This window comes from Boleophthalmus pectinirostris, unplaced genomic scaffold, assembly GCF_026225935.1.
Source record: "Boleophthalmus pectinirostris isolate CB_2022bp ecotype Guang Dong unplaced genomic scaffold, ASM2622593v1 HiC_scaffold_16, whole genome shotgun sequence".
Lineage (NCBI taxonomy): Eukaryota > Metazoa > Chordata > Actinopteri > Gobiiformes > Gobiidae > Boleophthalmus > Boleophthalmus pectinirostris.
This window is the reverse complement of record NW_026571095.1, coordinates 3,987,380-4,109,275: the sequence shown is the minus strand read 5'-3', so window position 1 is coordinate 4,109,275 and position 121,896 is coordinate 3,987,380. Positions and strand designations below refer to the sequence as shown.

At 38.3% G+C, this 121,896-nt stretch overlaps 3 protein-coding genes and 1 non-coding gene across 4 annotated transcripts in view; 2 read left to right on the top strand and 2 right to left on the bottom strand.

Annotated features, from left to right (window-relative positions):
- Nucleotides 1-8,659: 8,659 nt before the first annotated feature.
- Nucleotides 8,660-13,957, top strand: gtf2b (general transcription factor IIB). The gene is made up of 7 exons (XM_020917234.2): nucleotides 8,660-8,706; nucleotides 9,910-10,022; nucleotides 12,189-12,322; nucleotides 12,522-12,668; nucleotides 12,791-12,920; nucleotides 13,060-13,341; nucleotides 13,597-13,957. Exons 1-7 carry the CDS (start codon nucleotides 8,690-8,692, stop codon nucleotides 13,728-13,730), a joined length of 957 nt encoding a protein of 318 aa, XP_020772893.1. The 5' UTR covers nucleotides 8,660-8,689; the 3' UTR covers nucleotides 13,731-13,957.
- A 471-nt stretch (nucleotides 13,958-14,428) lies between these two features.
- Nucleotides 14,429-107,335, bottom strand: pkn2a (protein kinase N2a). The gene is made up of 23 exons (XM_055151820.1): nucleotides 107,070-107,335; nucleotides 79,216-79,380; nucleotides 76,098-76,233; nucleotides 45,942-46,096; nucleotides 36,124-36,256; nucleotides 35,142-35,287; nucleotides 34,620-34,833; nucleotides 33,131-33,316; nucleotides 31,973-32,082; nucleotides 31,753-31,896; nucleotides 31,276-31,351; nucleotides 31,026-31,182; nucleotides 29,921-30,053; nucleotides 29,163-29,299; nucleotides 26,972-27,047; nucleotides 26,780-26,871; nucleotides 25,077-25,253; nucleotides 23,533-23,595; nucleotides 22,669-22,745; nucleotides 21,334-21,476; nucleotides 20,441-20,548; nucleotides 20,269-20,349; nucleotides 14,429-18,574 (listed from the first exon to the last, which is right to left on the bottom strand). The coding sequence occupies exons 1-23, from the start codon at nucleotides 107,088-107,090 to the stop codon at nucleotides 18,371-18,373; spliced, it is 2,934 nt and encodes a 977-aa protein (XP_055007795.1). The 5' UTR covers nucleotides 107,091-107,335; the 3' UTR covers nucleotides 14,429-18,370.
- A 1,889-nt stretch (nucleotides 107,336-109,224) lies between these two features.
- Nucleotides 109,225-109,298, top strand: trnan-guu (transfer RNA asparagine (anticodon GUU)). The gene has a single exon. It is a non-coding gene; the product is annotated as a tRNA-Asn (tRNA).
- An 8,963-nt stretch (nucleotides 109,299-118,261) lies between these two features.
- hs2st1a (heparan sulfate 2-O-sulfotransferase 1a) overlaps nucleotides 118,262-121,896 on the bottom strand; it is a 124,350-nt gene continuing 120,715 nt past the window's right edge. Inside the window, exon 7 of the mRNA XM_020917246.2 lies at nucleotides 118,262-118,730. Within this exon, the coding sequence (XP_020772905.1) occupies nucleotides 118,495-118,730 (236 nt within the window). The 3' untranslated portion in view covers nucleotides 118,262-118,494. The remainder of the gene's footprint in view (nucleotides 118,731-121,896) is intronic.

Below are 121,896 nucleotides of genomic sequence, written 5' to 3'. Positions count from 1 at the left end.
GTGAGAATGAGAAAAAACTTGTATGCTCGCTCTGTGCAGGTTAAAGTTCTGGCAACACAGACTTGTTGTTGTGATAGTACTACCTTTAAAAATTGCAGGCGACATGCTGTTCTTTTAAATATTTTAAAAGGTTATTGAGGCGTGTCATGGATGATGTAATTTGTCAAATGACTAAAACATGATTATTGGTTCGCTGGAGTGTTTTCTTTGTGCTTTTGAGTGCTTTGAATAGTCACTGTACCTCTGCCGTTATTACAATACAACACCGCTGATAGGATCTGCTGACCCTACCTGACCAGCAGGGGCGGCGACACACACTGTTTTGTTGGAGGAGCTGAGGGGGGTGCTCACGTAACATGTTCATTTAGAGCCTTTTAACAATGGAGCGTACCCCCACCCCCTACCACGTCTGAGTCTCTGCTTTAATTAACTTCAAATGTAGTTAGTTGTGATTTATAAAGCCTTTTTTTTTTTATTGTAGTCTCTTTTTGTGGTTGCCATTTGAACATTTTATTGGAGACTGGATGTGCTTTGAAAATGGGGCAAATATCTCTGGGGGAGCTATGGGGGTGCATTAGCCATTAGGGGAGTCTAGAGCCCCCATCAAGCCCCCCTGGCGTTCTCTCTGCTGTTCTCATTTCACCAGATCAGTGGGTGACATCAGTCCAGTCCTCAAAAAACCCTTCTCCAGATCTGAACCAGGAACCAAGTCTAAGTCATAGCTGGAGATTTGCTCTCGCTTGAAGTACAGTATTTTCCAGGCTATTAGTCGCTCTGGATTATAAGGTGCACTGTCATTGAATGGTCTATTTTTGAACTTTTTTCACAAATAAAACACACTGGACTTTAAAGGAAACCCAACAGTGTGATGGGTGAGTGGTTTTGTTTGTTTGTGGCGTTCACGGTGACTCTGGGCTTTGTTCAGTTGTGGCGTGTAGGGAGGGGGCTGTCTGGGACCAACGGATTGTCGGCGTGTTCACAGTGACTCAGTTGTTCAGTTGTGTCTAGAAGTGGCACATTGCACTCGCTTTTTTGGTTCGTTCCTCCGTTCCGTTCCTCGTCGGCGTGGAGTGATGAGTGTGGCTGTGGGTGTTTTTGGCTGTGCGGTCGCTGTCTGCTCCGTGTGTGTTTGTGTGTGCTGCGGGTGGTGCGGCTTTGTAGTTTACTGAAGTTGTGCTGGGACACCTGAGTGGATTCTTGTATAGGGCGCTCTGGATTGTGGGGTGCACAGTCGTTTTCTGATGGGGTTGGAGGCTTATGAGTGCATCTCATAGGGTAGTAGTTTCCTCAAATACTTTTTTTACTCTTACTAGACTAATTTCTTCGACTTCTACTTTGTACTTCTACTTGAGTACGGCATTTTCTGCACCATAGGGCACGCTCAAAAGCACCCAAACCCAATCAAAAAACGACTGCGCGCCCTGCTATCCAGAGCGCCCTATACACGAATTCACTTGGGTGGCCCAGCACGACTTCAGTAAACTACAAAGCCACACCCAACACACACGGAGCAGACAGCGACCGTGCAGCAAAAAACACCCGCAGCCACACTCATCACTCCACACCGACAAGGAATGTGCCACTTCTAGACACAACTGAACAACTGAGTCACTGTGAACACGCCGACAATCCGTTGGTCCCAGACAGCCCCCTCCCTACACGCCACAACTGAACAAAGCCCAGAGTCACCGTGAACGCCACAAACAAACAAAACCACTCACCCATCACACTGTTGTGTTTCCTTTAAAGTCCGGTATGGTTTATTTGTGAAAAAAGTTCAAAAATAGACCATTGAATGGCGCCTTATAATCCAGAGCACTTAATAGCCCAGAAAACACGGTAATATTATTTTAACGTTGCATTGTCTAACTTTTCTGGTTGAGGGTACATTAAATGCTTTTCTCTGTGGAGATGTTTTTGCTTTTAATATGAACCATTTCTATCTTCATGGAGACCAAACCAGACCAAGGTACAGGTATTTTTGAGCTATAGATCCACCTGTAATTGAATAAATGTAAGGTAGAGCTGTTTAATGTCACACTGTGGAACATTCCAGGCAGAGCAATGACAAGCAGGTGACAGAAAAGTTAAACTGTGGACCTTTTACAGCTCTATAACTCAAGTACATTTTTTGTCTAGTCATGCTCTCCGTACTGCCTTCAACCGCAGCTAATCCCTCACAGACCACATTCACACAGTGGGTCTCGACTCAGCCGCTGGTCTAGTTGTAAAACCAGCCTCTTTTACCCCATGTGTGTGTCTTCCTGTAGACTTTGATGCATGAGGCTTGTGTGATAAGTGCCTGTGGTTGCTGTGGGCAGTGTCTCCAACAGCTGAAGAACCCAGGGGCCCTAGCAACAGGAAAGAGCTGAAGAGGCTTTGACTGTAAATTATTAAAGGGCCTCTTCCCATCTGAAGACTGAGCTATCACATTCCCAAACACAGTGTACAGGACACACGAAATTCTGTTTACAAATGTGCACAAATAGAAAGGGCCAACTGTTAAAGGTCACAGAATATGGAAAATTTACTGATGTGAGCTTTTGGTTGTGTTGGAAGAACTTCCTCAAAATCGTACTTAAAGTTGTGTTTTGTTTAATTTACACATGTTTCAGTTAACCTTTTATCATCTGTCTACATCAGGAGAGTCAAACTCAAATTTACAGAGGCCAAAATTAAAAACTGGGACCAAGTCGTGGGCCAAAGTAAATATTTATTCAAAGCTTTTAACAACATCAGTATGTTTTCTCTTCTTTCAAGATCTGTAATGTTAAACCTTTTCTTATTAAAATAAATTTAATAATGTTTTGTTTAAACATTGAATCCAGAACAAGCAGAATATAAAATAATAACAAAATTTTAAATAAATAATGTCTCTATAGTATCTGTAGAATTCAGTAGGGCAGCTCTAATACATATGTGATATGAGCTCGCGGACCAAATATAATTATACCGTGAGCCAAATTTGGTCCCTGGCCCTGAGTTTGACATGTATGGTCTACATCTTCGAAGTTCAAAGTTGACAGGTATTTTTAGTCTCAAATGAACTGAACTCAGCTTGATTGAACTAGAATAAGCAAGTAAGTTGTTGTTTTTTAAAAAACATATTTGTATATTAATTTTACCTGCTGTTGACATTATCACAGAAAGTTTGCAACTTTTTTCCATCGATGAGCTACCTTTATTTAAAACAAAAATGCCAGAGAACTACTAATTTTAGTGGTCACAAGACATTAAGAAAGTAGAAGAGCTAGGGCAAGCTTTAGACGGGATACAGTTAGATGCCTATTAAACATAAACCATTGTCCATTTATTAGTGCACAAGTTTAGCATCAAAATGACACATTTACAATAGCAATAAATTATTAAGTGCAATAAATATAATTAAGAAATTCCATGGCAAGCTACTTGGAAGGGAGTGGAGAGCTTCTGGTAGCTCTTGAACTCCAGGTTGGAGACCTCTGGTCTACAGTAGATTCTGGTGCATTGAGGAGTGAAGGATTTTGAATGAGGCTAAAATAATAGCTGTAGATGAAAAGTTTGGCAATTCCGGGGTTGAAATTATTCAAATTATTCTAATGAAGGAGTATAGAATTTAAAAACACAAGGGAGTACTTCCTGTTTGACCACTCAATGACATCACAAGGTGGAACAGAGTGTTTTTAGACAATAAAAGTTTACTTGAACATGTGTATATTAAACAAAACACAACTGAGAGAACAGGATTTGTGTGTTAAACATGTGTGAATGAAACAAAAGACATCTCTGGATTTGTTTTTGTTGAGTGTACATTATAACATGTGCAGAATATCGACCATTTAACGTCAATATTTTTCTTAGAATGATTTATGTGCACTATGTAATGGGTCATCTGCCTGTCTATGGACTTGTTGCTTTTACCAGGAATGTTCCACAGTATGGCATTAAACATACTAATCCTGAATTTATTCACCTTGAAAAACATTCACCTCTAACTTGCAGTAGGTGGCACCTGCTTGTTTCTGTGGAGATAAAGATGGAGATAGATAAGTTTAACGTCAGACTGTGAAACATTGTAGACAAATAACGTCAGCGCCTTCACCAGAAAAGTTACATAACACACCTTTAGGGGTGTCATAGTTTAGGAAAAATGTACACAAAACATAACAAAGATCTTTTGTACAGGTCAGTGTGACAGTGTGAGCAGTTTCATGTAATCCACATCTGCAAAAAAAAAGTCATATTTCAAAAAACATTATTATTGTGTAGACTAAACAGTGGTTTAAATCACCTGGATTTCATCATTGAAACTGGCAACTCAAAGAGACTTTCATTCTGCTCTCTGATTCAACACCAAAACACCAAATTACAACATAAACAACTTGTCCATCATGTCTAATGCTTTTGTAATCAAGAATAAATCAGCATTACAAGTGTTATCAGTAAAAGCTATATTTGATTTGAAATGTTTACCTCGTGGGCTATCTGGGGACAAAGATAGGTGAAGTTTGTGGGAACACTTCTTTTTCAAAACCTTCCACTTGATCAGAGCTCTTTTGGAACCCTTTTGGTGGGAGTGGGCTGTGTGCTGCCTCTCTGTCGCTCACAGCTGTCCTCCAGGGCTCAGTCTATGGGCCATCGGGCTTAGTGCATTTATTTAAGGCTAACACTCACACAAACTAATCTGCTACACAAAGCTAATGCTACAACAACAAAGAGCCACTCCGCAATGAACTTTTCCTCATCCTTAGGCCACAGGCTCAGCTGCATTTTGACATATAAAGCTGAACAGGTCTAGAATCTGAAATAAACAAAGAAAAAACTACAACATTTGCACTGAATAATCAAAACTATATTTATTATTTTACACTGATTACTTTGTTTGTGTGAGCGTCATCCTGGTGCAGTGAATTAGTGACTCCAATGACGACACAACTACTAGTTCTAAACAAGGACGTATCCAAAAGAAAATAAAAATGGGGGTTATATTTACGATAAATGCTGCAAATGTTAAAACTGCACATTAATCTACATACTGCCCAATGAAGCCCACCAGTGATGTATTTACTAGTTTGAAAACCACTGAGTTAAAGCCACACTGTGTAACTTTTTAGCTAAAAAATAAACAAAAATATATATATCTGCTTTTCTTTTTGGTTGTTTATTGCACTGAAAAACTTACAAAAACATGTCTTTTGTGAGTAGTCTTGCATCTCCGCAGACCTGACTCTTATTTGACCTGGAAAAGGGCCTCCTCCTGCTTGTTTCCATGGAAATTTTGTTCTTTTTGGCCATAATCTTCCTAAGCATGGCATAAAATGTACCACGGAAATGTAAGGTTGTAACTTTCTATTTACATGGATTCATGCAGGTGACGTGCCACCTCCAGAAAGTTTCACATTTTACCTTTAAGTTATTGCCTTTTATTCATCAAAGTTTATCAAATCGTTGCAAGTACTACGTAATTAAGGAAAATAAAAATATGTTTCACAGCATTACTCCTGTGCTGTCAGTTACATTACAAGGATTGGATTGCTTTGTTAAATGACCTGTATCTATTTCAATATCCAAACACATAAGAGGGTTTCAAATTTTCAGGAGAGCGCTGTCAATGTAGTAGACTCTGTAACATTGTCTTTGGCGTTTATAATCATTTGAAAATTCAATACTGGATTTGTTTTTCTCACACTTGCTGTTCTTATCGCGTCATTAACTCCAACTCCACTCCGCTCTGTTCATGTTTTTATTCCAAACACTATTATTTTCAAGGTAAGCTGTTCTATTCTTCCTTATGTCTTACATCATCAGGCTCTAGAGTTACGTTTTGTGTGGGGTAGACTTGTACAAACAGGTTTTAAACAGCGGGATGTCCTCATACGAACAGCACCACAGATCACTGACCCAGAGCACTGAGGAGTTCACACCGGGTCAAGATGGCACTATGAAGAAGACTTGAAGTATGGCCATGAACTTCTCTGGAATGCCTTTGGAATGATGTTGAGCTGTATCAGAACAAGTATAAGAGCACATAGACTAGTATACACACATAGACCACTGAGGAATTACACACGTATAAGACCACATGGTAGTATAAAAGAAAGTACTACTGTTTAATGTTGAAAATCACAGTCTCCAATGGACCCTCTACTATTTTTGCTTGACTTATATCCCAACTCACTCACTGATGACCAACAGTACATTTTACATGTACTTTTACTAGTGGCAAGAAAAATTGTGACCCTGAACTGGCTCAAGCCAATCCCACCAACGATTGCTCAATGGACACAAAAATTGAAGTACGTTTATCAGATGGAGTGTCTGACTGCCCAGCTTCAACTCAAAATGGATATTTTCTTAAGGCGATGGTCACGTATACCATCTTTATTTGACTGAGTAGTTTTTTTTTTGTTTTTTTTTTATGCCCTACCTGACTACTGTACTTAACTACATATGACTAGAGTTATGAGCCAAATCTCGACACTTGTTTTTGTTTGTTCTAATGTAAATTGCCTGTTATTTTGTACTTTTGGCAATAAAGTTAAAAAAAAAAAAAAAAAAGAAAATCACAGTCTATTGTCTAAATAAAGTGTTTTTATCATCATTGTTGTATCAGAATCTGCACTGAGTATCGAGTCTACTCCTTAGTATCAAAGTTAACTTCAAAATGTTTGTATCATGACAACACCAACTGGAAGACTTGTCAAAATGTGATATAACTTACTTCAGATTGGTAGGTGATCTCTTACAGATGGTGTTCTGAGTATGACATTATGTTCAGTAGTAGACAGCATTAGGAGGAGACGGTGCAGCAATAAACTCAACTTTTGTTATTTTAGCACCACCTGCTGGTGAAGTTGCACATACATGTTACAGGGAAAAAATATTGCTGCTTAAATCCTTGTGAAACTCACCTCCCTGATTATTTCCCATTAATCAATAAAGTTTGTTTACCACCAGCTATTGAGAAACTTAGACATATGCTGCATTATGACATGATAAGGAAAGTCTAGTAACATTATTTGTTTCTCACTGACTGTGCCAAAAACATAGTTGAGAGATGAAAAAATACCAGGATGACAGGCTAATAACTCAATGCCACAGTCCACATAACAAGATGGAGGGCTACATAAAAAATAAACTACTAAAAAAAAAAAAAACATTGTCATTTCATTTTATAGCACTCTATGTAATCACGGACAAAAAGAAAAATTTCATCAGGCCTGTATTACTTTAAATGTGCATTACTCCATACCTTTTCCATGTTCGCCAGTATGGCATTAAACATTTCCAAGTTACATCTGTGGAGTGGCGAGCCGTCTCACAGAAAGGGTTTCAAGTTGTTTTTAAAGCAACTGCAATTGAATACATGGAGGATTAATACATTTAATATCATACTGTGGAATATTCCAGGGAAAACAATCACATCTCCACAGAGACAAACTAGCAACTTGCCCTTCACCAGAAAAATGACACAGAGAATATTTAATACTAGGAATGTCAGACACCAGAAAGGATGCTTTGTGTGTGAGTGTGCAGAGAGCACAGAGGGTCACAGAGCAGGAGATATCTCAGACTGATACAGAGCAGCTAGGACCAATCTGCAACAAAACAAGATCTCTTCAAGTGCAGAATTCATTTTTAAAAACAATGCACCATTTATCTTTTGTTAAGAGTATATCAGAATATTTAACATTTTATTTTTTAATATTTTATATATACAATAACATAATATATTTACACAGACTTAAATACAACCAGAATTTTAACATGTGTTTCTTGTGTACAGTGTAAAATACCATTTCCTTTTTCTATGAATGCATCTATATCAGATTTTAGAGGTATGATTATTGTGACAAAAACATTGCGAGGTGACATTATTGTACTTTTTTGGAGATTAGCTGGAAATGACTTAATTTTGCTTCTGAAATGGTCAAGATTAGTCTATTATTTTCAGCTGTTATATCATATAGTGACATGAATAATTATGATTATCAATTAACTTAGTTACCTTGACATCTCTACAGATTTTTCTAACAAAGCATCAATGCATTTTTTTTTTTTTTTTTTTTTTGCGAAGCTTATATCAGAATATTTAGAAAAAAAACTGAGAAAAAAAGAGATACAGGAATAATTATATTTACACTGATTTTAATATAACTACAATTTTAACATGTATTTCTTGTATGTTGTGTTGAGTGACCCGGGACTGTCACAGTTTGAGCCTGTGTCCCCTGTCCCAACACATTTATCCAAAACCATTGATTTATCCCAATTTTATACAAGAAATGTCCCAGGTGTCGCTATTATGGACCAATCTGACCCTTGCCAAGAGAGGCATAAACGAATGCTTAAAAACGACGAAAACACAAAGAAAATGTGACTCACATGTTTGTCATGAATGGTCTCTGCCTAACAGGTTTCTTAAATTACGCACTCGTTTCACAGTTTTATTATTACCAACCACCAAAAAACAGGGGATGTCTCAGTTTTTTATTTAGGAAATCTGGTCACCGTAATGTTGTGTAAATTATATACATATATATACACGGGACAATAATAAAGCAATAGCACTTGATCTCCGCGAACAAAAATCGCATCTCGTACTTTTTGGCCCTCCTACCCTCTCGTCACCTGCGGACCACGTGCTCTTCCAAATCTATAAATAGAGGCGGTGCAGTCGTTTGTTTCTTTAACAGAACAGAGAAGTGATATGGCGTCCACAAGCCGGTGCGTACTGACCGCAGTAGCCCTTTATTTTCACCGTTTACCTTCTCGGATCTTCGTGTGTTTTTACCCCGTTATTATCGAGCTGTTACCGCGTTAAATATCCACGCTGATCCGTAGATCTCTGACTTTATTTCCCCTCAGAGACTGCGTAGTATTGTGCGGCTGGTTAGCGGCTAACGGTTAGCTGGGCTGTACTTTGATAACTGAAATTTCCTGAATGTATTAAAATGAAATCACTGCAAACGCTCCGTGGTTTTAACGGTGAATTTAGAGATTTTGCTATTAGCTTAAGAACAATTTGAATGTGTAATTTAGTTTGTTTCCCCGTGGTTCGTAGTAATATTTCAGAATGCTAACTGCAGCTTGGGTGAAAGTTGTTGTTGGCAGCCGGCCATGTCATCGGTTTAGGGTTTGTCATTGTAAATATGGGGTGTCTCCCGTTTTTATACTTTCACATTTGTTTTGTTGTATTAGTGGCATGATTAATAGATGGAAGGATTTTGAATTACGATCTTTGATGTTTCTTTTACTGTAACTTAAATATAATAATAATACTGCATGTGTGTCGTTTTGCTGCTGGTTGTGAGTGATATATCTTAGGATAGTTTAGGTCTGTGGTTTCCAGCCTTTTTCCTCCGGTGAGCTCCTTACTGCTACAAAACGAAAATTCCAGAGAACTACTAATGTAAGCGGATGTAAGAAATGTAAACGTTAGAGCCACAGCCTTGAATGGGGAACAGTTAGATGCCTATAATTAAACATAATCTGTTTAGGTCAATGTCACCTTTTTGAATGTAACATTAATCAAAACTGATTATAGTGAAGGTTTTAGGTTAAGTATGCTTGTAATGTTGTTTAATGTGTCATTTAGTAACGTTGTTATTCTTTACTATCTCACTGACTTTTTATGCTGGGTAAAAATATGTTGGATACTACAACTAGTATTGAAAATATACTGTCTTGAATAGTTTTAGAGTAATGTTTAGTTTATCAACACCAGTATAGAACCTCATGGTAACATAAAGAAAGGACCACTATTTTTGTGCTGACAATTCAATTCTGTTGTCTAAGGGATTTTTTTTATTTTTTTTTATTTGTATCCAGTATCAAGGCCTTTTCCTTAGTATCTAAATAGTTTGAAATGTCAGTATCGTGATAAAAGTACTTGAGAATAACCTGGGGCTGTTGGTTATGGTGTTGCAGTGGCGATGGGCTGTCTCTGCCCAGAGTGACCTGCCCTAATCACCCAGACGCCTGTTTGGTGGAGGACTACAGAGCCGGGGACATGATCTGCCCAGAGTGTGGCCTCGTCGTTGGTGAGTTGAACACAAGCTTGTACATAAACATCTTGTGGGGTTGAGTTAATTTTATGCACTTTTTGTCCTCTTCTGGATAATTTCTTGTTTGGAACCACAATGGAAATATAGTCCACTTTTAGACCTGATTTAGACCTAGATTAAACCTGGAATACTCTTGTTATAGACCTGGTTTAGATCTGGTGGTACTCGGAAAGCCTAATCTTTTCTTTGGTGGAACTTGATGTAAAAAGTTCAGACTGCAGACTGTAATAGACTTTGGTGGCTACTTCTTTTAAAAGAACATGGTCTAGACATTGGCATAACAAAATCTAACTTTGTTGCTCCTTTTATTGTCATTCATCTAAAAAGTAACTCCACTCTTCACTGCTTAAATATGAAATAGAGGAAGTACAGGGAGACATTTAAACTTGAAAAATTAAATGAAAGAAAATTATTAACATAGAAAATATTTGTGATACTAACCAAAATCAATGGGAAACACTGCCCACTGGTTTATGACACTATGGCTATTGATACATTTCTGTTTACAGTACGGCTGCAGTCTGCAATTTTTTATTGTTTTTCAGTGAATTGATTAGTCACATTATTTAATTTAAATCAATCAAAGGAAAAAATATGACATGGTTCAGATAGAGAGTATTTACAATATTTATGTTTTGATTTAATAATGCTGCTGTCTTTGTTATAAAATGGCTCTTGGCATTTGTTTACTGTCAACCTAGTCCAGATAATGATTAACTATTAGGAAAAATCTTTCAGTTTCATTATAAGTGTCAGACTAGACCAAAGTCTGACATGAGGCTTTCACACCTTCCAATGAAAGCAGTTATGTAACATGTCGGGGCATTTTTGTTTTGGCTTTTTGGCAGTTACAAACTTAGCTGCCTCTAACATCAATTACAAACACCCTTTTTGTTCATATAATCCATTCTACTGTACCATATATTTTCTTTTAGGTACTTCATTATTCATCTAATCTCATTCTACAACATTTAATAAGTGTCTGAAAAAATTGTAATTAAAATGTTGACAAAGGTGCGTATCATTACTGTCTGAAGAAGGCAATAGTTTTGTGTTTAAAATGACATGACTGGTAAGAGTTGCAGTATTCCCAGAGCAGAGGAAGTGGGTCTTAACAAGCCCCAGGGGGTCTCTGATGCAACCACAGCCCTCCCCTGTGCCCCTGCCCCCCCCCTCTCCCACAGACAGGAACAGAGAGATGGAGACATAAACGCATTACTACAGCACAGACCCAACATCCTCTCTCCAACAGCACACACCTGAGGAGAGAGGTCACACTGTGCAGGGCTATGTTTAGTTGCCCATTACTCAGCTGTGTGTGTGTGTGATGAGACGTGGGTGACAGAGGAAAAGGCAAAGCACCCAAAATACACAAGTGAATGATGTTTTCTATTCAACTTTAAGTGCCTCCAGTGACACAGGCCATGGTGGTTGGAGAGATATTCGAATCACTGGTTAAATACGCAATAAATATGTGAGCAAATGACAACAACAGAAGTGCTAACACCTTTGTGGTTGATTCATCTCTTTTCCATGTTTTTATCTACACGAAATACTTAAAGATGGAGTGTATTTTACTTGTAGTAGATGTATTTTTCAAGCTGACATTGTCTTAAATAGAATAAGACCAATGTATCGGGCCGATATTTGTCCTTTTTAGTGTACTGGTCTTGACCTCCTTCAATCTCTAGCAGAGGCCGGTATTTAGTTTGGGTCGACAAGCTGCCTACAAAATGTGCATAAAGCTTAATTTGAATGGCAAGCTCGTCATTGTAAATAATTCTTAGTGGACTTACCTGATGATAAAATACTGAATAAATAAAATTAATTAAAACAACTGACTACAAAAAGGAGAGAACACTGCACAAAATGAAACTACACTACTCTGTGATACTGTTTGTAGTAAGACAAAGTCAGGGATGAGTGTGTCCTAAATTCAAATCAGAAAATAAAAATCGTCTCCACATATCGGTCCCAAAATATTATTGGAACTTACTGGCCGTGCTTATTAGCTGCCGGTTTCTCTGGAGTTGATTGGGATCATCCATGAAAAAAGACACCGGTCAATCTCTAGTCCTAAATCCTGTCAAATCTAACATTTGTGTGTCAATGTGTTCTCATAGCTCTTTTGTCTCTCCTCAGGTGATAGAGTAATCGACGTCGGCTCCGAGTGGAGAACGTTCTCAAATGAAAAAGCCCTCAAAGATCCATCTCGAGTGGGAGATGCCCAGAACCCTCTGCTCAATGGTGGAGACTTGACCACAATGATCAGCAAGGTCTGTGCCCAGAGCAGCCAGGAGGAACACGAGGACAGGAAGACAGGAAGCCAGAGGGGGCAGGGGGGCAGGGGGGGGGGGACAGGAGGACAGGAGGACAGGAGGACAGGAGGACAGGAGGGAGGAGGAGGAGGAGGAGGGGGAGAGGGGGTCAGACTGCAGGGAGTGCAAAGTGTAAATCCATGTTCTTTGTCCACAGGGAACAGGAGCAGCCAGTTTTGACGAGTTTGGAAACTCCAAATACCAAAACAGACGAACGATGAGCAGTTCAGACCGCGCCATGCTCAACGCCTTCAAAGAGATCAGCACAATGGCCGATCGTATCAACCTGCCCCGAAACATCGTGGTGAGTTTGTCTAAAGTCTGTAAAGTAAACCAGGAGCTAACACAACTGTTTCTGTGGCTTTGTAGGTGACTCTGCCTCTCTGTGTCTGTGTCTGACTTTGAATATGTGTGTGCACCCTACAGGACCGGACAAACAACCTGTTCAAACAGGTTTATGAACAGAAGAGTCTGAAGGGACGAGCCAATGACGCCATTGCTTCAGCTTGCCTCTACATCGCCTGTCGACAGGAAGGCGTCCCTCGGACATTCAAAGGTCATACGCATAGATATGATTTTTATTTTCTGAAACCAACTTTCCAACATTTCTTGGCAAAATATAAAATGGTAGAAATCAATAATAAAAACAATATTGTCATTCTTAATTCTTAATTTGATGTGTTTGGTTTCTGTAGAGATTTGCGCCGTGTCCCGGATCTCGAAGAAGGAGATTGGTCGTTGTTTCAAACTGATCCTGAAGGCTCTGGAGACCAGTGTGGACCTGATCACCAGCGGAGACTTTATGTCCCGCTTCTGCTCCAACCTGGGTCTCCCCAAACAAGTGCAGATGGCAGCCACCTACATCGCCCGCAAGGCCGTGGACATGGACCTTGTGCCCGGGCGCAGCCCCATCTCTGTGGCAGCCGCTGCCATCTACATGGCCTCTCAGGCCTCAGCTGAGAAGAAGACGCAGAAAGGTGAGAAAGAAATGCACGCCTGCATGAGTCAAAGGTTTATAGCTATAAGTGTCTGAATAAACATCAACTTCATCTAGACTGGGGAGATTAAACAAGCCTGCCTCTCAACTGTGACATGTACATACATGTATACATATGTCTGGACTGTATTATACAGTTTTCGCTATTAAAAAGTACAAAAATAATTAGTGCTGGTAAAGTTGGTGTAATCCTCACTGTTTATCTGAATAGTTCTACTGTCCTGTGCCCTGACAGAGATCGGTGATATCGCTGGTGTGGCGGACGTGACGATTCGACAGTCATATCGACTGATCTACCCTCGCGCTGCAGAGCTCTTCCCCACAGACTTTAAGTTTGACACACCGGTGGAGAAGCTGCCCCAGCTGTGATCTGCTCTGACACCATCTCCGAGGCTCTTTGTGGAGGTTTGATGGACGGCACATTCCAGCTGCAGACTGTTCTGTACATATATGTCCGGTGGATCTGGCACCACCACATTTTAGGCTGTTTTCTTCTTGTAAACAGACTTTCATTTTGTAGGAAACGACCAGGTTATATTTTGTTTGAACTGTTCAAGATATTTAAAGAATTAAAGATTTTCCTTAAAGTCCTACAATCAGCATCTTGTTTTATTGGTACATTTACATCTGATGGTCAATTGTTTCACTTTAAATGTTGGCACAGCACTCAAGCTTCACAGCAAGAAGGTTCTGGGTGTGTTCCCCGGGTCGCCCTGGGCCTTTCTGTGTAGTTCTTTCTGAAGTCTCTTCTTGCTTGTTCTGTGTCTGGGTGGGATTCCTCTGGGCACGCCGGTTTCCCCCATCAACACCACACATGCTCCATAGGTACAAGCTCCGGCTGAGGTAGTCCTGATCAACAAGACCATGAAGATAGTGGTGCCCACTGCTCCTCAGATGGGATCAAATTTTATGTAACAGTAATGGTAACTAATGTTGAAGTAAACCAATACTTCTCAGACTGTTGTGTTTGCAGTCTATATTACACTATCTGATCTTCTATGCTCTCCAAAAGTGCATTATACATTTTGACCACCAGGAGACTTCAAAAGAGAAAACCAGACCACAGATCACTATTACAAATGTTTAATTGTGCATTTCGATAGGCAACAACTGTCAACACTGCCTGGACTTTTTACACCGGTGTGAACAGTTCAGTGACAATGGTGTACCATCCATTTCCTGTCCTGACAACAAGCACAACAAGCAAAGAATAAAAAACACAACTTTGTACAATCTATGTTCATCATTAGAAAACGTAGATAATTCAAAACTATGGATAAAATTAGTGCTTTCAGCTTACGTGTGTATACAGTCTTTATATAGAAGGCTCCTTTAAAGTGATTGTGGACTGAGCCAAGATTTAAACAAGATGAAGGGAGCATATTGTCAGTCGATCTCATTATAAACCACTTTTGCAGCTTCAGGAAGATCTTGGTTTGGTTTTATTGCTGTAGTTACAAGTCTTTGAGGTTGAGGTAATGAAACTTGTCCATAAACAGTTTGATGGAAGTTGCAAAACAAACACAAAAATCAAGCAGAAATGTCATTGTCAAACAGAATAAGTCATGGAACAGACTTGCATTGTAAAGACCAGCTATGAAATTATATAGTGCTTTTCTTGACAAAAAATATAAGTATTTTTCTATAATCTCAAGGATAGATAACATTTTTGCTTACGAAATTAAACATAAAATTAAAGAGGGGGTATTATACTTCTATGAGGCATTAATTTTTGTTTCAAAAATTGTATATTCGCCAAAAATTTATTAACGTTTAAGTCGTTTTTTTGTTGCTCCGAGTCTTCCCTTTCCTTTGCTCCCAGTGCCAAGTCACTCCTCCTTCAGAGCACTACCGCAACGAAACTACTGCACATTGTAATCAGGTTTGTGATGTTTTAGTGTAATGTTTTGCAGGAAATGCTTTTGTATATTTATGAAAATTGGCTTGTACAGAATCTCAGGGTTCGAACAGAGCCCAGAAGAGATTGCTAGATTACTCAAACATGCATGGATGACATAAAACTGCTTCAGGCATGTTTTTGATGAAGAAACAGCTCAAACTTTTCGCGTAATACCCCCTCTTTAAGAACACTCGCTCTAAAATGTATTACAAATGGACCAAACAGCAAAGGGCATCTAGGGAATATTCACTCAGTAATAACAGAACATTTAAAGTGTTTCAACCATTTTAAACTGAAACCTTAATATTATTTCATATTTATCTCCAAAAATATAAAATTACGTTCTATAATTATTTTTTATGCCAAGAAATTACAGCAAATTATTCCTAAATTTGGTGTAAAATACTGAGGTTTGGTCTCAGTAGGTTTTGGTGTGGGTGCGTGTTGGATTATCAGAAAATTATTCATAAAACAATATTAGATCCATAATTTATAGCAAAATTAATGATATCATTTATCTAGAGTCATTTACAGTTAGTCTTAGTTCATGTTGTGGTCAGGTTTTGATTGAAGCCACCACACAAAACAGTATAAAAAAAAAAATAAATCACAAATATTTAGAATTCATATTAGCGATAATTTTGAATAACTTAGGCACTTTCAAGGCATAATTTCAGAATAGAATCAATTAGCCAAAAAGTACAGCGATCTAATGCAAAATAATAATAAACCGGAGAGAAGTAGACAATATTACACTTTACAACGCAATTTGCAAATCAATGGTCCAAAATGTAAAATGTTTTTGAAATAGCAAAGATTATCCTTAAAATAAAAACAAAAAAAAACGACAGAATTTCCAAATGTACATGATGATTTGATTGGCTGTCACTCACTGGCACTATGAATTCACTGTACTGGTCTCAAGTATGAATTTACTACAACGAAAAGCTTATTGGTACTTTGCAGCTGATGTCGTCAAAATTCCGTGGGGTGTGACGCTAACCGGAGGCACTGCTCTGTCTGAAGTGCTGTTACTGGAACATAAACGCTCGTATTGATCAGAGGCTCCTGAAAATGTGCTCTTTAGATCCATTTTGTATTTTTTCTCGAGTTTTCAGACCATTTTAAAAACAGTTTTGGCCGTGTTTGTGTTGTGTGCGTTGTGTCACCGTGGTAACCGCTGAACATCCCACCACAGACACGCAGCAAAGTATCAAAGGGTCCGCTCTAAAACTGCGTATGACATTCCAACAGTGAGTTTTCTTAAATTTTACACCACATTTCTTTTTTTTTTTTTTGCTTGAAGGCAGTGCGGTCTTCTCCATGTTCTTATTATTATACAGTTCATGCACTTAACACTGCTAGGTTTTCAGCTACAGGTAGAAATGATTGTCTGCATTTGATATGGAAGACTTTCAGAATTATACAAAAATATGTTATATGGAAGCGGATGGGCTCAGACGTGTAAGTAGCAGTTCTTGTTGAGTTTGGCTAACACAAACTACCTCTCCCGTGCATTTTTTGGCTCCTTAAAGGGCCCATATTACGCCGTTTTCTGTTTCTATTCTGTTATAATGTTGTTTCCTCATCAGAAGAACACCTAGAGTCGTGTTTTTTTTGTTTCATTCACACGTTTGACACCAAAATGTCTACATATTTAGGCTGAGCTTCTCTCAAACAGAAAACGCTCTGGGTCCACCTTGTGATGTCATGTGGTAATACAAGAAGTGCTCCAGTATGTTTTTAGACTCCACACACCTTCACGAAAATTATTTAAACAATTTCAGAAAGGTAAAAGTTAGCTGTTAACTATAGCTACATGACATCACAAACTGGAACAGAGCGTTTAAAGTTTTGGAGATACTGTATTTTTCAGACTATAAGTCGCATTTTTTTTCATGGTTTGAGTGTTTCCTCTGACTAATACTCCGGTGAGAGTTGTATAGTAGAATTTTCACACTGACAGTCGTGAGAGGTTCTAGTCTTGCGTGTGAGTATTTGCTGCTCCTGTTCCTCCTGTACCACTGTCACTTCACTCTACTGCACATGTCTCCTGCAGAAAGAGACTCTGTACTGCTGCAAGTAGTGAAATATTCAGCTGAAACCGGTAATCAAGCAGCAGAAAGAAAGTTTGGAGTGAGCAAGAAACTTATGAGGGACTGTTGGAATGCGGGGATGGAGAACACAGCTTCCCGGGAGGATGCACCATGAAACTTTCCTGAAGTCACTGGATGGATGGACAAAACCTGGACTTCAGTGACACTGAAACCATCCTGTTAGGACTCAGAAAGACCCGAATAATTCTAACTGGAACTGATGCTGAGTCTGACGACAGCGACACAGAAGAGGAAGAGACGCTCTGTTTACCTCCGGAGGTCAAGGCCGAGTTGCTCAGAAGTGACACAGAGGATGAAGAATTGAATGGATTTAGTGATTTGGAGTGAGATGGAGAGTTTGGTAAACTTGTTCTGTTCTTTATGTTAGAGTTTATCTGAAGAACTGTTCATATGTAACGTTAACAGTCTGTTGTTCTCTCTTCTATTGTTATTACTTGAACTTGACTTTACACAGGAAATGTCTGTTCCTGGTCGTGACTTTATAAAACAAATTTCCTCCAAAAAGTGCGACTTATAGTTTTGTGCGACTTATATGTTGTTTTCTTCTTCATTACATTTTTTGGCTGGTGCCTTATACTCCGGATACAGAATAATAATGCAGGATTACTCAAACGTGTGTGACCGAAACAAAACACGACTCGATGATTTTCGATGAGGTAACTAACACGGCTTAAAGCTCGCAAGAGTCAATTTTGCGTAATATAGGACCTTTAAAAGTCTTTCGGCGAAACACAAAAAGGATAAAAACATATACGTAAATACAGTATACTTTGTACAGACAGTGACATGATTGTAGCGTTGCCATAAAGTTCATCTGGAACATTCGCAGTGGTCAAACACTTAAAACTGTTCTTCATTGTGGTAAAAAAAAAAAAAAAGTCAGGCTCTCTTTGGGCTTCAAATGGCACAGAGACTTGAGTTCATTGAAGTTTTTGAGAGTCCCTGGGTCGTTTTTTTTAAAAAGGCGTTCACAGTGCGTCGATTCGCTAATGCTAACACCAGTCTGCGATGTAGTCAAAGTCCGCGAACATGTCCTGCTCGGTGACGGAAAGGGGGCGGGGCTCTCGGGGAGGGGTCAGGATGGGCGCCTCCGAAGTGAACTCGTCGTCGAAGTTGCTGACGTCGTTGGCACCTTGAATCGTTGGGACGAACGGAGGTTTGACTTTCTTGGCGAGGAGGTCGTGCCAGTCCATGTTCTGAAAAAAACAAAAAAAACAAAAACAATAGAACACGAATGAGACGAGACACAATTTACACAAGATGAGACGAGATACAAGACTGAGTCCACGAGAACGAGACAAGATATTGTGATATATTATAATATTTCGAATATATAAGGAGGGTTTGAATAGGTCCCAGGAGAGATCACTCAAATATGCATTAATGACATTTTATACCTTGTTTTTGATGAAGGGACATTATAACGTGGTAGAAAGTGCACAAAAGTTAAGTCACCTCTGACCTGCACCCGCCTAAACAAATATGACAGACTTGATCCAGACTGCTGCAGAGTGAGAATGCAAATAAACAACGACATAAACAAGACACCGGTGACGCACTCAGAGGCAAATGACACATCAGCGTCACTATGACAAGTCCAAACAAATACAAACAGAGACGGAAGAGCACCAACAGCTCACACCATCAAGAGCTCTCCTCTCCTCCCTGTGGACAATCACCAGCAACCAGGGTCAAATCCAGTCTTAACTTTTAACTTCTAACTTCTAACTATCTGAAATGACTTACAGTATATGTATAATGAGTGTGCAGGTGTTACATGGGCTTTTGTGTGATTGTTGCTGTACTTTTACTGTCCTGTACATGATTTCACATCAACTTGCTGAGGGACTGAAAATAAAAATTAGCCACACTGCTATAATCTTTACATATTTACATTTTAAATGTTAATTGATATGTACTGTCCCTTTATAAATAATTAAAAATAACAAATAATAAGAGTACTCTAGTGCAAATCCAATCCATCCGTGTGTTGTAGTTTTGACTAATTGATCTTTCTTTAAATACAGTATTTTCCGGGCTATTAGACGTGCTCTTAAGCCTCCAACCACATCAAAAAACAACTGTGCGCCCCACAATCCAGAGCGCCCTATACACGAATCCACTCAGGTGTCCCAGCACGACTTCAGTAAACTACAAAGCCGCACCACCTGCAGCACACACAAACACACACGGAGCAGACAGCGACCGCACAGAGAAACACACCCACAGACACACTCATCACTCCACGCCGACGAGGAACAGAACGGAGGAACAAACCGAAAAAGCGAGTGCAATGTGCCACTTCTAGACACAACTGAACAACTGAGTCACTGCGAACACGCCGACAATCCATTGGTCCCAGACAACACCCTCCCTACACGCCACAACTGAACAAAGCCCAGAGTCACCGTGAACGCCACAAACAAACAAAACCACTCACCCATCACACTGTTGTGTTTCCTTTAAAGTCCGGTGTGGTTTATTTGTGAAAAACGTTCAAAAATATACCATTTAATGACAATGCGCCTTATAATCCAGAGCGACTAATAGCCTGGAAAATACGGTATATATTTTAGTTGTAAAAGGACAACACATATTAAGGAACAAAAAAAATGTAAATCTGCTACTCTCCATGACTCTCTGCTCTCTCAGAAAAACCAACAGCAAGATTTCCACAGAGACAAGCAGGTGGTGGATCCTCTACCAGAAAAGTCACACGTCACACAGTTCATCTGTGGATTATCATTTGGCATTAACTAAGTGCATTGTAATAACATAAACCAAGATCTGTGGATTCAGGGATTTGTGTCTTGTCCAAACCAAAACGTTAAACAAACTCACACACGTTTGATGTCTTTTTTAATCATTTAAATGAACGCAAAGTCCTCACCCTGAAGAACAGATGCTTCTTGACCTCCTCTGCGTCTCTCTCTCCGGCTCCCAGTCTCCGCTCAGGACTCCTCCTCAACAGCTACAAACACATAAACACGGACATAAAGATTCAAACCTGTCATATCAGTGATCACAATCTGTAGAACACCGTCTTTATTTAGTCTCCTCACCCTCCTCATGATGGAGATGGCCTCTGTGGACAGGAAACGTGGATACCGGACCTCATCATTCACTATACTGTCAAACACCTCCTCCTCGTCGTCGCCAGGAAACGGAGACTGAAGAACAAAACAAACAATCAACTCTAATCCTAAAATTAAAGTTAAACTATGTAACTTTTCTGGATAAGGGTGAGCCAGCTACTTCATGTCTCCAAGGCTCATTTACGTTCTTGGTTGGCCTAGAATAATCCTACAGTGTAGCATTAAACTTTTCTATTTCCATGGAGACAAGCAAGTGACACAAACAGACCAGGTGACCCCACAAGCAGATGTTTTTGTCAAGGTATTTTTTGACACAATAAAACACTTTGTAGTTTTACAAAAATACAAAATAGTTTAATTCCGTTCTGTAGGACAAAGTTTCAGGCAAAGTTCTATCCATGGAAACACACAGAAAAAAGTTACAAAGTGAATCTTTAAAAGGCCAATTTTCCAATCTATTCTGAGTTCTTCTCTCAAACAGAAAACACTCTGTTCCACCTTGTGATGTCATGTGGTGATACAAGAACTGCTCCACTGTGTTAAACTGTAAACTCCAAACACCTTCCCTAGAATCATTCGGATGATTTTATTCCTGGAACTGCCAATCTCTACTAAACAAAAGATAAATGGATAGCAATTCACTTGATGACATCACAAGGTGGAACAGAGCATTTTGAGCTTTAGAGATGTAGACAGACGAACAATGCAATTTTACTCAAACGTGTGGATGAAACAAAACAACTCTGAGCATGTTTTTACTGAGGCAACAGCATTATAACACAACTAAAATCTCACAAGAGTCAATTTTGCATGATATAGAACCTTAATATTCTAAGTATAGATTGTTTAATGTGACCGACCTCTCCCACCAGCATCTCGAATATGAGCACGCCCAGACCCCACCAGTCCACCGCCCGTGTGTACGACGTCTCTGTCAGAACCTCAGGGGCCAAAAACTCCGGCGTCCCACAGAATGTACTGGTCCGATCTCTGAAGCCCATTCCTAACAAAACAATACACAGCATGTTGTAAGCTCATTTACATTCAGTTCAACTGATCAAACAGCCAAACAGTCACTGATCAATAACAGATGCAGATTGACCAATATTCACTTGAAACACAATATGAACAACTCTGGGGTATTAAAAGGGGCTGTATATCATATTTTTTGCACTATAGGGCACACTTAAAAGCCTTTAATTTAATCAAAAAACGACTGCGCGCCTTATAACTCAGGGAGCCTTATATATGAATTTATTGGGGTGTCTTAGTACGACTTTAGTAAACTACAAAGCCACTCGACTTGCAGCATTGTGGCTCCTGTAGTCAGGAGCATCAGGAGTAATACAGACTGTGATTCCTTTTAATATCAAAATGCACCTGTCAAGAGACACGCTCACAACGCCCACTTTAAACTCAAGACTATTATAAAGTGAAAGTGTGAGCTGCGTGGGAGCAGTGGATGAGAGAAGAACACACATTCACCAAGACAGAGAGACAGCGCCGAGAGACTTGCGCCACGATCTGCCAATGGATCGTGAACGCCCGGGCTAAGGATCAGTATCAATTGTGGTCCGAGCTTTCACCAAGACCAGAATCATCACTGAACTGCCGGAGAACAGTAACCACACAGACTCGGATAATGACGAGAGGGATGTGGACGTGCTGAACGCTGTAATCACCCAACTGTTTGAACTATTATGACTTATTGTGAATACACGAACAATTTAGCATCTCAGACGGGATTTTTTTACACGTTACAAGTGAACTAAGTTGAGAGTTATTGTGAACGCGTTAAATAAAGTTTGACTGACTTATCTAACTGTTGTGTTTCGTTTAATGTGTCTCGGTGCGTTCGGTGTGGTTTATATGTGAAAAAAGTTCGAAAATAGACCATTCAATCCAGAGCGCCTATAGTGCGTAAAATACGGTATGTTATTTTTTCATGTCATTAAATAAAATGTGTATTGCACCAGTAAATACACAGCTTTTGATGTCAAAATAAGACCACTGTGTACAGTCTGCAGCCAAATATAAAGCATTTCTTATCATCTAGAAACCAAGAAATGAGGCCAGTGTGTTGTTAGCGTGCTAGTTGTGAAAAGTGCTGTTAGAATAAAAGAAAAATGAGGATTCTAGTGCAAAAAAAAGAAGAAGAAAATAAATATCCAGATTGAAATAACATGTGGAGTTACCTTCTTTACAAAGGCCAAAGTCAGCGATCTTCACATATCCCTCTGTGTCCAGCAGCAGGTTATCCAGCTTTAGGTCTCTGAAAATATCACACAAAAACAGACTCTTAAAACCACTCAGGTCTCAACACAAGACTATCTTTACCACAAAATCTAATTATGTGATGAGAAAACATGTATGATTCTTTTCATTACAAAGCCATGTTTAGTCATGTGTCTTCTGTTGCTACTTGTAAACAAATAACATCTTATTTAGGTAATAGAATGGTCTCCACAAACAACGAAATATCCTATTTTCTCATAGAAAAAATATTGCAAGTTTCAAACATGACCTGAAATGTGAGTGATTCTTGTATTTTTATTAGGGATGTAACAATAACTGAAATACTGTGATAGCATATCATCAAAGTTCTCACAATGATATCATGGGCCAACGAATTACAAGTCTCTTTGCTTAAATGAAGAGTTAAGGTGCAGCAACTTATAGTGTAGATGATAAGAACAAATAACAGTTCTAAGCACTTTTAAGTCTCAGTTCTTTGGATTAAGTTTTGTCAAGGCATTTTAAGAGGAAAAAGTAACATTCACAGTTTAAGCTGTTTAGCCTCCACAAAATATCACAATAAATATCATACCGTGAGATGTGTATTATGAAAATATCATACAGAGAGATTTGGATATTGTTACATCCCTAATCGTGAGTCTCTCCACCATATCATGAGCTTTCCCACAATTTCGCAATAAATATTGTATCGTGAGGTTCATACCTTGATGATATAGTATTGTGAGACACTACTATATTATTATTATTGTATTGTAACATATATCTTAAAGCTAATCATTTTTATTACACACTTAAAATTTTACCTGTAGACAATCTTGTGGTCATGTAAGAACTGTAATCCCAACACTACACAGGCGGCATAAAACCTGTGTGGAAAAAAACAACAACACACACATATTAGACTTGATAAAATAAAAATTCAACAAGACACATTTTATTTTGTACTAATAAAGCCAAATCTACTCTAATGTTGTCATGATAGTAACACTTCAAACTCTATTTGCAGTGGATCCCCAGGTTTGACTACCCCCAATTTTTTTTTTATTAATTTTTATTTTCTTTTTCAGCAATATTACAATGATTTTAAATTAATGCAAACAGTTCAATTTTTTTAAACAATATAAGTTTGTAACAAATAATAATAATAATTAATAATAATTAAACATCCACTCTTTATGTATCACTGACAGTTATAAAAGAAGTCCCATATCATCTCTACTGTATTAGCAGAGGCAAAACAGGTTTCCAAGAACTTAATAAATATGGGTTTTTGAATCCTTAAAGAATAGGTTATCTGCTCCATTTGGTATATATCCCATACTTTCTGAATCCATATGTTATAAGAGGAAGGATCTGTTCTGAACCATCTGATGGTTATACATTTTAAAGCAGCAGTAAGTAAAATATTCAAAAGGTATTTTTCATCTCGTGTGCCGATACTTGCAGGTAACGCTCCTAATAATGCTACTACTGGGTAGATGGGATATGTTGATTAAAAAACACTTTAAGGGCATGAAAAACTTCCCTTCAAAACAAATCCAATTTAGGACTTTGCCAAACTATGTGTGTGGTTAGCATTGACCACACCACAGTTTCTCCAGCATAAGCCGGAATGTATTGGTAAATTTAAGACTTTTTTAAGACCTTTTTAAGACCATTTAAATGAAAATTAAGACCAACATCGCACTCATTATACGGGTGAAAAACACTAGCTCCAATTCTAACAATGACCAACCACTATATCCAGAATCTAACTAACTGTGGATTAAACCTACACTTCCCCAGGATCCACTGATTGTTTATTCGTTGCCGCAGGCTTCAGAAACCAAAGTATTGTTTGCACATACTCCAAATTAGACGTTCATGCATGTTGTTTTTTTCCTCCCTCCATTTAACATTGCACTGCAGCCCAGTTGAGAACAGCATACAAAAAAATAGGCTAATGAAATTTAAGACCTTTGTGAAAATATAAGACTTGGACAACAAAATGTAAGACTTTTTAAGGCCTTAATTTAGGAACATGAAATTTAAGACCTTTTTAAAACCCCGCAGTTACCCTGATTTCAGTGCTAAGAAATAAACTTGATACTCAATACGGATTCCAATACCATGATGATGATAATAATAATAATAATGTATTTTCATTTATATTACTATGTGACCTTATAGCTGCGTAATCCTCAGTGGTCTAGGTTGTTCTCATTCACTCCAAGATCATTCTAAATCTATTGAGAAAGGGTTGTTTTCGGTCCTGTGAATGTGATTTTTCTAACACCGATACCCGTTCAAGTATCTAGTTTTCATAGTATCTGATTCTCGATACTTTTGCCAGCCCTTTTCCACTCACACGGCACGCGGCTCGGAGAAGACGTCAGCGTGGATGTGCATCATGAGGTCGCCCCCTGCTGCGTACTCCATGACAAAACACACGTGCTCTGAGGTCTGGAAACAGGCGAAAAGGTTCACGAGGAACGGGTGACGCACGCTGTTCACCGTCTCAAAGATCCTCTTCTCACACATTAGGCTGAGGAGGGGCAGAGGAGGAGAGAGAAAGAGAGGGATTTGGTTACACAAGATGAATGTGAAGTAGTTTAGACAGAGAGAGGCAGGGGAAGAGGGTACAATGCTGAGAGTAAATTTACTTATGACTAGTAACAGTACAGGTAGATGTTTAATCAAAAATGTAACTGTACCCAATCTTTCCTTCCCAAATGCTATAATGTCAAAAAATTTACCATGTTTGTGTCAATAGTGCAAAACTCTCATTGTGATGTAACAGTCAAAAACAATATTAAAAAGTAAACAACAGCTCAGCACCTTTTAAGCACATCGGATACTGGTTTGACAATTTAGGCAGACGCTTCTTCTGGGCTGACTCACCAAGAAAGTGAAAAAGCACCGTACAAACTGCTATAACTGGCATAAAACACAGCTGTGACTGTAAATGTCTAAAAATCCCAGATATAATATAGATATTGCTCTTACTTATTTGTTACAGTACACACTAAACATTCATACAATAACATTAGGAGAAAATGATCTAAATCTGCCCTACATATCAGCCTCAACATACTGGTAAGAATCATCAGCACTGGAAAGCACTAGATTCTAAAATATATATATATATATATATTTTAGGCCAGGGGTCTCCAACGTCTTCACTCCCTTCCAAGCAGCTCGCCAAGGGATTACTGAATTATACATATTGTGCTGAATAAGTAAAATTTGATTAATTAAATGCCTTTTACCACTGTACATGTATCATTTTGACACCTAACTTTGTACACTAATAAGTGGATAAAGGTTTATGTTTTATAGGCATGTAACTGTACTTCCACTAAGGTTCGCCCTGGCTCTTACATATACTAAATTTCTTGTGGCTGCTAAAACTAGTAGCTCTCGGGCATTTTCATTTTGTAAAAGTAGGTCGCTGGAGGAAAAAAGTTGGAGACCCCTGCTTTAGGCATTAACAGGAGTGTAACAATAACCGAAATATCATGCTGTCGAATAGTCTAACAGTTCTAACAATAATATCGTGGACCATCACAATAAAACAATTTACAAGTGCTTAAATGAAGAGTTATGATGCAGCAATAGTTAAAAAAGACAGGGAACTACATAGACCATGATCCTTTGCTCCATTTCAGTGCAGACTACAAGAAGAAATAACAGTTCTAACACTTTTAAGTCTTAGTTCTTTGGATTAAGTCTTGTCAAGGCATTTTAAGAGGTAGTTTTGTTAAACTCCACAAAATATCACAATAAATATCGTCCTGTGAGGTATATTGTGAAAATATTGCATAAATATCGTACAGAGATTTGAATATTGTTACATCCCTAATCATGAGCCTCCCCACCATATCGTGAGCTTTTTCACGATATCGCAATAAATATCGTACTGTGAGGTTCATACCGTGACAATATCGTACTGTGAGACTTGGATATTGTTACACTCCTAGGCATTAACATTTAAAATAAAGCTTTTATTGGTTGATCTGTAAAAGCAGTTCTATGTGGGGAAGAGAAGAACTAAAAAGCTGCAGCACTGACCTGTCCACTTCATCTCGAGCCACGATGTCTCCTTTCTTCAGAGCTTTGATGGCGAACATCTCCCCTGTGGCTTTGTACTCCGCTAACAACACCTAAACAAAACAGGGAACAGTTTAGACAATCATAATCCTCATATTTAAAACAATCTACAACCATTTATATTTAAGATTTTTTAAATAAGATAAAACAGACCTTCCCAAAGTGTCCACGTCCAAGCACTGCCACACACTTGAAATCCTGTAGACTGAAGTGAAACTGCTCCTCTTCCCTATGAACATAAATAAAGACATTTTATTAAAAGATGATGATTCAAATATAGTGCCACACCAAGGATAAGTTAGATACAGCAGCAGTCAAAAGTCTGGACAGACCTTTTCATTCAAGGTCTACTACGTTTGACATTTTACATAAATACATCAAATATAGTAAAATAAGTAAGATAAGTAAGATGTATGGAATTATGTAGCAAAGAAAAAAAGTGATAATTGATATATTTTAAATTGAAATCCTCAAAGTAGCCACCCATTGCGTTCTTGACAGTGCCATGAACCCCTGGACTTCTCTCCTGAAACAGTTTTCACTTCATATTTGTGCCTTGTCAGAGTCAAGACATATCAAAAACCAGGGTTCAAAGCAATGGGTGGATATGTTTAATAATCAAAAAATCTAAAACAAGTTTTGAGTTATTCTGAGTTTATCTTTGTTTACTGTATTTCGTGTGTGTTAAGTCATAGTTTTGATGCCTACAATGAGAATCGAGAATGTAAATAATCATAGAAACAATGAAACAACATATCGTATTTTCCGCACTATAGGGCGCACTTAAAAGCCTTTAATTTCACCAAAAAACGACTGTATGCCTTATAATCCAGAGTGCCTTATATATGAATTTATTGGGGTGTCTTAGTACGACTTTAGTAAACTACAAAGTCGCACCACTTGCAGCATTACGGCTCCTGTAGTCAGGAGCATCAGGAGTAATACATACTGTGATTCCTTTTAATATCAAAATGCACCTGTCAAGAGACACACTTACAACACCCACTTTAAACTCAAGGCTTTTATAAAGTGAAAGTGTGAGCTGCGTGGGAGCAGTGGATGAGAGAAGAACACACATTCACCAAGACAGAGAGACAGCGCCGAGCGACTTACACCACGATCTGCCAATGGATCGTGGACGCCTGGACTAAGGATCAGTATCAACTGTGGTCCGAGCTTTCACCAAGACCAGAATCATCAGTGAACTGAACTCCAGGGAACAGTAACCACACAGACTCGGATAATGACGAGAGGGATGTGGACGTGCTGAACGCTGTAATCACCCAACTGTTTGAACTATTATGACTTATTGTGAATACACGAACAATTTAGAGTCTCAGTTTTTTTTTTACGTGTTAAACTGAACAAAGTTGAGAGTTATTGTGAACGCATTAAATCAAGTTTGACTGACTTATCTAACTGTTGTGTTTCATTTAATGCTCATTATATGTGAAAAAAAGTTTGAAAATAAACCATTCAATGACAGTGCACCTTATAATCCAGAGTGAACTATAGTGCAGAAAATACGATAAGTGAAAAAGTGTGCCCAAACCTTTGACTGGCAGTGGAAGTGTAAAGTGTCAAGAATTAAGTATAAAGTGTAACAAATGATCTCTAACCAATACCTGCACTGACCTGTGTTGACGTAATCTAATCTCTACAGCTAGATGGCAGTATTTCCTTTTTTCAGGGAGGACCAAAGCATTTTCACAAAGTAAACCTTGAGACTTAAGACAACAGAAAAAGTGATTGTGTGGAGAAAAAAGATCTTTCTGGAAACAGATTTGAGTATCAGCTAAAACCAAGGCCAGCTGATAAACGCAGACACACTGGCTTCAAGTTTTCGACCTTCTCCAGTCAGTTCTTTGTTTCTTAGTATTTTTATGAACAGAATAATACTGAACTCTCATAGTAAAATATTATCAGTGTGTTCAGTTTGGCCTCATGGTATTTATCACATGTATTGAAAATCTGATACTAAATGAAGTAACTAGAGTAGTTAGAAGTATTCAAACTAGATACTTATTTGAACAAGGACCAATACTAAAAAGTCACATTCACGGGACAGAATTAAGTTCTCCCTAATAAGCTTTAGAATGATGTTGAGCTGTATCAGAACAAGTATAAGAACACATAGATTAAAGCACTCCCATGGACACTATGGAACCTACCTGGACCACTGCAGGATTACACACATATAAGGCCAAACAGTAATATAAAAGAAAGTACTAAGATTTAAAATAAGATTATATTGTGTAAATATAGTGCTTTTAATCATCATAGAATTGGAAATGGTATTGTGTCGTGACAGCACCAGATGTGTCTAGAAGTTCAGTTCCTGTACCTAATCTCCTGGTCCTTCTGGATGGAGGAGAGCTGCAGGTCTTGGTGTGGATCATCTTGGTCCAGGTTGAGGTCCAGGTCGGGCTTCACGGCGACGCTGTTCCTCTGGTTCAGGAAGTCGAACGAGGCGAGTGCGTCCTGCACACAACCAGGAAACTCCACTGAACATCAAAGTGTTTTAGAAAAGTAAGTTTATTTCCCATCAAAATGAAGTGTTTTAACTTTTCTTAAGAAAGATTTATGAATAGCCACATTTATAGCACTCAAAATACTACACACAAACATTTATTCACCGGTTTACAGACTCTCGGGGCAAGGCGGGTTAAGTGTCTTGCCCAAGGACACAGCAATAATGAGCATTTGTTGGAGCTGGAATCGAAACCCATTCTGTGCTTCAGTGGATCTGACTGCTTTACCAACGTTGCTAACTTGAGTTATGTGACTGGAGGGCATCACAGATATTTGTTAAACAGTCTAAAATGATACTCTGAGCGAGCATTCCCTATGATTTATCTTCGTTTATAACAGTTCAGCAGCGGACAGCGGTTCAAATCAAAACCTCAAACCCCACACTGTGTTAGGGCCAGTGTGTCAGGGGCCTGAGTCAGGGGTCAGGGCCCGTGTCAGCCCCTGTATCAGGTCCAGTGTCAGCGGCTGTATCAGGGCCAGTGCGGTGGGTCTTACGGGAATAGAGTCTGGATTTAGACTGCTGCTGCCAGTGCTTACACTAACTGACACGTTCATGTAAACAGAGAGTACCTGCACCTCCTCTTTGTCAGGCACTTTTTGCACCAGGCTCTGGAGCGGCTCAGGCTCGTCCTCGGGGCTGGGCCGGCGCTTGGGTCCTGGGCTCGGTTCTTTGTCGAAGTCCAGTTTGGTCACCAGAGGGTCACTGAGGAGGGGGCATGGTCATTAGTACAGAGTTGAATGCAGTTTTAGGGGATGGTCTATCACAGAATAATTTGGGAAGTTTTAATACCACATTTTAAAATCAAATTTAATTTTTCACATTTATTTTCTAAATAAAAAAAAAAGGTGGCAAGTACTACAAAATGTTGCCATCCATTTGCAAGTCTTGATAGTTATGGGCAATAACCATAACATGAATTTCCATAACTGTCACATCAAATATCCAATCCAATCCATTTTATTTTTATAGCACATTTCATAAAGAAAACAGTTTCCAAAGCTCTGCACAATAAAAATAAAACATATCAAATAGAAATACAAAATAAAGCTCTACTTAACTCCACTAGTCCTTGTTAAGACAATAAAACTAGTAAAATCAATCATTAAAGAGCAAGAATACCAATAAATAATTAAAAGTACGTAAAGGTAGGTAAAAAATATAAAAATAAATAAAAGATGCAGAGGACCACAGAACTCACGCGGTGTTAAAAGCCAGAAAATAAAAGTGGGTCTTAAGACGAGACATAACACTCCACTGTGGGGCAATTTGGACATGGGGGAGCAAAGCGTTATAAAATGTAAGTCTTAATAACTTTTCAAATATCAGTATGACTTAAAATATTGAACATTTTGAGGACATATTGGGGTATTTAGCATATGCACAACTAAAATGTTATAGTTTTTTTTTATTACTAAAGCCTGCAATTTGCCAATTCTGATTTTGTCATTCATCCTGCATGTTTTGGTCAGGTTACAAGTGGAGATTTATGATGATGAGTTAAGCTTCTTGGCAGAGTCTATAAACAACCTTTTAAACCTTTATCATACACGTTTTTGAAAAGTCAATGGACAAATAATGTAGAGACCAAGTGATGTGCAGGCATTATTGAGCTATATGTACACGTATAGGATGAATATGCACTTTAATGTCTGATTTGGGTGTCAGTGCCAGTACCTGCATGGTGTGGGCGAGCCGGGGAGGCTGCTGTGCCCGCTCTCCGCTGCCTGAGGACTAAAGGAGTTGGTGCTGACGGTGGGGATGGCTCTGCGCACCAGCCTGCCCCATGTGGCGATGTTTATATTCATCTGAGGAGCGCGCAGGAACGTTTTACCTGAGAAACAAAACAAAAGAAACATTTGGATTTTCGGGAATTCTGTTTAGAGGAAAATGAAGTGGGCGGGAAAACCGGTAAGCAGGGACAGACCTTGCTGCTTAGAGAAGATTTTCTTTTGTCTCTGAAGCTTCGTCCGCCTCTCAATAACTGGGTTGAAAAATGTCACCTAGAAACAAGTGAAACGAAAGCTTCATATATGTTCATACACATATATACAAAAAAATAAAATGGATTGAATTTAATGCTGTGTCTCAAAATTATAGTAACAAAAAGCAGACTTAAAAAAACTTTGAAACTATACACCAGCGATGTAATTTTTTTGAAGTGGATAATCTAAATGAAATAATACATCGTAATGATAGTGCTTTAAGCCAAGACATCAACAAGTTATGAGTCAGCTCACATCAGAGGTGAGCCTGATCATGTTTTTCAAGGTATTTTCAAGGTATTTTAGTCTATTTATAAAGTTCTATGGTAAAACTTCAAATTGAAAACATTTTTACAATTATTAAAAATAATAATAATGTAATAACCACATCATTTAATGTTTTAGTAGTTTTTGTATACCTCTGCAAACAGCATGCCCTGTGGCTCCAGGTAAAGGCACATCCCGTGACGCTGATTGTCCAAGAAATCCTCCAAACGCAGAAACTTCAGAGCACACAGCGACCGCCAGTCCCTCCAGTACACAGAGATCTCCAGCTCCCGAGACTACACGCACAGACAAGTACACGTGTGAGTATTCTGCTGTGTATCCTGCCCTCATGTTCCTCTGTGTGGGTCTTACCCGGTCGAGCTCCAGGGTGAACTTCTGGTCCCAGGCCTGGTTACTGACCGGCCTCCAGCTCGTCTGACCCACCACCGTGTTGTCCAGCTTCAGCACCGCACTGATCTCATCTGGAGAAATGCAATGAAATATAATATTACTACAGAACAGGTACACAGTTGGTATACAGCCCCAAAAAATTAAATAAATGGAAAATGTGTTTGTGATACTGTTGTAGTGTCAAGCCAATAAAGCAAAAGATTACAACCAGTGACACTGAGAAATGTGAGAAGGATTTGAGTATGACAGTTTGTAATTCACATGTTGAGGTAAAATAATCTGACCTGACTCACGCCAGAGTGATATGTGTAACTCTCTGAATTGAGTTCTACACATTTCAATCTGTAACGGCTCTTGCTGGAAAAGGTGGAATGTCACGATGAATATTTGACGCTGATCGGTTGAAACGGGAAACTGGTTTTAATGTTGACTTGTGTTTACCTGTGACTGTTATGACAGCTGTAATAGTTTTGATCATTGTGATTGTTGTGATTGATGTGCTTTGGCGTCACTGTTGTGATTCTGTTTTGATGTGATTGTTGCGATTGTTGTAATGGTTGTGAAGGCTGTGATTGTTGTGATTGTTGTGATGGTTGTGATAGTTATGAAGACCGTGATTCTTGTGAAGGCTGTGATTGTTGTGACGGTTGTAATTGTTATGAACGTTGTGATTGTGGTGATTGTGGTGATTGATGTGACGGTTGTGATTGTTGTGACTGTGGTGATAGTTGTGACGGTTGCGATTGTGGTGACAGTTGAAAGCGTTCAGGAAAAGGTGGAATGCCATGATGAATATTTGATACTGATCGGTTGAAACGGGAAACTGGTTTTAATGTTGACTATGTTACCTGTGATAGTTGTGACTGTTGAGACTGTTATGACAGTTGTGATAGTTTCTGTTTTAATTTCTGATTGCTGTGATAATTGTGATTGTGTTTTGGTGTGATTGTTGTGACAGTTGTAATTGTTATGAATGTTGTGATTGTCCTGACGGTTGTGATTGTTGTGAATGTTCTGATTGTTGTGACGGGTGTGATTGTTGTGAATGTTCTGATTGTTGTGACGGGTGTGATTGTTGTGATAGTTGTGAATGTTGTGCTGGTGTACAGTGTCACTCACTGGACAGCTCATCGCTCTTGGTGAGGTTTCGCGAGCTGACACTGCGGTTGCGATTGGCTCTGCTGATGAAGGAGGAGCGGGTCTCACTGGGGCTCCACCCGGGCAGAGGCACTGAGGCGGCTTTGGACCGACCCGGAACATTCTCCAACAGATCCTGACAGCCCATGAGCCTCACGTCCAAGGTCCCTGTGGACGAAACATGAGCCTGTCACCATAACATAACAGCACACATTTAGAAGTACCATATAAAGCTGAAGAAAATATAGACGATAGACGAATATAGAAACAAATTCATGCCACTGAGATGAAAACACAAAAGTGGAGGTATCTCTGCTATCATGACAACAAATTTTGAAGCCCAGTATATTTGTACAGAGCTATACTGTGATAAACGATAATACTGAAACTACTTTATGCCTCTGTCACAGTAACAATAAAGCAAGATAATTCCAGTAAACCATTTTAAAATAGTCAATATCATTAAATAGCATGAATACGGCAATAATTTAGCCACAGAAGTTACATATTCAACCTTTTACAGCTCAAATGTTTTTGTATTACAACAAAAATACCCCAAATCTTCACACTTTTACAAAGAAAATGTAACCATGATACATTTTGAGCCCCAAAAATTCCTGTTCTATCTATCATGCATTGAAAGCAGTTCATCTGTTAATATAAAAGGTCAGAGTGGTGTCATGGTTGAGTTTAAAATACTTGGAGGACATTTGTGCATTGGTGTTTTATATTTCACAGCTATAAATAGCCTATGTATGGAAACATTTCCTACAGTATTACTTCAGCACGCGTGAATGAAAGTAAATCCTATTCCATACTAGGGCTACAGTCGACTGAAGAAATTCATGGCTGACTAACCCTAACCCTACCCTAACCCAATCCAGTAGTGACTAAAAATGTGGCGTGGCAAAAGCTACACCCAAACAGTTAAACAGCTGACTTGTTTCTTTTATTGTGTTGTTTTAGATCAATATTGAGATTTAAATTGTCCAAATTATAACAATGAACAACTACATAGCAGACTCAAGTCTTCTTTAAAGTGCCTATATTGAACTATTTTGGATTGATCTTTGTTATGTTGTTTCCTCATACTTGGAGGTGAGTTTTTCTCTCAAACAGAAAACACTGTTCCACCTTGTGAAGTCACTGAGTGGTAATACAGGAAATACTTCACTGTATTTTTAAACTTCATACACTTTCACTAGAATCATTTGTACAATTTCATCCCTGGAATTTCCAATCTCTACTGACCTAAAGGTAAAAGCTATTGCTACTTCATGACATCACAAGGAGCATTTTGATCTTTGGGGATACAGACAACTGAATAATCCAGGATTACCCAAACATGTGTGAATGAAACAAAACACAACTCCAGGGACTTTTATGATGAGGTCACATTTGTGTTCTGTGTAATATAGGACCTTTAAAGCCTAAATACATAAAATAAACTCTTTAAAAGTGTGCATTGTACCTGTGAGAGCGGCGGGCTTGGTGACGGTGCTGTACTGGTTCTGTGTGGAAATGAAGCTGGAGCGGGGGCTGAGGGCCGGACTAGAGAGCAGAGACAGCTCCTCCATGATGACTGCGCTGCTCGGGTGGTTCTTTGGGAGCTCGTTCAGACGCTGCTCCAGAGAGTAACGCAGCAGGTCCAACTTCTGACTGGACTCATTGAACCGGGCCTGGGCCTGGAGGAGAGAGGGGGGTGCATGAGGGACATTACTGTCTATATGTGTGTAGTATTGTATTCATAGACTGTATATGTAAATGGACAGAGCGAATGTGCTAGCTGCTGTGTTGCAAATAGGAAGTGAGCATGGATGTAAAGTGGTTCCTTTGAGCTCTGGTTGCAATTGACTTCTGTGTGACTTGAGTGTGATCTGTACAGTTTGATCTGTACAGTGTGATCTGTACAGTGTGATCTGTACAATGTGATGTGTATAGCATGATGTGTATAGCATGATGTGTATAGCGTGATGTGTATACGGGACAATACCTCTGAATGTGCCTTCTTCTCTGTGACTTTCCCAGTGCCCAGGAGCTTCATGACGTTCTTGGCTCCTTCGGCCACAGCGGATTCAATCCGGGCGTGGTGACACAGCTCCTCCACACGGAGGTCCAGAGGGCTGATGAACGGTTTGTCTGAAGACAAAAAGAAGAGCGGTTCCCAAGTGTGAAGTGAAGTATGAAATGTGTATTAAACATTGCAGAGGGTATAATGAATTAGCATTAAAGGAATCTGGTTACTTATATATTTTTTAATTGAAAGATCAACAAATGTAGAAAATATACAATCAATCATTTCTTGCTAATAATTTTAACTATTTTATCTATAAACAACACTAATTAAATAATTTATTGTGTGAACAAGGCTTTGTAGAAAACATTATTCCTGAATATTATAAATTATTTTATTGCCATGTAGTCTATCATACACCATATTGAACATGACAGTTTGGTTGTGATAGTGAACACTGTGATGGTGAACACTGTGATATGGTGAACACTGTGATAGTGAACACTGTGATGGTGAACACTGTGATGGTGAACACTGTGATGGTGAACACTGTGATGGTGAACACTGTGATGGTGAACACTGTGATGGTGAACACTGTGATGGTGAACACTGTGATGGTGAACACTGTGATGGTGAACACTGTGATGGTGAACACTGTGATGGTGAACACTGTGATGGTGAACACTGTGATGGTGAACACTGTGATGGTGAACAGTGTGATGGTGACAGTGTGATGATGTGATGTGAAACACTGTGATGTGAACACTGTGATGGTGAACACTGTGATGGTGGTGAACACTGTGATGGTGAACACTGTGATGTGAACACTGTGAACACTGTGTGATGTGATGAACACTGTGATGATGTGTGAACACTGTGATGGTGAACACTGTGATGGTGAACACTGTGATGGTGAACACTGTGATGGTGAACACTGTGATGGTGAACACCACATGTGAACACTCACTGTGATGTGATGTGTCAAAGCTCAGCTCGTTGGTCTGAGTAGCTTTAAGGATCTGCATTCGGATAAACTCGATCTTCATTCTACTGTCCTGGAGCATCTGCTGCGCTGTGGCCAGCAGCTTACGGTCCTGAGCACACACACACACACACACACACACACACACACAGAGGTTTACAGTTTAGTACTTATTTATACAGTATGACTCAAGGGAAATCGCTCTGGTTCAGTGTAAGGGGGTGTGCGATATTGACAAAAATAATGCCTTAACACTCTTAACACATAGGATTCTGATAATTCAGACAATACTATGCAGTACCAAAATATGCCCAAAAACCTATTAGCTGAACTCAAAAAACAAAACAAATGTAAAAGTAAAGTAAAATGATTTGGAAAAAATGTAGAAATTAAACAACCTTTTACTTCAGCAGTGAATCAGTATTATGGAGTAAGAATGAACGCTCTACTGTGCATGTCTCCTGCAGAAAGAGTCTCTGTCCTTTCTGTATCATGTCAGTGTCTTGTAGGATTTCAGCAGATTTCAGGCTCTCCCAAGGGCGGGGCTAGGTGTATGGATCAGGATAACGCATACGGGTCATTAAGACAGATCCCACTCATTAATAACTTATTTTATCACATGGTTCTGACAGCATGGCGAGCTAACGTTATAACTTCATGTTAAGCACACAGACAGTGGCGCTTTCTGCACTCACATCCGCTGTGCTGATAAACAAATAATCCGTCCATATGCAATTTTTACTCAGGTCGAACCATTTCAGCAGTTCATGTTCATCATAATTTTCACCTCGATGAGTTTTTAAAAGTTTTGCCATCACAGTAACGCTAACAACAACTAGCATGCTAAAAACACACATACAGTCCATTGAGATGTTTTATATGCTTTATAAACAGATGCAGACAGAACAAAGCAGCCTCAATTTAACCGTAAGAGCTGCATTGACAGTACATCTGTACTGGGGCAAAACAAATGTCACTTATTACATCAATAATGACCCCTTAGCCCTATTGAACTTAAACACCCCTCGATGATAATTATGTAGTTATTTGTTACGCACACCGTGTAAACAACAGCCCCATGCCCTTATATGGAAGTGAAGTCCAAGTGAGCACATGGAAAAGTGCATTCATAGAAAGCAGAGGAATGTCATTGTGTTGTGTCCGAGCGGCCCTTTAAAGCCTATCAGCAGCATTCCATGACATACGGAAGCCCGCGTCCAGTCGGCATTTCCTCCCGACGCGCTCCCTCGCCTGTCCGAGTCAAAAGGGTATTAATACTTTGGTGGTGACATCACGCTTGGGGGGTGTTCAACATGTAGGTGTATGATGGAATGTTCAGCGGGTACCATGGTGACACAACATACACACACATTAACAAACAGTGCCAAAAATGAAATATATTGCTGGCACCGTTTTCAATTTTATTTAATTTAAACACATTTTCAGGAGCCTGCGATCAATACAAGCGTTCATGGTCCTGTTTAGGAGTTAGATTTTAAACAAAAATGATGAGAGTGACTGAGAGCTTGTAATTGTAATGTTATTTGACAGGGACGAATCAGTTCACAGAGTTCAGATAAATCAGTTGTTTATGATCAGATTATGTTAAAACAAAGATCAGATTAAAGTCGAATTTGAGTAACAGAGCTTCAGATGGTTCAGACGGTCTTGGACAACCAAAATCTGTATGAGTCGGTTAATTATTTTATTTAGGTCATAAGGATTTATATGGGACAACAACAGAAAGGAGAGGAAGTTTTTGATCATCATGCATTTGCTGTGTGGGAGCATGGCTGACATAGGCCTGTGAGCTGAGCACTGGACAGAATCGTACTGTTAACTGCAATGAGGGTCCAAATAGGGCCTGGGAGAGATTGCTAAATTACTCAAACATGCATGGATGACATATAAAATCTCTTCAGGCATGTTTCTGATGAGGGAACATCACAACATGGCAGAAAAAGCTCCAGAAAGTTGATTTTGCTTAATACCCCGTCTTTACTACCTCTTTGTTTGGAGTTTACTGGACACACTGACCTCTCCTCAAAGTCATGTGGCAGAGCAAAGCGCGCAGCCAAATCACACTTCAGCCTCCACAGCTCTGCCTTTGATTTCAAACTTTATTACACCCGGAAAGTACCCTGCGTGTCAGAAGAGCCCTGAAGGGAAATGAGATCAACCGGAGTTTAAAAACCGTTACAAAGTGAATGCAACAGGTTCTGATTTGAGCTCAAGGTGCCGATGTAGGACACAAACTCTCCAGAGGTGTTCATGGAATCCTGTTGACATCTTTAAACACGGGGTACTGTGCAAAATTGACTTTATGGAGCTTTCTGTGATGTTATAATCTTGTTTCCTCATCAGAAACATGCCTGAAGAGGTTTTAAATGTCATGATTAGGGCTGGGTATCATTAAGAAGTTGCCGAGACGATACGTAGGCCATGATACGATACATATCTCAATACAGTGCACCTTCGATTTAATACAGTATATTTCAAATCGATTCAATATTCAATTCAATAAAAATAAAGTCTAAATCATGGCTGTGACATTAAAAGTCTTTGTTAAACCACTTCTTGTGAAAATTTCATATGAAACACAAACATTTTAATTATCAAAACAGTGAAAATGTCAAACATGTTGCATAAATGAGTTTCCTTCCTCTAAACAAACAACAAAACTGTAGAGCTGTAATAAAATCAATGAGTAAAATATACTTAAAAAAATACTCTTATATATATATCAATACAGCAGCCCATGATATCAATACTCTATCATCACATTAAACAATACGACATATCAATATTTCAATATTTTTGCACACCCCTAGTCAGCATCCATGCGTGTTTGAGTAATTTAGCGATCTTTCCCAGGCCCTATTTGAACCCTCCTTTTGGTTAGCAGTACGATTCTGTCCGAAAGCTCAGCCCACAAGGCAATTCTCCATAAATATACAAAAGCATGATGCAAAACAATGCGCTACAACTTCACAAACCGGATGCGATGTGCGGTAGTTTCATTAGCGAAAAGCTCTGAAGGGGGAGTAAGGGAGCAGAGAATAAAGGGAGGGGGGACTCAGACACGAAAATGCAAAAATGTTTTTGTCTCAGTACAGATCTATTGTAGCTCTTGATGTAGAAATAAGTCGGCTGTCTGCATCAAATTATACAGAGTTTTACTGTCCAAAAATCAGAAAGTGCACTGTTAGGATGCTAGAAGTTGTTGTCTGAAAGTTTTGAAAAGCATTTATAAAGTCATTGTGGTGAAGATTATGGTAAGCGAGGAATAACTTTGGAAATGTTGTTGCTCTGTCTGGAACGTTTCACAGTGTGGCATTAAAACAAACCAGGCCAAGTTACAGTTCAGATCTGTGGGAAGGCGACCCTGCTCACAGTCAGAATGCCTGTTTTTCGAAGTATTTTTGAGCTGTGAAACCACCTGTAATTAAATAAATATAAGGTAGATTGTGAAACATTCCAATCAGAGCAATGCCTGTAAAGTTACACAATACACCTTTAAGTAAAAGATCAGGTAGCGCGCAGGTTGCCTCAGGTACTTGAGGGTTGCCGCTTCTTCTGCGTTGGCACAGGATGTTTTGAAAGGAGTTTGAAAGGATCATTTGCATTTGATTGCAGTTAATCTCGCAGCCCTAATTTGCTTACAGAAACGATGTCTGTGGAACAAAGACATGCTGGGAAATGGATCGTGGTCCAAGTTCAATAAATAAAATAAAACTGCAAACAGGCCTTCGCAATTAATCAATATTTAATCACGATCCAGTCATTTATAACTGTCAATGATCTGCTCGGGTCTTTTGAATGGAGAGGTCCACAGCCGATCCTCTGTCAGTAAAACAAGCTGATTCGGAGCAGGGCTGAGACTTTGAAGGAACTATTTTTTGTGTAAAATGTAGGTATGTAACAATAACCGAAATATCATAATTCTAGTTAATCTCACAATAATATCGAGGGCCATCACAATATATTACACTGTAACAATGAATTTAAGCAGAGGGAACTACATAGACCATGATGCTTTGCTCTGTTTAAATGCAGACTACATGAAGAAATACCCGTTCTTAAGCTCTTTTAAATGTTAGGTTTTCGGATTATGACAGAACCACAGACAATCCTCTGTCAGTAAAAGAAGTTGCAGAGTTAGCAGAGTTGAGAACTACTTTTTGTGTAAAATGTAGGGATGTAACAATAACCCAAATATCGTAATATCGTATCATCAAAAGTCTCACAATAATGCCGTTATATTAGGTCTTTGGATTATGACAGAACCAAAGTCTTGTCAAGGCTTTTTGTTTTCACATAAATCCAATAAAATGCAATGTTTTTTTGTTCATTTTTGTCATCATCCAAGAATTTCTTAAAGATTTTTAATATATTCTTGGTCGACAGCTCTACCAACCATTTTTGTAATATAGTACTAACCTTGGCCATACACCAGATGAAAACTTAGAACTTATTGCTTAAAGTGCACTATGCAGTTCTTTGGTTGGGGGTCCATCACCTGCTTGTTTCCATGGAAATGTCACTGCTCTGTCTGGAATGTTCCACAGTATGACATTAAACAGCTCTTCTTTACATTTATTTAATTACACATGGTTTTACAGTTCAAAAATACCTAGAAAAACAGGCATTCTGTCTGTGAGTGAGGTTGTCTCTCCACAAATCTGACCTTTAACTTGGTCTGGTTTGGTCTCCATGAAGATAGAAAGGTTTAATGCCATACTGTGAAACATTTCAGACAAAGGAATAACATCTCCGTGGAGAAAAGCATTTAACAGACCAGAAAAGTGACACAATGCACCTTTAATGCTAGATAGAATTCAAAACTCATGTGTCAGCAACTGCAGTGGTTCCATTTTTGAATGTAGTATTATATTAAACAATGGAATACCAATGACATCAGCACAGAGGATGTAGAACACACTATTAAAGTCTACTACAGACTCAGGGCTGCAGGGCTCAGGGCTGTTATTACTGTGCTGGGACAGGACTTAAATTACAGTTTTGTTTGAGTCACAGAGCTCCAGAGCTGTAAGGGCTTTAGTGAACCAAGTAGGGTTGTAAAAAGTATTGAAAATCAGATAGTAATATAAACTAAAACTAGATACTCAGTTTAGCAGGTATCGATACTGACAAAGTCACATTCACAAGATGTAAGACTATAAAAGAAAGTACTATAATTTAAAAGGTCCTGTTATACACAAACTTGATTCTTGTGAACTTTAATGTTTTGTTTCATTCACACATGTTTGAGTAATTGTTTATTACCTTATTTTTCGGACTATAAATGGCACTTTTTTCATGGTTTGGGTGATTCCTGCGACTTATATTCCGGTGTGACTTATATATTAACATTTTCACACTGAAGCTGCGAGAGGCTCTAGGCTTGTGTGTGAGTATCTGCTGCTCCTGTTACTCCTGTACCACTGTCACTTTGCTCTACTGCACATGTCTCCTGCAGAAACAGCTGTTGTCTCGCTGCAAATATGGAAATATTCAACCAAAACTGTAATCGAGCAGCAGAAAGAAAGTTTGAAGGAAGCGAGAAACTTGTGATTGACTGGTGGAAAGCGAGGATGGAGAAAGCAGCTTCACGGCAACCAGGAGAGTGCACCATGAAACTTTCCTGGAAGTCACTGGATGAACAGACAAATCCTGAACTACAGTGACAATCAAAACTATCCTGTCGGGATTCAGAAAGGCCTGAATAATTCTAACTGGAACTGATGCTGAGTCTGACGACAGCTACACAGAAGAAGAAGCGGCGCTCTGTTTACCTCATGGATCTATGGTTTACCTCTGGAGGTAGTGCAGAAGTGACACCGAGGATGAAGAATTCAATGGATTAAGTGATTTGGAGTGAGATGGAGAGTTATGTGCCACTTATAGTCCGGTGCGACATATATATGTTTTTTCTTCTTTATTACAAATTTTTTGTCTGTTGCAACTTATACTCTGGAGCAACTTATAGTCCGAAAAATACGGTAGTTTGTCTCCATCTCTAAAGCACAAAATGCTCTGTTCCACCTTATGATGTCATGAAGCTGTAGTTTTCAAGTTAACAACTACCTTTTACCTTTAGTACTGTAGAAACCGGCAATTCTAGAACGGAAATAATCCAAATGATTCTAGTGAAGGTGAATAGAGTTTAAAAACACCGTGGAGCACTTCCTGTTTTACCACATGCCATCACAAAGTGGAACAGCGTTGTCAGTTTAGAGAAGAGCTCAGCCTAAATATGTAAGAATTTGTGTGTTAAACGTGTGAATGAAACAAAACACAACTCCAGGTCTGTTTGTGATGAGGAAGTGTAATCTGAGCCATTGAATGTCGAAAATCACATTCTGTTTGTTTTTATTATCTTTGTGGTGTCTATATTGAGTATTGCGTCTATTCCTTAGTACTGAAATCTAGTTTGAAATGTTAGTACCGTGACAACACTAGGACAAAGTGAGCAGGGCATGTGTGAGTGTGCGTCAGCCTCCTCTCCAGTTTCTCCCCCACAGAGCCACAGGTAACACTGAGTCAATGCAACAGAAATGACTACAAACCTGCTTCTGGCCTGGGAACGCGCCGTAAAACACACCACAAAACTTTAACTTCAACTTGTAGACAAACACGCCAGCCTTTTATCTTATTTATCTAGCATTAAGCAATAAACTCTAACAATTACAGACACAAAGCAAACATCTGTTGGAAATTTGAACCTTGAATTAGTGAGAGAAGGACAGACTTAACAATTTGGAATAATAAAAATTTAGTGTATGGCTGGTGTTGGCAGCTAGAGATAAAAGAGATAGACCAGAGTGAGATAGTATTTTTAACCCCCATATTTGATCATTGCCAATATTCAACTAACATTACTTCTTACTTTACATCATAATAACTATAATAAACATATTGGGGGGGCAGATTTTGACCCCGGGGTCACTTCACCGCTGGGTCAAAATCCTATAACACACCGGTACAAAATGGGAATACACTGATCTCTTATAGGTCCATGGTTAAAAAAAAAAAAGGTTGACAGTGAGTTTGTAGTCAATTTAAAATACAGAATATAGGGAAAATAAACATTATAATAATAAAAGTGACCTCTTTGAGACTCAAATATGAACATGTCATCACTTCAATGTAGGGAAATTATTATGTGAATATATGACCTGTGGTATTAAAAGGAAAAAGAACACCCCAGACTGAGCTTTTTGTTGAGTTATCGTTATACAAGAGGAACTGATCACATCCTGTCTACATTTATAGAGATAGTGCAGTCTCTCAAATGCTGATACTTATGGATAAAACCTGCCTTATCTACAAACTAAAGTGGTCATGACCTGAGGTTAACCTAAGGTTATGTACACTCAAATCAAACAGAAAACACACAACAATGTTCTTGTAGAGCAAGAAAAAAAAATGCTGTGGTCCAAAGCAAGAAAATGATCTGCCAAAGACTTTTTGCAGAAACAAAATAAAAAAAAGGTTTGGGACATTGGACATCTGACGGTGTTACACATTTGTTTGTTTTTTTCACTTTTAACGTTACGTCATATACAATAACAGTTAAAAGTTTGGACACACCATCTCAGTCAATGACCTTCTATATTTTATTTACAGAAAACATCAAATACATGAAGTAAAATATATGGAAAGTTAAAGGAGCACTGTGGAACATTTCTAGTGGAGTGTTTGCTTGTGTCCATGGAAATTGTATTGTCTAACCTGTTCCACAGTATAGATTAAACCTGTATCTATCACGGGAAGACAAGCAGGTTACAGCACTATGCAACATTACAGTTCAGATCTGTGGAGAGTCGCCTCTATTCACAGAAGGAATCATTGCGTTTTTGGGCAATAGAAACACCTGTAATGAATAAATGCTAGATGGAACTGTTCAATGTACAGTAATACGTGCGCCAAATGCGGCCCTCAGACAAATTTTTCTTGGCCCACAGTCTTGCATGTGAATTGGCCCAAATTACAGGCATCAATTAGACATTAACTTTTTACGGCAATTTTTTTGAAAATCTCCCTTGATACAATGAATATTGAATATTTAGTATGTGGTTTTGAGGATCTTAGCATGAATAAAGACTGATGATTCATTCTAACGTGTTAAAGATGCACATAGTTCAATTACTTCACTATATTGAGCATCAGTCAACAGCCCTCGATCAGTCCTCTGCTTCATCTGTGTTTACATATGTGGCCCTTGATGAAAAAAGTTTGGACACCCTGTTCTAGGCAAAACAATAACATCTCCATGGAGACAAGCGTGTGATGGACCCTCCAATGGAAAGGTTTCACAATGCACCTTTACATAACATCAACCCTAATACGATTTTTTATATAGAGAAAATATATTCAAATACTAAAAGTAGTCACTCTTTGTTTTGGAGAAAACACACATAGTAGAGTTATTTTTTCTTTTACTTTACTTAAAAAAAAATAATAATAATAAACACTGAATGAGAAGGTGTGTCCAAGATTTGTCTGCTAGTGTAGGTCAGTCTGGTTTAACGTGCAGCAAAGATGAAAAGTCTAAATGTTTACTTATGCAACCACAATATCCTAAGATAACTGAGGAGACTTAAATGTTCTTACAAAGAGATTTGCTCAAACTACAGTGTTAAAATACAATTAATCATGAAATCTTAATAAAGTAAATAATAATGGTTTTAAAAGGATAATTTATACAAGGTAAGGATTTTAGAAGAAATGATGCTGATTTGACTGTAATCTGCAAATCTGCAAATTAACCTTTACATTTTTTGAACCTTGTGTCAATTAAAGTTAGGTGATTTTTTTTTTCCTCCACGGTGACAATATTTGTAAAAATGTAAATATTTCTTCTCATTGTAATTAAAAGCAAATAATAGTACTTATAGACATCCCTAGTTTACAGTCGGGCTTAAGTCGATTAAAAACATGCCCTGCCGCTCCATTATTTTATTTTTACCAGGAATTCTCACTGAGATTCAGAATCCTAAAAAGGGGGTGATTAAAAAGGGGGCGTGGCAGCAACAGTCCTCAAAACTATTACGTATTTCTATGTATCTGACCCAAACTGCACCAACAAGACTCAAGAGACAAGAGAGTTCAGGCAAAAAACTATTTATGCAAAAAAACACTACTGCCTTTTTAACAAATAAATACCAAATAACACCAAATGTTCAGCTAAATCACTCACTAGCTTCTCCTTCTTGCTGCTGTCCCATACACATTTTTATGATCTAAATATAATGATTAGTTGCCAAATACAAATTCTGGTTGATTGAGACACTGTAGACCAATTATTCTTATTATATATTACTAAAGGGACCATATTCTGCTGTTTTCTGATCTCTAGTATAATGTTTCCTCATCAAAAACAGACCTGGAGTTGTGTTTTGTTTCATTCACACATGTTTAACACACAAACCCTGCACATTTAGGCCGAGTTCTTCAAACTAAAAAACACTCCTTTACTAGAATCATTTGGATAATTTCAGCTCTGGAATTGACAATCTGTACTAAACAAAAAGTAAAAGGTAGGTGTTAACTTGAAAACTACAAGGTGCAACAGAATATTTTGAGCTTTGGAAATAGACAGACGAATACTACAGGATTACTCAAACACGTGTGAATGAAACAAAACACAACTCCAGCTTTGTTTTTGATGAGGTACCAATATAATAACCTGCCTGAAAACCTCACAGGAATCTATTTTGTGTAATATTAGACCTTTAAAGGCCTAGATCCTTGGTTTACAGTATAAAAGGTAATACTGCAATGTTGTCACTGACCTTGGAGGAGCCATTGGAGTACATGTGGATCATATTCTCGGCTCCCTGCTTCACTTTGAGCTCGATGTCTATCTGTTTCTTCAGAGCGGCCAGGCGGCTGTTAGTCGTGCACATTCGCGCTTCACTGTTCGGTGTGTCCGGGGTCAAAGGGCAATCTGTGAAGACACAAGAAACAAACGGGTCAATTAAAAAGTTATATCTTAAAAATCCTGTATGGACTCTTGTGAGCTTTAAAAGATGCCCTGTGTAACTTTTTGGTTGGAGGTCCGTCACCTGCTTGTTTCTATGGATACGTCATTGCTCTGTCTGGAATGTTCCACAGCATGTCATCCATTACAGGTGGTTTTATAACTCAAAAATATCTAGAAAAACAGACATTCTGACTGAGAGCGGGGTCGCCTCTCCACTGATCTGACCTGTAACTTGGTCTGGTTTGGTCTCCATGAAGTTAGAAAGGTTTAATATCATTCTGTGACACATTCCAGGCAAAGCAATAACATCTTCATGAAGAAAAGCATTTGACAGACCCTCCACCAGAAAAGACCCCCTATTGTGTAACTTTTCTGGTACAAAATGTTGAAATATCGATATCGTATCGTTTGATGTGATGATACAGTATCGATTTTTGTTACAGCTGCAGTTTTGGTGCTTGTTTAGTGGAAGGAAACTTATTTATGCAACACATTTGACATTTTCACAGTTTTGATGATTAAAATGTTTGTGTTTCATATGAACTTTGCACCATAAGTTGTACAACAAAGACTTTTAGGATCACAGCCATGATTAAGACATTATTTTTTATTGGATCGTATCGAACTGATTTGAAATATATCGTAATGAATTGTATCAAATCCTATGCTCACTGTATCGAAATATGTATTGTATCGGCAACTTCTGAATGATCCCCAGCCCTATTACACAATACACTTACACAAAGAAAAAAAAAAACTTTTCATAAGGTGTAAATAAATTCACAACCAAGCTGAATAGAGATTAGGGATGGGACAAAACTCAGACAATATTACTACTGATCAACAAGGGAAATGACTTGGACACAGTAGCTCAGACTAGGGATGGGTATTCAATGAAATTTTCTTAATCGATCGTCGGAAGAATTAACGATCGATTATCGATTAATCATTAACATTTTTATATTAAAATGATCATCATTATTATTACTATCTGCACTACTAATCTGCATAAATAAATTCAACTTTACGAACATATAAACATAAACACTCTAGAGCCACATCAGCTTGTTTGACATTATAATGTGTTTAATTCAGTTTTGCGCAACTCTCACAGAAACAAAACTTAAAAACGCATTGCTAATTTGCAAAAACCAAGCGAAGAAAAAACTACAGCTCTTGTGGTTCTGATGTGGTTCAAGTTCTGTCGGATTAAAAGACATGACTCAGTGGAATACAGGTTAGTGTGACCAGATTTGTGTTTGTCAAAACCAGGACACCGTACGGGGGGAGGGAGGTGGAGACTCGTCATCCACATTGAGCGACTCTCACCTGGTAAAACCTTTTCCCACTGGACACAGAAACATATGTACCTGCTTTATACACTGTGCACATGGACTCACACTTGTCCCAAATGCAACGGAAAGCGTGGAATTTCTTGTACAAATCATTGTTAAATACGCAGTTGTGCTTCGGTACGTTGCAGGCTGACCGAATGTTTCTGTTTGCCGTTTCCTTCTGAGTGCAGAGAGACACATGTACAGACCAGTGTTTGGTCACGCTACGCACAGCAACCTACATTCGGTTTGTCGATTAAAATTAACTTAATCGATGAAATTCTTAATGAACAATTATCAATTAATCAACTAATCATGCCCCATCCCTTGCTCAGACATCACAATATAATATGATAACAAAGAGAAAGGCATAATTATATCAGTATATTTCTATAATTATATGTACAAGTAAAAATACAATACAGAATGAAGTAATAAAAATATCTCAGGTGTACAAGATCTGGTACCACAAGATCATGTGAGACAAAACAGAAAAACTACCAAGGTGGAACTTTTGAGCTTTGGAGATGTAGACAGACTAATAATAAAAAGGTGTCAAATGAAACAAAACACAACTGCAGGTATGTTTTTTATGAGCTAACAACATTATAACATGTCTTAAAACTCACAAGAGTCAATTTTACGTAATAAAGGCCATTTAACTGTGGCAAACAAACAGGAATGACATCATGGACAGATCCTAATCCCATTCCTTATTGTCCAGGTTTAGGAAACATTGACTGGCTACAAGTGCTATTTTTGGCCGGCAGCCATTTTAAACCCTTTGTTGTGCTGCTCAACATTTTGACCAATCACCGCCGACCGCTCCACACGGCAACATCAGGAGTCGTGTTTCAGTTAAATCCACTGTTTATCTCATCCAGGTTTGTTGATACTAGACACATCTCCTTTCAAGGGCCCATTTCACTCGATTTTCTGATCTGTTATAACGTTAGGGTTATCATCTCATCACAAACATACCTGGAGTGGTGTTTTGTTTCATTCGCACATGTTTAACACACAAAACCCACATAACAGAATGGTAAATGGTAATAAAAGAAGTGCTCCAATGTGTTAAACTGTAAACTCTAGAATCATGTGGGTGATTTCAGCCTTGGAATTCCCAATTTTGACTAAACAAAAGGCAAAAGGCAGCTGTTAACTTGAAAACTACAACTTCATGACATGACAAGTCGGAACAGAGCATTTTGAGCTTTTGGAGATATAAACAGATAATAGTAAAGAGTTACTCAAACATTCCATTCCATTTTCTTCCGCTTATCCGGAGCCGGGTCGCGGAGGCAGCAGTCTAAGCAGGGACTCCCAGACCTCCCTTTCCACACACACTTCCTCCAGCTCTTCTGGGGGGACCCCAAGGCGTTCCCAGGCCAGCCGAGAAACATAGTCCCTCCAGCGTGTCCTGGGTCTTCCCCGGGGCCTCCTCCCAGTGGAACATGCCCAGAACACCTCCCGAGGGAGGCGTCCAGGAGGCATCCGGAAAAGATGCCCGAGCCACCTCAACTGGCTCCTCTCAAACATGTGTGAATGAAACAAAACTCCAGGTATGTTTTTGAGAAGGAAACCACATTAGATCACAAGAATCACTTTAAAATGGACACAGCTTTTGATTTTGGGCTCAGTTACTGTCTAACATGCTGCCATCGGGTTGCTAGATTAATCACAATCGAATCAAAATCGCAGTTTCAGTAAAAGTAATTAGCAGATCAAGACTCGCAAAGGCTGTAATACCGTAAGTAAGTACCATAATTACATCCACAAACTAAATATTCTGCATAAAAACTGCTAACCCAGTAGTTTAGATCTGTACAAACATGCTCTGAAATGTCATACTTGTATTAGTTTGTCAGTTCAGATTTCAATCTTTTTGTCAATTCTTCTGGATGCGTTTACAATACGAACTTCGAACAGAATGTTATTAGTGATACTTAAAACCTGAAATCTAATCGCGATGCTCGTCGGAAAAATTACAGTTACATATTTTTTCCAACTGCCAAAGTAAAGTGGCAGTGTTTTGTAAAGCTTTTGTTGTTTTACATTTAGATTCAAATCCTTATGCAAACCTGTTTTAAAATACTCAATTTAAAGTGTATATAACAGGTTGGACTCCACATTCTACTAAAACACAGCTAAGATAGTTATATATAAGTTTTTTATCAAAATTTAAAACATTTTTTCTTAATCTGGTAATTTTTTTGTTTAAAATTTTACGTAGTTGGAAATTATGACATCATGCTAGGGAATTCCATAACTGTTACCATAGCAACAATGTGGTAAACTGGGCCAAAACTAAAAATTGATAATAAAAAGATTAGAAAGCACCTTTGTTTTGTTAAAGTATCCGTTTTGTAAGTATAAATTATACCGAACTTTTGGATACAACGCTCCCTGGTGTGATGTCATTGGTGTGTTTTGAGACTATAATTTATATTTACAAAAGCTTTTATCCCTCCAAATTCAGTCAAGTCAAATTTTGTGAATTATCCAAACCTGTCATACACGCTTTAAAGTTGACTCGATAATCTCAGAGTAGCAGAAAATGAGTTAAAGTGTGCTGATTTTCAAAAAGGTGTAACTTTTCTAGTAAGAGTCCAGCATTGTCCTGCTTGTGTCCATGGAGATATGCTGCTTTCCTTGGAATGTTCCACAGTATGGCATTTAATAACAGTTTTTTTTTTTTTTATAAAAAAACACCTTGAAACATTTAACCCTCTCCAGGCAGGTGTTGCAGATTTGTAACAGTTAAATGCCAATTACCTACTGACTCCACATCCATATTTTATGAGCCTTTTTTACTCAGGAGCCTCTTTTCCCATCCATGCTGATAAACGTGGACGATGCAGACTGTGCAAGAATGTCTACACACAAACGGTCTGCCAGAAGTGCAAAGTACTTTTGTGCTTCACAAAGGATAAAAATTGTTTCTTGGAGAACCACACAAAAAAGTGATATTGTTTTGTCACTGTAAAGCTGTTACACTGTGGTTTATGTTTTCATTGTTATGAAAAGTGGTATAAACATAAAGTTAGCATTCATATCATTTTCAGTCTTCAGTGTTAATTTACCACACCGGACCAATGCTGCAAATCTGAAACATCCCAGAACACACTGGATGTGAAGGTCTCCCTCAAAAAAAAACAAACCTCAGGATTGTATATTACTACCCCATATGATCATTTTCCCCAAATAGCAGATTTTTCCTGTTACTACAAATTAATTTGAGCCTGATAGGGTTAAATTTTACCATAATGAGCCCTCCTCTCCACAAATCGAACTTGTAAATTGGCTTGGTGCTGGTCTCCATGGAAACAGATTTTTAGTTTATATTGTGAAAAATTCCAGGCACAGCAACATCATCTCCACCCAGAAAGTTACACAATGCACCTTTAAATAGCCAGCAAAAATACTTCTAAGAGGACAAGAGTTTCTACAATAACCCAGTAATGTTTTCAGCAGTAGTGAAAGGTAACAAAGTACAATACTTAAGGACAAATTTTATGTGTCTGTACTTTATTTGAGTAAATTTACAGTGGATATTTTTACTTTTACTTCACTACATTTGAGAGCAGGTATCTGTACTTTCTACCCCACTACATTTTAGATCTGGGCTGAAAAGTAAAATGTATTTTTCTTAATGTCTGAGATGTGCTGAAATGGCTGAGACTAAATTTTTTTAGCATTTAATTTGAGTTAATGTCCCAACTCTGAGCAAACCAAATAGACAAATACACAAAACAGCTTATGAAAATTGAATCAAATCACTTAAAATCAGCGTTTTCTTCAGAATTGTTCTAAATTCAAAATCACTGCATTTCACCCTTTAATTGTTCCAAAAATCTCAGCAAAATACTTTTACCTTTTACTCTTTAGTACATTTTTAAACAGGTACTTTAATACTTCAGTAGATTTTTTCAAGTGATACCTTTACTTTTACTTTCTGCCATTGTATCTATACAAAACTTGAGTACTTCCTCCACCACTGCTTTTCAGTTAGTTCTATGGTTCTTTTTCTTTTCAGTAATTGTGTACTTTGCATAATCCATTACAAAAGTGACACATTACAAAGGGAGGGAGCGGTTAGGGAAAGCTATGACTATGAGCTGTGACTTATGTAATAATAATAATAACTCATGGGTTGCTCTGAGCTACTGTTTACATATTTTTGTTCACACCTGTTAAATAGGGCTGTAGGCCTTTAATTGTCCTCACCTTATTTAGATTAGAAGGATTTGCATGGCACTGCATCAGAAAGGGGAAATTAATGAGTTCATTTAAAGGTTAATTTATATATAAATACATTGTTTCCTAGTACTTCTGAGTGGACTGTGTGAGTGTGACGTCACCCATAGCAACCAAAGAGTCAATCAGGAGCGAGGGTGTTGAAGGTAACGGCCCATCCCTTAGCAACAGGTTTGATTGATTGTGTTGCTATGCGCGCGTTGATGCGAACGGAAAGAAAATAGAGCCAAGCGATTATGAGGTCTGACTTTTTTGTGGGAGATGGTTTTGTGATGCAAATGTATCACTCTTTTGAACACATTGTTTTGAGAAGAAAAACGCTTTATTTTACAATCCCCAGCCAACTTGCCGGACTACTTTCGTCAGCACCGAAAACGGCCAGTATCTCGGTTCACCGGGCGCTGTCGGGGGTAAGTCGGTGTGGATGCACGACACTGCTCACGGGGATGACATACAGATTCATGTCAAAAATCCCAAACTGTCCCTTTAACGCGAGATGGAGCCACCTCGGGGAAAGAAGGCGCCCCATTGGTCTGTTATTAACGTTCATATCTTGATTTACAGACAAAATAGCAAATTAAAAATACAGAGATTTTAAGACCAAAATGGCTGCCAGAAGTTACACATTTAAAATAAGAAACATACTCATTTAAAAGGGCCATATGAGTAGCCAGGCTGGTGCCATCTAGTGCCTCTGCTCAATTTCAGTTCACTCCAGTGACTAGGTCAGGAATCAGAATACACTAGACGGTTCGCAAAAACCCCGGAAGTGTGAGTTCGGGCATCAGCCAATCAGAGAAGAGCCAGACATTCTGTGTTGGCAACGATTCCTGAGATCGAGGATTTAAAGCCAGAACAAAGAGAATGTTTGGTGAATTTTATCAAGGGGAAAGACGTTATTGTCCTTCTTCCTACAGGATTTGGGAAAAGCTTAATATACCAGTTAACCCTGTTAGTGGAGCGTTACATACGTCATGACTGTGACGTGAGTGACTGGTTAAATAAAATATATTGTACTAATATTGTACACTTGTGTAATTTTTGATGTGTAACTTTTAAGTGTATTTTCTTTTAGGATGCCTTTTTGACATCTGGCAAAGGGACTACCAATGCAATTTAGCTCTTATCAGCTAACTCAGGCACATTTACATAGTTTGGATGTTGATTAATGTGCATTGTCCCTTTTCAAATAAATAAATAAATAAAGTACCCACCTACCTTCAAGCAAAGGAATCCTAATGCTGCGAGGTCAGACGGAAGTGAAACCGGCTGAGGAATCAGACTACCATTTTACACTATTTTCTGATCTATGTTCTAATGTAGTTTCCTCACCAAAAACAGACCTGGACTTGTGTTTCGTTTCTTTCACACATGTTTAACACATAAACCCTGCATATTTAGGCTGCGTTCTTCTCTCAAACAGGAAACCTCATCTCAAAATGCTCCACTGTGTTTTTAAACTCCACATACCTTCACTAGAATCATTTCAGCCCTGGAATTGACCATGTCTATTGAACTAAATGTAAACGGTAGCAGTTAACTTAAAAACTACCTCTTCATGACATCACAAGGTGAAACAGACTTCTGAGCTTTGGAGATGTAGACAGACTAGTAATGTGTGAATGTACCGTAACAAAACATAACTCCAGGTATGTATTCGATGAGGTAACAGCGTTATAACATGGCTGAAAGCTCACAAGAGTCAATTTTACGTAATATACGACCTTTAAATAAAAGCCCCGTCAGGGATTAGTAAAGAGCCAGTCAACAGAAATGCTGCCTAAAACTCTGAATCACCAATGACTAAATCCGAAAGTTTAGTCAAGTCTTTTGTTCTACAATAGTCAGTTCAACAGTAACAACAGAGGGAAGCCCGGAGGCAGGCCCTACTCTGAGCAATGGACCTGACATACAACACAAGTGTGAACAAGTCACACTCACACAGGGTTACTGCATACAGACACTATTGTAGGCTACAGCAGAGGTGGTAAAGGAGCCAAAAATTGTAGTAGTAAGAGCAGCGTAACTTCAAAATAACATTACATAAATAGAAGTATAAAGTAACGGTGTAAGAAATTACTTGAGAGTACTACTCAGGTAAGAATAACTGTCAGGACACAGCATCTGATTTATAATTTGAAGTTAATGTGATTTAAAGTACAAAATATTAAATGATGTAACATTTCTGGAGGGTTTGTCAAATGCTTTTCTTCATGTAGATGTTGTTACTTTGTCGAGAATGTTTCACAGTATGGCATTAAACATTTCTATCTTCATCGAGACCAAACCAGACCAAGTTACAGGTCAGATCAGTCAGAACACCTGTTTCTCTAGGTATTTTTAAGTTAAAACCACCAGTAATTGAATAAATGTAAAGTAGAGCTGTTTAATGTCACACCGTGGGACATTCCAGGCAGAACAATGACATATTCAAAGAAACAAACAGACGGCCCCCCAAATAAAAGTTACATAGTGCACCTTTAGGGAAAATGTGAGTCTGGCCGTCGGTGAACCTCCCTGTTTTCAGATGGGTGTGATTGACAGGTGGATTAGCCAATCAGGGACACGCATCAAGGCAAGGCAAACTTATTTGGATAGCATAATTCATAGACAAAGTAATTCAAAGTGCTTTACATCATAAATTATCTTTAAAAGAGAATAAAAACCTTTGAGTCATATGCACAGCTATAAAGAACCGGTTTGAGTCTGGATTTAAACATAGTTAGACTAGAGGCCTGTCTCACATCTTCAGGAAGATGTAGAAGTATAAGAAGAAGTACACGTAGAAGAAGTAGAAGAAGACGACTGAAATGCTGATCAAAACAAATATGGCTGCATACTAGGCCTGTCATGATAACAAATTTTGAAGTTGGATTTATTGCTTATGTAAATATAGATGATACATTTTAATATTGGAACTAATTTATGCCACAGAGACAAAAACCCAAGAGCAGATTTAAACCACAAAAACTACTCTAAAATGTACAATATTGTTAAATCATGAGCTGCAGTAAATAAACAGCAGAATGAGACACTTTATTACTTAGATTTCATCAGTCATGAGTCATTAAAGTTATTCATTCAACCATTTACATCTTTAAAAGGTGCTTTCTGTAGCTTTTCTGGTAGAGGGTGCGTCAAATACTTTTCTGCATGGAGATATTATTTCATTCGTAGGAACATTTCCCCTAAAAATAAAAGTAATCCAAGTAGTTCTCAGCGACAGAACATGTAGCTTTATCTTTGAGCACTTTCTTCATTATGTTGCGCTTGGACTACAAACCAAAAACAAGATTGCGGACTCTGAGAGCAATTAGATGGAAGTTATTGAACTTGTTTAGCCTTTTTCCTTTTTCCTCTGAAATTCAGTGACATAACAGAGAGAGAAAACATAAGAGATACAAGAAAATGAACGTCGCGTGTCTGAACCAGAACTGCAAAGTGTCTAAAGATATAAAGATATCTTTTCAAGTACTGTATGGTTCAAATTGAGCTTTTTTGAGTCAATACAGACCTTATATACCCAGGAAACACTATAAAAATTTTAAAAAAAGTTGGTTTAGCATAATATGTGTTCTTTAATGTATTTCTGACCTATAAAACCACCTGTAATTGAATAAAGTATAAATTGAATATAGTAATTATGGTGACAGGCTGAAATGATAAGAAAAGTAAAAAATATCAGAAAAGGAATTAAAATTAAAATAAAACACTAAATCAACTGCAATGAGCGAAGTACTAAAGTGATAATCCGAGGTGAGAAAATTGCAGTTGTGTTTGTATGGTGACCAGTGAGCTCCTTTGTTTCACAAGTGTCACTGAAATCATCTGATCTCACTAATGTCTGGTTCTGGCTCAAGACATGACAGAGGGTGGGGACCAGACTCATATTTGTTTAAAAACACAGAGATTTCATTCTGATTTGCCACTCGGCTGGATATGTGAGTTGCACAACGTATTACTTAATGCTTAACCAAAGCCAAAATCACATAAAAGTACGCAGATGTCTGGCACGTAGACTTATTTTAGGTGTGTAATTGATGGCAAATTTAGAGATCTTTATAACTGCGATAGCCCAGCTGCGACGTGCCACCAACTATCCGCTGGGTGTAGAGTAAAAACACAGAAACATCAATGTCGTCAACCCAAAGTAAAAGTAAGTGAGTAAAATATTTGTTCATTATGAAACCTTTCTGCTAGAGGGTTGGCCAGCTGCTCGTCTCCATGGAGATTTTATTACTTTGCCTTGTAGCTTCCACAGTAACAACTCAAACTCATCTCTCCTGGATTATTCAAATATATATGTCTTCCTTGTTCAGAAATACTTTGAAATACATGCAGTGTTACTATCACATATTCACTACTTTGGCGATTACAATGAGTATTTCACATAAACTCAACCATAAACTATTGGAAATACAGTCCCTGACAAAAGTCTTGTCGCTTATTCATTTTGTAGAAACAAAAGTTTATAATCTGACTTTAAATTAATCGATTGGTTTTATAAATGTCTCATATGAAAGCTAAAACCCTCCCAAATTATGTTCAATATACTAAAATAAATTTGCTTCACTGAAGAAAGATTGATCATTTAATGAACACAGAAAGGTCAGATTTTGGCAAGACAAAAGTCTTGTGGCCTTGTCATATGATGCACCCAATCCTAGATTACAGCCTCACCTGTGATCAGTTACTGATCAATCAGTTAGTGGGTGTGTATAAAAAGAACCTCAGCACACCAGACCTTTACATCAACTGCAACTTGACCTCTGACAGCATGCCTAAGATCCACCCTGAGACCAAAGCGTTAATTATCAAGAGGCTGAAGACCAGATCCACTGCTGAGGTGCTGACACCTTCAATGTGTCTCAGCGTCAAGTACAAAGAATAAGAAAAAGATCTGAAATGACTGGAGATGTTTTTGACAAGCCCAGGTCCGGCAGACCCCCCAAGACAACTGCTCTGGAGGACCGTTTGTTGATTCGAAAATCCACTGCCAGCCCCTTTTCCACTGCAGCAGACTCCACCAGGCCTGGTCACCTCAAGTCCCTGTGTCAACCAGAACAGTTTGTAGAATTCTGTCTCCAAATGGCCTCCATGGTCGAATCAGTGCACAGAAACCAGCACTAAACAAAAGGCAATTAAAAAACCGTGTGGCATTTGCCAAGGCCCACAGCCTGTTAAAAGGATGGACACTGGAAAAGTGGCAGAAGGTGGATTTCTCAGATGAATCCTCAGTTGAATTACATCACAGCCGCCGCAAATATTGCAGGAGACCTACTGGAGCTGCATGGATCCAAGATTCACCCAGAAAACAGTTAAGTTTGGTGGCGGAAAAATCATGGTCTGTGGTTCCATCCAGTATGGGAGTGTGCGAGACATTTGCAGGGTGGAAGGCAATATCAATAGCCTAAAATATCAAGAAGTATTAGCTCCTCTTACATTCCCAACCATAAAAGGGGTCAAATTTTGCAGCAGGATGGTGCTCCATCGCATACTTCTATCTCTACATCAAAGTTTCTCAAGGTGAAGAAGATCAAGGTGCTCCAGGACTGGCCAGCCCAGTCACCAGACATGAACATCATTGAGCATGTCTGGGGTAGAATGAAAGAGGAAGCATGGAAGGCAAAACCAAAGAATCTTGATGAACTCTGGGAGGCATGTAAGACGCTTTCTTTGCTATTCCTGATGACTTCATCAACAAATTGTATGAATCATTGTTGAACTGCATGGATGCATCCTTCAAGCTCATGGAAGTCATACAAGATATTAAATATGGATCTCACAGCACCACTACTTAATTCACTGATGTTATGCAACATATTTTTGTATTTGAAGTAAATTATTTGTTCAATTTTCTGTAGGCGACAAAACTTTGTCTTGCCAAAATCTGACCTTTCTGTGTTCATTAAATGATCAATCTTTCTTCAGTGAAGCAAATTTATTTTAGTATATTGAGCATAATTTGGGAGGGTTTTAGCTTTCATATGACACATTTCTAAAACCAATCGATTAATTTAAAGTCAGGTTATAAGCTTTTGTTTCTACAAAATGGATAAGCGACAAGACTTTTGTCAGGGACTGTATACCGTATCAAATGAAAGTGCACTTTATTGACATACTATATTTTTCGGACTATAAGTCGCAGTTTTTTTCATGGTTTGGGTGTTTCCTGCGACTTATACTCCGGTGTGACTTATATATTAACATTTCCACACTGGCAGCCGCAAGAGGCGCTCTAGTCTTGTGTGCCAGTACTACTATTACTACTACTATTACTCCTGTGCATGCTCCTGCACTACTGTCATTTCACCCTTTACTGTGCATGTCTCCTGCAGAAAAAGACACCGTTCTGCTGCAAGTTGTGAAATATTCAGCTGAAAACTGTAATCGAGCAGCAGAAAGAAAGCTTGGAGTGAACTTGTGAGGGACTGGAGGAAAAGCGGGGATAGAGAACACAGCTTCATGGCAATTGAGAGAGTGCACCATGAAACTTTCCCGGAAGTTACTGGATGGATCAACGAAACATGGACCATGAACATGGACAACCGAAACCATCCTGTCGGGATTCAGAAAGGCCGGAATAATTCTAACTGGAAATGATGCTGAGTCTGACGACAGCTACACAGAAGAGGAAGTGATGCTCATTTTCCTCATGGATCTATGGTTTATCTCCGGAGGTCAAGCAGATTTGACACCGAGGATGAAGAACTGAATGGATTTAGTGATTTGGAGCGAGATCGTGAGTTTGGTAAACTTGTTCTGTTGTTTATGCTATAGTTATCTGAAGAACTGTTCATGTGATGTTAACAGTCTGTTGTTCTCTCTTCTATTGTTATTACTACAACTTGCCTTTCAAGATGAATTTGAAGGATTGCATTTGAAGGATTTATGTCTGAGCAGCAGCAGTGAGTTGTACTTCCTGATAGAAAGCTTGGCAGCAGCGGACTGATATATGAAAAAAATAGTCCCTCAACATTCATGCGATGCAAGGTTAGTTTTATTTCAAATATTGTTCTATCAACACAGACATTCACATGGACAGTCTGGTGTAATAATAGATTTGTTTCGGTTGTTTTGTGGAGTGGGTAAGACTGTTTTTAGTGGCAGGAGAACTATGACCATTGACATGCACTAGTCTAGCACCAGTGACCTCTGCAAATACAAGGACTGGATGGAATATTTCAAAAAGTGTCTCCACACGTCTCCAACACTCTGGCCCACTAGGAAATGAGGCCCTATGTCCAAAATTCTGAACTGTCCTTTTAATGAGTGGTGCGTTTTTATTTTTGGAGAGCATTTTTGGTGTTTAAAAGGTGCACTGTGCGACTTCTAAGGTGGAGGGTCCCCTGCTTGTCTCCATGGAAAGTGTTTTATAGTTACAGTATAGTACAAAAATAGCTTAAAAACATGAATTCGTCACATGTGCAGTCTTGTTTCTCCATAGATCTGACCATTAATCTGTCTCCATTGTGATTACTGAGTTTACTTCCATACTCTGGCAAGGCAAAACAGTAATAGCTCCATGGAAACAACAAAGTGGTGGACCCTGAAGCGGAGAAGTTACACAGTGCGCCTTTAAGTGTATACAAGTGTCATATTCTAGCATTGTATTATGACACATTACCACAGATATCTTCAAATGTGTGTCTCATAAACAAAGAGGAGCCACAGAGCATGGAAACAGGAGCAGCGCAGAGTGTTGTGGGATGAGCTCACTTGTGTTGTCTTCTTGTCTGGACCTGTGCCTGTGGTGAAAGCCCTCCTCGTACTCGCACACTCACTCACACTCACTCACTATGTCACTACTCAGAGTACGCTAGAAAAACAAACAAATTCAAATCGTCCTTGCCCCAAAACCCGTCCGCCCTCTCTCGTCCCAGTCAGCAGCAGGTCAAAAAAATATATATATGTGAAAATGGAGTCTACGAGGCGTTCAAGTGCGTGTAGTAAGTTAGCATTAGGACTAGAACTTTTACTCAAACATGTGAATGAAACTTAACGCAACTCTGGAGGCCGACTTAGATGTTATTGCTTTGCCTGGAATGTTCCAAGGTATGACATTAAACATCAAGTATCTATCCATGACGGGTGTTTCTGTTGCTCAAAAATACAATAATTCCTTCTGTGAATAGGGGTGACTCTCCACAGATCTGAGCTGTAATGTAGCGTAGTGCTGTAACCTCTCTCCTCTGAAAGGTAGGTTTAATCTATACTGTGGGACATTCTAGACAAAAGCAACACCATAAAGACAAAAAGATGGAAATATTCTTGGTTATATATTGAAACAGCAGCCCACAATATCAATACTGCGTCATCAAATTAAGCAATATAGTGATACGTCTATATTTTTGCACAGCCCTAATGATGTGTAATACAGGAGCTTTAAACGAGACTAGGCCAGTTATGTGGTTTTCATGTAAACGTAGTGAGTGACACAGACTCCAAACCGACCTGACTCCTCCAGACCAGACATGCAGGTTCTGCTCTGGGGAACTCCACAAACCAACGGGAAACACAGCCCTCAGCCAAATGTGTGTCAGCATGAGCTCTGACACGAACGAGACTTTTATCAGAAGTCTCGTGAGTTTACTTTGCTGAATGAAAGGTAGAAAAAGTTTCAAATGTTGTTATCTGGACACATCTATGTTGCGTGTACTATTCATGTTGTCAACTAAAATATTTTGTCATAGAATTCATCAATGGCTTGCTTTGCTGAATCAAATTGAAAACTAGATGCTAAAAATAAATAAATACATAAAAAATGGGAAAAACTATAACTATTTTATTGTCAAACAGTGGTTTCATTCACAGTTCTGGTTGTATAAGGCATTATGTCTTATTTATGACGTTATTGTATGTTATTATAATGTTATGTAGTGACTAGGGCTGGGTATCATTAAGAAGTTGCTGATACGATACATACCTCGATACACAGGACACAATACGATACATATCTCGAATACAGTGAGCTTTTGATTCAATACAATATATATTTGAAATTGATTCGATATGGTTCAATAAAAAAATAAAGTTTAAATCATGGCTTTGATAATAAAAGTCTTTGTTAAACCACTTCTTGTGCAAAGTTCATATGAAACACAAACATTTTAATCATCAAAACTGTGAAAATGTCAAATGTGTCACATAAACGAGTTTCCTTCCTCTAAACAAGCAACAAAACTGTGGCACTGTAACAAAACAATTTGGTTAAATATACCAAAAAATACTCTTGGTGATATATCGATACAGCAGCCCACGATATCGATACTGTATCATCACATTAAACGATACGATATATCGATATTTCAATATTTTTGCACACCCCTATTAGTTACATTATAATAATTAACTAAAGCTTGTAATAAAACCTGTGTTGATCCTTTGCAGTGACATTGCCATTTGTATATATATGTACATGGTGGAATGTTCATTAGTTACCATGATGACACAGCAATAACTACCAAAAAAAAGTTTTGTCTGAAACTTTTGTGACAGAGCTTCAGGTATATCAACATTTGTACACCTTTGTCCACCATTATCATAAATATTTTAATAATTTAGTAGTTTATGAAGTGAAGCAAACATGTAATTTAAAATGTAATATTATGGGATATTACTGAAAATGGGATATTATGAAAATGTTGTGTAACTAGAATCTACAGTTCTGGCAAAGGACCAACTGAATACGAGTTCAGCAAGTAAATACCAGGTTCCTGTGGTCCATCTACAGCTACTCTGGATAGAAATGTGACAGAAGTGGCCCCATAAACAGGCGTCCATATTACCAAAACTCAGTGTGAAACAAAGTATGCAATACAAGCCAAGTTGCCCAATAACGCCTCCAATTTGAGTGAAGACCCAATGTGAAAGGAATCTATTCTTAGCCTATGACAAACATGTAACAAAACCAGGCAGAGCATGATTCATTCAAAGCAAACACTGCATCAAAACCAAGGCTCATCTGAACACCTGCGGGACACAAGCGAAGAGGAAGCACATGACAATCTGAGCTACAGTTTACGTGAATCACCCGTGTGTTTTCTGTCAGAAGCTCTCCACCTCTCAGGTTTTCCCTCGATAATATTTTCCTTACTGAAACTTATGATTGCGTAATAGAAGAGTAGTTTCCCCGGGCCTGAGTGAGAAGTCAAACTGGTCCATAGAACAAAAATGTATGTGAAAGTGAACAGTGACTTTGCTGTTACTTAACAAGCAAAACACTTACAGACAGACTTGTGACAATTTACTGCACATGTACATAAATAATGAGGAAGGTACAACTTTTCTGTACCCAATTTTTTCTCATGAATTTGAGCAAAATTTGTCTTACAAATACATTGTATAAGCAGGTCAAACTAAGTACACTGTGTACTGTGCATGAGATTATTAAGTTTTTCATTGTCCAAGAATTAGGAAGTGTGCTATTAGCATGCTAGTGGTTGTTAGCTTTACCTTCATGCGCTTATAAACTCATTACAGTGAATAATTGGGATGCTCAGAATACATAAAGTAAACAAATTGTTCAAAATTATTAAAGTTCACCTCCACAATGAGTTTATAAACACGTTTCATAACTTTCAGGAAGCAAAGGGGAGTGTCATAGCAATGCTAACAACAACTAGTATGCAAATAGCGCACCATCAATACTTTTAGGGGTGTGATTGATAAAATGGCTTTATAATTAGATGCTGACAGCTCACAGTGGTCTCATTTTGACCCTAAGAGCTGCTTTTACAAAATACCTGCATTGTATTGCAGAGGTTGAACCAAGTCTTTGTTTTCCAAGTCAAGTAAGTCTTTGACTTCAAGTCCGAGTCAAGTCCCAAATCAAATACAGGCAAGTCCAAGTCGAGTCTTGAGTCACTGGCCCATAAAGTCCAAGTCATTTCAAGTCTTTAAACCAAAGTACCAAATAAAGCTTAGGCTTCTGCAATTTATAATCAATTTTAAACTAAACTGTACTTAAAAAAATCATAGTATATGTATACATGACAATTTATAGAGTATATAAGAGTTGTAGAAAATAATTAAATTTAATTTTCCTTGACAAGATTGTAGAATAAATCATTACAGTAGGAACAGAAAGAATTCAGATTTAAAAGTGCTTCTTATGTCTTCAAGTCACCGGCCTCAAGTCCAAGTCAAGTCCCAAGTCACTGACCTTCAAGTTCAAGTCGAGTCCCAAGTCTTAGTCCATTTTATCAAGTCAAGACTCAAGTCCTAAAAAAAGTGACTCAAGTCTGGTTCCAGTCCAAGTCACGACTTGCAAATTCCCAACTCTGGTGTATTGTAATGAAAAATATGATACAGACATTAATACGTAAATGCTGTAGTTTGGTTAGATAAAAATTCTCTCAAAATGTGTGGAGTTCCCCCAATTTGAATTCCACAACAAAAAAAGGGCTAGTGCTACAGAACATTTTATTCAAAGATCTGAAAACTATTAATGGTGGTCAACATAGTGAAGAAAGTGAAAGCTTAAATGAAATGGTGAAAGGATCTATTCAGAGGCTAGCTGTATAATGTATCGCTTGTGTGTTGATGGGTTTCCTATGTGTGGGAGGTGAGGCCATCTCGGAGCCAAGAACTCACAAACCCCCTGCCCTGTGCCCCGCCCACGCTGCCCCGAGCTCCGCCCACACCGCGTCCGACGGCAACAGAAAAGACACAAGAGACAAGAGACAAGATACAGCTACCGGATGCCTTCAGACTGAGCTCAGGGCTGGAGCGGAGTCAAGGGGAACCCGCCCTCACAGTAACCCTGAGTCACTCCGGACCGGCCAAAAATGCACACAACTAATTCAAGTTTAATTACAGCAGAAGTATGTAGTGCTCTTACAGTTCTAAAAAAAAAAGTACTACAATCACAAATGAACCAGAGTGTCGCCAGTATCAACTCACCCTTATGTAACAGATAATACTCCCTACAAATGTACAACAACTCACCTTTATGTAACAGATAATACAACCCATCCTTACGTAAAAGATAATATTCCCTACAACTCTACAACAACTCACCCTTATGTAGCAGATAATACTCCCTACATCTGTACAACAACTCACCCTTATGTAGTAGATAATACTACCTACATCTGTACAACAACTCACCCTTATGTAGTAGATAATACTACCTATAACTGTACAACAACTCACCCTTATGTATCAGATAATACTCCCTACAACTGTACATCAACTCACCTGTATGTAACAGATAATACTCCCTACAACTGTACAACAACTCACCCTTATGTAGTAGATAATACTACCTATAACTGTACAACAACTCACCCTTATGTAGCAGATAATACTCCCTACAACTGTACAACAACTCACCCTTATGTAGCAGATAATACTCCCTACAACTGTACAACAACTCACCCTTATGTAGTAGATAATACTACCTATAACTGTACAACAACTCACCCTTATGTATCAGATAATACTCCCTACAACTGTACAGTAACTCACCCTTATGTAACAAATACTCCCTACAACTGTACAGTAACTCACCCTTATGTAGCAGATAATACTCCCTACATCTGTACATCAAATCACCTTTATGTAGCAGATAATACTCCCTACATCTGTACATCAACTCACCTTTATGTAACAGATAATACTCCCTACAACTGTACTACAACTCACCTTTATGTAACAGATAATACTCCCTACATCTGTACAACAACTCACCCTTATGTAGCAGATAATACTCCCTACATCTGTACAACAACTCACCCTTATGTAACAGATAATACTCCCTACAACTGTACAACAACTCACCGTTATCAGAGAGTCATTTTGAGTGCATTTCTCAGCAATGAAACTGGAAACTGACATTCTGTTTTCTGATTGGATAATTATCTTGAGCACCAAAACACCAAATCACAGCATAAACAGCTTGGCCATCATGTCTAATGTTTTTGTAATTAAGAATAAATCAGCATTACAATTGTTTATCAGTAAATCTATATTTGATTTGCGCATGTTTACCTCATGTCTGGGGGCACAGTTAGGTCATGTTTATAAAATCATACGGTTTCTTTAATTGTTCATCAGCGCTGAGTGAAAACATTCATAGTTTTAACATGACCTAATGGCAGAATGCTCCAGTTCATGTCAGTAGTTTATTTTAATGGTTACGTTATGTAAGATGTTGCAAGTAAAACAGAGGTCAAACCAATCAAGGAAATTCCAACTAAAAATACTGTGAAATTACTGTCACATTAGAATTCTTAACACACTTGTTTTTTTTTAATTCGGCAGTTTAAGGAAGATATATTGTGCTTGTCTCTGCTATAGTTTTAAACAATTCCACCCATGGATCATTATGTTATAATTTGGACATTTTAAATCGCAATAGTCATCTAAAACAACTTAATAAAAGAAACAAGTCCGCTCACTTTTATATGAGAAAACTGAAGTGCCCAATGGGAGCCGACATTGCCGTAAATTTAAAAATATAATAGAGTTGCAGATAACACTAGCGAGTATGTGCAAAAATATCGAAATATCGCTATATTGTTTCATTTAATGTGATGATACAGTGTCGATATCATGGCTGCTGTATCGATATATCACCAAGGATATTTTTTTATACATTTTACTAAATTATTTTGTTACAGTGCTACAGTTTTGTGTTTGTTTTGTTTAGAGGAAGGAAACTTGTTTATTTGACATTTTCACTATTTTGATGATAAAAATGTTTGTGTTTCTTATGAACTTTGCACAAGAAGTGGTTTAACAAAGATTTTTAGTATCACAGCCATGATTTAAACTATTACATTTTTTTTTTTATTGAACCATATCGAATCGATTTGAAATATATTGTATCAAATCGAGATGTGTATCGTATCATGGCCTGTGTATCGAGGTATGTATCGTATCAGCAACTTCTTAATAATATCCAGCCCTACTAGCGAGTCATGTGAATCACTCTAAATACAAGTGGATAAATGATAAGAGGAAACAACAACACATGGTTTAAAGCTCTGAAAAGTTGATTTTGCATTTAAAAGCCCTATATTACGCAAAATTGCCTTTTGTGAGGTTTTAGTCATGTTATAAAGTTGTTACCTTCTCAAAAACACACATGGAGTTGTGTTTTATTACATTCATACATTAGAGTAACCCTTTATTATTATTCTGTCTACGTCTCTAAAGCTCAAAATGCTCCACTTTGTGATGTCATGAAACCGTAGTTCAAGTTAACAGCTCCTTTTATTTTTATTTCAGGGCCGAAATCATCCAAATGATTCTAGTGAAGGTGTATGGAGTGTATTATCACATGACATCACAAGGTGGAACAGTTCAATCTGAGAGAAGAAAACAGCCTAAATCTGCAGGGTTTTTGTGTTAAACATGTGTGAATGAAACAAAACACAACTCCAGATTTGGTTTTGATGAGGAAACAACATTTTAACAGATCAGGAAACAGCATAATATGAGCCCTTTAAGATTTCAACCAAACAAATGATAGTCGCACGGTGCAAGTGAGGGAAGTTGGCAGAAAATTAAACCTTATCTGCACTTGTATGTGAGAATAACAGAGGCCATATGGAGATGTACAGAGGTATTATTCTACTGCTTGTGTAAACTAACAGAATGTCAACACTCCAAGTCATCCAAAACACGCATCTGCTCTGTCACACTGCAAACACGTAAAGAACATAGAGTATAGACAGTGTACACGTTGTTCCAGTGTCAAAACAGAGCTAATAAAATGTGTCATTCTTCAGTCTATTGTAAAAGCAGTTATTAGACCGCTGTGTGCTGCCTTTATCTAATCAGAAATTATTTTTATAGTCTGGGAACCAGGAAATAAGGCTGGTGCACTGTCAGCATGCTAGTTATCAGAAAGAGGAAGAGGCAAGCAGGGGCAAACACTGCGTACACAAGAGGTTAGGGCATCAAAAGCATTGAAAATCAGATACTAATTAATAATAAAACTAAATACTTATTTGAGCAAGTATCAATACTAAAAAAAGTCACATTCACAGGACAAAAATGAACCTTTCCAGAATAGATTTAGAATGATCCTGAGCTGTATCAGAACAAGTATAAGAGCACATAGACTAGTATACACACGGACCACTATGAAACCTAAAGAAACAGAAAACGCACACCAAAATTCCCGTAGAGGTGCAAAAGCAAGAAGCAGCAAGACAAAAGTGAAAAAATGCACAGCACACTCAGATGGCCCATGTCCAAAAGCTTTTTTATTTTTAAGTAACGTTTCGGCAAAAAAAAATATACTGGTATTGCCCATGTGGAACTGCCCCCTAGAGGTGGGAATCTGGAAATGCTGGGGTGTTCTGCTGATGGTGAGTCTGTTCTGTGTTTCTGTCGTGTTGGAGATGGTTCATGTGAAACTTTTCAGAGATTATACGTCTGCAGGTCGTACACACAGACACACGTTTATATGAATGGACAGATATTCTAGCCTCTTAGTGTTTTGGTGGTGAGAATTACTTCACGGTGCACAGACCTACATCAGAGTATCAGTGGTTTCAGGCGTCCACACAGTGCCGGATCAGATCTGTGCTCAGATGAATTCATGGGAGCTGGTGGCACCAGATCGTTCCATCTCTGGAGCTGTTTTCAATTGGATTAATGTGAACGAACACTGCATCAACAATGAAAACCACTCGAATACGTACTAGTGTGAACGGGGCCTTAATGTAGAGTTCTGTATTTAATAGAATGTTTTTTATGTAAATATCTAAACAGTTTTTTCTTGACATAGAATGGACTGAACTCACTGGGTGACCTCACTTTGGAATCTCCCGTTCATTGGAGGGGGATATGAGCACCTGGGCTGGGAAACCATTTTGTGTGCTGTAGTCCAAAAGCAAGACAAATATCTGATGAAGGCTTTTTTTTGCCGAAACGTTATTTAAAAATAAAAAATCTTTTGGACATCAGCCATCTGAGGGTGCTGTGCCTTTTTTCAGCTATGGAACCTACCTGGACCACTGAGGGATTACACATATATAAGGTCACAAGGCAATATAAAAGAAAGTACTATTATTTAATGTTGGAAATCAAGTTCTATTGTCTAAAGAAAGAATTATTATTGGACTCAGTATTGAGTATCAAGTCTATTCCTTAAATAAAAAAATAAAAAAATGACTTTGAAATTTTTGTTTTGTTACAACACAAGTCCATATCAGCAAGTTCCAAGTACGCTCAAGGACAGAACAAATATGCAAGTAAGAATACATGTTTTCTCCTGGCAGCCAACTTTGCTTTACATTACTCAAACTTTTTTTCTCAGGCTGGTTTTTGTTTGAATAAACTTCCAAACAGCGTTGACAGAACATTTCAGCTCTTTCCTGGCTTCAGCTGAGCGTCGGACACAAACCAGAAGCACTCAAACTCTACACTGAAAACACAGTGCTTCGTAGTTCGGAGTGACTGTCTTCCATTCCCTCTCCTGAGTGTCTACTAGTCTGGTTCATCAGCCGGTTTCACTAACTTAGAAACCGTCTGACCTCGCAGTGTTGGGATTCATTCGCTTGATGATAGCCGGGTACTTTTTATCATTTAACCAGTCGCTGCTGTTTGGTTGTGAGGTATGTAATGCACCGCTAACGGGGCTAACTGGTATATTAAGCTTTTTCCAAATCTCGTAGGAAGAAGGACAATAACATGTTTCCCCTTGATAAAATTCAACAAACATTCTCTTTATTCTGGCTTTAAATCCTCGATTTCAGGAATCGTTGACAACACAGAATGTCTGGCTCTTCTCTGATTGGCTGGTGCCCGAACTTGCACTTCCGGGGTTTTTGCGAACCATCTAGTGTATTCTGATTCCTGACCTAGTCGCTAGAGAGAAATTAAATTGAGCGGAGGCACTAGATGGTGCCAGCCTGGCTAAGTGTCTACATCTCCAAAGCTCAAAATGCTGTGTTCCACCTTGTGATGTCAAGAAGTGATAGTTTGTTTTCAAGTTAACAGCTACCGTTTACCTTTAGTTCAGTAGAGATTTCAGAGCGTAAATCATCCAAATGATCCTAGTGAAGGTGTGGGGAGTTTAAAAAAAACCTCCACCACACGACATCACAAAGTGGAACAGACCGTTTTCAGTCTGAGAAAAGAACTCAATGTAAATATGTAAGATTTGAGTGTTAAACGTGTGAACAAAACTAAACAAAACTAAACACAACTTCATTTATGTTTTTTGATGAGGAAACAACATTAGATCAGAAAATGTTTCTATAGAGATGCCATTGCTTGTCCTGGAATGTTCCACAGTATGACATTAAACAGATCTACTTCACATTTATTAAATTATAGGTGATTTTATTGTTCAAAAATACCCAGAAAACAGACATTCTGACTGAGCAGGGTCGTCTCTCCACAGATCTGCCCTGTAAACTTGCTCTGGTTTGGTCTCCTTGAAGATAAAGGTTTAATTCCATACCATGAAACATTCCCGATCAAACTATAAAGGTCGCCATGGAGAAAAGCATTCCACCAGAAAAGTTTCACAATGCACGATTATGTTATCAAGCAAACAAATGATCACACGGTCACATTGTGGAAGCGAGGGACGTCGGTGGAAAGTTAAACCTGATGCCCTGAGGAGTGTGACGGAGGAGCCATGAGCTGACTATGGCCTGTCTCCATCGCGGTGCCACATTCCTGCAGCCTCACGTCAACCTAAAAAGCCTTGTTTATCAGCTACAGGGTTGACAAGTTCAGCTAAATTTGTTCCCACTTAAGATAATAATTTACGAGACGAACTGCCTTCCCTCCCCAAAATCCCTCCCATGTCACGACTTCCTAATGTCAACTGAACTGAGGGACAAGTCAGCAATTAGCATACCGCACTTACTGATTTAAGATGAGCCTAGGGTTACCGAGCTTATTTCATTTTGGACTCTTATGGTCTGTGGTTATGGTCTTAAATTTCAAACTCGGTTTTGATACCAAGAAATACACAGGAAACTCAATACAGATTCTGACACCACAATGATAATTAAAGACACCGTTTCTTTAGACAATAAAACGTGATTTTCAACATTAAATCATAGTATTTTCTTACTTTCTTACTAACGTGAAAGGTTTATTTCTGCCCTGTGACTGTGATTTTTTTAGAATCAGTGCCTGTTCATGAGTATCTAGTTTGGATAAGATTGGGTTTTTTTTATACTTTTGACATTGGTTGTATATTGATATATATTTAGGCTTAAGCTCTATATCCACTGCAAAGTTTTTTTCATTTGCAAAAAAAGATTACTGACTCTGGATAACATCAGCTAAAAATATGGGAAGTAGGTCTGTGATTAAATTTAGAACAGCCTTACAACCAAAGATAAGCAGTGATATAAAGAGACTGACAATAATACTTGAGGATCTTTGTCAGAGTGAGCCCTCCTCTTGCTGCATTTACATCAGCCTCTGTCAAACATGTGATCAACTGCAAACAGAAGCGCTCCACAAAAGAAAGATAGAGAGATAGATAGATATAGATAGATGACTTTTTTTGTTTGCAGGATTCACATGGCTGGCTTCAATTAGACACATAACCCATACAAAAAAACATGTAGACATAGACAGTGGGGATGTATCACTAAGTGAAATATCGTGATATCGTATTGTCAAAAGTCTCGCAAATAATATCGTGGGCCATCACAGCATATCAAATTACCGTAAATTCCGAACTATAAACCACTACTTTTTTCTCACACTTTGAACCCTGCGGCTAATAAAACAATGCGGTGAATATATGGACGGGCTATTTGTTTGGCACATTGTCCATTCATATATACGGTCTATGGTTTGGCAACACAATGGTTACACGCAGACTGAGTGCAGAAAATGCTGCTGTCTGTGAAGTTACACATGGATCTAGGGTTCACATGAAGTTACTGCACAAGCTTGTGATATTGTCAGTGCACTCAAATAGTTTGTCGCCATGTGATAAAATAAGTTACGATGCTAAATGAACATTAGTGAGGGGGACACGTCTTACCCGTCTGCGTAAATGACAAAAAGAAACCTCTCAAACTTCAGTAGCCGGACCTCCACTCACACCTGATTGATAGAACTAGCCCCACCCCTGAGAGAGTCTGAAATCTGCTGAAATCCTCCAAGACACTGACATGATACAGACAGGACAGAGACTCTTTCTGCAGGAGAAATGCGCAGTAGAGAGCGGGTAGATACGGGGTGATGCGCAAAGAAAATGCTGTTTGATTGTGTTTTGAACAGTTATTTTGCGCTTCATACACACACCCTCCACATGGAAAACACACGAAGAAATACACATGATGCAGCTTTTAAGTTAAAGGTGATTGATGTGACTGTTGAAGAAAATCAAGCTGCTGCAAGTGAGCTCGGCATCAGTGAGTCAATGATGAGACTTTGGCAACAACAGTGTGACGAAATGACTCAATGCAAAAAGACGACAAAAGCTTTCTAAGGAGATAAAAGCAGACAGCTCCAACTTAAAAACATTCTTGAAGATGTGGACAGCTGCTTATATTCAGGTGAGCGTATATATGTACTGTATGTAAAATTTAGTTGATGCAGTGTATATTCAGGTGCACTCAATAGTCCAGAATTTACAGTACAAGTCTTTTTGCTTGAATTAATAGTTTTGTAGCAGCAACAGCTAAAAACCAGAGGGAACTACAAAGACCATGATCCATTGCTCAGTTTCAGTGCCATCTAAATGAAAAAATTTGGCACTTTTAAATCATAATTCTTAGGATTGTGACAGAAACAAAGGCTGGTCAAGGTAGTTTAAAAGGAAAAGCAGAATATTCACAATTTGGTTCTCCCCCACAAAAGATGGTTGTGCCGTGAAATTCCGATATTGTTACATCCCTAATAGAAAGCAAGTTAACAAGTTAAAAAACAGTATTCAGAAGTGTTTTTGTTTGTGCGATGAATGAAAACTTTCAGCAACTTTTTTCACGGACAAAGGAGGGAAGAAGTTGCTATCAGAGGGCAGGAAAACAACTTCAGAGCAGAGACTCAGTTAGTATGTAGCACTAGACTCCACTAACCATCACAACTAGAATGACTTTACCACACAGAGCCAAACAAGGCGCCAACATATTCAACTTCCAGTTCGTGCATGACAAAACCACAGCGTTTCGTTATGTTTAGTGATTTAACTTTGAACAATAACAACAGGCTAACAACATCCGCCTGTAAAGTACCGCTTTGGTCCAACTCTTCCCCAGATCCCATTGTTGCCGAGAAAATGCACAGGAGCGATCTGTCAGCAGCTTGGGAACAATCCTCCCGGTGGCTGTAGCGATGTAGGAATGTGGAATGTAACAATGTTAGCCTGTGGGATGAGTCACCTCCGAACACTGAGCGCGCTCTGTTCTGCCCGGCTCCACTGACTATAGGTACACCTCGCAGCACACTGACGAAGAGAAAGAGCTTTTACACAAACTATTACTGCTGGCCAACGCAAAATATTAAAAGATCATCATTCAGTCACTGCATTGGAGTTAAAATCATTTGTATGTAATCATGTTTTTAAATTATGTAAATTCATTCAGGTTTCTCATTCAGGATTCAGGATTCATTCAACGGTTTATTCATTCATACTATACACTATTTATATAATTTTTTAAGGCATGTCTTTATGAAATTAACTCTTTCTCACATGAAGACAACATTTGACGACCCCCGTACCCTTAATGACGTCTTTTGACACCTCCGCTGTATCACTAAAGACGTGATTTGACGACCATTAGAAACGGTTCCTGTTTTTTACATCTAAACAGAGGCTGTGATAGGTGGGGGCCACTACAACCCATACTAGACTGACCAATAGGATTCCAGGATATGTTTTTCCGAAATTAATCAAAGTAGTGATGATTGTAGCTTCCGGAAAAAACATAACGCGAAACACGAGCAATGGAAAGATTGCGGCACTGTGTCACACAGTTTTTGAAATAATGAGGAGCGGACGTATTTTATGGATAAGTTTCGAGAAAGTGACTTTTATAGATTTCAAAGTGATGATGAAGTTGATTATAAAGTGGAAAACAGCGATAGTGACGGACTTTCGGAGAGTGAAACTTACGAAGGTGAGAATGCCAGTGATGCGTCTGTGTGGAGTCCTGCGATATCTGAACAAACTATCCAGGACTTTATACTCGATTATGGACCAAAATTGCCCTGAAATCTGGATGTTGCTCAGACGAGTCCTTTGAAATATTTCAGTCTTTTTTTTCAAGATACGATGCATGACAGAATTGCTACAGAAACAAATGCTTATGCGGAGCTCTACACACGAGAAAGTAGCCAAGATGACAAATGCTGGACACCCACTTACAGGGACGAGTTTTATTATTATATTATTATATTATAATAAGCTAAATGAGTTGAATAAGTTAAATGGAAAAAAACAAATTAGGTCCACACAGGTGTACAACAGGTAAAAACAGTTCTGTATCTGGTGACATGAAATCTGTTTAAATACTTTGACAAATATATTTTTTAATTTTTTTATGAATATAGTACTCAGAACATGCATATATCAGATGCTGAATATAGTTTTTTATTTTCGATTTTGCACCTGACCAGGTAAACTCTCATTTTCAGTGAGCTGTTATAAACCTGTAAATGAGTTGAATCACATTTAAACATCCAGAAATGAAGAGTTCAGAGTCTAAAGTTTCCAGAGATACAAATATGTCTGTTAATGTCATGAGTGTAAAAATCATTTATAACCACTCGTGGAAGTCTGTTTTCTTTTATGCAGTTATGTTCTATGGATAGTCCTAGTCATATATGTATGGGTTGTTCCTAGTGGGCGTCCAAGAGGGAAAGAGTTAAAACTGCAAAGTGTTTTTTTTAAATACAGGACCCCGGGACAGCCTAATAAATACACAAAATAGTCATATTGATCCTCATGCATCACGCTGGGGGTGTTCTGTCTGTATGTTTATGATGGAATGTTCACAAGTTACCATGGAGATAAAATGGACACATTAGCAAACACTGCCAGAAAGTTTGAAAGGTGCGTTGTCTAACTTTTCAAGTAGAGGGTCCATCAAACTCTTTTCTCCATGGAGATGTTCTGCTTGGAATGTTTCACAGTGTGGTATTAAACGTTCTATCTTTGGACACCAAACCAGACCAAGTTACAGGTCAGCTCTGTGGAGAGGCGACCCCGCTCACAGTCAGAATGCCTTTTTTTCAATGTATTTTGAGCTATAAAACCACCTGTAATTCAATAAATGTAAGATAGAGCTGTTTAATGTCATATTGTGGAACATTTTATGCAGAGATAAGACTGTCTCAGACTATCTGAAAACTTAAACAACACATTTTCAGGAGAATGTAATCAATACAAGCGTTCATGGCCTTGTTAAAGCGTTTGATTTTTAACAAAAAGGTGAGAGTGACTACCTAAAAAAAATGGTGTCTACAGTAGCTAGAGCGTGATTGTAATGTTATTTGAGACTTGTTTAACAGCACAACTCATCTCACCTGTTGTAGTTTCAGCTAAGTCAGCTCTTTATGGTCAGACTGTGATAAAACAAAGCTCAGATTTAAGTCTAGAACTAAAGTAACAAACCTCCAGACAGAGCAAAGCCTACAGTTAGCATCACACCCGGGGAATGTTGATGACTAGACCTTCAAGCAGAAATTCAGTCTGATTCAAGCTAGTCAAGAGCATTCAAGTGTAAACCAACACAGTCTGTAAAACTGGACAGATCGTGTACATCATATTCATTCAACTCTTCACCCTATTATCAGGAGTAAAGCTGCACTCTGTAACCTTTTCAAGTGATCTGCCATATGCTTATCTCTATGGAGATTTTATTGCTTTACCTGGAATGTTTCACAGTATTGCCATGGATCTATTAAAATAACTGGATAGGGTATTGCTGCTTGTAGTTGCCTCCAGTTGACATAGTGACATTCACTGGAACTTCAGCGGAAAAAATCCCATGGGCCAAGACAACATTTTTCTCATAGAGGAAATGTAATCACAAACTGCTCGTGTGCGTCTGACAGGGCACCTAAAACTTTCAAAAATGTTGGATTTGTTGGCGATTTTTACCTAGTTTTAGATCATAAACTTTTTCTCAGCTCAAAACCCTTTAGTCGTCTTAAAAAAACGCTTTATAATTGTTAGCTCCGGCTCCGCTCTGCTCTAGCTCCTCTGGTTCGACAGGAAGTACCTCGCCGGTGTGGTGTAGGATTTTGACCCCGTGGTGAGGTGACCCCGGGGTCAACATACCATATAGTATTCTGACCCCGAGGTCAGAATCGTATTATGGGGTATGTTGACCCCTCTTACAATATTGAGCCCCCATGAAAATCTATACTTTATTAATAAACAACTTGAATTCTATAGAAAAACTCTGAATATTAACACTATATCTCCAAATTAAAACATACTGACATAAAAGTGTTTTTTGAAGAACTCAGATGTATTTTTTATGTCAATTATAACTTTTGAATCTTAAAAATGACTTAGTTGTTTAAACACATATTTTACTGAAAATGAGATAAGTAGTTATTAATTAGTTATGTATTTAAAGTGATGTATGATGATTTGGAATCTTGTTAAATATAAATATATGATAAAAAAAGATTTAATAACACAACATGACTAAATTCAAGGTTGTTATTCTTACAAACCATTGCCTAAATTGACATTATGATTAAGGATTATCTGAACATAGCAAACTAAAAACCATAACAATGTCAAATACAATATAAAAAGTGACACGAATGCTATGTATATGCAATTTTAACAATTCCTTACATTTACAAAAAATACCAAGTCCTTCTCCATCAAAACATTCCTTAAAATACCTTAAAAGAAAGTGAATATGTAGAAATATATAATACAAGTAAATGACATGAGAAATAATGATCAGATAAGTAACTACTAAAGAAAAAATAAGGGGAGTAAAAATCCTATTGGGGGTCAATTTACTATAGCGGCATGTTCACCCTGGGGTCAAAATACTATGGGGGTCAACATACTATCTTACACTGAGTTAGGCTAATCTAGAATCATCCTCCATTGAGCTCATTTTGAAATTTTGATACCGCAAGGCCAGGTTACAGATCAGATCTATGGAAAGACAAGACCACTCACAGTACTAATCCAAGTTTTTCTACGAGTTTTTTAAGCAACAAAACACCTGACTGAAACTGAATAAATATAACACCAATACATTAAATCCATACTATAGAACTTTCCAGACAAATCAGGAAACAAGAGGGCCACACCCACCACCAGAAAAGTTCCACAGTGTAGCTTGAAAGACTCTAAAATCAGTGCATTTCCTGGGTTAGATCGTATCTCTCGAGTTAGCCTGTGTAAACGCTCTGCTGGTTAATGTTTGTGAGAATGCTCGGTCAAACTGTGGGGTTACCTAGCAGCTCCTCTGGGTCTTTGACCACGATGTGCGCGTTCAGCTCCTGCAGCTCCTGGTGAAGCTCCTCCACCTTTTTATTGGACTTTTTCAGCATGTTGTCCACGTACGCCAGGCTCTTTTTATCTGTGGTGACCTGAGAGGAAGGGGAGATGTTAGTCAGTCTTAAAAACAAGGAAATCTATTCATACTTTGCGGTGCCATCACGCTGGGGGTGTTCTACACATATCTCTAATGGTGGAATGTTTAGGAATTACCATGGTGAGAAAAAGTGTATGGTCCTGTTTAGGTGTTTGATTTTCAACAAAAAGTGTGAGAGTTGACAATACAATTTAATATTCAAGTTTATGAAGCCAATCCTTAACAAATAATGATAGAATTTTAATATTTCAAAAAAAAAAAAAAAATGTGAATGTCAAACCCGCGATATAATTATATTTGGCCCGCAAGATCATATCAAAAATGTATTACAGCTGGCCCGCCGGCTACAGATAGACTATAGACACATTATTTATTTAAAATGCTGTTATTATTTTATATTTTGCTTGTTCTGGATTCAACATTTAAGCAAAACTGTTATTAAACATTTATTTTAATAAGAAAAGTTTTAACATTACATATCTCAAAAGAAGAAGAAAAATTTCAACGACATCTGCATGTTTTAATAAATATTTAGTTTGGCCCAAGTTTTTAATTCTGGCCTCTGTGAATTTGAGTTTGACTCCTCTGACTTATGAGTTAAATGGGCACCTGGCCTTCATCTGAAATTATGACAACATCAAATTCTAAAATATTTTCCACAACACATCACAAGTTCAACCTAGACCTAGGCCTGTCAAAAATATTGTTCCAACTTTCATGTACTGAACGATAAGTTGATATAGTAACTATTCTGACAGGCCTACCTACACGTAGCTCTGGCTTCTACATCTTTGGTCCACACAACAAAGAAATTATCTTGACAAACATTTTTAAAACATATACATCACAGCAATATTTTCTGCTGCAGACTGTTTGTGTTATTCTTTAAAGGTCCCATATCCTACACAAAATTGATTCTTCTGAGCTTTTAGCCACGTTACAATGTTGCTACCTCCTCAAAAACATATGTGGAGGTGTGTTTTGTTTCATTCATACCATATTTTCCGCACTATAGGGCGCTCTGGATTACAAGGCATACTGTAATTAAATGGTCTATTTTCAAACTTTTTTCACAAATAAACCGCACCGGACTATAAAGGAAACACAACAGTGTGATGGGTCAGTGGGACTTTGTTTGGCGCGTTCACGGTGACTCTGGGCTTTATTCAGTTGTGGCGTGTAGGGAGGGTGCTGTCTGTGGCTAGAAGTGGCACATTACACTCGCTTTTTCGGTTCGTTCCTCCGTTCCGTTCCTCGTCGGCGTGGAGTGATGAGTGTGTCTGTGGGTGTTTTTCGTTGTGCGGTCGCTGTCTGCTCCGTGTGTGTTTGTGTGTTCTGTGGCTTTGTAGTTTACTGAAGTCGTGCTGGGACACCCGAGTGGATTTGTGTATAGGGCGCTCTGGATTGTGGGGCACACATTTGTTTTTTGATGGGGTTGGAGGCTTAAGAGTGAGCCCAGTAGCCCGGAAAATACGGTACATGTTTGACTAATCCTTTATTATTAGTCTGTTTACATCTCCAAAGCCCAAAATGCCCTATTCCACCTTGTGATGTCATTTGTTACGTTTAGATCGGCAATTCCAGTACAAAATCTTCAAAATAATTCTAGTGAAGGTGTATGGAGTTTAAAAACACAGTGGAGCACTTCCTGTATGTGTTGTATAGAGGATTTTCCAAGGAACGAGAAATCCAGCGACTGTTTGTCCTTTTTCAAATGTTGCGCATGCGTGAAACCACCCCCCCTCCCCTACAGCTCCTACGTAGAAACGCCTCCTCCCTCCTCCTCCTTTACGCCAGAAACAGGTTTGTTTACAGCCGGTGCGCTGCACATGACTTGTAAACAACTAACTACAGTGTTGGTTAGGCAAGACGGAGAAGTGAGGAGCGGGGGGAGCGGGTGTGGCGGACATTTCGTTCGCGGACGAGAAGTGAGGAGCAGGGAGAAGAGCGGAGCAGGGAGCAGGGAAGGAGAGAGGAGCGGGGAGCGGGGAGCGGAGATTCCGTGCCCGGAGAAGTGAGGAGCAGGGGGAAGAGCGGATCGGGCAGCGGGGACAGGAGCAGGAAAGGGGTGCAGAGAAGGGTGCGCGGAGATTCAGTGCGAATGAACTAGCTACAACACGCAGCAGCAGCAAGACTCTTTCTTTGCCTTGAAAATTACGTTTTCAGACATAGGATATCGCTTTCGTGTCCTGAAAAACGTTTGTCTAGCTCTTGGAAATAAAGTACGTTTTCATAATAAGCAGAAGTGACCTGTCCAGGAGTAATTTGGCGACCAGTGCGTCAGTCTTTAGACCCTTCGTCTGCTTCAGTTGCGCCATCACTGGAATGAATCTTCAGGAATCACCTTAGTTTGGCTTCGCTGCTTTTCCCCTTGTCTTCTTCTTTCAGCAATCTCAAAAACAGACTTTCTTTTGCGGCTAACTGCTCCTGGATTCTTGTCTGCCATTGCAACAAACTTTGTGCGAACTGCGAGGAAGATATAGGTCAAAAAAAGCCGCTAAGAACTGTTGCGTTGGTGGAGTAAACAGCGTCTGTGCGGCTTGCGTCTGTGGACTGCGTGACAGTCGTACGTAAACCACGTACCGGCGGCGCGCAGGCAAGTCAGTTACGCTAGAAACGTAGGGAGTTTGATTGACAGCCTGTCAGCTAACAGATAACGAGGCAGTGTCGTTATCTATTGGCAAATGTTTAGCCCCACCACGTCCAGAGTTGATGAATTTGTATTCTCTTTTTTTTGGTCATCATAATTACAAGGCTACTGCACCTCTATAATGCTATCATTGACAACTTGAAACAAAAAAAATCCTCCATACAACCTTTAACACATGACATCACAAGGTAGAACAGAGTTTTGTGTGAGAGAACAACTAAGCCTGAATCTGCAGGGTTTGTGTGTTAAACATGTGAATGAAGCAAAACACAACTCCAGGTCTGTTTGTGATCAGAAAATAGCATAATATGGACTCTTTAAATGTACCTTTCGCAGGTTTTCCGCTCCCTCCTTGATCTTGAGTTCTTTGCGGATCTCTCTGCGGATCTGCTCCTTGATCTCGTCCAGCTTCTGTTGAACCATGGTGTCAGACAGGTCCAAGTTATGGCCCAAACCAAGACGCTCGGCTACCATCTGCCCCCGAGAGTCCCCCTGGAAAATGACAATAAAACAACTGTTCATAATCATAAACAACTGTCCGCCCAGCCAGTCCTTTCTAGCCTGATTCATCAGCCAGTTTCACTTTGTAGAAACCGTCTGACCTCACAGTGTTAGAATTTGTTTGCTCGACGGTAGGTGGGTACTATTTATAATTTAGCCAATCGTTGCTATTTGGTCGTGATGTATGTAATGCGCCGCTAATGGGGATAACTGTTATATTAAGCTTTTCCCAAATCCTGTAGGAAGAAGGACAATAACGTTTTTCCGAATGACAAAATTCACCAAAAATTCTCTTCTCGGGAACAACACAGAATGTCTTCGCTGATTGGCTGGTGCCTGAACTCACACTTCTGGGGTTTTCGCGAACAATCTAGTGTATTTTGATTCCTGACCTAGTCACTGGAGAGAAATGAAATTGAGCGGAGGCACTAGGTGGCGCCGGCCTGGCTAAGTCCTTTCTACATTCTGTTCAAATCCAGAAGGGACTGGGACTGGACCATAGCGAGTGAAAGCCATCTGTCCAAACTTGAGACGGTCCAACCACAGCTGCTCATTTGTATCACGTGTCCTCTCAAAAATTCTCGTAACATTCAGATCAAAATAATAAAACTTCTTTTACCTAAAATAAGTAATAGCTTGGTGCTTCGATTGTTGATTCTGTAAAAATCCACACAGTTTCTCTGTCCTTTATGTACATTTTTCTCCTTTGTTAATATGTAAGCAGCAAAGTTTGTTTTTGACGTGGACAAAGCATGCGTCTCTCTGATTGGTTAACCCGCCTGTCAATCATATGCTCTGAAACCAGGATGACAGGATACAGCTCCAGACACTCGTCTTTGTAAAGTTTTTTCAAAGCGCGCGATTCTGTCTATCTCGGTAACACACTGTCAAGAGGATGAGCCTGTTCTTCTGGGGCTGCACAATTAATTATCAAATCAAGATCTCAATTCCAGTTAATACAATAATCACAAGGCTGTAATTATTTAGATATAATATAAAAGAAACAGCCTGTGTATGGAAAAATCTTGTTGTACCTGTTTAGTTCTCTACAAACTTGTTCTGAAATGCACGGGATTCTTGTATTAGTTTATAGATGAGTTATATATGAGTTAATATTTGAGGCTCCTGGGGTTGTTTACAATGTGCACTCAAACAAAATCCTACTTTATAAAAAATATGTTGCAAATTTCATCAGAAAAATCTCAATTATTTTCCAATATCGTGCAGTCCTGCTCTTTCGCAACTCAACTGTTTATTTTATACTTATTTTATTTAAGTCTCTCCGTATTTAAATGTGCATTTTGTTACTTTTTTCGTGGCGGTCCATCAAATGCTTTTCTCCATGGAGATGTTTGATGATTGCTTTGACAGGAATGTTTCACAGTACGGCATTAAACCTTTCAGTCTTCATGGAGACTAAACCAGACCAAGTTACAGGTCAGATCCGTGGAGAGGTGACCCTGCTCACAGTCAGAATGTCTGTTTTTCTAGGTATTTTTGAGCTATCAAACCATGAATAATATCTGAACCACTGAGGGATTACACACATATTAAGGCCACATGGTAATCGTGTTACTTTCTTTTATATTAAATGTTGAAAATAGTCTAAATAAAGAACGTTTTCTAATACAATCATTGTGGTATCGATTATGAAACTAAGGAAAAGACTCGATACTCAATATTGATTCAGAGTTTGAATTTATACAAGCACAAAACTGAAACTGTAACTTCATTTTTCATATGGTTTACATCTTGCAGAGAACTGAAAGATAAATTGCAATTACACAGTGACAATTACAAGAAACTGCAATTATGATGTTAGAAATATGATTTGTAGAAAACAAAATATTTGGTCACTAAAACCTGCCAAACGTGAACTTTAGACCTTTACAAACATGTGGATCTACAGGTCAGTATCGCTTCTCTGAAACACTAATGCTCCAGGACATACTGGTCAGGAAAGAGTGTAAAATTAAGAAAATGTCTGTTACTATGGAAATCTGCCATGTTTGTGACAGTAGTGCAAAATTTTCATGAAGATATATTAGCCAAAACAATGTTAAAAAGTGAAGAAAAGTGGTAGAACTGTAATTAACTTTTCAGGTGGAGGGCCCGTCAAATGCTTTTCTCCATGGAGATGTTATTGTTTTTTCTATGGTATAGCATTAAACCTTTCAATCTTCATGGAAACCAAACCAGCTCAAGTTACAGGTCAGATCTGTGGAGTGGCGACCCCACTCACTGTCAAATGTCTTTTTCTAGGTATTTGAGCTGTAAAACGACCTGTAATTGAACCAAAAAAGTAAAGTAGAGCTGTTTAATGTCACACTGTGGAACATTCCAGGCAGAGCAATGATATATCCATAGAAACATGCAGATAATGCACCCCAAACCAGAAAGTTACACAGTGCACCTTTAAAATCTCCAATGATTTAATATTAGACTGGAGGTGTGACAATCTCAAGCTCTATTCAAAATGTACACAAATTTGGAAGTGCAATTTATTTCTTATAATACTGAAACCAAACCATACAGCAGAATTATCATCATAAAACTATAGCCTGATTCATCAGCCGGTTTCACTTCGTAGAAACCGTCTGACCTCGCAGTGTTAGAAGTCTTTCCCTCGATGGTAGGCGGATACTTTTTTTATTTAACCAATTGCTGTTATTTGGTCGTGATGTATGTAATGCTCCACTAACGGGGTTAACTGGTATATTAAGCTTTTCCTAAATCCCATAGGAAGAAGGACAATAACGTCTTTCTCCTTGATAAAATTCACCAAACATTCTCTTTAAAGCTTTAAATCCTAAATGTCAGGAATCACTGCCAACACAGAATATATGACTCTTCACTGATTGGCTGGTGCCCGAACTCGCATTTCCGGGGTTTTTCCGAACCGTCTAGTGTATTTTGATTCCTGACCTAGTCGCTGGAGAGAAATGAAATTGAGCGGAGGCACTAGGTGGCGCCAGCCTGGCTAATAAAACTATTCTAAATGTAAATAAATTGCAGAATAATACACTGAAGTAGTTTGCATCTATGTCATAAAACTTCATAATTCAACCTTCTATAGCTCAAATTTCATTGCAGTACAGAAAAATCACCAAAAATGTCTCAGTAGTACAAACAAAAAGTACCCATGATCAAAACTGACATAAAAATGATTACTTCATCTATCATGTTTCACAAATGAAGTTGCAAAATATTTTAAAACTGCAATCATTATTATTTTTCCTAACATTATAGAGGCTTAAAAGGTGCACTGTGTAACTTTTTGGTTGGGGGTCTGTCACCTGCTTGTTTCTATGGAGGCGTCATTGCTCTGTCTGGAATGTTCCACAGTGTGACATTAAACATCTCTATCTTACATTTATTCAATTACAGGTGGTTTTATAGCTCCAAAACACACTCCACAGATCTGCCCTGTAACTTGGTCTGGTTTGGTCCCCATCAAGACAGAAACATTCCAGACAAAGCAATAACATCTACATGGCAAAAAGCGTTTAACGGGCCCTCCTCCACCAGAAAAGTTACACAATGCGCCATTAATAACCCCCCCGGCTCTACCCCCCGCGCTCCCGTTCACCGCTGACCTCCTTTAAGACGTCACTTTTACTAAAGACGGATTAGAGGCCACTTCCTGAATGGATTTAAAGTGGCCATCAGATACTGTAGAGCTTAGGCTGTCAGTGTGTGCGCCGTTCAACAAGTCACCATCAGGACCTAGAACTTTGGTCAAATACTGAAAAATACACAACATATAGTTATTATTAAGTGTATTACAATTACACAGAGATAACCAGATGTCTTGTTTTGAGTGTTATAGCAAAGGCCGGTGTGAGATAGTATTTTGACCCCGGGCTCAACATGCCGCTATAGTAAAGGGTTTTGACTCCTCTTACTTTTTTCTTTAGTAGTTACTTACATACAGGGGTGGGCATTCGATGAAATTTTCTTAATCGATCGTCGGAAGAATTAACGATCGATTATCGATTAATCATTAACGTTTTTATATTAAAATTATCATCATTATTATTACTATCTGCACTACTAATCTGCATAAATAAATTCAACTTTATGACATATAAACCATAACCACTCTAGAGTCGATTAAAATGAACGTAACTGAATCATGAACGACTAATCATGCCCATCCCTACTTACATGATCATTAATTCTCATGTCATTTACTTTTATTATATATTGCTACATATTCAGTTTCTTTTAAGGGATTTTAATGAATGTTTTGACGGAGAACGACTTGGTGTTTTGTGTAAATGTAACGTATTGTTCAAATTGTATATACACAGCAATCTTGTCACTTTTTATATTGTAGTTTACATTGTTATGGTTTTTAGTTTGCCATGTTCAGATAATCCTTAATCATAATGTCAATTTCGGCAATAGTTTGTAACGATAATGATCTTGAATTTAGACATGTTGTGTCATAATAAACATTTTGGAGGGTCAGATTACTATAGTCATTAGGTTTCCCCTATTTAACTATCAGCCCTGTCTATTTGAACAAGATTCCAAATCATTATACATCACTTTGATGACCTAACTCATTAATAACTACTTATCTCATTTTCAGTAAAATATGTGTTTAAACTAAGTAATTTTTAACATTCAAAAGTTATAATCAACATAAAAAATGCATCTGAGTTCTTCAAAAATACACTTTTAAATACGTCAATATGTTTTCATTTGCAGATATAGTATTCATATTCAAAGTTTTTCTATAGAATTCAAGTTCTTTATTAATAAAATACAGATTTTCATAGGGGGATCAACATACCATAATAGGATTCTGACCCCGGGGTCAAAATACTATATGATATGTTGACGCCGGGGTCACCTCACCGCGGGGTCAGAATCCTATACCACACCAGCACCATAAGAGGATTTTAGTGCAGTTCAAAATAGTTACAAAAAATTAAATATAGCTGCAATACATTATTAGGGATGGGACACAACTTCCACAAGATGTGATACGAGATTGGGTCCACGAGAATGAGACAAGATGAAATTTTACATAATTCCTAATATTTACATTTCACAATTCAGTGTCCAATTTTGGTCTCACAGTTTATTTGATTTCATATTTTTGTTTCCATTCTAGTACTGCTTTTGGAGAAGAGAAGTAGATTATCATGTATCCCTTTTTTATCCAATCCAAATGTAAACACTTGGGGAAAAAAATCTCACTAGGTTATTTTTCTCATGTGTGCACGATCTTGTAGCAATTTTGTCTCAGGAGATATTGTGGCATGAGATCTTGTACCATCCCTATACACTATATATTTTAAGTTAACCCAGTCTACGTCAAATAAGATACAGATAAGATAAATTGTATGAGCAGCTCTTGAAGTTAAAAAATAAGTCCATTGTGTATTGTCCACACCTAATTAGAAAGTAGTTTATTGTTGGATGTCTTTCCTAATAGCTTTGGCTTTCCACAAACAGTCCAATGAAATAGGTTCTGGGTTTCACGTAAAAATAAAATAACTTAACTTTTCACTTAACTTCTAATTTGTGAACTTTATTACAGCTTGCATCAATTTGTGGAACTTCCTATAGATTACGTTTATAAGTTTAATGCCACACTAGATTGAGGAACAGCAATTAAAAAAAACTAAGATATAAAAAAAAAAAAATTAGTTAAAGCAATTGTAATAAGAACATATTTACATTTATGCATCATTGATAATAAGTATGTATTGACATCACTGTGGTATGTGGATAATAAAGGCCTGAGCTGAACTGAGCCAGTGTTTGGACATGTGACTTCACAGCGTCATGAATTAATACAAAACAAAAGAACATTAACCTTAAGAAACATTTTCTCATGTCTCTACCAGACCATCTGATAACACACAGCAGTTAGATATTGGTGTTTGATAGTAGTACACTTTGTTAAGGTGAGGAGAGCAGCAATTGTTTTCTTACGATTTGATTTTGGTACAAAGGAATAGACGTCCTCCTCTTACTTTAGACAAAATAAGGGCATTTTCAACAATAAATCGCAATACTTTCTTTCAGTGGCCAGTGGCGGAGTTAGCAATTTGGGGGTCCTAGGCAAACTTTTTTTTTATATATATTTATTGTCTGTTTTCCCCTATTCTTCTTGAGACATGCACAGCTCTATTTGAATTAGGGTAGATTGGAAACTTGTCTTTGATTTCAGTCCCTTCATTAAAAATTGCTCTGGTTCAATATTTACATAACCCATGTATTTGTTTTTGATCATTTTGTTGAATTTTTGTTGTTCATCTTGTTGTGATTATCTCTGAATTCTGTTTTTATTAATATATTTTTTTTTCCTCAAACTTGTTTTATTGTATGTCAAACAGTCAAGTGTGAGTGTGTGTTTGTGGTTGTGTTGATTTTGTTGTTTTGATGCATTTTTTGAATTTATGTATCCTACTGTCTGTCCTACTGTATCTGTCTTTTGTTGTATTTATGAGGACCCCCTCGAAAACAAGATGGCAAAACATCTCAAGGGGCTTATCCTTCAAATAAATAAATTCTAAATTTAAATTCTTAGTTAGGCAGCCTAGTAGATAACCAAGGGGGGGAAGCAATTAAAACAGATTTGACAATCAGATGCTATTTTGATATCCTTTTTAAAAGTAAAAAAGTACTCTCATATAATGCCATATTGAGAGAAAATCAAATTGAGGCCTTGGCCATTAGTGGCACTGAAGGCAATTGGTTGGGGGCCCCTCCAGATTTGGGGGCCCTAGGTGGTCGCCTAATGGTAGCGCCGCCTCTACTTTTTTTTAATATTACCATGTGGTTTTATATCTGTGTTATCCTCTTCATGTGTGTATACTAGTCTATGTGCTCTTATACTTGTTCTGATACAGCTCAAGATCATTCTAAAACTATTCAAGAAAGGTTTATTTCTGTCCAATACCTGCTCAAATTACTGCCTTGTTTCGATACTTCTAGTTTTAGTATCATGTAGTGTCTGATTTTAGATACTTTGACGACCCTAGTTCAGACTCACTGCAACTTTTGTGTAGGTCTCACTTGTACTAAACTCTGGTAGATCATTAACAGGAAGTTTTTGGTTCCTGAAAAGTCAAACTGATAAAAACAGGAGAGACGAGACTATAGACTGAAATATTATTCCATACAGTACAAGAAAATTACCAGCACATTTGCTTCAATGCTCCCTGTTGTTAATAAATAAGGATTCTTTCATTCCTTTTTAGAATATTCACAGTAGTGTTGTGCAACGAATCAAATTTTAAAATCAAGATTCAATCATTTGTAAATTGTTAAAGTTCTGTTATAAAATTTTTTATTCTTTTTTTAATGAGGGCACAGCTGATCAGTAAAAGGACATTAGGTTAGGAGCAGACTTCAGACTATGATGAATGCTAAAAACAATCAACAGTCAAAGTCTGTTTTTGAAAAGAAAATAACATTGCAAATTTAGAAAAAGTGATCAATATGAAGAATTAAATTGTAATCTTTTTTTTTGCCATATCACATAACCCTAACCAGCTATAATGAGTATCTAGTTTCGATTGTAATTTTAGTATCGATTAGTATCTGAGCTTAATCACTAGGTTTGTAAAATTGTTGCATTGTTCGTGTATCTCAATGAGGCTGCAATAAAACAATTACTCATATAATGTATTCCTTATTTCCGTCTCATTTCCGTCTTGTATATAGCTCCTCCTCCTTTCACCTGTGCTGATAATGGAGTGATGAATAAAGGACACTCACTGGGGGGTAAGTGAAACACGAGAGCTGTCATCCAGAAGGACTCGCCCGGAGAGGCCTGGGTCCAAGCCAGAGCCACTCCATTCACAAACAAGCTTAATTGGCTAACTCAACAAGAGAATATGAATCAATAAAACGTCATTCACTAAATGACCCTTGAATGATAGAGACTGATTCATTTTACAGCTACACACGAAAGGCTATTTTATCTTAAGACTAACATTAAACCAATGGAAATGCTTATTACTAAACTTCATTCAACAGTTTTCTGACACATTTACACAATTAACATTAATGACTCCTTGTTTCATGGCTCTTTTGTATTTTTATGTAGTTTTGCAGATACATTCCTTTAGACATTTTGTACTGCTCCAAAGAGCATGGCAGTTTCTATTGTAATGTCATTTTTATGTGTGTTTTTTTTTATTTTTTATAAATTCCATCTGAGCTTTATACAAATTTTACCATGAATCAGAATCTGATTCAGGGTTCCCACTCTTTTTCACTGACAAAATTTCAAAACTTTTCCATGACTTTTTCATGACCTAAAGTGAATTTTCCATTACTTTCCAGCACCTACATGTGTAGAATTGATCATACTTTTAGGGCTAAGTATAAAATGTTAACTCTTTCCACTAGGGATGTAACAATAACTGAAATATCATGATATTGTTACATTTCTAATCGTGAGCCTCCCCACCATATCATGAGCTTTCCCACAATATCGCAATAAATATCGTACCATGAGGTTCATACCGTGATGATATCGTATCATGAGAATTGGATATCATTACATCCCTACTTTCCACTCACCTTTTGGTTTGGGATTATAGTTTTTGAACATGCAAAATCCTGTCAGTGCATTTATTGTCTTCTCTTTTTTTTTTTTAAAAAAGGCGCAGACGTTCGGAAATAATCATAATAGCCTCATGAGAACTCAACAGAACACTAATTGCGCGAAAAAAATACTAAAATTCCATTACTTTTCCAAGCCTTGAAAATGACATTTTTAATTTCCATGACTTTTCCGGGATTTCCATGACCGTGGGAAACCTGCTGATATGATTAGTCATGTCATCTGTGTGTGATCACAATATTGTTAAGAAATAGCAGTTGAGTTATTACTTTGAATTTTAACAAGGCCTTTGAATCAGAATCAGGTGGTGTACGACAGATTAGGCTAAAAAAAAAAAAAATTTAAAAAGTCTAAATTCTGAGCTGTATTAGAACAAGTATAACATCACATAGACTAGTATACACCCATGGAGCACTATGGAACCAACCTGGACCACTGAGAGATTACACACATATAAGACCACGTGGGAATATAAAAGAAAGTACTATGATTTAATGCTGAAAATCACATTCTATTGTCTAAAGAAAGAGTGTTTTTATTATCTAGTCTATTCCTCAGTATCGAAATCAAGTTTAAAATGTTGTATTGTGATTTCACTGCTCTATTCTTACCACAACATCGTCAACTTCTTCCATCTCCATCTCCAGGTGGTATGAGCCGCTCTGACCTCTCATACTCTGCGATCTGTCCCTTCTTCACCTGCTCCACGCCACAAAAGCAGCTCCAACTTCAAACCGCTATATTTCCTCCAAACTTCAACCTCAACACGTCTCCAACAGCCACAAGTCCTGTCCCAGCACCTCTCCTCGGCCTCTCACTCCACTGGCATCAACACGGAGATAAACGGTGTAAGAAGCGCCAGTCAAATCCTACTTAGGCTGTACTCTGTGAGGTCAGCCCCGCTCAGAATGGGCCCTAATCTGACTGGGGAGGGACAGAGTAGCGCTAAAATTATCCCCGAGCTAAAAACAAAACGCTGGCTGTCCATTGTGGAGGAGACTGAGTGATGACGCAAAAAGCTGCACGCTGAGGAAGGACAACAACATGATAATGTGCAAAGGTTTTGAAGCGGTCATGAAAGTGAAGAGGAGATGAATCATGCGGAGAAATGCTGGGAGGCTAAAAATAAAACAGGAAAATTACTCTGCACTTAAAAAGGTCCTATAGTACACAAAATTGACTCTTGTGAACATGTGAGAATTAGGGATGGGCATTCGATTAAATTTTCTTAATCGATCGTCAGGAGAATTAACGATTGATTATCGAGTAATCATAAACTGTTTTTTTATTAAAATTTATCATCATTATTATTACTATCTGCACTACTAATCTGCATAAATAAATTCAACTTTACGACATATAAACCGTGACCACTCTAGAGCCACATCAGCCCGTTTGACATTATAATGTGTTTAATGCAAATTTGGGCAACTCTCACAGAAACAAAACTTAAAACCACATGGCTCATTTGCATAGATTAAGCGAATGAAAAATTAGGAAAAAAACAGCTCTTGTGCGACACGACTCAGTGAAATACAAGTTAGTGTGACCATATTTGCGTTTGTCAAAACCAGGACACCGTACGGGGGGTGGGAGGTGGGGACTCGTTATCTACATTGCGCTACTCTCGGTGTCCAGTGTGAAAAAGCTTTGCCAGGTGAAACATATGTGCTGCTTTATACTCTGTGCACATGGCCTCACACTTGTCCCGAACACAACAAAAAGCGTGGAATTTCTTGTACAAGTCATCGTTAAATACACATTTGTGTCGGCACGTTGCAGACTGACCGACTGTTTGTGTCTCGCTCCTTCTGAGTGCAGAGAGCTACATGTACAGACCCTGTTTGGTCACGAATACACACAGCAACCTACATTCAGTTTGTTGATTAAAATGAACGTAATCAATGAAATTCTTAACAATCAATTATCGATTAATCGACTAATCATGCCCATCCCTAGTGAGAATGTTAATATCTAATCAAAAACGCACGTGGATATTGTTGTGTTGTGTTTTATTCACACAAGTTTGAGTAATCCTTTATTATCAGTCTGTCTAGTGGTAGTTTTCAAGTGAACAGCTCATTTTACCTTTAGTTCAGCAGAGACTCGCAATTCCTGAGCTGAAATGATCCAAATGATTCTAATGATATTGACTGCAGGAGTGTAAGAAGTTTAAAAATACAGTGGAGCACTTCCTATATTATCACATGGTAAATGGTAAATGGTCACATTTTTCTATAGCACTTTTCCACCTTGAAGGCACTCAAAGCGCTTTACAACAAGGAACCACTCACCCATTCATACACCAGTGTACGCAGACACTGTGGGGAAGGTGGGTTAAGTGTCTTGCCCAAGGACACAACGGCAGCATTCATCTGTGGGAGCTGGAATCACACCAGCCAACTTGTGGCCACTCAACCTGTGATGTTTATGTCGAGAGCTGGATGATATTACTGTAAATTACAGACTATACGCCGCTACTTTTTTCTCACACTTTGAACCCTGCAGCTAATAAAACGATGCGACGAATATATGGACAGATTCTTTGTTTGGCACATTGTCCATTCATATATGCGGATATACGCAGCCTGAGAGCAGAAAACACCACTGTCTGTGCTGTTACACATGGATCTAGTGTTAACATGAAGTTGCTACACGAGCTTGTGATATTGTCAGTGCACTCAAATACCGTATTTTCCGGGTATTAGATGCGCTCATAATCCTCTAACCCCATCAAAAAACGACTGCGCGCCCCACAATCCAGAGCACCCTATACACGAATCCACTCGGGTGTCCCAGCACGACTTCAGGAAACTACAAAGCCGCAAACACACAGAACACACAAACACACACGGAGCAGACAGTGACCACACAGTGAAAAACACCCACAGACACACTCATCACTACACGCCAACGAGGAACGGAACGGAGGAACGAACCGAAAAAGCGAGTGCAATGTGCCACTTCTAGACACAACTGAACAACTGAGTCACTGCGAACACGCCGACAATCCAGCGGTCCCAGACAGCACCCTCCCTACACGCCACAACTGAACAAAGCCCAGAGTCACCGTGAACGCCACAAACAAACAAAATCAGTCACCAACCACTCATCCAACTGTTGTGTTTCCTTTAAAGTCCGGTGCAGGTTATTTGTGAAAAAAGTTCGAAAATAGACCATTTAATGACAGTGTGTCTTATAATCCAGAGCACCTAATAGTGCAGAAAATACAGTAGTTTTTCGTCGTGTGGTAAAATGAGTTATGATGCCAAATGAACATTAGTGAGGGGGATACATCTTACCCGTGTGTGTAAATGACGAGAAGAAATGTCTCAAACTTCAGTAGCCGAACATCATCCACTCATACCTGAAAGATAGAACTAACCCCGCCCCCGAGAGAGTCTGAAATCTGCTGAAATCCTCCAAGACACTGACATGATACAGACAGAACAGAGACTCTTTCTGCAGGAGACATGCACAGTAGAGAGACGGGGTGACGCAGCAAGGAAGATTCTAGTTTGATTGTGTTTTGAACAGCTATTTTGGACTTCATACACTCTCCTCATCGAAAACACATGAAGAAATGCAGATGATGCAGTTTTTAAATTAAAGGCAACTGATGTGACTGTTGAAGAAGGAAACAAAGCTGCTGCACGTGAGCTCAACATCAGTGAGTCGATGGTGAGATATTGGCGACAGCAGACTGACTAACTCACAATGATTCAATGCAAAAATATGACAAAAGACTTTCAGAGCCAATAAAAGCAGACGCCTGAACTTGAAAACGCTCTTGAAGACGTGGACACCCGCGGCTTATATTCAGGTGCGGCGTATATATGTACAATTTTAAAATTTTGTTAAAATTTTGTTGATGCAGCTTTTATTCAGGTGCACTCAATAGTCTGGAAAATACGGTACAAGGTGTAGTGTTTTCTTTTTGAGAGAAGAACTCAGCCTCAGTCAATTATTAATTCAACATCTTACAGCTCAAATCTTAACGTATAGTATTAAAAATAACTTTTAAAAGTCCCAGTAGTGCAAAGAAATATACAGGAGAAATATTGACTCAAAATATTGATCCAGCTTACACATACTGAACGATAAGTTGATATAAGAATTATCGTGACAGGCCTACTAAAAATAAGAGCAAATAGTTTCTAGACAGCCCCAGCACCAACTGACTTTCACTGAAAAAACACACGAACGCGTCTGAAAGCTGCAGAGTGAATATTTCCTGTAAACTAAGACAAAGTCAAGAGTCCATTTAGACAGCATAATTGAGCTGTGAGCAGAGTCCAACTGAGCTGTCAGTCTGTGTGAACGTCCCTGAAGGCAGGATCCGGGTGTCAAAGTGTCACAGGACTGCAGTGGGGCAACTACAGTTATTATCAGTTTCCTGCTCAAAATGACAGTTTAAGTGGTATCTAAATTAGAACACTTCCAAATTAGGATTCATATTTTATACAGTCTACTTACAGCTCCTCAAAGTTAATTTAGCACAAACACATACCTGACAATGCGTGTACCGTATTTTTTGGACTATAAGTGGCTCTGGAGTATAAGTCGTACCAGCCAAAAAATGCATAATGAAGAAGAAAAAAACATATATAAGTCACTCCGAACTATAAGTCGCACTTTTTTGGAGGAAATTAATTTTATAAAATCAGAGACCAGGAACCGACATTTCCTGTGTAAAGTCAAGTTCTAGTAAAAACAACAGAGGAGAGAACAACAGACTGTTAACGTCACATATGAACAGTTCTTCAGATAAACTATAACATAAACAACAGAACAGAACAAGTTTACCAAACTCTCCATCTCACTCCAAATCACTAAATCCATTCAATTCTTCATCCTCGGTGTCACTTCTGAGAAACTCCGCGACCTCTAGAGGTAAACCATAGATCCATGAGGTAAACAGAGCTCCGTTGTCAGACTCAGCATCAGTTCCAGTTAGAATTATTCCAACCTTTCTGAATCCCGACAGGTCCAAGTCCAGGCTTTATCGATCCATTCACTGACCTCCAGGAAAGTTGCATGGTTCACTCTCCCGGTTGCCGTGAAGCTGTGTTCTCCATCTTCGCTTTCCTCCAGTCCCTCACAAGTTTCTCACTCACTCCAAACTTTCTTTCTGTTGCTTGATTACCGTTTTTGACTGAATATTTCATTACTTGCAGAGGCTCTTTCTGCAGTAGACATGCACAGTAGAGTGAAGTGACAGTGGTACAGGAGTAGATACTGACACACAAGCCTAGAACCTCTCGCAGCTGTCAGTGTGGAAATGTTAATATATAAGTTACACCGGAGTATAAGTCACAGGATAAGTTTTAAACCAAAAAATACAGTACTCTAAAATCTTTACAACATTTTTTGCCCATATTGTCTTATATGACTGTAATCATGGAGGTGAAGAGCGGGGAGAGACATTCAGTCACTTGCTGGAGCTGGATATTGATCTCAACGCTTAAGTCAAATTTCTTGCAAGAAAATGCTACCAGGCTCAGACAGCTTAATAATGACTACATTCACAGAGTTAGAAACAACTTTGAGGAAAATTACATTTTCACGCAGACAACTTTAACTTTCTTTAAATTCTATCAAGAAAAAAGTCCAAGTAGTTTTTCTGTGTTCATTGTTCACATATAGATTTATTATTATTATCATTGGCCTGAGCCATTTGAATGCTCTCACTACCGAAGCTCAGAGGTCAGAATCTCCTACAGTCACGTCTCAGGTCAGATAAAGGATTTCCCCGGCTCACGTCCTCCACCCAGGGCTCTGCGTCACGCCCCTTCCCCTGCCTATAGGCTCTCCTTATGGGGAAACTCTCCTGCGCTCTCCCCCCTCACGGCCGGAGCTACCGCATGAGTCATAGGTAACGGGGAGGTCAGCGCCTGTGCAGAACTACACCAGAGAAAAATGCATTGACTTCTTCAGCTCACTGCAAATACGACTTAGCTTTAGGTGTTTGCTGAACGTTAAGACAGCGCTAGGACAGAGAGCAGGTCTATTTAACCGGCAAACAATGCAAGGAAACAACCAAAAGGCCAATCAGATAAGCTGGAAATAAATCAGCTGTTACAGTCTTAATATGCGCACAAAACCTAAAAGTGCAAATGTTAGACTACTATTTCACTGAAACATAAATAGCATTATGTAAACTAATATTTTACCAAAACTATAGCCCTTTTTATTTCTTTAAAAGGTGCACTGTGTAACATTTCTAGTGGAGGGTCCATCACCTGATGTCTCCAAAGAAATATTATTGCTTTGTTTAGCACAGGGGTCTCCAACCTGTAGCACGGGAGCTTCCAGTAGCTCTCCACCCCTTTCCAAGAAGCTTAAAAAAGGATTTCTGGATTATACATATTTTGCTGAATGACTCACTTAGACGCCCAAAAAAATGAGTAGCTCTTTGGCATTTTCTTTTTGTAAAGGTAGCTCACTGAGAGAAAAAGGTTGGAGACTCCTGATCAAGAAAGGTGACAGTAAAAATTAAACCTGTCTATCACAAGGGACACAAACCGGTTCCAGCACTACACTACATGACTGGGGAGGTAACAATAACCGAAATATCATGATGTCATATCGTCAAAGTTCGCACAATAATACCGTGGACCATCACAATATATCGATTTACAAGTCTCTTTGCTTAAATGAAGAGTTATGGTGCAGCAGTAGTTATAAAAAAAACAAAAAACAGAACTACATAGACCATGATCCTTTGCTCCATTTCCGTGCAGACTACGCAAAGAAATAACAGTTCTAACACTTTTATGTCTTAGTTCCTTGTGTTCTTGTCTTGTCAAGGCATTTTAAAGAGGAAAAAGTAGCGTACTGACAGTTTTGGTAAACTCCACAAAATATTGCAATAAATATCGTACCATGAGATGTATATTGTGAAAATATCGTACTGAGAAATTTGGATATTGTTACATTCCTGATCGAAAGCCTCCCATCCATATCGTGAGGTTTCCCACGATATCTCCATAAATATCGTATCGTGAGACTTGGATATCGTTACACCCCTATACATTACAGTTTAGATCTGTGGAGAGTCACCCCTTTTCACAGAAGGAATTACTGTATTTTTGAGCAGCACAAACACCTGTAATGAAATAATTCTAAATGGATATGTTTAATGTCATACCATGGAACATTCCAGGCAAAGCAATAACATCTTTATGGAGACAAGCAGGTGGCAGACCCTCCATGAGAAACGTCACCTAATATTGTAATGTTTCAACTTGCTCACTCATTTTAAATGCTCCATCATTTAGGATGGTCATTTGAGCAGGTATCAATTCTAAAAAAGTCACATTCACAGGACAGAAATGAACCTTTCCTGAACAGATTTAGAATGATCTTGAGCTGTATCGATATAAAAAAAAAAAGTATATAAAGATATTGTCTCAATACAGAGTAGGGGTGTGCAAAAATATTGAAATATCAATATATCGTATCATTTAATGTGTTGATACAGTATCAATATCGTGGACTGCTGTATCAATATATCATCAAGAGTATTTTTTGGGAGTATTTTACTCAATTATTTTGTTACAGCTACAGTTTTGTTGTTTGTTTAGAAGAAGGAAACTCATTTATGTGACACATTTGACATTTTCACTGTTTTGAGGATTAAAAAGTTTGTGTTTCATATGAACTTTGTGCAAAAAGTGGTTTAACAAAGACTTTTAGTATCACAGCCAAGATATAGCCGTTATTTTTTATTAAATTGTATCAAATCGATTTGAAATATATCATTGAAAGTACACTGTATCGAGATATGTATCGTATCGGCAACTTCTTAATGATACCCAGCCCTAATGAAGTATCATCATGGTATCAGAATCAGTACTAGAACTTAGTATTGAAATCCAGTTGGACATTTTTGCGTGCTGACAACACTACTGTCTATACTCCATCAGATTTCCTTGAGCAATTCTTTTACATGCTTATCTCTTAGAAGGCACATTACGGGAACTCAAGTCTCATTTGTTCCAAACAGACGAGAAGGAGGAATTATAAGCAAGCAGCTCCACTCGCAGCACAATGCAAACACGTTATGATTGATGGAGAAGGCTTGTTCAGGTCAGTGGGTTTGGTCTGCTCTCTGTAAATGAGAAGGCAGCATCAGTTAAAAGGACTTTTTAAATGGACACACACAAATCAAACTGCACACAGACGCCATCTTGGATAATGTAACAATGGGGAGTGAACTTCTGGAGCTTTTTAAAAATACTTCCAGACTCCAAAACCACTTACTTAAAGGGACCATTTTACGCTATTTTCTGATCTGTTAGAAAGCCGTTTCTTCACCAAAAACATACCTGGAGTTGTGTTTTGTTTCATTCACACAAGTTGAACATATGCACACACATACTACACTCAAAGGCTCAAAACATTTCTGTTTGACTGTGCATATAACTGAAAGGTTTTCATTCCGCACTCTTCTCTCCAATTTATGTCTCTCTTTTTTAATTTTAATCTTCATGATTATTTATGTTTTGATATATGAAATAGACTTGCCTTGCCTTGCCTTACACTGTTTTTTTTTTTGCTAAAACAGAAAACACTCTGTTCCACCTTGTGATGTTATGTGCCATACAGTATAAAATACAGGAAGAGCTCCACTGTGTTTTTAAACTCCATACACCTTCACTACAATCATTTGGATGATTTCACCACTGGAATTGCCAATTTCTATTGAACTAGGGCTATGTTTACACTGAAACAAATCCATGTATCATCGTATTGGAAATGATCTGCTCCAGACACATTGTTTCTGTGTCTGTAAGCCTCCCTAGCCACATAGCTTTGAGCATATTTGTTTATGTTTTACAGAAATTAATCTTAAAACCGCATGGCTCATTTGCATAAACTAAGTGCTCAAAAAACAGCTCACTATTGTGCACTGATGTAGTTCAGCTTCTGTCGGACTAAAGGACACAACTCAGTGGAATCTGAGTGTTCTTTCTGTGACAGAGGGGTGTTCTGCTGATGGTGAGTCTGTTCTGTGTTTCTGTCGTGTTGGAGATGATTCATGTTAAACTTTTCAGAGATTATATGTCTGCAGGTCGTACACACAGACACACGTTTATATGAATGGACATATATTCTAGCCTCTTAGTATTTTGGTGGTGAATTACTTCGTGATGCATAGACATACATCAGAGTATCAGTGTTTTCAGGCGTCCACACAGTGCCAGATCAGATCTGTACTCAGATGAATTCGTGGGAGCAGGCAGCACCAGATCGTTCTGTCTCGAGTCGGATTAATGTGAACAAACACTGCATCCACACCAAAAACAACTCAAATATGTACTAGTGTGGACGGGGTCTAGAAGTAAAAGGTAGATGTTCACTTAAAATCTACCACTACATGACATCACAAGGTAGAACAGAGCATTATGAGCTTTGGAGATGCAGACAGACTGATAATGCAGGGTTACTCCAACATGTGTGAATGAAACAAAACACAACTCCAGATACATTTTGATGAGATAACAGAGCTATAACATGGCTTAAAGCTCACAAGAGTAAATTTTGTGTTGTTTAAAATAGAGAGATGGATCACGCTACAGTCTTGTTACACAGCCTGTCATATAGAGCTTGTTTGTAACCTAAACTTAACATATTGCTGGTTTGTTGCATAAAATGAGAGGGTTTCAAATGAGGGTTGGCAAATATAGCCTGGTACATCCGGACGAATACACAGTGAAAGTGACTGTCAGATCATAGTGGGAAAGTAGCTGGTACTTTTGCCACACAGTAAACGGGTCCAGTTTTATTGGTTAATTTGATAGTCATGATAATTTACGACTTCTTTTCAAAGTAAAGTGTTAAGTGCTTTATAATTATGGCATATTATACAGAGAATTGTGAATCTTTATGGCCATAAGCTCAGCCCCACTTAGGAGCAGCTTTTCAACAAGCAACCTCAAAACTAGTATTGAAACTAGATACTCATGTGAGCAAGTATCGATACAAAAAAAAAGTCACATTGACAGGACAGAAATGAACCTGAAATGAGAATGATCTTGAGCTGTATTAGAACAAGTAAAGGAGTGGGAACCAGCTGGAAAGTCCCGCTGAATTGTACCCTTTAAGAAACCAAGTTAGTTCATCTATATACATATAAAAAAAAACAAAAAAAATGGTCATTATCTATATTATACATACGCAAGTTACAATATATCTCAACACATATGTTCATACATAAAAAAAAACATGCAAAGATTATGTGGTCTCAACTGTGCCGCAACTATTTCAGGATTTTATTTTACATATTTCATTGAAATACATAGATAAGATCTTCCTAAAAGTGATTCTGAATGATTTTTGAACAAATTCTGTAGCTTTTCTTCCCAAATCAACAGTTACAGATGCTATAGGACATGGAAAACAAGAAAAAAATATTTAAAATACAATTTCATAGTAAACTTCTGCAAGCAAATGAGGATTATATTGATATTACAGACTGAAAAAATGTGTGCTGCTTTGGGAAGATCAGTAAAATGACATAAACAAGGTCCGACATTTGGTCTTGCTGCATTCAGGTTTAATTTTATTATGATATACAAGATTTTCTAATTTGCTCTCCCGGGCAGAGCAGGTACTCATGCACCTGGAGGGAGGAGGGGGCGCTCAATAGGGCTGGGTATCATTAAGAAGTTGCCGATACAATACATACCTCGATACATAGGCCACAATACGATACATATCTCGATACAGCTTTCAATCCGATACGAGATATTTCAAATCGATTAGATATGGTTCAATAAAAAATAAAGGCTAAATCATGATGTGATTCTAAAAGTCTTCGTTAAACCACGTCTTGTGCAAAGTTCATATTAAACACATCCATTTGAATCATCAAAACAGTGAGAATGTCAGTGTTGCATAAATGGGTTTCCTTCCTCTAAAGAAACAACAAAACTATAGCGCTGTAACTAAATAATTTAGCAAAATATACAAAACAAATACTCTTGGTGATATATTGATATAGCAGTCCACGATATCGATACTGTATCATCACATTAAATGATACGATATAGCGACATTTCAATATTTTTGCACACCCCTAGTGCTCAAGCTGAGAGAATGGGACGTTCGAGCTGGGACTCTCAAGCCAGTATTCATAAGAGCACATAGACTAGTGTACGCCCTGGACCACTATGGAACCTACCTGCACCACTGAGGGATTACACATATATAAGACACATGGGAATAGAAAAGAAAGTACTATTATTAATGTTGAGTCTTTTCCTTAGTATTGAAATGGTGTTTGACTATTCTCCGCCCACATTCTGTCCATTACTCTTAGTGTAATTTTGCCATGTGCCCTGATGAAAACACTACTCCCATGTAATTAATAAAAGGACTTAATCATCTACTAGTTTTGAGGACTGCCTTGGGCCTTTTTGAGCACTTTTAAACTTTAGCCACTTGAAGTTTTGATATTACAAGCATTTTCATTTTTACAATTTGATAGTGTAATTTTGCTGTTACAATTCAAACCTTGCTATACAGTATAATTTGATCTTTTTTCATTCCCGTATGAAACTAAATCACGTTAACTTTCTTAGTCTGGTGTGCATATGCAGTGTGTGTCAGCGTCAGTAGGTCTGTCATGACAAAAAAATTTTAAAGCGCAAAGAAAATATAGACTAAATTATGCCACTGACAACAATTAATCCGTCATTGAAGTTATATATTCAACACTCTGGAGCTCAAATCTTGTCATAGTACAGAAAAATAACAAAGAAAAAGTACCCACGATAAACACTGACCCTCAAAATAACTGTTCCATCTCTCAAATATTGAAAAATAAGTTAATATAGTATTCATTAGGGATGCAGCGATCCAGTTTATGTAGGTCCGATACCGATTCTGATACTAGATACCAGATATCAACAGATACATATAACAGCATTTACTTCCTTTAAACTAAAATAAGATTGATCCAAAACTGATTTAAATGTGTTCTGTAGCTGTTTTCTTCTCTCTCAAGTAATTACAGAACAACTTTGTATAAATAAAAGTTTATGAGACATTCTGGGCCAATACGACCAGTAAATACATCAAAATTATACAGTATGTCCAACCAGGATATTGACTTAATCCGTATTTGGAAGTCAATATTTGCACATTTTTCAGGATTGGGAACACAAAAAAATAAATTGACCCCCAAAAATAACTGTTGCATCTGTCATTTATTGAACGATAAATCAATAGTCATTATCGTGAGGTCTAAATGCCAGATCGGAATTTCAGCTCCTAACTTTGACATAGTAAAAAGAACTGTCTAAATCCTACAAATAAGACAAAGGACAATGGAAAAGCTGAGGCCACTTCAGCCTGTGCCAGTTACATACACTACACTACAGCGACTACAACCTGACACCAGCTGCAGCTCGGACGGGCCAGGAATAGAAAGGGCCCATAAACACATGCAGATCCAGGCTGTCCAGCTCCACATACATGACACAGTGTAGCACAGAGGATTGCCTCAGCACCTGTCCCACTCCAGATTAACACTTCTCCTAGCTACAAACTCACAGAAACACAACAAGTTCAAGTTCAAGTTAAAGCAAAATGTTCCTATAATATATTACACAAAACTGACTCTTGAGAGATTTAAGCCATGTTATAACACTGTTACCGCCTCAAAAACAGACCTGGAGTCGTGTTTTGTTTCATTCACACATGTTTGAGTAATCCTGCATTATTAGTCTGTCTACATGTCCAAAACTGTTCCACCTTGTGATGTCATGAAGTAGTAGTTTTCAAGTTAACAACTCCATTTTACTTTTAGTTCTGTAGAGATTCCAGTTCTGAAATTCACTAAATGATTCTAGCGAAGGTGTATGCAGTTTAAAAACACACTGGAGCACTTCCTGTATTATCACATTAGTCAGGCTGGTGTCACCTAGTGCCTCCGCTCAGTTTCATTTCTCAAGTTCGGGCACCAGCCAATCAGTGAAGAGCCATATATTCTGTGTTGATGACGATTCTCAAGATCGAGGATTTAGGAATAAAGAGAATGTTTGGGGAATTTTATCAGTGGAAAAGACGTTATTGTGCTTCTTCCTATGGGATTTGGGAAAAGCTTAATATAATAATATATATTGCACTAATATACTAATGCACTAATATAATAATATATTAGTGCATTACATATCCCACGACCAAATAGCAGCGATTGGTTAAATGATAAAAAGTACCCACCTACTGTCGAACGAATGAATTCTAACACTGCGAGGTCAGATGGTTTCTACAAAGTGAAACCGGCTGATGAATCAGGCTATTACCACATGACATCACACCGTGGAACAGAATGTTTTTTGGATGACAGAAGAACTCAGCTTAAATATACAGGGTTTGTGTGTTAAACGTGTGAATGAAACAAAACACAACTCCAGGTCTCTTTGTGATGAGGAAATGACATTAACATGCTGGGCAACCAGGAAATCAAACCTGGAACCTTCCTGCTGTAAACCGTGAGTTACTAGAGATACTGTATGTTGTACTGCAAAATAATATTTGATTGTCTGGAATACTGAAATAGTTTTGAATGTATGCAAATTAGGGCATTCAGTAAGTCTTCCTTCTGAGTTTATTCATGTGTTTTGAATCTCCATCAGATATACAGGCATATTTCACAACATTTCTGAACAATTGCAAAAAATATGATCTCAGTTTTCTTAACAGGGTGTCAGTTACTTACGATTAATATTGTGCAACTCTAAAATCAACATAAAACTTGAAGATTTTGATTACATTTCTCAAAGTGCAGTTTTCATCTGAGAATGTAACAAAAATAGTTTGAGATTTGGTACTGACTGTATACTCATATTTATATATATATATTATATATTATAATGCAATGTGCACTGGGGCGGTTTGCAGCCGAGTGTGAAGCGGCTGGGATGAAGATCAGCTCTTCCAAGTCCGAGGCCATGGTTCTCGACCGGAAAAAGGTGGCTTGCCCTCTCCGGGTGGGAGGGGAGTCTTTGCCTCAAGTGGAGGAGTTCAAGTATCTCGGGGTCTTGTTCACGAGTGAGGGAAGGACGGAACGTGAGATTGACAGGCGGATCGGTGCAGCTTCGGCAGTGATGCGGTCGCTGTATCGGACCGTTGTGGTGAAGAGGGAGCTGAGTCGAAAGGCGAAGCTCTCGATTTACCGGTCAGTCTTCGTTCCTACTCTCACCTATGGTCATGAGCTCTGGGTAGTGACCGAAAGGACAAGATCGCGGATACAAGCGGCCGAAATGAGTTTCCTCCGCAGGGTGGCTGGGCGCTCCCTTAGAGATAGGGTGAGGAGCTCAGTCACACGGGAGGAGCTCGGAGTAGAGCCGCTGCTCCTCCACGTCGAGAGGAGCCAGTTGAGGTGGCTCGGGCATCTGTTCCGGATGCCTCCTGGGCGCCTCCCTCGGGAGGTGTTCCGGGCATGTCCCGCCGGGAGGAGGCCCCGGGGAAGACCCAGGACACGCTGGAGGGACTATGTCTCTCGGCTGGCCTGGGAACGCCTCGGGGTCCCCCCGGAGGAGCTGGAGGACGTGTCTGGGGTGAAGGAAGTCTGGGAGTCCCTGCTTAGGCTGCTCCCCCCGCGACCCGGCCCCGGATAAGCGGACGAAAATGGATGGATGGATTATATATATATATATATATATATATATATATATATATATATATATATATATATATATATATATATATATATATATATATATATATATATATATATATATGCCACTTTGTTTATACATGCCTTACGAAATTTAAATGATATAAAATAAATTTTAAAAAAAACAATGAGTACACTTTATGATATTACTCAGTATTTAACAGCTTACATGAGATTTACCAGAATCATCAACTACTACCACAAAGTACCAACAAGTACCACCAACTACAATGAAGATATTTAAAACGTTTTTTTTAGTAATAAAATGTATATTTCATCTACATAATAATAGTACTTTCTTACTTTCGCACCATCGATACTTGATACTTGCCCAAATGAGTATCTACTTTCGATATTAATTTTAGTATTGTTTAGTTTCTGATTTACAATATTTTTGGCAATCTTAGCATGATAGCAGTTCTCTTTGTAAAAACTACTACTCCTAATAATATTACTACCATTACTAATACTGCCACCAGCTACCATTAACAACTACTACTACTACTCCTACCTTTTTCAGCTGTGTATATGACTGAAAGGTTTTTATTCTACACTCTTCTCTTTTAAGATTACATTTTATGATGATTATTTATTTGACTTGTTTGTATTGTGATTTTAATGTCTTTATTCCATAAAGCACTTTGATTTACCGGAACTTTGTGTACAAATTGTGTGGTATGCAAATAAACTTGCCTTGCCTTGCCTACTACTCCTACTACTCCTCCTACTCCTCACTATTATCAAGATACTTCAACTTCTAACGATACTAAGGGGAACTCACTCAATACTCAATACCGATTGCGATAACATAATGAAGATTTTTTTAATGATTTTTTTAGTAACAGAATGTAAATTTCATCTACAAAATAATTGTACTTTCTTATTTTTGCAGTACTGATACTTGCCCAAATGAGTATCTAGTTTCAATATTAATTTTAATATTGTTTAGTTTCTGATTTACGATATTTTTGACAACCATAGCATGATAGCAAAGTAAAAACTACTACTACTCCTCCTACTACTACTACTCCCAACACTACTCCCTACTACCAAAACTATTACCACTACTACCAACACTACTACCAACACTACTACCAACACTACTACCAGTACTGTTACCAACACTACTACCAACACTACTACCAACACTATTATTACTACCACCAACACTACTACCACTACTACTACCAACATTACTACCACTACTACCACCAACACTACTATTACTACTACCAACACTACTACTACTACTACTACCACCAACACTACTATCACTACTACCAACACTATTACCAACACTATTATTACTACTACCAACACTATTACCACTACTACTACAAACACTATCACTACTACCAACACTACTATTATTACTACCACCAACACTACTATTATTACTACCACCAACACTACTACTATCACCAACACTATTACCACTACTACTACCATCATTACTACCACTACTACTACAAACACTACCAACACTATTACCACTACTACTACCAACACTATTACCACTACTACCACTACTACTACTACTTCTACCTTTTTTAGCTGTATATGACTGAAAGGTTTTTATTCTGCACTTTTCCCTTTTAATGTACATTTTATGATGATTATTTATGTTTTGATTTGTTTGCATTGTGATTTTAATCTTGTTCTTATTCTGTAAAGCACGTTGTATGAATTGTACTATAAGAATACAGTAAACTTGCCTTGCTTACTACTCCTACTCCCACTCGTCCGTTTCTAAATAGAGTAGTTGTGGATTTCAGGGGCCTGTTACGAAGTGTCCTATCTCTGGGCTCTCCTCTTTTTGTGTCAGGATGATTTATTTTTGGAGTGATGTCATCGTAGTGAAACTCCTAAAACAAAAATCGCTGACTCATGGTTATACATAGACAAGACAAGAGACAAGACAGGATTTCACTGGAGGCCTGACTCATGGTTTTAATTAAACACACATATGACCTAGATTATATGGGCAGTTTATGAGAACGATCACAGCATGGTACCAGCTCGTTCTAAACATTTATCTCAGCTTATAGGCACTAAAATACATTATCTTAGCTTTATATTAGGAGAATAGTAAATATAAATTAGTTAGAATTGCTTCAGCTAGGTCTACTACTACAATTACCACCACTATTACTATTGCTGCTACTACTACTACTACAATAATACTCAAATTTCAATACAAAGGAATTCACTCAATACCGATTATGATACCATAATGAAGATTTTAAAAAAGCTTTTTTTAGTAAGTACTACAACTGCTATAATAACAAGGACTACTACTACTGCTGCTACTACAACTACAACGACTACTACTACTGCTACTACTACTACAACTACTACAACTATACAACTACAAGAACTGCTACTACTACAACTACACAACTACTACTCCTGCTACTACTGCTGCTGCTACTACAACTACAACTACAACAATTACTACAACAGTTACAAATACTACTACTACAACAACAACTACTACTACTACTACTACAACTACTACTGCTGCTGCTACTACAACTACAACAACACAAGTACAACAACAACTACTACTACACAACTACAACTGCTGCTGCTACTACAACTAAAACTACTACTACTGCTGCTACTACAACAACAACTACTACGACTACTGCTGCTACTACAACTACAATGACTACTGCAGCTACTACAACTACAACAACTGCTGCTGCTACTACAACAACTACAACAACTACTGCTGCTACTACAACAACTACAATAACTACTACAACTACTACTGCTGCTGCTACTACAACAACACAAGTACAACAACAACAACTACTACTACACAATTGCAACTACTGCTACTACTACAACAACAACTACTGCTACTACTACAACAACAACTACTGCTACTACAACTACAACAACACAAGTACAACGACTACTACTGCTACTACAGCTACAACGACTACTGCAGCTACTACAAGGACTACTGCAGCTACTACAACTACTGCAGTTACTACAACTACAACAACTACAACTACACTCAACCCAACTCTATTTCAGTAGTAAGGAATTCACTTAATACTTGATATCGATGACAGTAATAGAATGTAATTTTCTTATATTACTGTAGTACTACTACTACTACTACTACTACTTCTACTATAACTACTACCAACTACTGCTATTGCCATAAACACACATTCAATCCACTATGAGGCATTTGATTATTGCCTTGATTATTATTAACTCTGCTGTTGTTATCAGCTACTACTACGTGCCAATTCTATTTCAGAATGGTCAACAAATTTAAAATAGCTTGATATTTCCTATCAAAAGGTCATGGGTTCAAAAAAAGTCAAATTACTTTCAGGGTTAGTCCCATTTCTCATAAAGTGGAGTACATATTGTTCAGCGAAAGGCTCAATACTCAACATATATTTGATAGAAATACTACACTTATCTCACTTAGTTTCGGTATTGTTCATAAAGAGAGTTATTTTTTTGCTTTGCTTGTGTGTGGGATGGAAGAGTTTGTAACATCTTAATTTAAAACCAAAAGGAAAACATCTATTAGTTTAACTCTGTGCTTGAAGTGCTAAAAATAACTTCTTTACCAAGCTTTGAATACTGGGTCCAAGTCTATAATTACTCCAGAAATGTTATCTTGGAAACACGTGTTAAAAAGGAACAGTGTTGTGTTATGCTAATGTGGCTAAATTATATGTTTGGCTGCTTAATTTTCAAATAGTAATGATAAAGTCTGCAAGCACGTTTTTTTTTTTAGATAGTTAACGTGTAATATTACACGTTAACTATCTAACTAATGTGTTTCATAAAAGGAAATCTTGTGCTGTAAGACTAAGACAATTATACCAGTCATGTGATTAAAATCATATTATACTTAAAGTTGTAAAGAGTTGCGAAATAAGGGTTTTCACTGGCTGTGCTTAAAATTTACCCTGATATTGCCCTTTTTGTCCACTTTTTTAGATCACAAATTGCATAAAAAAATAATAATTATTAGAAATCCGTAAGAATCTTATTCAAATTTCTTCATAAAGTAGGGTACAGGTTCTCGTAATGGGGGATGAAAAATAAAACATGCCTACAAATATAATGACTGATAAACGTATTTTTGCATACTTTAAATTATAAAGTAAAGGTTTCTATGATTAGAACAAAAGCAAGAAAAAATAAGTTAAAATTACTTTGGAAAATTGCTTCCCAGGCCTCAATCCCTGCATAATTCCCAAGAACATAACGGGGGTCTTGCCGGGGTGTTTTGATGAAAAACCCTCCGATCATGCGTCCGATCGAGTTTTTTAATAGTTTGAAGTATGATATAACATTTCATAACAGGTTTGAAGCAACTTTGCACACTTTTCGTAACAGTTGACAACTTTTTCCTACCTGCACGGAATCGGCGGCCATCTTGGTTTTCGCCTTTGAATCAAATCCTACGGGGAGCAGCCTGGAAGTCCAAAAACAACACTCGCTTTAGTTTTTCCTCTCTTTCCACTCAAACAAGCGTCTGATTTCCACGGAGAGCCGCTCATGTCGGGCACAAAAGCCGTCCCATGCCGTGTTTCCACTTGTTGGTCGCAGTCCCGCAGCGGTCCGGGCCGGAGGAGGGTAGACCGGAGCTCGGATGAGAAGTGTCCCAGTGCAGTTGGAGAAAAGAGGCGGTGGTTAAAGTGGAGACGCCCGCCCAGAGCCGCTCTGCCCCGGACACACAGCTGCACATGTGACCCACAAACTTCACAGGACAGGCTTACCTCATCCCGCCGGGGCTCTGAATCATCCAGGGCCAAACGAGGGGGGCGCGCTCACAGAGAAAACCAAAAGAGACAGACTGGTCCGGTGTTTCCCATTAAAGAGTCCGTGTTATGCTCTTTTCTGATCTGTTATCATTTCGTTTCTTCATCAAAAACATATCTGGAGTTGTGTTTTGTTCCATTCACACATGTTTAAAGCATGCATATTTAGGCTAGAGAGAAAACACTCTGTTCCACTTTGTGATCATGTGTCTTTAATAGAGGAGAATATGTCCAAGTTTTCCCTCATATTCTAAAAGAAACAGAGAAAGAAATTATTATTAACTCATTTACCTTTCTCCTGTTATAGACTATTATCAAAATACACAGAAGTAAGTTTGAACTTTGAAGATATTAAAAAGTAGTTACCTCTTCAAAAACATATCTGAAGTTGTGTTTTATTTCATTCACACATGTTTGAGTAATCCTGCATTATTAGTCTGACAACATTTCCAAAGCTCAAAATACTCTGGTTCACCTTGTGATGTCATGCAGGGGTAGTTTTCAGGTTGACAGCTGCCTTTCGCCTTTAGTTTAGAAGAGATAGGCTATAGGAAATCATGCAGATTGATTGATTGATTGATCATTTCAAGTTTATTTCTAGTTTGTGCCAAGAGAGAAACAGTAATCATGTATACTACATATACATTGTAAATAACAGAAAAGCACATTTCTCAAAAAGGAGTTTGAAAAAGAAAAACTTATATCAATCCGCCCCTGTTCATGACATAGTTTCAAAAATGATGTGGTTGCTTCTGTACATTGATCAAATATTTACATATAGCAAAACAAATTACATATCATGCATACAAAATATAATTTTACCGCCAACCCATTTTGTACTGCACACAGTACACAGATGATTCTAGTGAAGGTGTATGGAGTTTAAAAACACAGTGGAGCACTTCCTTTATTACCACGTGTGTTTTCTGTTTGTGTGTGAGTGAAACCACAACTCCAGAAATGTTTGTGATGAGGAAATGACATTATAACAGATCAGAAAATAGCATAATATGGCCCCTGACTGAGAGACTAAAGTGAAAGAATTAGTCTGCACTTTTCAGTTTTTGGTTTCACTTGATGTAGGTTGACTACACACAAAAATATATCATCAGAACTCTATATCACAACATTTGCATTGAATATTTGAATAGATGCGTCAACCTACATTACATTACGTAACTTTTCATCTCCTGTTTGTTTTTTATGCTGAGAGAAAGTCCCTAATTTGATGTTTTGGTGTTTTTCAGATTCTAGAATGTGATGATGTCATACTCCCAGATGGGGGCAAGAGACAGTATTTTCCCTTTTGATTATATTGTTATTGCCATGAAATAATCCAAAGTGAAATCATCATTTCTATTATTGACTATGATGACTATAGATTCTGGAAAATCTGCCTTTCAACCATTTTAATTTTAGTTTAGCTTTGTTAAAGGAAATTATTTGGACACCGCTTCTCGCCATCTGGATTAAATAATATTGACCTAGATAATGTTGTAATGTCTGAAATTCAATTATTAAACTCTTATTATGCTCATTATACTTAATTACATTGTACTTTTAGAATGTGATAAGTAGATCAGCAGACAGAACAGTGAGTGACCTCGTGTAGTGTCTTTATCGAGTCTTTCAGTGACATCTAGTGGTTGAAACGTTTTATTGCACGTATTTTCCCTCTACTGTCATTGGTCCAGGTATCCGTGTTATTGACCTATAAGAAGCGCTCCCCTCTCACTGTGCTTTCACAAGTCTCTGTGGCGCAATCGGTTAGCGCGTTCGGCTGTTAACCGAAAGGTTGGTGGTTCGAGCCCACCCAGGGACGAAGTGTTTTTTTCATTTTTAACTTATTTATTGTTAACTTATTTTACACGCAACCACAAATCTTTACAACGTCAGAAGTGTGTTTTTATTTATTCCAATGCCGGGTTTCAGATTCTAGAATGTGAATATGACATACTAGAATCTGTGCATTTTCCTGTATTATTTCATTCATTATGTGCCCAGTACCAGTGTTAGGGAGTAACAGATTACATGTACCTGAGTTACGTAATCAGAGTACAAATTATGAGTAACTGTATTCAGTTACAGTTACTGTTTCAGTGAGTGGGAATTAGATTACAGTTACTTGGTTGAAATAAATGCATTACACAGAGGTATTTTCCTGTTTTCACATTTTGGGCTTTATCCCTTTTTTCCCCCGGTAATTCCACTCATTGCCGGACAATAAACCAGGTCTAAACCAGGTCTAAACCAGGTCTAAACCCAGGTCCAAACCAGGTCTAAAACCAGGTCTAAACAAGGTCTAAACAAGGAATAAACCAGGACTAAACCAGGACTAAAACCAAGTCTAAACAAGGAATAAACCAGGACTAAACCAGGACTCAAACCAGGTATAAACCAGGTCCAAACCAGGTCTAAACCAGGTCTAAACAAGGTTTAAACTAGAACTAAACCAGGACTAAACTAGGACTAAAACCAGATCTAAACCAAGACTAAACCAGGACTAAACCAGGTCTAAAACCAGGTCTAAACTATGTCTCAAACAAGATTTAACATGACTAAACCATGCCGTGCGGACCGTGTCCTCCTCTTCTATCAATAATATTTTTAATTTGGTTCAGTAAAGTTTGGGCTTTTTTATTTTCTTTAAGCAGACAAAACTTCTTATGTGAAGATTTCCTCATCTTTGTTTCTCTACAGCAAATCAAGTAATCCAAAGTATTCAGGTTACGTTACTCACTTTAAGTAACCTAATTTATTCCGTTACAATCTACATTTTGGGGTATGTAATCTGTAATCTGTAGGGGAATACAGGGGGGTATGTGTTTTGTGTTTTTGTGCTTTGTGCATGAAAAGCGCTCTATAAATAAAGTTTGATTTGATTTGATTTGATATTTTTGTAGGTCTATATTTTTGTAGGTCCACCTGTGCAGTAAAATTGACACCTGTCTCTTGCTATCTTTTTTGCTACTTATTTTGAATTAATTATTACCATTTATTTTTTTACTCTTTGTTATTGTGATGTGTGAGCTACTGTGTCCAAATAATTTCCCTTGTGCATCAATAAAATTTGTCTGAGTCTAAGTCTAAGTTTATTTGTTTGTATACATTAAAATAATACCAATATTTTTTGTGTACCATAGACAGCCTAACCCAGCATGAGTTTCAGATGACATCACCATATTCCATGGTCTAATAATATTTAACACAAATGGGGGCAACTAAAATTAATATTGTTAAAATGCTCATTTCTGTTGTAATACAGACAGTGTGTTTTTGTATCTGATCTTTAATAGAAATGATCAGGTTCCACATTTGTGAATTTACCTTTTAGATATTTTATGCCAATCAAATGATCATCATATTGTAACCGGGTGTTTGGACTATTCTGACTGTGGTGCGTCCGTGAAGGCGTCCACCTGTGCGTCGCTGCGCGTGGCTCCCGGCGTCACTGATTAGAGATTAGAAAAGGCTGCGGGCGCCGTAGTGGGGCAGTCGGGGCTTTCGTGGCTTGCAAACGCGGCGCGTGTAAGTACCTGGAGTTGTTCCTTCAATTTTTCTTAGAACTTGTTTTAATGCCTTGTTTCTGGTGCTTAAATTTCAAGGTGTTGTCTGGAGCAGGCGGAGACGGCGGCCACTCCTAAAGCCTGAAGTATAGTTCTGCGTCGTTGCCTTGTCGCCGTCGTTTTTAATGTATGGATCTGTGTCGAGGTCTGTGCACCGCGAAGTAATTCACTGCCTAAACACTAGGGGGCAACGATATCTGTCCATTCATATATACGGTCTGTGTGTGTGACCCGCAGACGTGTGATCTCTGAAAAGTTTAACATGAACCATCTCTAACGCGATAAAAGCACAGAACAGACTCACCATTAGTACAATGTGACTCTGTCACAGCAAGAACACGCATATTCCACTGAGTCGTGTCCTTTTTAAGTCCGACAGAAGATGACGGCGTAGGCTACCAGGAGCGAGCTGTTTTATGAACGCTTTGTTTATGTAAGTTAGCCACGCGGTTTAAAGTTTCATTTCTGTAAAACATAAACGTATATGCGCAAAGCTGCATTAAACACATTATTTCTCAATATATACTGAAAGAAAAGCCGACAGGAAATGTAAACAGAGCGGTGGTACGGAGGACCAACCGCAGCTCTTATCGTCTGCGGCGTTTCGACGCGTAGTTGGAAAATTTCGGAGGTGCACGTCGGTCGACACAGAGGCCCTGCGTCGGGGGTACGCGTCGACGCGGACGATTTGACACTGGACCGTAAATTGGCCTTAACGCGCTCCCGGCCCCCATGTAGAATACGCCTATTCTAGAAACCAGGTAGAGGCTCTGGGTGATGCATGTTTGGGGTTGGTGCCGTTTGTTGGTGTGTATTAATTGATGTACCTCTGTGGCAGATTACGCTGCTGCTAGATTCTGCTCTCAAACTCTCAAAGTCCCTTAAATTCTCTCGTAAAGTGATTCCGTAGTTTCTTGTATCTGTGGTGGGAGTGTAATTGCTATAGGATCGGCTGGGGGGGTGTGCGCAATAGCGCATAGTGCACTTTAAAACATCTAAAGTCACAAACAGTAAAGCCACGCACCTAGCACTTTGCATCTAAAAAAATACTATAGCACCTTTTTTATGTATAAAATTGTTGTGTTTGTGTATCTTTTTAAAAGAAAATGTGTAAAATGAGCTCTTTTAATATTAACTAGAATAAAGAACCGTGTTTTTCCACTTTAATGCCTTTGTACTGTGTTTTAGCCAAACTTGCCTGTGTTGTAAATAAATAAATAAAGTGGGGGAACCCGTTTTGAAGCCCCCCCTCTGTTACAATAGTCTAGAATCTGAAAACCACCAATGATAGATGTGGATGTATGGAGTCTATTGATAGTTTGCAGTGACACCATGCTGGGGGTGTTCTACATGTATCTGTATGTGTATTGGAGGAATGTTCAACAGGTATAATGGTGATACAATGCACACTTTAGCTAAATCTACCAAACATTTTGAAATACGGTCTGAAATCTCAAGCCAAAAACTCAACATGGATATAAACAAGACCTTTTCCAGAGCCTGAGATCAACACGAGCGTTCATGGTCCTGTTTAGGGGTTTGATTTTTAATAAAAACGTGAGTGACTAACTGAAAAACTGTGGGCTAACGCTACTTATCCTATGACTCAAATTTTACGTCTCAACTCTTTCTGGTAAGATTGTGTTAAAATAAAGCTCAGATCAAGTCTAACTTGAATAACAGAGCTTTTTCGCAGAGAATGTTGATGACAGCTGCAAAGTATCTTCCACCCAAATAGTCCTGCACATTTGTAATTCATTTTAGTTAAAGTAACAGATGAAAACAAAGAACACATTTTTTGCTTTGTTTTTAATTGATGTATTTTTGGCAATCAGAAGATGAACACAGTCTGCAACAAAAGGACATCAGGTTGTAAAGGCACGATGAGCAGTTGCCCCTTTCCAGTCTGAGCTGCAAATCTGATCAAAACTTCAACTCTTCAAAAAGACTTCTCGGACGATGGCATCTCAGTTTAGGCTTGAAAATTAAACTTTCAAATGTAAAAGAAAATTACGCTTTGTACAAGTGCAAATGAACAACAAAGGCCCAAGCAGAGAAGCAGTTTAGTGGGTTTAAAGCTGTACTATGTAGCTTTTCTGTTTGTGGGGTCTGCTACCTGCTCGTCTCCACGGAGATGTTACATTTTCCTGGAATGTTACACAGAATGGCATTAAACTTATCAATCCAACCTATTCAATTACAGCTTTTCTATTAGCTAAAAATACAGTATTTTCCGCACTATAGGGCGCACTTAAAGCCTTTAATTTCCTCAGAAAAACGAATGCAGAGTGTCTTATATATGAATTTATTGGGGTGTCTTAGTATGACTTTAGTAAACTACAAAGCCGCACCACTTGTAGCATTACGGCTCCCGTAGTCAAGAGCACCGCGGAGTAATACATACCATATTTTCCGGGCTTTTAGGCGCTCTGGATTATAAGGCGCACTGTCATAGAATTGGTCTATTTTCTTTTTTCACAAATAAACCGCACTGGACTTTAAAGGAAACCCAACAGTTGATGGGTGAGTGGTTTTGTTTGTTTGTGGCGTTCACGGTGACTCTGGGCTTTGTTCAGTTGTGGCGTGTAGGGAGGGTGTGTCTGGGACCAACAGATTGTCGGCGTGTTCACAGTGACTCAGTTGTTCAGTTGTGTCTAGAAGTGGCACATTGCACTCGCTTTTTCGGTTCCTTCCTCCGTTCTGTTCCTCATCGGTGTGGAGTGATGAGTGTGTCTGTGGGTGTGTTTCGCTGTGTGGTCGCTGTCTGCTCTGTGTGTGTTTGTGTGTGCTGCGGGTGGTGCGGCTTTGTAGTTTACTGAAGTCGTGTTGGGACACTCGAGTGGATTCATGTATGGGGCGCTCTGGATTGCGGGGTGCGCGGCCGTTTTTTCGATGCGGTTAGAGGCTTAAGAGCGCGACTAATAGCCCGGAAAATACAATACTGTGATTCCTTTTAATATCAAAATGCACCTGTCAAGAGACACGCTCACAACACCCACTTTAAACTCAAGGCTTTTATAAAGTGAAAGTGTGAGCTGCGTGGGAGCAGTGAATGAGAGAAGAACACACATTCACACCAAGACAGGGAGACAGCGCCGAGCGACTTACGCCACGATCTGCCAATGGATCGTGGACACCTGGACTAAGGATCAGTATCAACTGTGGTCCGAGCTTTCACCAAGACCAGAATCATCACTGAACTGAACTCCAGGGAACAGTAACCACACTGACTCGGATAATGACGAGAGGGATGTGGACGTGCTGGACGCTGTAATCACCCAACTGTTTGAACTATTATAACTTATTGTGAATACAACTTTTTTTTTATGTGTTACAATTGAACAAAGTTGAGTTATAGGTGAGTTTCAGCTGACGTCATTGTTATTAAAAGCCCGCGTTGCATGCTGGGAAATATTTTGGTCGGAGGCAAGAAACACGGTAGTGGTCAAACACAGTGCGTAACCTCACGTATTTATCCCTGATAATGGTAAATTCCTGCTGCATTATCGGATGCACAAATAGAAGCACGGAAGAAGGAAAATGTCTTTTTCGAATTCTGAGTGAAAAGAACCACTAACGGTGAATTAAACGACTTTCAAACATTCGCAGAGCAAACGTAGAAGATCCTAACAAACCGTGGACTCAACAAGTTCAACAACACATCGAGACTCTTGGAGGTTTTCATCTTTTCTGCTGTGAATGGCCCAGGAGTTTCCACCAAGTCATTGTGGATATCGCCAAAGTGAATATTTGTCCAGGTAGTTGGTGATTCTGACCAGAAATGTGGTTTGGTCCACCTTTTGTCGGGGTTGAAAAAGGGTGATTTGTCGTCCGTTGATGCTTATGACCAATTTCTGGTCAAATGGTCTTGGGTCCTCTGCCGTTAGAGTGGATAAATAACCGGGATCAATACCCTTTACGTGCTTTCTCGCTCCGTCAGTCATGTTGAATTAGTGTTTCTTGCCACCGACCAAAATAATTCCCAGCATGCAACGCACGCTTTTGTCAACAATGAAACTCGCCTATTGTGAACATGTTAAAGTTTGACTGACTTAATCTAACTGTTGTGTTTCGTTTAATGCGCCTTTTAGTCCGGTGCAATTTATATGTGAAAAAAGTTCAAAAATAGACCATTCAGTGACAGTGCGCCTTATAATTCAGAGCCCCTATAGTGCAGAAAATACAGTACCTTGAAACACATGCAATCTTACTGAGAATGGGCTCGCCTCCCCACAGATTTGACTTGTGATTTGGTTTGGTAGCGTCATGTTGTCTTGTCTTCATGGAGATATACGTTTAATGCCATAATACGGAACATTTCAGCAAAGCATTAACAGATAAGTAAGTAGTCTGTAGACCGTACACCAGAAAAGTTACATAGCAGGTCATCTGTAATTAAATGAGTTTGACAGTTTTGGCATAAACGATCAGTTCTGAACGATCAAGACAATATTCAGTTCCAAAAAGTACAACGTGGTAAACAGTTTTGGCAAAGACATGAAACGCTGAGTGAGTGGAGATCGATGGATGGAAATAATAAGATTGTTTCGATGTTTTTGGCCATTTAGAACAAGAAATTGGGAGAACTCAAAGACACATTCAGAAAACTGTCGGGGATTGGATGGGATGGGTGAAATACAGTCTCACAATTTTTCATAGGCTTTAACTTTTCCTTCCTCCCTAGTATGTGTTGCCAGGCTCAACAGGTAATGCTGAAATAACAATTGTAATGCTGATTTATTCTTAATTACAAAAAACATAAACATGATGGCCAAGCTGTTATAATTTGGTGTTTTGGTTCATGAGATCAGAGAACAGAATGAGCCTCAGGTGAGACTTTCATTTGGGTCGCCAGTTTCAAAGCTTAAAGATGCTTTGTGTAACTTTTCTGATGGAGGGTCTGACACTTAGCCAGGCTGGTGCTACCTAGTACCTCCACACATTTTCATTTCTCTCCATTAACTAGGTCAGGACTCAAAATACACTAGATGATTCGCAAAAAACCCAAAGTGCAAGTTCGGGCACCAGCCAATCAGAGAAGAGTCATATATTCTGTGGTGTCAACGATTCTTGAGATCAAGGATTTAAAGCTAGAGCAAAGAATTTTTAGTGAATTTCATCAAGGGGAAAAGACATTATTACCCATCTTCCTACAGGATTTGGGGAAAAGCTTTGTACGAAGTGAAACGAAGTAAAACCAGCTGATGAATCAGGCTATCTGACACCTGCTTGTGTCTATGGATACGTCATTGCCTTGTCTGGAATGTTCAATGTGACATTAAATAGCTCTACTTTACATTTATTAAATTACAGGTGGTTTTATAGCTCAAAAATAACTTGAAAAACAAAATTCTGAGTGTGAGTGGAGTCGCACCTCCATAGATCTGACCTGTAACTTGGTTTGGTTTGGTCTTCATGAAGATAGAAGGGTTTAATGCCATACTGTGAAACATTCCAGACAAAGAAATAACATGGTGAAAAAGCATCTGACAGAGCCTCCACCAGAAAAGTTTCACAGTGCATCTTTAAAGCATCGGCAGCCCAGGTTTAGTGGCGACTGTAGAAACATTTTTAAAACGCTACATACAGTTCCTTGATCTGTTTTGTCGGAGCTGATCTTTGTGACCAGCTTCTTTATCTGTTGGCTGTTCTCATCTAATGCATCAGAGTTAGTAGTTACAAATATCTAACTAACTTAATCATCTGTAATTGTTTAATGACGTTGTTTGGACTGGAAGCAGTGACAAAACCGGACCAAATAAAACTACAAATGAAAAGTAGCAGTAGATGACCAAACCCACTCACACAGGCCACTTATTTGACTGTATAAATAGGTTAATTTTACACAATACTAAATCAGAAATCAACTGTAAACTGTAGTTATATATTTACAGCAGCAGCGCACACGAAGCTCCCTCCCTTTTCAAATCACATGTACAAGAGTAAAGACGCCCGGCTCAGTAGAAAATGTACACTCCTCACGACATTCGCTTTTAGAAAAAGTCATTCAAGTGGCTGCAGTGGTCAGGAGCTTCAGGAGCTTCAGGAGCTTCAGGAGCTTCAGGAGCTTCAGGACAGGGGCATAAATAAATAAACTTTAAATGGGCTTCTTCAGCTTTTCAATGAATGGAGGAGGGAGGTGTATTGTCTGCAAGAACATACTGAAAGACTATTGTTTTTTTTTTTGAAATATGCAAATTAGAATATTGAATTAAAGAAATAACCCTTAAGTAATAAAAGTAACTTTCCTCCACATGTTAAAAAAAACAAATTTAGGCCAGCACATTTAAGATGAACCTCAGAAGTATTTTCTGATTATAATAATGGGTGATCCAAAACTCCTCCAGTGGGACCCCAAAGTGTCCCAGGCCAGCCGAGTGACAGAGTCCCCTCCTGCGTCTTTCCTGGTTGAACCCCTGCCAGGGAAGAGACCAGGAGGAATCTGGAACAGATGCCTTCCTCTCAGCTGCTCCTCTCGATGTGGAGGAGCAGCGGCTCTACTCTGAGCTCCTCACCCTATCTCTAAGGAAACACCCACTCAGCCTTCAAAGATCGATTTTGTCCTTTCAGTCATTCCCCACAGCCCACGACCACAGGTGAGAGTAGGACTGTAGACTGAGTGGTAAAACCAGAGATTTGCCATAAGACTCTTTATTTCTGTTGTCCCTAAATTTCATGATTTAGTCAAATATACACTGAGATTTATCACACGTTTAAGTTTTCTACGGCAACAAGAGTCTTGATGCTGAGTAAAAATTTTAAGGTGCAATACGCAACTTGTGGTGGAGGATCTGTCACCTTCTTTGCTTGGAATGTTCCATGGTGAAGCTTTCACTTTAAAACTCATAGTGCCACTACGCTTAATTACAGGTTAGATCTGTGGAGAGGCGCCCAGCTCACAGCAAGAAAGCATGATTTACAAGGTATTTTTGAATCGTAAAAGTGCTTTAAATTGAGATAAAGATAAATATCTCCATGGAGACAAGCGGATGATGGACCCCCATCAAAAAAGTGACATAATGCACCTTTAACTTTATTTATTATAAGCAGGTATTTCCTTTGTTTGGATCATTTGTTTGCTGAATGAACCACATAGTTATTTGGAGCTAAAATAAGAGACATGGACGTGTAATTTTCATCTTGCCACTAGATGTCACTCTGATCACTGCGATCTGTCCCATGCTACAGCCAAATAAAATCCTCTGAAGTACCACGGTCATGAGGCATGTTTTTACATTTAAAACAATTCCAAACACAACTAAAACAACAGTACAGAGCCAATGGAGAAACACCTCCTCTTCTCTGCAGCAAGGTCACATGACATGAGCATTCTGGGAACTGTAGTCCACTTCAGTTTTTCTCACCAAGAAATGTCAATACTTGTTAGGTCAAATATGTTCCTTATGTTTCAAAGTCAGCGTTACAAATTCAAAAAACAACTTGTTTATCAGTTCATTTCTTGTCTCTATTTTTGGGGTAGATTTTTTCATAGAAGTAGTTTTGGGCTAAAAGGTAGAGTTCCCCGTCTTTCTCTCGGACGGCGTGAGCTCGGACAAACTGAAACTGCTCCAAAGCGAATTCGTAAAAATCGTTTTCCATTTTCCAGATCGAAGACTGCTGGAGTTTGTGCACAGACTCTTTAGTGGGAGGCTTCTTCTCTGTTGTCTTCCTCAAATGGGACTTTTTACCTGTAAAACAAATAAAAATGATAGTTAGTGTCTAAAATGCAACTGTAACTGTCATATTTTAAGACTTATGACATGTCCTTTTGTTCATGTACATTAGGGATGTCGAAAGTTTCACAAAGCAGATTCGATACTTTAAAGGTGCATTGTGTAACTTTTAGGGATGTGCAAAAATATTGCTATCGATATATCGTATCGTTTAATGTGATGATACAGTATCGATATCGTGGGCTACTGTATCGATATATCACAAAGAGTTTTTTTGGTAAATTTTACTAAATTATTTAGTTACAGCTACAGTTTTGATGCTTGAAAACAAACTCGTTTATGTGACACATTTGACATTTTCACTGTTTTGGTGAATAAAATGTTTGTGTTTCATGTGAACTTTGCACAAGAAGTGGTTTAACAAAGACTTTTAGTATCACAGCCATGATTTAGTATAAATTTTTTATTGAACCATATCAAATCAATCAAATAAAAAAATATCGTATCGAATTGAAAGTGCACTATATCGTGATATATATCGTACCGTGGCCTGTGTATCGAGGTCTGTATCATATCGGCAACTTCTTAATGATACCCAGCCCTAGTAACTTTCCTGGTAGAGGGTCCATCATCTGCTTATTTCTATGGATTTGTCATTGCTCTGCTTGGAATGTTCCACACTATGACATTAAACAGATCGACCTTTTAAATTTAGCGTCGGTGCAGCGTTGGCAGTGATACAGTCGCTGTATCGGACCGTTGTGGTGAAGAGGGAGCTGAGCTGAAAGATTTACGATTTACCATCAATCTACATTCCTCCCTTCACATATGGTCATGAGCTCTGGGTAATGACCGAAAGGACGAGATCGCGGATACAAGCACTCGAAATGAGTCTCCTCCAGGGTGTCTGGGTGCTCCCTTAGAGATAGGGTGAGGAGCTGCGTCACACTGGAGGAGCTCGGAGTAAAGCCACTGCTCCTCCATGTCGAGAGGAGCAGTTGAGGTGGCTGTTTCGGATGCCTCTTGTGTTCCAGGCATGTCCCACTGGGAGGAGGCCCCGGGGAAGACCTAGGACACGCTGGAGGGACTATGTCTCTGGGCTGGCCTGGGAACACCTCAAGGTCCCCCCCGGAGGAGCTGAAGGAAGTGTCTGGGGTGAAGGAAGTCTGGGAGTCCTTCACCCCAGACACTCAGACAGCTGCCCCTGCGACCCAGCCCTGGATAAGTGGAAGAAAATGGATGGACCTTTAAATTTATTCAATTATAGGTGGGTTTATAGCTCAAAAATACATTCTGACTGGGAGTGGCGTCGCCTCTCCACAGATCTGACCCATAACTTGGTTTAATTTGGTCTCCGTGAAGATGAAAAAATGTTTAATACCATACTGTGAAACTTTCCATACAAAGCAATAACAAGAATGTGTCAGAGCCTCCACCAGAAAAGTGACACAATGCACCTTTCATTCAAATGGTAGATTCTCTCATTGTGTAAAAATAAACCATCACCAGTGTTTTTCTGTCTTTTATTTATTGTGTAATTCTACCCAATCAAGTCTGTTTGCCCTCCTCACTGCCCTCAATCATGTGGAGCATTTTGTACCATTTATATTTTGTGCCTCATACACAAGCAGTGATTATAGTAATACAAAAGTCCACCACTAGGGGCCAGTATCGACACAAGTAATTAGTCTAAGTGCATTTTCGTACTTGAGTCATACAATATTTCATTATTTGAGACAAGGCCAATGCTTTCACTTTAAGATATTGATTTTTTTCTGGTTTCTTTCTGAAGACAACTCAATTTATTTGTTCATTTATTTATTTGCAATACTGATTTTATTGTAAGCGAGTTAAACAAGAACAACCAAACTTACCGTAAGTCAATACATATACACATGATCATATTCCTGGATGTCTCAAAATTTGCATTAGTTAATACTTTCTATCTTTCTTTCTTTTTATAATTTTTTTTTTTATTATTTTATTTTTATTTATTTATTTTTATTTACTTTACTTCACTTCTATTTATTTTTATTTATTTCTTTATTTATTTATGTTTACATATTTTCATAAGCATGCCCCTCCTTTAAAAAAAAACAAACCAAACTTACCATAAATCAATACATGATCATATTCCTGTCTCAAAAATTTGCATTAGTTAATATTTTCTTTATTTCTTTATTTTTATGAATTTATTTTTTGAATATATTTATTTTATTATATTTTTTATTTATTTGTTTTTATTATTTTACTTCACTTGTATTCATTTATTTCTTTACTTTATTTTTTTTTTATTATTTTTAAATTTTGCATTTATTTATTATTTAATTTTTATTATTTTACTTCACTTCTATTTTTATTTATTTATTTATTTATTGCATATTTTCATAAGCATGCCCCTCCTTTAACAAAAAACAACCAAACTTACCGTAAATCAATACATGATCATATTCCTGGATGTCTCAAAATTTGCATTAATTTAGATTTTCTTTCTTTCTTTATTTTTATTTAATATTTTTTATTATTTATTTATTTTTGTATATATTTATTTTATTATATTTTTTTATTTATTTTACTTCACTTCTATTAATTAATTAATTAATTTATTTACTTTCTTTCTTTCTTTACAATTTTTTAATTTTGCATTTATTTTTATTTATTTATTTTATTTTTATTTTATTTTTTTTCGCATATTTTCCTAAGCATACCCCTCCTTAATCTCCATAAGCGTGCGGAGTCTTTGGCCTGGTGACTAAACTGATTCCCTAATGCTGAGCTGATGTGATTTGAGGTTTGACTTTATGAGCGCTGAGTCTGGGAGATGTGAACCTGTCACTCTGTATCTGTCTGTGTGAGTCTGTCTGTGGATTACTCATCTGAACCGTTTACTGTAACCACACGAGAGGAGGGAGGGACGGGGGTCATATTTCTCTAAGCACCTGGTTCAAAAAGAAGCAGGAATTATGTCTAGTGTCAGTAAGTCTATATAACAACACTGTCTAGTTTTACAGTGACAAAAGGAGTCAAAAAGTTTAGATTAAAAGGGCTCATATTACGCAATTTTCTAATCTAAGTTCTAATGTTGTGTTTTGTTTCATTCACATGTTTAACACCCAAATCCTGCACACTTTGGCTGAGTTCTTCTCTCAGACAGAAAACACCCTATTCCACCTTGTGACAT

What these genes read in the sequence shown, in the direction of transcription:
- gtf2b (XM_020917234.2), top strand. An exon ending in AGAGTGTGGCCTCGTCGTTG is followed by an intron (nt 10,023 to 12,188) that starts GTGAGTTGAACA and finishes GTCTCTCCTCAG; the next exon opens with GTGATAGAGTAATCGACGTC. An exon ending in TGAGAAGAAGACGCAGAAAG is followed by an intron (nt 13,342 to 13,596) that starts GTGAGAAAGAAA and finishes GTGCCCTGACAG; the next exon opens with AGATCGGTGATATCGCTGGT.
- pkn2a (XM_055151820.1), bottom strand. Translation starts at nt 107,090, where the DNA reads ATGGCCGCCGATTCCGTGCAG. An exon ending in AGAAGAAGGCACATTCAGAG is followed by an intron (nt 34,834 to 35,141) that starts GTATTGTCCCGT and finishes TCTCTCCTCCAG; the next exon opens with GCCCAGGCCCGGTTCAATGA. An exon ending in TTCTCCGAGCCGCGTGCCGT is followed by an intron (nt 23,596 to 25,076) that starts GTGAGTGGAAAA and finishes TTTTCCACACAG; the next exon opens with GTTTTATGCCGCCTGTGTAG.